At 43.0% G+C, this 144179-nt stretch overlaps 3 protein-coding genes and 1 long non-coding RNA gene across 5 annotated transcripts; 1 reads left to right on the forward strand and 3 right to left on the reverse strand.

Annotated features, from left to right (window-relative positions):
- Positions 1-2904: 2904 nt before the first annotated feature.
- On the reverse strand, positions 2905-10028 carry GCM1 (glial cells missing transcription factor 1). The gene is made up of 5 exons (XM_058019944.1): positions 9927-10028; positions 8102-8354; positions 7047-7159; positions 5969-6097; positions 2905-3501 (listed from the first exon to the last, which is right to left on the reverse strand). The coding sequence occupies exons 1-5, from the start codon at positions 10026-10028 to the stop codon at positions 2905-2907; spliced, it is 1194 nt and encodes a 397-aa protein (XP_057875927.1).
- Positions 10029-32856: 22828 nt separating this feature from the next.
- On the reverse strand, positions 32857-72050 carry ELOVL5 (ELOVL fatty acid elongase 5). Of its 2 annotated transcripts, none has more exons than XM_058020144.1 (8): positions 71988-72050; positions 49424-49492; positions 47371-47558; positions 40659-40736; positions 39845-40016; positions 38202-38326; positions 36229-36363; positions 32857-34748 (listed from the first exon to the last, which is right to left on the reverse strand). In XM_058020144.1, exons 2-8 carry the CDS (start codon positions 49479-49481, stop codon positions 34617-34619), a joined length of 888 nt encoding a protein of 295 aa, XP_057876127.1. In that variant the 5' UTR covers positions 49482-49492; positions 71988-72050; the 3' UTR covers positions 32857-34616. The 2 variants fall into 2 exon arrangements, with proteins under 2 accessions (XP_057876127.1, XP_057876128.1); XM_058020145.1 differs by having other exon boundaries at positions 49424-49489; positions 71988-72030.
- A 30273-nt stretch (positions 72051-102323) lies between these two features.
- On the reverse strand, positions 102324-139064 carry GCLC (glutamate-cysteine ligase catalytic subunit). Its single transcript, XM_058021112.1, has 16 exons — positions 138857-139064; positions 124831-124943; positions 123942-124124; positions 121259-121372; positions 120464-120522; positions 120236-120372; positions 114584-114658; positions 113611-113727; positions 112638-112776; positions 111987-112099; positions 111227-111319; positions 110404-110508; positions 108260-108341; positions 108058-108161; positions 107845-107965; positions 102324-104045 (listed from the first exon to the last, which is right to left on the reverse strand). Exons 1-16 carry the CDS (start codon positions 139004-139006, stop codon positions 103840-103842), a joined length of 1911 nt encoding a protein of 636 aa, XP_057877095.1. The 5' UTR covers positions 139007-139064; the 3' UTR covers positions 102324-103839.
- A 162-nt stretch (positions 139065-139226) lies between these two features.
- On the forward strand, positions 139227-141345 carry LOC131081392 (uncharacterized). Its single transcript, XR_009114257.1, has 2 exons — positions 139227-139312; positions 139554-141345. It is a non-coding gene; the product is annotated as an uncharacterized LOC131081392 (long non-coding RNA).
- Positions 141346-144179: the final 2834 nt, after the last annotated feature.

The raw sequence follows: 144179 nt of genomic DNA on the forward strand, positions 1-144179 counted from the left end.
CCTTTTCCATGAAGACAGGCTCAGAGAGCTGAGGCTGTTCAGCCTGGAAGAGAGGAAGCTCTGGGATGACATTACAGCACCTTCCAGTACCTAGAGGGGCTCTAAGTAATCTGCTCTAGTGGAAGGTGTCCTGGCCCATGGCAGTGGGGTTTGGAGCTAAATGGTCTTTAAGGTCTCTTCCAACCCAAACCATCCTATGATTCTACTGTTCTTATCACTGCCCAGCTAGAACTGGTAAAAGAGGCTTAAAGCAATGATACATATATGGTTTTTTTCACATATCCCAAATTAAAAAATTAATTTCAATCCCCTTTGAAAAATTAATTTTTGTGAAGGTCAGAGATGGGGTTGGTATCTTTGTAAACAGAAATGAATTTGGTGCTATATTGACCCATCGTGCTGAATGTATCTGAAGTGGAAGGAGCTGCTGCCAGTATAGAAGTTGCTTCAAGAGCTTGGAAATGACCCTGGTTATAAATCTGGAAAGACTTTCTGTGTCTAACCTTAGAAAAATCATAAAGGTTTAGTTCCTCCTTTTTAAAAATTAATAACCTGTCCTCCTTGAGCCTGAAATGTGTTTCTGTTGGAAACAGGCTGGGGGGGATGAACGCTGCATGAACACTGCATGAATTTTGGGTCCCCCCAAACTGCAGGTCAGTCCTGCTTGTGCAGGATTACAAGCCTGGAAACTGCAAGAAGGCATGGCTCTTCTATGGCAGGGAGCTACTCAGGGGAGCTGAGATCACTGGAATAGGTTTCATTTTGAAAACCTTTTGATTCAGACTCAAAGGCAAACCAACAAAAAGGCTCTTCCTTCACAGGCAGGGAGAAAGGTTGGAAGTAATTATCTTTTAGGGAGGTTCAGTTGTAATAGACCCTTAGGAAGCCTGTGAAACTTAGTAACTGGATTCTACCCATCTTAAAAGAGTTGAAGAAATGGCTGATTTGCAGGAAAGAAAGTCAGATGAGTGAAAAAATGCTAACAGCTGGGATTAGAACAGAGAAGCCATGGAACAGGATTGGTTATCAAATCCCCTTTGCTGGAAGTTTCTAAAAATAGAGGAAGTGTTTGATGAGTGTAAGGGGAACTGATAGAACTTTGGTGTGGAAACAATTACCAAGGAGCCTCCCAGCCACACATCTGAATGGCACTACTGCTCAGGGGTGGTGCTGGCAGCACTGCAGTGGAGAGGCAAGGAATTCAGAGGAGAGACAAGGTGAGACAGAGCCAGATGGCCATGGCAGGGGCCATCCCCTGTGCAGTCCCTCACCTCTGTGACTGGACTGAGGAATCCCAGCTATGGGACACCAGCCCCAGCAGCCTTGCCTGTCCCTAATCCTCCTGCTCACCTCCTGAAGCACAAGTGTTCATGGCTCCTATTAATTTCTCTTTTTGTGTCTTCAAGTTGTAACAAATGTTGATCAAAGTTTCCTTCTTTGAGTTAATGACCTGAAAAATCATAAAACATGCCAAGTTTGGAATTAGTGTGGGAGTAACTCAATGACTAAAAAAAAGTTTGGTGAGTTGACCTTCATGTATAATAGTACACTGTTATTTTGTGATCTACATTTAGATTTTTTTCCACTTAAATCACTGTGCATCCCGTTTCACAAATTCCAATAAACATTTTGAAACACTCTATAAATACAATTCATTCTTGTCTTGTAAATGTCTCTGAACTACACCCGTCACCAGGAGAGTAGTTTCCGTAGCAACTAATATAAAAACTAGAGGGGAAAAAAAAAAAAAGCTAAGACTGAAACTATCTGATGTACATGTTATACATCCCATTCTGAGGTACTATGAAGTTTTTATTGCCACTTGTTTTGTAATACTGTCCTCCCAGACAATGTGGCCCCATACGTCGTACATGACATCCCTCAGCTCTTTCTTGCAGAGGTGGCAGCAGGGCTGTGTGTCAGTGCCTGCCTCTGCAGGGGAGGCTGGTGGTCCCTGGAACCCAGTCCAGAGAGCAGCAGAGGCCAGTCATACAGCAAAGCCATGCAGATGTCAGTTATGGGAAAGCATAAAGGAATCTTTGCCAAAGGTGTCTGAGCTATTAAGTTCAGGCAAGAAAATTCCTATTTGGCGCCCTAGTTTTTTAAACAAATGTAGAGAACTGATGGGTCCTGCTGAAATACAGCTTATGGTAGTGATCAGCAAAGGGGATGATGTATGGAATGGATGCTGAAGGATTCTTTACAGTCTGCAATGAAAGAAATGAAAAGTGCCTGGAAAAAGCAGCAAGGCACCTTGAATATATACATACATGAAAGTGGGTACACCCCTGCAGGTAAGGACTTAGGGCAGTTGGTATATTGGACACAATGTGCATATGCAGCTCAGAAGCCCAAATATATCCTGGGCTGCATCAAAAGAAATGTGGCCACACGTGGAGGAGGAGGATTATCCCCATCTACTCCACTCTTATGAGATCCTATATGAAGTCCTGGATCCAACTTTATACAACATGTGTCCAAGGCTCTGCAGTGCAGGCACTTAGGTCTGAAGAGGGACTGCCTGAAGAAGCTGGAAGAGTGCAGAAGGTTGCACATGATAGTTGTGATCCTTGAGATCATCCATCCACACCTTCCACAGTCCCACAGGCTTGAACAAGCTATGTATTGAGGTGGGTTGAAATGCTACCAAACCAGAATGGCAGCGAGGCAGTCTGTAAGAGGAGCTGATAGCTTTTATTAGATCCATGAAAGAGTGGTGGGAAATAAGACTGTTAAATAAAAAGGAACAAAGACAAGCCTTCAGGTGTGAAAGCCCCTTCTGGGGCCTGCAAGAGGAGCTAAAGTGAGACCTGTTGTGGTAGCACTTTGACATCTGTGTTGCCAGAGGGGTGGAGAATTGGACCCATTGCCAAAGGAGGGTCGAGCAGGGACATTTGAACAAAGTCACTGTAATGGGTACAGGTTTAAAACCATGTCGTTGCTGCAGTAGTTGAGACAGACTTGGTGCCCTCCCCCACCCCTGTGTCCTTCCCTTCCCCGTGGAGGCAGTGGGAGCTGTGGCTGAGGCTGTGCCCCCCTCGCCATGGGGCAGGGCCCTGCCTGAGGCGCAGCGGGAGGCGGCACACAGGGGCCGTAGGCCAGCGGGGATTCCATCCCACAGGATCCATCTCCCAAAGGGCCCACATCATCCCTGAAGGGATCATGGCCACCCTCAGCCATGGGCAGGACGTGCTGGGTGCTGAGGTGGGTGCACTGCTGGGGAGAAGGGGCTGTGCTGGGCACGGCAGGGACACCGCTCAGCCTCTCGGCTCTGGGGGTGCCCCTGAGGGACAGGCCTCGGCTCCAGGGGGGAGCCTCTCCGGAGGCACCATCCTCCCCAGCTCTCCTCGGGAATGGAAGCTGCCCAGAGCAGCCGCTCAGCGTTGGCTCCTGGGAGCTTTTGCTCAAGTGTCCCCTGAAATTAGCAGGTGGCATGTGAGCGTCCGGGTCGGAAAGAAGCAAAGGCAAAGGCTCCTGTGTCGGCATTGCACCTGTCAGAGACTTGGGAAAGCAAGGCATGGGTTAGTAAAACGTGGTGTGGTGTAGCACTTCTCTGTGAGCTGCTTACAAAGGCACTCAACTAACACGATGGTTTGGTTTGATGGCCTTAGATGTCTTTTTGACCATCCTGTGGTTCTGTGAACACAGGTAACAAAGTAGACGGCATAGCAGAGCCTCCCCCACCATAGTGGGGGTGCCCATGGGCTGTGGGGGCAAACTGAACAGCTCCCAGCTCTTGGCTCGGCTTTTGTTTCACCAGTTTTTGCCCAAAGCCTGTTTTACACTGAAAGCGTTGTTTAGACCTTTGGGTCCACTGCCAGCATATACTGAAGAAGGACCTACAAATGAAATTATGCTAATACCTTTGACACCACAGATTTCTTTTTCTGTGCAGACTGGAAAAGCTAAGTATGATTTTTTTATCCTGATTGTTCTGAAGTGATCTTTTCACTACAAAAATATTCTTCAGCTTTACTAGAGTCTATTTCTAATTAATTAATTTTCCTATCTTTACATTTTTTTACTCCACAAACAGAAATTTCATTCAGGTAGGGATCAGCACACAAGAACTATTCTTCTGGGTCTTCTGTTCTGGATATTTCACAACTTCTTTAATTGCTCCAATTATTGGATTATAATTATGCAAACTTTAATTCCTTTCAGACCATTCATTTCTAATGAGTGCTTGCAGGTCTTTCTTCTTTATAATTCTGCTTTTTCATCCATTTAATTATAGTGGTTTTGCAGACTGCTGGAGCAGCAAAGTGCCTTTCAGTTGTTCTCTACTTACCATGAGAAAAAATTCCAACAATCTGGTGTAGGACCCAGCCCACCTTCAGCTACAGACCTGCCATAGATGCCATAGAGAGACCATCCTATAAATCACTTGCTCTATTTTGGGCTCATACCTTTTTCCAAAGTTCTACTCCCTGATTTCATGTGAGCACATTAAAACTGACTCTTTTCAGAGTACGTTTTCCAGATTGAACACATTAAAATTGAATCTTTTTGGATTACATTTTTGCAGATTGAGCAACATAGGTTCTGTGTGACAAATCAGACTCCTGTGTTAGTTGTACCACAGCTAGTTTGGCAAAACATGAATATGATGGATTACTCCCATGGAAAACCTGCTGGAGAGCCATGAACTGGAAAACCAACAAGGATAAATGGTTTAGGTCTGACTGTAGAGTCAGAACAGCTGAAAAGCAGGCTCTACTATTATACATTTGTCACATCTTTAGTCTGTTTCTAATCACACACAATTGAAAGTGAAAGCCTCAGGAAGATATTTGAGGAAGGGAAAGATGAAGGCATGTCTACAGGAAACTTGACCTAAGCAAGTAGGCTAACCAGCAGGCTCAGCTATAAAAGAAAGCCATGTGGCTCAGTCATATTTCCTAGGTGGAAACTATTTCAGTGTTCATGCAGACAGAACTAAACCAGTGATAGGAAAAGCATTTTTTTTTTTGTTTTTGTTAGGCAATTAGACAGATCAGATGGTTTTTCTTATGCTTTTGTTCCCAGGCACTTGTGTCAAAAGGTTCTGGTTTTTAGTGTCCTCCTGAGTATTTCCAGTAGAAATAGCTGCAGCTTCTATATTCACATTCTATTCAAATGGGTTTAACTTCCTGTGTGCACATTTTGCCTGCTTCTTGGGTTCCCAGATCCCCTTCCTTCTCCATGTCATCCATTTAAGAAATCTGTCCCCACTCAGATCAATTATCCTTTCTGTCTGTGGCTGAAAGGGCATGGATTACTATCCCCAATATCAGGCTGGGGGAATGCACCACCCCTAACATATCAAAAGACAAACTGCATGTGAATACTGGTGATGACAACTGAGTTTAACATAGCCTTTGCAGGAAAGTCACTGGGATTCCCTCCATCTGTCATGAGGCAGTCCCAAGGATCTCTGGAGATACTTTCACAAGTGTTTCCACACCCATCAGAGCAGATGTTTTAACATCAATGCTGCACAAAGTCCTTCAAAGCACTCTTCTGCCTTCAAACCAGGTGAACCAGGTACAGGTTATGAACCTTCCCCCTTTCTTGCAGAAACTCAAGGGGAACAAGCAGAGGTGGAGCATGCCTTCACCCTTCTCCGTAGTGCCAAGAAATAGGTCAAGAGGCACTGGGCAGAAACTTATGCACAGGAAGCTCCATGTGAATGGTGATGAAACTTAGCCTGCCCTGCAGCCCTGCTTTGTTTACCAGTGTAGATGCAATCTCCTGCTGCCACCAGGTGCAAATTTCCTCTGGAGAGGAGGTGCTGGCAGTGCATGACAGCACTAAGGAGAGCAGGATGCTCAGGACAGCCCTGGTCCTTCTTGGCCTGATCATGGGCATGCAGAATGTGGAGATGTAAAGCCTGCTCCCACCCAGACCCAAAGCCCAGATAGCCTCCACCATGCCTTGAACCACAGACTGCCTGACCAAAATTTCATTGACCAACAGCAAGAGTTACCTCCATCTCCTGGATTCTTTTTAGTCTTAGAGAAGATGAAGAAAAAGCTGTCTTTGCTTTTTGGATTGATCTTCTTGCTTCTGCTTCTAGTTTTGTTTCTGGACGTGGGTGGTCATGAGCTCCTTTGCACTTTAGAAAGTAATTACGGTACATTAAAGGTAGAAGCAATCTTGTTAATAATCTTAAGGGAACAGAATTTATACCACAGGCCAAAATCACATATTATGGTCTAATTTAATGCTCTGTATTTAATGGGATTTAGTTCCTGTGAGCTCAAATAATAAGCATATCCCAGATGAAGTGGGATGGGTAGGCTAGAAACCCTTTGAAATAATAAAATCAGTGCACCACATTTATTTGTAGAAGACAGTTCCCCCAACAGAGCCCCAGCTGAACCCTCTGCAGTCACTTTAATTCTTCTTACAGTTTAGACATATTTATCTGAACATTATTTTTCATTACCTTCCACAGAGAATTAATTTTATTTAGCCTGCACATAAGTGAAAGAGTGGAAAGCAGGCAAGTGGTAATGTTACTAAACCAGGACTACAGCTTCCAGAAATAGTGCCCATTATTTAAACACTTGCACACACTGTGTTCCAGATATAAGTTACATAAAATACATAGATGGCATTTTCCATAGACAGTCCCTTGGGTACAACCATCTCCTCTTCCAAGATTCCCTCAGGATTATGCATAGTGTCTTGGATAAGGAGAAGACATAATATGGTATTTCTGAGGATTTGTTGGTTCCTATGTACCTGAGGCAAAACACTTCAAAATCAACCAGTTTTCACAGAAGCCTAAATAAAAAATACACTGTGCTGTAAAATCATAGTAGCATAGGCTAATTTAGGCTGGAAGGGCCCTCTAGCTCATCCTCCTGCTCAGGCAGGACTAACTTCAGAGTTAGATCAGGTTGCTTAGGACCTTGTGAAAACTTTTTCTCCTTACAGTCATTTGACCTTGTCATATTCAATAACGCCTATCTGTTGGAGCAAAAAAAATTTGCAAAATAAAACTTAAAATACCAGTCTTTAAAATTAACTTGCATAATGTTAAGTAATTTTATACCGACCTGGAAAAATATGAATTGGCCTTCATGCCTCCAGAAGTTGGTAACTGGGTAACCACCGTGGCCTCGGCAGGAAAGGAGCCGCAGTGGTCCATTGCAGTTTGGACAGCATTTCCCTGGAGCAAGGGGAGGGGGAAGCATTTTCTATACAACACCAGTTAGATGAATCCCATGTGATACAATGGTTCATTGCTGGCAGATTGCCACTTCTGGTTTGGTGCTCAGAAATTACACTGAGAGAAACTATGTGAAAAACTTCCAAACATAAGCAAAAATCAATATAAACAAACTAATCATAGAAGGGATTTTATTCTTTATTCTGTCTGTTATTAAATCTAGCCTTCAAAAATTATTTCTATTACAATGTTATTACAATCTTATCATTTATTATCATGGTCAGTTTTAGCTTTTCTCTTGACAGTGTTTGGAATGTCATATGTGTTTCTAGAGAACACTGTTCTGGCCCCAGTGAGCACCTGAGTAATACCTTTCTTTAGTTAAAATGTACATCAGATCCAGAAATCAGTATGTGCTAGCTCTACTGAGCAATCACAATTGTTTGGAATGGTCTTGTTTAAAATGTGCGTGCAGCTCATGTTCTCTGTTTGCATTGTCTGGCTCCAGTGACGTGACTGTGGGGCCTATTTTCCAGTCATCACAGTTTATGAGCAACTTCTTTCCTGCAAGACTTGCCTCCTGGGCCAGTGCAATAATGAAGCCAACACTCTCGTGGGCAGGAACAGCAGGGCAGTGCAGGAACTGCCTGCACTGTGCAGCTTTCTCAGTACCATCACTAATGGGCCTGAAAAGGCTGGGAAGCAATCCCTAGCCAGCAAAAATAGAGATTTAAAAATGTTTAGGGAAAAAAAGAAAATGAACAAGCAGATGACTACTCTCCAACAATAAGAAGTGTAAAATGCATTGTTCCAAATCAAGAGTTGCATTGGAATATAAGGAATGGCAGAGGGAAGGCTGGGTAATCCAAAGGGTATCCTATACTTTGATTTCTATGATGTGTTCATTTATGAGCTGCAATGAACTGCCATGTTCGTACTTACGCTGTTGTTTTTGCCTGGCTTTATCACATATGGCTGGTCTTAGGTAGATCTTCCTCCCATCCAAGGTAGAGCAGTTGTTACCACAAACCACCACCCCAAGGCAGGACTTTTTTAAGATGCGAGAGTTGTGGTTGTTGGTGTTTCTCATTGCCCAGCTGCTGTGGTGCCTCTGAGCATTTTTATCCTCTGAGCTATAGATATGCTTTACATAGGAATCTGGCCATTCTTGAAACCAGTCTGTCTGGCTCACATGCTGTGGAAAAAGAAAAGCAAGCCACATTTTAGGCTGGGGAAGAGAAAAGCTTGTCCAGGAGCAGAGCAGAGTTGGACCTCTGCTGGGTTTCCTGTAGCCTAGGTGACTCCAGCACCGCAGCAGGTGATGCTGGTGGTCAGGAGGGAGCGGTGGAGATAAGGCAGGAAAAACACAGATCTTTGTGGCTCCCCACAGGCCCCAGAGGACTGGGAAGGCCTGGCCAGGAGCTTGTTCTCATTCACCCAACCAACAAACCAACCAACCAACCAACCAACCAACCAACCAACCAACCAACCAAAAAGAATAAAAAACACAAAAAAACCACCCCAGAACAAACACCATGCCTCAATGACAACAGAGTAAGGAGCAATAAAAATAAAACTGGGGAAAAAACTCCAAAGACCCAAATCAAATGTGATGTGATGTGATGAAACACCATCACAAATGTGATGTGATGTACACATCACATCAGTGTACATCAGTGAGTACAGTCAATATAGTAAAATGCAGTAAGCTGTAAAGCATCTACCATACCTGATGATGATTTTGAGGGAAAAGTTCTTGTAAGGGATACAAACGCTTAGAAGAAATTTCCTTTAAATTGCTAATCCCAGAACTGAGAGCCATGGCAGCAGTAAGAACATCAACCAAGAAGAGAAAAATTTCCATGCTCCCCTGGTAGCTACTGGATAGTGTAGGGAAGGGTGTCCATGATGCCTCTAGACTGAAGTGCAGGTGAAGGTGACCTTGGGCTGAAGGGCAGGGAAGGGGATATTATGGAACATGGAGGCTTTGAGCAAACAGCACTGTTATAGCAGGGAGGAGGCTGGGATCCAGTAAGAAGGCAGGGCTGGGAGCTGAAAGGCAGAGCTGGATGCTGAAGGATTGCAGCAGGAGGAATCTGGCAGAAATATGCAGAGCTGAGGGACAGGGAGGTGACATTAGTGTGCAGGGTGTGTGGGCTTTCACTGGAGAGCATGGCTGAAACTTTTAGCTAAGAGAACTAGAAAAGGACAGAGGGAGGGGAAGATCACTCTTGCGTCTCTCAGCAAACCTCTGCAAACATGAGGGAAGGTTTCTCTAGGTGCTCAAGAAAAGCCTTGCCTCCATATGGGAGGCAAGAGACTTGCCTCCCTGTGAGCTCTGGAACTGGAGCCCAATGTGCAACGACACTGAACACCCACAGTAGCAAGGCAGTGGTGTGTGCTGTGCTCCCTTCTCAAAAGGCACTACCCAGGGCAAAAAGCAAGTCCTGGACAGCTCTAATTAAGTGCCCACAGGAGGAGGCACCTTTTTCCCCTCTGCTTTCTCTGCACTTAATCCACCAGTGAAAACAATGCCTTTGCAGCGTTGCTGTATTTCATCCATCAACAGTTCTTTCAATGATACATTTAAGGAGAAATGCATGGAAATGTCAATATTTTCTCAATATTTTCTAGCAAAATTCCCCCATACCTCAAGGTGACAAAGAGAATAAAGGCAATGAGTCATAGATGACTGAGAAAGCATTTAAGATCAGTGGTGGAGATGACTGGTCAGAACTAAATAAATTTCTACGACACAGGCACATACCTGAGGAAGTTTGATGTCATTGATATCCCAACTCGTCATTTCTCCATGTTGGGAAGCAGAGTCCTCCTGCTCCATAACAGAATCATCTGCACCTTTCAGCATTTTTGAATTCCTTCCCAAAGTTAGCAAGAAAGTTGCTCCTGGCTGCTTTTGAAGTTGCCTGGCTGTCAGCAGTCTCAAGCAGTTTACAACCAGGAAGCTGTTTCCTGAAGCTAAATGATAGAGAGGCTGCTCATTAAAGATAAAAATCAGTGTTCTTATGCCAGAAAAACTTGTTCCATTAAAAGTTTTGCAAGCCAGCAAGGCAGTGGAAAATATAGCTTAGAGATAGCCTGTGATGTTACAGAGACATCATTGGCAGCAAGCAAATCGTGCTTGTGGCATCTGATTTGCTTGCTCAATCTCCTCTCATGCCAGGTTTATAGCCATGTAACTCTGCTCACAGGCTCTTCATACATCTGATCCAACCCTGGCTCTGTTCTCCCTGAGCCAAACTGACTGAACAGCTCAGCAGCTGTTGAGGGGTCTTTGAGTCTCTCCTTACCTGTTACATATTTTTCACTCTGCATGTGACAAAGGTGGCAAAAGAGGGGTCTGCTCCACCCCTTCAGAAGAAATGATGCTCCACCATTTCAAATATTGCTGGTATCTCTGAGGGCTTACCAGTTGCACCACGGAAGTATGGAAAAGGAGACTGGGTTATCTGCATTTTCCTATTTCAATGGCACACTGAAAAAAAATCCCACCAATGCATGTTTGTTAAAACCAACAGGTTTTCCCTGAAATTTTTAAAAGTATGTGGCTGCATTGTGTTGGTTTTGTCTGGGGTAGAGTTCATTTTCTTCACAGTGATTTGCTCTGAACACAGGGTTGATAATGCAGAGATGTGTTTGAGTTTGATCCTCAGGGATCCCATGCATGAAAAACTTTGTTTCCTTTGCTAAGGAGAGAAAAGGTGAATCAGTTTTCTCTTTCTGGAAAGTGGGAAGTTTCTGTGTTTTCAGGAAGGTCGCTATAGTTATGCCATTTATTAAAGACTACTGAGTAGTGAGAGAAGTAAAATCGACCTGATAGTCTAGTACACAGACTTTCAAAAGGATAATGTATTTCATTATTATTTCTGGCTCTTCATATATGTATGGCTCTCAGAAAGTGAACTGGCCTCTATGCCCTTAGTTTACTCATTTATAAAATACCTGTGATCTTACTTTCTCATGTTATATTATCACCTCTAAAGGAAGACTCTGTGGGTTTTTGCAGAGCACTTGAGATGTTTGGCTGTGTGGTTCTCTGGCAGCATAGTCAGAGCACCACTGCCCCATGTTGTGGCTCAGATTGTGGGGGAAAAAGAAGCAAAACCTCTTCCATGGGAACAGACTCCCACAGAGGGGGCCTGGTAGTCAGCCCCAGACTCAGGGATCTGAACTGAGGGCACTGTACTGGGAGGGCAACCAACAGGTTCAAATGAGATGTTAGTACCGAGGAAAAGGGAATACAATAAATCAGAAATAAAAACCTCTGTAAGAAACATTAGGTCTCCATGTATTTTCCTACTGTGCTACAATGAAATGGAGATAGTAAGGTCAGGACAAACAAAATACGAGGTGCATTAGAAAACCGAGTTGAACTTGCTAAACGAATCACCCTTGACTACTGTGTGCTCTAAAACACAAATTGATTTGTTACACAATTCAAAATTACAGTCTCATTGCTTTTAAAATTACTTTTCTAAACGAGATGGCTTGGAAATTGATTTTTAATTTGCTTAATTAGAGAAAATAGAATATTTCTTCTTTATACTATATTAATAGGGCTAAAAAAGTAATGAAATATTACCTTAAAGATTAACAAAAGACACAGATAATGTCATCATAATGCACACAAAAAATGAAGTTCAAAAGAATCGTACATATTTAACTACTTGCAGGCAAAGCCTTCCACTACTTATTTCTCTAGACTCTTGTGCTACAGCATTGCTACTAGTGTTGCTGTGATATGTCATGGAAGTTGAACACTAGGGAAGACGAAGTCAAAAACATAGGAAAGAAATAATATCTGAAGATCTGCTGTTTAATTCTTATTTCTATATAATATCTGAGATGGGTTACAATACATTTAGAAAGATATTTAAGCCATACATTTTATAACTTAACTAGCAAGGATTTGGAAAATTTCCTCTATTTTCCTTACAAGTACTTGGTGTTGACCACTTAGGAAAAGGATTATGAATTTTTAAAATAAATTATGTATATGACCAATTTACATGAGCCTATAGGTTAAATTAATTCAATATAATCTACAAAATCTTATTTTAAAGGACAGTCTGGCAGACCATAAGCACAGATGGATTTCAGCAGCTCTTCAGCAACCATCTACAGCAAGAGACTGAGGACTGAAAAAGCGCTGGAGCTGTAAAAGGCTTCTTGCACTCAGGCTCCTGCTCTGGAGAGAGCTGTGCAAACCCTGCAGAGCAGCCCCCGAGGAAAGCAGCTGTCCCTGCAGGGGCTGCCCACTGCTGTCCAGCTGCCACTCTGCAGTCCTGCTGGCATGTCACCTGTCTGTCCCTGCAGGGGCTGCCCACTGCTGTCCAGCTGCCCGCTCTGCAGTCCTGCTGGCATGTCACCTGTCACAGGGCACACCTCACGTCAGGCTCCTTCCTTGCATCGTTTCACCAGCACACAAAGAGGGTTCTTTAGTCAGTGCTTCCATCAGTTCCTTTTGCTCTTTGGTGTCATCTTTCAGTGATGACAACCTTTAAGTGACGTCAGGTGCAGTCAGTGGAGCTTTACCTGGGCTGAGTGACCTGTCCCACCAACAGCCTATGTTGCACTATCTTCCATGGCTGCCTTTGTGCCTTGCCTCCAGTTCATGATTTTCTCTGACGCTGAAAGTTTCACCCAGCTGTGGGAGCTCTCCTGCTTCACTGCTGCTGTTTGCCTTTGCAAGCTCCCCATCCCACTTCTATTACTGCAGAGTTTCATGGTGCTGCTCCACAGGAACCAAGGAATGTGCATGTTTATACAAAGATGCTACTGATACTCCTTGAGGAATATTGCTCCAGACTGGCCTGACTTTTTTTCTTTTTTTCAAATACATTCTGTAAACTTAAAAATAACAAGTTTTATCTTTCAGTTCAGCCTTACTGTTTGATAAATGTGGCAGCAGGATGAAGCAATATGATTATCCCCAGATGTGGAGTACCAACTCACTGCAAATAGACATGCCATTTATAATGAGAAAGTTTCTGCCTGTGGAAAAATGCACTCACTGGGAATGCTGTGTATTTTCAATAAGCAAGGAGACAAACTTTGTTTTCAGATTGTCCTGACATATCCTCAAATTGGCTGCCTCTATATTCAACATCATTTGAAATGCTTATGCTATCTTCACCATTCAGTATCCAAAAGTGGAAGCTTCTCCCCTGTGATCTGGGTCTTAGAAGGAAGATGGACGTATTTTGAGACAGAAATACTTTTAAATCCTGGGTTGATTTTGTTTATACTTTGTTTCTCTTTAATTCTTTTCTCAAAACTGTTATTTTAATGGCCCCTGAGATCTGTAACAGCTGATGAGCTCATATTTTTGTTCGGTTACCATACTTCGGAATTCTGGACTGCTCTGGATAAAAGGTCAGTTGTAGGTGGTGTAGTTCTCCTGGCTTTGCTGCTTCAGCCACATTCAGTGAACAATTTTAAAAAATGCTTTTAAAAACAAGTTTTGGTTTCCTACCTTTTCTAAACATCCTCTTTCTAGAGCACTGTCTCAGGTGACTTAGTCTGCAGGCTTCTCTGGTTGTCACGTCAGGTAACACAGACATATCTACACCACAGATTGTAAACCAGACGGATTAGCACAGAGTTCATCTCAAAGCTCAAACATTGATTCATGTCTTGGCCTCCTTTTTCTTTCATCACTCCTGCCCTCATGGGCTCAGGCCACTGCTCAGACACTCAGGGTGTCTCTGCCAGAGCGCTTGGGAGGTGCTGTGTGTTCCTGCCTGTGCTGCACAGACCAAGCATGGACACATGGACCATCTACTCAGGGGATATTCAAATCCTGCTCTTGGGATGGTAATTTCTTGAACAGCTCTTACTCAACTGCGTGCAACCATATTAGTTTTTCCTCTGTGTCAATTGAACAGTCATTGGCTGCAATATTCTCATTTTTCATTTTCTATTTTACTTTTCTGGCTATTTCCAGAAGAGAGATGCAGCTGGGGGCATGATTTTTCAGGGGCTCTGTCACATGAGGTTCATGTCCACACACTTGTACTGCATAGGGTAAATATTTTTGCCAGGCCTCTCAGTCCCTCTTCTTGAGGAAACTGATATCCATGCACATCTGAGTTAGCTTCCAAGCTGTGTTCTTGGCTGAGAGCCTGGTAGTTTAATAACTTACTATTGAACAGAATAGTATCAATACTCTGTTAATATTTTTTTTCTTTTTCTCCAGGACAGTGTTTTACTATCAAATTCTAGGAATGTGTCTTTTTCTGCCATGTGAAGAACATAGCTCGAAGTGAAAGGTTTGAGGCCTGAGCTCATTTTAATCATTGTTTGTAATGCTTGAGTATATAAAAATACATATTTCACTTTATTTCTTGATATCTCATTATTAAAGCTGTGGTCTATAATTCTTTGGCAGTGAAGTCTAGGTTTTTATTTACTTTATTCACCTCTTTAATTTTTCTGTATTAACATATCAGACACTCTGCAAAATGTGTGATGCTCTAGACATCATATTAACTTACTGGGGTAAAATTAATGATAGCTATTCCACAGATGCAAAATCACCAGGGCAATATATCAGAATTAATGTTTTGATGCTGCAAAAATGTAGGTCTGGGTAAAATTTTGGATTAACTTGCTCATCTTTCTGACCAAATAAACTGTCTGTCCTCTTTTGTGGAGTTTGTTTGTTTGTTTTTGTGAGGTTTTTTCACTAAGATCATAAATTCACATGCTTTAGCTGGAATAGCTGGTTTCTATGGATCTAAAATTTTAGTTGGAATGCTTTCAGTAGGTCATGTTTAAAAATTACAATCTCTTAGTGACAGTATTATGATGCAATTTAAAAATTACCTTAGTTTATGGACATTCTGCTTTCTTATTTTGCTAGTTTCAAAGAATAAGGCATTCAGTCCTTTTGTCTCTTGATCTGATATTCCATTTCTTATCTTGCCTTTGCATCTGGTATAAATACATTTAATTTTGCAGTTCTGCCTGGCATGAACATCACGTGCATGCAAAAATCTCATTTCATGGATTGACACTCATTTACTGAATGCAGTGCTTTTCCTTACAATTCTGTGATTTTCCCTTTTGTGATTTAAAGAATGTGTAATTGCTAAATGAGTTGTCTTTCACATCCCTCTGCTTCAGAACAGGAATTTGATATGTCACTGTGATTGCTGTTTTCCTTGTTCCCACTCTGTTGCTGCAATATGCATTCTAATTTTGAGTTGTTGGAGCTGACTAATTTCTGATATCTCCGACAGCACGCTCTGCTTTTCTCCATGGTCAAGTGGTGGAGTATCATAGCTACCAAATCCATCCTCAGCTGCAGGTAATTCCAAAATAAATTCCTATCAGTTAACCATGCCCTAGCTTCAAACAGCCAGATTCTGGTATAATCAGCTGCTGTGGAGATCCTGTGTTCGTTCCTCTTTCTACTGACCATGTTATCTCACAGATTCAACTGTTCAGGCAGAACTGTAAATGTTTAATTTGGTCTGCCATACCTTCAAGAATGAGAGGAACTTTTCCACAGCCTGAGCACTGGAAGGGGCACTGTGTGGGGAAACAGCTTTGTTCTGGTCACTTGCTTTGAAACAGAGCACAGCTTTCTTTACTCCTGAGAAATCACAGTTACTCTTCCTATCGGGCTGGGCTCAGTGTGCAGCAGGCTGGTGGAAATGTTAACAGAGACACAAGACCAGATCTTTTACAATTTGAGGAGTGCCAGATTACACTTGATTATTTGGTTCCAGGTCCTGTCTCTGTTGGCTTTAGGAAAAAAGAATCCTAGCTATAAGCCTAGGTTTGCCAGTCTGGTGTAGCTTCCTGACATTGTCACACCCTGAAATTTCTCAGCTCCCTCCATGCCATTGGTCTCATCTGCTGCAACCCAATACCCTCTATTCAAAAATTTTCCAAGCTCCTCCAACACCCTCCATTCAAAAATTTTCTCCTTGGCCTTCATGGCAGTCCCCAGCAACTATTTCTGTAGATCCTTCACAAAACTTGTAAAGGCCAGCTGCACTTCTGCCTTATGGAAACTGGTAACAAGCCAAATCCAGACAGATCTGTCCACTCACATGGGCAGTCCATGCTTGTACTGATCAGGTAATAATTACTGCATCTTTCTTTGTCAATATTATGGCCAGCATGCCCTTTTCTCATTTGGTGCTTATCTACCACACTAGTGCACATCTAAACTATTTCTTTCTCGAGATGAGCTTGAGAAAAATCTGTCTTATAGGTTTTGCCTGTCTCTGCTATTGTATCTCCTCCAGGAGAAAGAACACAACAGAATTTCTCAGGCTCATGAGCTGGTCTGACACCTACAATATCCCTGTGGGTGGGACTTCACCTCCACATTTGCCTGTGCACTCTCCCTGTATTTTCTCCTGGTTCTATCTGTGGTAGCCACATTGCTACCACAGATAGCAATGAAACATACCTTGTTTCACTGGCAGCATGGATTCATATTAGGATGCCTGTAACTCCAGTAATGCAATCCAATGGCATAAGACAACACCTTGTTCTCTGAAAATACAATAGACTCCCTACTGCAGCTAAGGTCCTCACATGGTAACAGATTCATTTCCTAGAAGCGATGATAGCAGCATTGTTCCCCATGTCATGTTCCTTTCCTCATTTTCTTTCTCCATTCACACTCACCTATTTCCCCAGCTATCTGGAGAGTGCACAGTAAAGTGAACTACAATGATCTACAATCTACAATACTTACACATTTTCCAAGTAGTTTTTTTATATAGAAAAGTAGGCAGCAAAGCTAGTAGCCCAGGATGCCTGGTTTGTTCTTTAGCTCTGAGGCTGACCTCTGCTCTTCCCTTGACTGAATCATGTTTGCAGAATGACTGACTGACTTGTCAGGCACTCCTGCAACCTGATCCCCCACTCCACCAAAAGTGGGTATGCCTCCATAAAGCAAGGTAGCTGGTCAGGCACTGGGAGCTGTGCAGCTGCATTACCAGGCTGCTCTGCCGAGGTTACTCAGCTCTGCTGGCTCTACTTTGTACAGCCTTGCTGTAAAAGCCCAACCACATGAGTGGCATGGTATTGCAGGTTGTTCTGAGACTGCTCCAAAGAAACCACTGCCCTCTCAGGAGATGGACTGTGCATTTGGAACTAGATCCAGTACAGTTTTCAGCAGATCTAATAACACGGAGCAGCAATGTTCAGGTAATCTGATGACACACCCCAGTGACTGCCTACGTATCTGCTGTCGTGCTGAGGCACAAACTGCAGCAGGAGTCTGTAGGCACCACTGGGTTTCCTTACACCTCCTGTTCCTCTCAGCACAGAAGGACAAGCCTGTCTTTCCTTTTCTCTTTATTCTGCTTGTCCATTTGTCCTTCATGAAGAAGAAGGCAAGCAGCTTCTTCTGCACTGCACTAAACTGAAGTCTCTGGACTTGGATCTGTCACAGCAGCGAGGGAGGGCACTGTGCAATGAGGTGCTGGTGCCACAGACCAGGGACTTTGTTACTGGCATCAGCATGGGAAAGCAGACCAAGGACAGAAGTTACAGCACGGTGTCCATTAACCAGAAGCAAGTTGTCATTGACTGTCCTGAAAACCCAAACGTTGTTTTTGTGGGGCCATCAGAAACAGGAAGGCAACAAATGAGAGGCAGCAGCAGACAGGGAACTAGTGTGTTTGGGCAGAGTCCTGCAGGGACACCCACAACCTGTGGCAGGAACTCCTACTTATTTTATGGTGTTATTTATGCATCTTAACCTTATGGAAACAATGGACCCTGGTGCTGTACAACTCACTTCAAAGCACTGAGACCGGAATAATTTTACTGCTGTTTTCTGAATTACCTTTTTGCTTGCTGCCTTTTACCTCCTTCCTTCTCCTTCCTTCTAATCTAATTTTGTGGCAAAAAGTGCATGTTTTTATTGTTGTTGATAATAAGTGAAAATTGCTTTTTACACCCTTTCCAATTACCTTCAAAGCTGCTAAGCAGAAGTTCTTACAAAGTGAGAAAGACAAAGAAAGTCGGAATGTTCTTGTCCATTCCTTCCACAGTATGTGCATGACTCCACCTTGACAAAGGCAGCAAATTGATCTGGAAAGGTCCATATGAAGAACTACAACTTGAAGAGAGCTGCTAAAATAGTGTCCTAGTGCTCTAACTGGCAGCAGTTTTCATGCCTTGTTCAAAAGCTCACTGCCTGCACCCTGCTCAGAAATAAATTCCCACTATCTCATCTTCATCTGGTGAGCTTTCTCTCCTTTCCACGTGTATGGACTACAGTTTAGTTCTCTGGCTTTGCAAATGATGATTTCCATTCATAGCTGCTGTTTAATTTTGCTGTTTAATTTCCTCCTCCTCATTTAAAATGTAAAATATTTGAACTATGTAAGTTTTAAGCAAGTACAAGCAAGAGATGCTCTTATAAATGACCTTGGACATAAAAATGGTATTTTCTACCTTTGCTGCATATTGTGCATAATATTTGGGCACACAGAATTACTAATATCTCTTGATTCCTTAAGGGATCCCTTAAGTCAAATCACAGAAATGAATCTCTAGAAGATTTTGTACAGGAAACTAGAAAAAAGCAACATCAACAAAAGGGGCAATACTGGCTACTGGCATTAAGACTTGGTCATGCAGCTTCTCTGAGGCACATGTGGAAAAGTGAGGATTGAGTATCACTTTTATGAGAGACCATCCCAGAGGTGGAGATTGCTGCTGACAGCAATAGCTGAACTCACTAGGGCTTTTTTCTTTTTTTTTTTTTTTAAGCCATAAAATTCACTTATCTATATACAAAGAATTTGTGCAAAGGGACTTTTCAGCCATGACTATAGCAACAATTACAACATCTATTAGTCACATAACAGCAGAAAAAAAAAAAAAAGAAACATGAAACTACTTGGAATGCAAAGTTTAAGCTGCTTCTTTCACTCCTATTCAACAAACTGTTCAAAAGAAAAAAAAACTTGAATTAGTCATCTTACTCGGAACAAACAACTTCTTAGGGAAAATCATTAAAAAATTGGCTGGATTTGTGATAAACATCTACTGTTAGTATCATACCCACCATCTAATGAAACACAGAGAGAAAACAGAGGACAAGATGAGAAAGGGCTTTGTGCAGGTCCAGGATGCACAATGCCTTTACACATTGCTCTCATCCATTTTCTGTCCCTGTCTTTGACAAACTATGGAAATGATTCACAAAGTGAAGTGACTTCCAGCCATCTTCAAACTTGAACAGCCCCAAAGTACCCCCAGGTGAGAGGCTGTGGGGCAGTCAGCTGTGTCAGTTTTCCAGCATTTGTTTCCTGCCACTGGCTCTTCATTGGTATGAAACCAGAGCTTTGCTGTAGTCTACAGGCAGCAGAAGACTTGGCCTGACTTTCAGGATGTTGAGAAATCAGCAGTTTCTACAGAGATGGAACAGAGAACCATCCCTACTATGCTGTGTGTGCTCCAGCATAACTCCAGGAATCACTGTGTCACCTGAGCTGCTCAAAGGGCAAGTTCCCATTTGAATCGTGTGGGAACTTGAGCAACCATGCCTAAGCACAGGTTTGAAAGGGACATGTATAAGGTGCTGAAATTGCTCTCTGGACAGACACTGTCTGTTTGTCCTGGATGTTACTAGCTCCTATTTCATGTGCTGTGCCTTCATATTTAGCACAGTTGCATGAAATTTAAAAAATGTTCCAGAATTGTAAAGTTGGGAGTAACAAACTTCAAAAGTCACCTGAACCTACTGCTTGTCTGAATTGCTCCTTTCTGCTCCAAGCTGTGCGCAGTTTGCACCCAAATTGTGCTTTAGTTTTGCCTTAGGGCGGTTTTTAAATTTTTATTTTGTTAGAAGAAAGTGCTCTGTAGTGACCTTAATAAGTAAGAGATGGACTCCTATGTTACAAAAGGTCTCAAAAATCACTTTGGGAAGCTAACACGACACAGCCAAAAGATCTCTTATCATCTTCAGCGGTAACTGAATACCAGCCCTAAAATGAGTGGAAAATCTCAGGAACAACTTGCCAATTATTTTCAGAGCGCTGAAATGAGCTGTGCATGCTGAGATCATTAACAAGACCAAGAAAAAATGTTATTCAGTGCAGTTTCCCATCTATTAGATTACTCTGCCTCTCCAGCAGTCTCCAGAGAAAGCCTCTGGCTGCTTCTTAAGGTCACTGAATCATTTCGCTGCAATAAATGCTCGGGCTAGCTGGAAAGGCTGGCAGCGCTGCCCGTGCTCGGCGCTGCCGTGTCAGTGAACCACGGCCCGCCCGTGTCAGTGTGAGTGTGAGTGTGAGTGTGAGTGTGAGTGTCAGTGTCAGTGTCAGTGTCAGTGTCAGTGAGTCACGGCCCGCCCGGCTCACGGGTGAGCGCGCACCGCGCCCTGCCCGCCCTCCCCGCCTTCTCCTTCTCCTTCTCCTTCTCCTTCTCCTTCTCCTTCTCCTTCTCCTTCTCCTTCTCCTTCTCCTTCATGAGCTTTTACTTTCCTAACAGTATCGAGCTGATTGAGATCTGTGTCTTTTACTGTCTGTGAACGAAACGAGAACATAGACCATAAAAGAGGGGGGAAAAAATAAGCAAAACCCCACAAAACATGATTTAGGCTCCCTCATCTTGGTAGTCTTTGCCTTTGCCACGTGTAGGCAATTACAGGAAGGAGTCAGCAATGTTGCTGTGGGGCTCTGGCAGAGCAGAACAAAGCGTCCCAGGGCAGGAACAAAGCTGCCTTCCTGATAGCCTGGAGCCAGCGAGCACTGACAGTCAGGACACTGAGGCACGCCAGGGTAAGGGTAGGTGACATGCCTGCTTTAGCACTCCGTGTAATCAGTAACAGAGGGAATTGTAGGTGACATCAGCCACCATTCTGTCACAGAGAACAGCACCATCTCCCAGATGCAATCCAAGAGAGCACTGATGAAGAAGGCCAATGTATCTTTGATAAATGTCTTAATTTCTGTTGGCAGGGTGTTCCCCTGGTGAAACAAATTCCAAAAAACATCACCTTGGCGATATTTTCTCTCCTTATCCCCAAGTGTGCAACACATTTCTCTTCCAGCTTTGTTCTTTTATGCTTATAACTTGCCTTTCTTTAAGGCTTGTTCTTCTATTTGATTGAATCCTTGTAGGAGAGTGTCATGGTTTGGGCCTGGCACAGAGCCAGTGCCCCCATGAGAATACCCCCTCCCTGGTGTCTGCTGTGAGATGTGACCAGGAATAAGCAAAGCAGGCTCCAGCTCAGAAATAAAGAAAACTTTATTACCTAAACTACAAGAAAAGAAGGAAAAAAACTATAAGGGAAAAATTGAAAACCTTACAAAAAACACTTTCCTCCTCCCCACCACCAAAAATTTCCCAATCCGATTCATTCCCCCAAATCACCAACTGCCCAGTCTGGCACCACCCTTTAGAATACTCAAACTTCAGTCCATGAAGAGGAGAGGAGTCCTTCTTGCACCATAGGCTTCCCCTGCAAACACGCTGAAACCTCGTGTGCTTCCATGTCACTCGGCACCAACCGGAAAGTCCTTTTGCCGCTTGTGACATCTTCCTTCCATGCCCAGTGCTCTCACCACTGTGCATGGACCAGAGCTGCTTTTAGGGTTGGCTTTTAAGGATGCCTTGTCTCACTCCAAAAAGGCACAGTCTCTGCTTTGGGACATCTGTCCCCCCCATTTTTTTCCACCCCCTGGGGCCGAGGGGTCCCCCACAATGAACCCTCCTGGTTCTGAGGCACTGCCTCCCCCTAAATGCAGTCTTTGTATCACAGGAATAAAACTGGGTGAGTCTATGGCTACACAAAAAAAGTCTAGCCAAAAGGCCACTCCAATCATCTCTCTCCCCACTCAGCCAGTCTTCTCCATGTCCTTTGGGCCTAGTTCTTGGTTATCTCATTTCCTATCTTTCTTCTTATTCAGCTCCGAGGAGGATCAGCATTTTTGCAAGGTCCCAATCATGTAAGAAAAAGGGTTAAAAATTTCAGTCTCTGTCTGTCCCAGATCTCTGGCACTCCCACACTTGCTGCTGCTCCGGCCGGCACCTCCTCGCTGCATTCGCCTTCCTTCTCCTCCTGGGCCGGCTGCTATCACATTCATCGTCGCCGCCTCTCCCTCTCTCTCCTGGGGGGAGGGGAATGGCTGCCCGATGTCTCTTGGGGCTCCTCCACCCTTCCATCCTCAAGGGCCTCCTCACTCCCATCTCTGTCCAGGCCCAGGCCTACCACATGGCTGTCCCTCCCCTGCCCAGCAGCAGCAGCTGGACGGGGGAGGGCGATCTGACCTCTTTCCCTCGAAGTCCCAAGGAGAACTTCCCAGGGCCGAAGCTCTGCTTTTAACCCCTGGGTGTTCTCGGAGGTGTGTCCAAACCCCACTGGCCACATCAGGTGCCAATATCAAAATCCAAGCACCCATTGTTTTGACCACAGCATCCCAGAATTCCCACTTCTTCCTGGTCAAACCACCCCAGAGAGAGGAACAAAAAGGCACCACTGGCTTACTAATGGGTAGCTCAGTAGTGCTGGTTACAAAGCAGGCCCTCTCTCAGTCACTCTCAGAGTTCATATATGCAAAGTTCATATGCTACAAAGCTGTCACCAGCCTTCCACTCCTGTTCAGGCATGCTTGGTTTGGGCTGAGTCCAAGGCACTGTGTTTCCACTTTTTCAGAGTAGTGATTTTATCACAGTTGCTTCCCCCCTGTAAACTAAATCTTAGATGTCTGTCTCTGTCTCTCTGCACAGATACAATCACAGAATAATTTGGGATACAGAATCTCTCTGGAGAGCCCCCACCTCACAGCAAAGCTAATTTCAAAGTTATAGTAAGATGCTCAGGGCCTGATCCATTGAACATCTCCAAGGATGGAGATGAGCCTCCCTGGAAAGCCTGTGCCAGTCTTTGTTCTCATTGTGAAGGATTTTTTTTTTTTCATGCATTTGATCATAATTTCCTTTGCTGCAACTTATGCATTTGTCATTCCATTGCACTTCTTGGTCCTCTTCTGGCCCTGCCAAGAGGACTTTGGCCATCCTCCTCCTTGGTCCACTTCTTGGACCTCCTTGGTCCACTTGGTCCCCTCATTCTCTCTTGGTCCTCTTCTGGCCCTGCCAAGAAGACTCTGCCCATCCTCCTCCTTATAACCCTCAGGCAGCTGAGAACAGCAGTGAGGTGTCCCCCTCTTTACTCTGCAGCTCCCTGAATCTCAGTGCTCTCTGGCCGACAAAGGACCCAGAAACGCAGGTCCTTTGCCAATAGGCATCCTCAAAAAGTGAGGACAACTGAAAGACTTCAGACATCTTAGGTATAGACAAGCCACTTCCAAATATCTCATTTTGCATAAAAGTCCAGGAGAGTTGGTAAAAAAGGTCATCCTTACTGAACATTGGTGGGCAGGGTACATAGCCTCACTCAATTAAAAGTTAAACCTGGGATGTTTCCTTTACATATTCAGTTCTTATACTCCTAAAGATCCAGTCAGAATTTGATCTGGGATCTTCAAGTTTCAAAGGACAAAAAAGTGAAGTCAGAGTGTCCTCTAATTTTGCATCTTGCAGACTTCTTCATTTCTCCACCAGATTATTTTTAGAACTTGTTCAGTCTCCTTATGACCTCGTTTCTTCATGTTATACCTTAAATGATTGATGTGTAACCTTTCCCTTGAGAGGATCCTGCATCTCAATAGTCAGAAAAGTTTATTACAATTCTGCAACAAATGTGCACTTCTGGTCCAATCATAAATATGTTTCTGATCATTATTCTGAGAAGAAGTTGCTCCACGGAAGTGAATTGCTCTTTCAGCAGCTGCTGGACAAGGCTTGCTTTTATAGATGGCTGCTTTAGTATGACAAATATCAAGCAGACTTCTGGACACTGAAGGCAGTGTGTTCCCTTTCAAGTTATGTTTCAGTGCTGCTTGTGGAGAGTATTTTTTGTGTTGTGTTTTTCTATAAATCACTTTGACAGAAATGGAGTAATGTATTATTTCCATGAGGAAGAAAAACCCATGATATTTTCAACAAAATAACTGAAAAATACCGTCTGAAATAAAAAGCAAGGAAATGTTACCTTAGGGCCTCAGTGACACCTGGTGTTCAGGCAATGGATGTGATATTCCCTGGGGGAGGGTTCCCAGGGAAGTTGTCACTAGGAGCAGCTGAAGGGACAGTATGCTACTGGAGGAGCTTCAGCGAGGAGACAGACTGAACACTCACTCCCAGATGCTGGCCATCCTCACTTCCTCAGGGGATAATCCAGCCCAGCATAGTGCTGGGGATGGGCCTAGGAAGATCAGATCAGAGGGAATGAGGGGAGGAGGAAGCCCAGTAACCATTTTCTTACCTCTTCCACTGCTCCCATACTGCACTGTATTTTGATTTTCCTGCTGGATTGGTCTCAGCTTTTGCTGAGCTCCCATTGCCCAGGACAGAGGCCAAGTGCCTGGAGAGAGGTATTCCCACAAAGCTGCACTGCTAAAGACATCAAGGGTTAACATGGCCACAAAGATCTGTGGCACTTGTTTCAACACCAGTATTGGGATTCTATTCATGCCTCTCTGATGTCAACCTATTTCTCCCTCTACAGGTGCTTTAAATGATTCTGCTTAGCAAGAGCCATCAAGTCTGGAGAAAAGGCTTATGAAATGCAGAGGAGCTCCTGCCCAACAAAACACAACCAGGTAGCCTAGTGCAGAAGATGCTTGCAGCAAACAGCAACATCCCCATGTGTGTGGAAGTGCAGCCCCACGTTTCTGGGCAGAGAGAGGAGGAGGCTCAGTGGGGTGGCAGCAGACCCAGCAATCATCAGACCCACACTGAGGTCACGAGAAGCAAATCCATGCCTGGATGGGGACCTGGTCTTCTGAGGTAAGACCAAAGGAAGAAAGGAGTAAAGACAGGGAACGCATTTGTTAATACTGCTTGAGGGAGACTTACCTCTGTATCAAGCTGAGCTGTGGCTGCTCTGCAGAGAGCAGGGATGGTTTTGGGTGTTACTCAAACACCTACTGCTGAGAGAGACAGTAACTGCAGCCAGTCAGAAAACTGATCTGATGTCACATTCTCATCTCTGCACAATCTCCCTTGCCTTGCTGAAAATGAGAGCAATTCAGTTCATATTCTCCAGTTTCTCTTCCTGTCCCTCTTCTCAAAACTGCCATGAGGGCATTCTTCTTTCTTGCCTGCTAGAGCCTCTCTCCCCATTAGCTTTCTTTCCTACCATTTTGTGTGTTTTCTGCTTGCTGTATATGTTTTCCTTTGGACTGTTTCCTCATTTTTTCCAAACTAGCCTTCTGTTACTGAGGTGTCAGAGCAGGGAGGATGCTGTCTTCTGTAACGCAGAGGAGCTGCTGTCCTAGCACCAGCCTTCATGGTCTTCTTACAAGGCCAGACATTTTGGGGTTTGCTGTCCTAAATTTATCTACTCTAAAGCATGGTGAATACTGAGTGCTCTTAAATAACTACCAGTCACTTGTATGTGCAGGACAGCTGGTGATGTATTATGTTAGTAACCATTACAGGCTAAGCTTTAATGAGAAAATACATTTGATTTGAGATTTGGCCTGAGTTTAATGAATTTGTTCTTTTTTTTCTTTCCTGCTTAAATGCATAAATTCACCTCTACCTATAAAATGCTCTGAAATATTCCTGGGTATGAGGATGCATGGATCAGTATTCTGATAATTCAAAACAAAACAGTTCCTGCTTTTCCGTGAAAGCCAAAGTTCCCAAGGTTATTTGTGCAATCAAGGTCAGGTGCATTATAAAAGGCATTATGTAGGATATGCTTGCTTTTAATCTCCTCTCCCTTTATGATCCCTGTTTCCACACTAGGAAATGCTCTTGATTACAAAGTCTTTGCAAGAGTGAAATAAAAGACAACCCAGTGGTTTATTCTTGTATGTGGTATTCAAAAACAATTTGATCATCTGTACTACTACCAGGAACTTCTGTGCAGATGTTTCCAATACAGGTCAGGAGCTCTGTTTATCTAACACCTCTCTGCCCAGTCCTCCTCTTTTAAGAAGGGGCTAAATATGATCTTCAAAGAACACACTACAGTGCAATCGCCAGGGAAAAGTCTCTGCCTGTGAAATCTCTGTCTTTCTATACAGATACCGATCTGCCGTCCTTGCCTGTACTAAATGCTGGCATAATTGTCACTGGTATCAGCTACATCTTGCTATGAAATTCTCCTGGTTCCGGGTGCAGGAGCAGCATTGTGTCCCCGGCTGTCCCCTCTCAGGTGCTGCCAGGAGAGGGCATCGGCTCACAGCGCATCCCCGGGGTGCGCAGCCCCGCGCCCTTCTGGCCCGGGATGCTCCCGTACTCCCCGGCCCCGCCGCCGCCTCCTGCACTCCCCCTCTCAGCCAGCCAGGCTGACATCAGCCCTGGGTTTGACCAGTCCTGACTATTGCAGGATTAGCTTTAAAACCCCAGTGCTTGCTTACACCATTCTTGAACCTCCTTAAAGTCATCTGCCTAAGGGACAAAACACCTCTGCAGATGCTGTTTAGATCGACTCTCTCCAATTTTGAGGCCAGAAGGCAAAACTGAACATAGTTGTGTTTGGGTTTTTTGTTTGTTAGTTTAGTTTTAGTATTATCCTTGCAAGGTGAGATGAATGGGGTTTGGCTATGAGCAGCTGGGGGTGGGTATTTGTCTACTTGGTTTTGGGACTTTTTTACTTTTACTTCAAAAAGTAAAATCTCACATTGACTATAATTTTTTTCCCAAGTGCTCTGGATGGATGGAGCCAGGTAGCTGGCTCCATGGTTTTGGAGGTTTCTGAAACTTTGTATGTTGCTCTTTTCTGAGCAAGAGAGAGTTAGTTGTTAATTATTCCTATTTTCCTATGTTGCAAGGAAGCTTTTGGCAAATACTGCATATTGCAAAAATACCAGGAAATCAAGCAGAACATCCACCACCAAACTGCCTGGTCTGGTTTCAGGAGTTCCCATTCATTTAAAAATCTACTTGTACAGCTTTATACAGTAGGACTGGGCAGCAATTCTTCACATCTACTTAGCATGGAAACCAGAGTCAGATGTAAAGACTACTTCTTACCTTATTATTAAAACTCCTGAGAACATAAGAGTCTTTTTCATGATGATTTGAAAAAATCTGTGCAAACAATTTTAAAAGGAAGCACAGCTGATAATAGTTAGATTATAATAGTTATGCCATCTATATGCATGGGATGCATTTCCTGGTCTTTCTCACAAACTCATCACTATTCTACTGAGCAAAAGTGCATTTGCATCAAAGATGTCTCAAGTCCCTAACAGCCCAGCACACCAAGAGCTGGTCTCACACTCCTTTCCAACCCCAAGTGCTGTGGGAAACAAAGCAACTTAATAAATTAACAGAAGATCTTTCAGAGAGGCAATCCTTTCTAAATATACAGAAAGGTGTTAGACTTAGAAAGGCACTGAAGCATTGAGATGCCATTGATTTTAAAGGAAGAAAGGCATTTAAATTATTTTAATTTAATACAAGGCTACAAATTATTTTTTTAAATTTTATTTTCATAAAGCTCTTACTTCTGGTAGGTGAGCTGAGATTCTGATTTCCTACAACAGCTGGTAAAATTGAATTAGCATTTAGTAAACATTTGACCTCCAGCAGCAGACAGAACAGCTGATAAAGACATGCTTCCTGCTTGCTAAATGGGATGAGACACCATATGTCTAATCAATTACACAAATAGCACAATACCTTGCTTCAGTATGTGTGGGAAAAAAAATTCACTTCATTTCCCTGTAAGTATTTTTACCAAGTAGTTTATCACATAAAATTACCTCTGGTGCTGACTGATCCTGGTGGAAATGCTGTGAACATCCACTTAGGCAAGTCTCAGGCAGTAAAAGTGCAATGGTGCCCCAGGGGTTTTGCATTCCCCATTACACCAGCGCAGGAGCAGCAAATGCACAGGAGTAAACAACTCTGTGGGATTGCATTTTTATGGCAACACATTCAGTTCACTTGGAGTCTCACCTGCTCCCAAATGAAATGTGACAATGAGTATGGTTTTGCATTTCTTCTTGTCACATGGCTGGACCATCCCTGTTTGAGCTGGAGCTCCAGCTGCCTCTGAAAGGTGTGAGGCAACTCCTCTCATAAGGGAATTCAGGATCTTCTGAACACAGGCTTCCTTCACACAGTGTGCCACTGCAGTACCTTCCATTAGCACATAGGAGGTTCCTACACTGCCTTTAAAAACTTTCCAAGAATTATGGGACAGATTCCTGGAAAATGTGTTGCTTTAACATGTGTTAGAGATGGAAAAAAAAAAGAAGAAAAAATTTTAAAACCCAAAACAAACCAAAAAAACCCCAGAAAACGAAAAACCCAAATAAACTACCAAAAAAACCCCAAAAAACCAAAAACAAAAAAAAAAAAAAAACCCACCAAAACCAAAGCAGTTGGTTCACTCCAGGGAGCATATCTTCCCAGACTACAAGACTGCCAGCTGTACCACGATGGCCTTCAGGTTTTCTGGTGCCTGGTACATCGTGGCCTTTGGCAGATCTTTCTTCTGATCAAGGAAGCTGCCTTCTGCCTGACTGCTGATTTGTAAGGGAACAAAGTGTCCATGTGGCTTGTGGCATGGGGTGACCTTGGCCACCTGCCACACACCCACCCAGCTGCTCTCTCCCCCTCCTCAACAGGACTGGGGGCAGAAATAAGATGAAAAGGTTGAGGTTTGAGATAAAGACAGGAAGGTTACTCAGCAATAATTATCATGGCCCAAATGGATTCTGGGAAAAATAATTTATTTCCAATTAAAATAGAGCTGAATGTGAGACACAAAGACAAAAACTAAACCGCTTCCTCCTTATCCCCTTCTTCCAAGGCTGTTTCACTCCTTCATTTCCACCTCCTCTACCTCCTCCATGCTCCAAGTGCTGTGGGGGTGGTTCTGATCAGTCCATAGCAGCTCCTCTCTCCTCCTTCCTACTCTTGTTCCAGTGTGGGCCTTTCCCGTGTGCTGAAGTCCCTGAGGCAAAACTTGCAGCATGGGCTCTCCACAGGCTGCTGCTCCTTCAGGGCACTCCACCTGCTCCACCACATGGCCTCCCATGGGCTGCATGTGGGTACCTGCTGTGCCAGAGGCTTCTCCACAGGCTGCAGGGGAATCTGCTCCAGCATCACCTCCTCCCCCACCTTGGTGTCTGCAGGGCTGTTTCTCACCCTTTTGTCATCACCCCTCTCTCTGTTTTGCCCTTCCTTAGATATACTTTCACAGAGGTACCAAGAGCTGCTTTTTGCCAGAATGCAGAGCAGCACACCAGGGGTCCCATGCCTGGTTTTACCAGCTTTAGAAGTGGTCAGTGACCCATCCTCAAGCAATCCCCCAGACCTCCACACTACTCTTATGGGAAAATTGCTCCAGAGCCATATTTCACCAAAAAAAAGCACTCACCCTATTTGTAGCCTAGGAAGACTCTTGGGTAGCTTATACCAATTTGATTTGTGTCATACCCTTAAAATAGCTAGTTTTCCTTCACAAAAATTTGAATCTACTGATGTGATATCTGTGTTGGCTGAGGTTACATGCCTTCTCAACACTGTTCTTGTTTAACATCTGTTTTGCAGAACTTCTCCATTTCTTTGCACAAGATTTTTCCTTTTTTTTTTTCCCCCCACAGTTGCAGCTTTAAGTTGTTGAAGAGATGATTTGAAATATATCTTCCTTCTCTTCAGTCATGTCCAACTGGAACTCTCATGGAAACAGCTGTTACTGGTGCCTAAGGGGGATTTACAGTAATTCCATTCCTTACTCCAGCCAGCAAGGTAGTTGCTGAAGAGATGTAATATTTCCTGGCACTGACAGTACTTTCTGATGTTGTCATCTCCAAACACTGTTGCAAATAGTCCTGGTTTTTACACCGGGGTTTCTCCTAAAACATTATTAATGGGCTCTGTTCTGGCTGAAAGCATTGAGACAAAGCATCTGCTCATCAGTGTGACCTTGCTTATCCATGGATCCTGTTGCTGGTCACCACACCCTCTAGTTTACATAATAATTTCCAAGATTAAAAATACTACCTATTCCAGAGGGATGGAAGATATATTTCCTTTGTCTACACAGTATTTTTTTAATTAAAAACCAATATGGGTCAATCAGATGTGATTACTTCCAGAAAAGCAATGTTACATTTTTTCCCATTTTCTTTTTACTTCCTTTTACTCATTCTTCACATTTATTCTGAAATCAGACTATCAACTCCGCCATCTACCAGAGACTTTTTACATTCCTCCTATAGAAAATATAGTATCTATATTATATATCATTGAAACACAAGATGTGTGAGTCTCTCCACATCCCGGTTTGACTGATTTAAACATAATACACTTTTTTTCTTTTTCTTTTTTTTTTTTTTTACTGGACCTTTGTTGCTCTTTTCCCTCCTTTCTGTTGGAGATAATTTTAATACATTTGACATAAAAATGAATGCCTCTGCTACTGTCATGTCATGGGAGGCCCTGGGGACTCCAGGTTCCCCTGCTTGTACAAATGCATTCTACTGAAACTGAGAAACGTATGGACCTTGTTTCGTATATCCATCTATTTAAAGTAAATGAATTAAAAATCAAAAATGGAATAAAAGTTTGCTCTATAAATCAGTTTGTGAAACATCCTGATGATCTCGACTAATCACTTTTGCTGGTACAGGAATTCTTGGCAAGAGGATGACAGTGACAATATAAGTTAATCCTCTGTACCACTACAACTTGGAGCAGCATTTCTCTAACAGATCTCCACTGTATTTCATCATTCCCTGCATTGCCTCAAAGGGATTCCCTGCAGAACCCACACAGCTCAAGTAATTTGGCCTCTGATTTTATTTATACTTCTCTTTGGCATCCATCTTACTTTTGCATCTCTTTTTTTGAATAAATGTATATGTTTTAGCACATATTCCAGTCTCATACAAGGAACACATTTTATCAACCTAAACACAAGACAGCTACCAAATATCAAAGGCAGAGGCAACCCCCAGAACAGCTCTCTATGAGTTTTGGGGCTGTAAGTCCTATCATAAGCTCCAACACTTAGTATCTCTCTTGCATCAAGTAAAATACATGGTCAACCACAAAGATTTCCATAATTGTTCTCTGCTTTTTCTCTTCCTGCCAATCTAAGAATCTCAATTCCTGAGTGATCCCAGTCCCACAGGTGGCTTGCACATCCCGGACACAGCACTCAGTGTCAATAGCAGGATCACCCTAACAAAGCTGCTTTCTGGCATTTCAGCTTACCTATCCCATTCACAGCTGAACAAAAGCTTAACATTTCATCACTGAGGCTGTAGAGCCTGAGTGCAGGGAGGGATTGGGTCAGCTCATGAACTGCACAAGATCTCAACCTAATGATTTGTAGCTTGGTCATTCTCTCTGCAAATAACTGAACTGTGTCCTTCTCCTCAGCCACCTTTACATGAAACCTCTCCATCCTGTTGGCAGCAGTTCATCTCTTTTCAGCTCTCCTGCCTTAACAACACAAGAAGTCCTTTCTGAGGACTCTCTCATAGTCCCAGGCACCAATCCCAGCTATTAGGAAAACTACAAGTGATCAGGAATTGAGGCAACCCAAAGGCTGTTACTTACACCAGGTCAGATGATGCACTGGAAGCTGAGCCAGGTGGGCCAACCCAAGGCTCGTGCTTGGGTCCATCAATTACGGCAAGATGATGTCTGATCTAAGCCATCCAGCTCTCACTTTTCAGCTGGTGCTGAGACTGTAGAAAAGCATCCAGGAGACACAGTTTTTGCCACACAGGTGTAGACACTGCTGGTGTTCCCAAGGTCACACATCTCCTGCCAGTTCTGGACAAAGTCACTGGGTTTTGTCACCACGTGCCATTAACCTTGAAGGTGAGGTTTGCAGCAGAGCCCCATCTCTGCTGGCTCACACAGGGAGCCCAGGTTGGTGCTTCTGCCTTTCAGGAACCCTCCTGGAGATTTGGCCTAACAGCCAAAGAACTGCATCTTACTGAGCATAATTCAACTTACATAGTTGAATTGGCACGTGAAGGAGAGGAACCTGTCTTAGCAACTACCTCAGGCACTCAGAGAACCCTCCCAGAGACCAACAGAGCATGAAGCCTCTGAGCCTTTCACACAACGTGTAAACTCACTTCCCTGGTCTATGTTTTTTGTTTGAAGAGCTTGCAAGGGAGAAGACAGCCAGCCATGTAAGTAGCTCTCTTTTACCAAGTCCATCACCAGCCTATCTGGGGTTGTTGCAATGTTAAACACTGACATCAGAGAGGGTTCTAAAACAATCACCTAGGGGCAAAGGGAGCTAAAAGGGAATTGCAAAGATGCTCTCATTCTGGAGAGAGGTATTATCCCCATTCTACAGACAGGACTGCTGAGGCAGGAAGCCCCTCTCAGTCACATTAAGCTTTGCTCCTGGCACTCAGCATCTCAGGCTATTGGGGCTGCTCTGCATTCAGTGAGTCAGTAATCCCAGCGGGAGTGAAATCCATCACACAGACCAGTATTTCTACAGCCAGGCAAGGGAATTGTGTTCAGTAACTGCCAAAGGTTTCTGTAAAGATTGTGCTGCCAAATCTCTGGTACACTAAATGTTCCTGAATATCTGCAGCTGTTCTTCCATCATGGTGGCTCCTCCTTGGCCTGACACAGGATGGGGCAATGCATTGAATCTGTACAGACCCACAGAATTCAGGCAGAGATCATCAAAAGTGTTTTAATGATTAAACCATGTCAAACATTAACAATGAAGTATATTCAGATGAGCCAAGAGTTTATTTCTAGCACATTTAGACAGCCTATTTTGAACATTATAGCTGCTGTACTGAGCTATGTAAAGACTCTGCAAACCAGTACCTAGAAATGAAGACACACGCACAAGCTTTGATAATGTAAACATAACAGACAATGTCTCCTTCAAAACGAGGAATGAAAACCCACAAGGCTAGTAAGAGAACTTATTAATTCCTTAAGAGATGTGCAAAAATTTTAAAAAATATTTTAAAACAATTAAATGTGTTAAAACTGGCATTTATATAAATATCAAAAAACCAAATAGTTAAACTTGAGCAATGACCAGCAGAATGTCTTGCACAATTTAATTTTTCAGACCTTAATGGACTCCATCATGGAAGATACCAGAATACCAGCAACAGATATTGGCCCTGCAACTGACTCCTCATATGTGCAAGACAGGATTTTACAAGAAGGAGTCACTTTAACCAGCACTCAAACCAAATCCTTAGATAACAAGCCAAAACATTACCAGTGATATACACAACTCACATTACAGAAACAGACATTTCCAGCACATTTCAGTAACATTTAAAAACATTAGCTATGACTTTAACTGTTTAAACTTGCTTATTTGGGAAAAAAAAATCTTTGTGTTAGGCACATTTTGAAAGTGAATGCTACATGAAGAACAGTTCAGATACCAACTTACACACAGACAATTCCATCAGAAAAGCATCCTTCTGGCTCCACTTTTAAATATACTTTTGGATATGTCAAAGACTTAAACAGCAGCTCCTAAAATATGGATATGGCTATGGTAATAACACTTGAAACTGCCAGCTTCATATTAAAAACCACTCTTCATTTAGCATTTAAGAATTCTCAGAAATAAGAAAGAAAAAAAAAAAGAAAAAAAGTAAAAAGAATAGATGGGTCCACCCTGTATATGCTCTAAACTTTAGAGACAATATTTAAATCTTACTCGACGGTGTAAGCGCCAATTACTTTTATGTTAGTGATGTACTTCAAATAAAAAAATAAGATCTATTAAAAAGGTAAAATAACTTTTCCATCTGTTTTGTGACTGCTGAGTCAATTAAAGCCAAATATACAAAACTAAATGCGCCATTTCCAATTTCACTGCATCGAGTAAGAGATACGTAGCATCGTGTATCACACACAGAACAGTAAAATGATCAATGGATTCTTCTAAGTGACTTTGATAAAAAGTCAATCAACTGAAAAGTTGAAACATACCCTAATTTTTAAACCAGTAATAAGCTTTGGGCCCTGCTTTTTAATTTAAGGCATGTGTGTTTATCTACTGAAACCAGCATCATACAAATTACCTCTACAATCACATGCATGATCTATAGTTAAAAAATGGAGGTTTAGATTACAGTGTTTTCAAATTGTGAATCATAATTCAGCACCTATCATATTGACTAGTAAGGCAACAGCAGTGTTGGATAATATGATAATACTCCCTTCCATAGTCTATAGCAGGGTCAGTGACAGCCCAGAATTATTTTTAAACTTTAACCTACTTTAATGTTCCGTATACAGTTTCTAGGGTGTTTGCACTGGTTAAGTCCTACATAAATCACACTATTCTAGGCAGGAATAGTTACAGTAGCCATTAGAGTATTAGTGCACAACTCTCATTGTGCTTACAATCAGATGATTTTGTTGTTGGGGTTATCAAAATGGTTTTTCAGTTTGGTCTTCAATCCTTCCTTTGTTTCCTTTGTTTCACATTGTTCTCAAGGGAAGAAAAGCTGTTTGTGTACCCGTTTGCAATGGCCGTGGAGCCATTCTGATACTCTTTCCTCCTCGAGGATGCCTTCTTGTTGTAAGTCTAAAATACATGGAAAGACACATGGTTTTGTTTAATTGGATATAAATAACCACTTTTTCACAGTAATTCTAGAAACACAAAAGTAAACTTGCATTCATCATTTCTAAAGACCTTGTGCCGGTGGAAAGAGTCTAACAAGCTCAACCACTTTTTGTGTATGAGACTACACTACGCCTTTCATTCATCACAGTGAGAGGAGTAGTTCACTTGAAAAGAAAAAGGCTTGGCAGTATGATGGCAGTGTTATCCTAATAGTAAATCAGAAACAAGGGAAGCAATTTTATGAGCAGACTATGGAATAAGAAAACACTCAAAATGACATGTGAGGAAGGAGGTTTGAGGCATTGCAGGTGACAGTACCTTGAACAAAGCCAGAACAAGAGGTAGGTAAACAATAAAAGCAAGTGAAGTTCAGAGATAGAAATGTGATGGGAATTTCCATTGGCTAAGACAAGAATCAAAAACTAACAGGATTGGTTAGACTGTTTAAAAAATTATAGACAGTAAAATATACATAATTTTTTTTTCAAAGGGACTCAGCTGCCTGACAAAAGCAGATTTCCCAAAATTTCTGTGTGAAAGAAATTTAAACAATTAAAAGTTAAAATATAAGCAAAATTGACAAAGAAAATCAAGTAATATCTGGAATATACTATAATGTTCAATTAGCATGTTCATATGCAGCAAGTGATAGAAATCATGGGACTGACTTTAAGAAGTACCAGAAGAACAGACAGGGAAGCCTGCTGTGTTTCGCCCCATGAATCATTCTCATAGAAACCAAAATGCCCAAATCTCTCAAATGACATTTGAAACATATAACAGAGTTTGCTTGTTTGGGGGCAGCAGGCTGTTGGTTTGATTTTCTGCAGACAGAAGTACATGATTTTCTGTAGACAGTAGTTGCACATCTTTGCACAGAGCCCAGTTATGAACTGCTCAGAATAACACATACCAAGTCTGGATCTGTTCAAACATGAAATCAGATTTGTAGAAACACAACGAAACCCACTTATTTTCTGTATGAAAATACAAAAAAGTGCCTGTAGAAGTGAACAAAATCTGTATTTCTGCATGTTGTGAGTTTAGGAAGTTTCCCTGGATAAAAACCAAGCATCTCCCCTTGTAAAAGCAGAAATGAACAATTCCTTCGGGTGCTTCACATGCTGCTGGTTTATTTCAGACTGGAAAGCTTTGTCTTACATAAAGCTCCTCCTCTCCCTTACCTGCAGTTAACATTGCAATAAGCCATTTTTTTGTATAACTGGCTTACTGAAATTACCAAGCATTCTGAATGATGGGTACAACTCATGAGAAGATTTTAAAGTAGAGGGTGGATCAACAAGTGTAGTACTTCAAGAACATATGCATGTTAGTGAAGGACAGCAAAAGGACATTTCCAGCATATCTTTCTGTCACAGCTTTCCAGTGAGATACAGCCAGCAGAATGCTAGAAAGAATTGATGAATGTTACTTTTACCTGAATATAGAAATTTGTGAAGAGGATAATCAAAGAAATCATGTAAGAAATCTGAAAATACAGCCAGCCCTGAGGAAATGCACATGGCCAAACAACACCACAGCTGGTCTGGAAGATTGTCAAGACAAACTGAATCTGGGGAGAGAAAACAAAATAAGAGAAATGGAGCACATTAATGGAAGGAGGAAAAAAACCATGAGTGACCAAAATCTCAACAGTTATTTCCAAAACAAGTAAATAGTATGTAATATTGTGTGTTTGGCAAGAGTTTTCTCTGTAAACCTGAGTTAGCAGACATTCAGATTGTGGTATCCTGTTAAGTGTGTTTATTTCTATTTTTCCATTTTAGAACATCAGAGTAACTTAGGCAGAACTGATATCTAAGTGTCCCAAGGAAGAAAGACCACCTTCTTCCTAGTGAGGAGTTCAGTGGGATTTGACTTTACCATCCTAATGGAGTAGATCTGCATCTCACTGCTTCAGCTGCAAAAGACCTGGAGTCACTTGGTCTACACACAGACCCCTGCAATCCCTTCCCACAGACAGGAACTGTCTGACATGGCTCCAGTGGAAGAATGTTTGGGGTGAAGGCTGCAGGGAAGCTGGGGAGCCAGGGAGGAGGATAAGGGTTCAATTATCTTTAATTATCTCTTTTGGAAAAACAGAGTTTGGGCTTATGCGATGCAGAGGGCCTTAAGCAAAATTCATCCTCACATAAAGGCTACCAGATTAGGGAATGTTTATTTTAAAAGGGAAAGACTGTTTGTTCTGCTTTGCTATTTTGCTGCTCTAACAGCTATGCATGCAGAGCAGGCAAGGAAGTGAAAGCAGCTATGACAATAGCCAGGGGAGCAACTGAAGCACCAAGACACTGCCCTCTGTAGCACCTGAACAACCAGGATGAAGAACAGAGCCTAAATCTGGAAAGAAAAACAGAAACAAACCTCAAACCAAAGCAACCCCATGCCTCCCATGAAAATAATGAGCCCTTAACTACAATACTTAGCCATCCTTCAGGAAGAACAGTGCTAAAAAAAACATGTTGAGAATCAACACTGTGAATTGCTGGCAGTAAATGTTATTAATCATCACCAGCAAATGTTATTAAAACTATTCACAGTTCTGAGAAGGGGTGGGGTGGGGTAGGGGGGAAGAAGGGAAGAATATAACAAAATAATTTAGGTTTCAGTTTCCCCCCACCCACAAAATGGGGAAGAGAGAACACTCATGCACATTTCCTTGTGGTGTTCTGTACACATTGAAACCTGGTTCTTGTGCAGTATCACTTCAGCATATGCTGTATTACTGAATTTCACTGCTTTTACCACCTCCAGCATACAGTGGTCAGGCTTCATCACCACACACACTAGAAACAATGCAAACTGATACAAGGAGTCCAACACAGAATTACAAGAGAAAAATCTGCCCATTTAAAGTGCAGAAAGAGAGCAGAAATATTGAATAGTTTTTAATAAACCATTTGCAACTGCATGCAAAAGTAGGACAGAAAAGGCATTGTCCCTCAGGACTAGAATGGCCCTTGTTAGCTGTGGATGGCATTGCACTGGCTTTCTGGTCTGTCCCAGCCTGACCAAGCAAGCACAGGGAAGAGCAGGCTAGCTCAAGAGGGCTTGTAAGAAAAGCCTCCTCCCTGGCTACTGAGCCCCAGAAATCCCAGCACTGCAATTCCCAACTGCATCTAGCCACACAACATGGGGTGGGGGAGATGGATCCCACAGACCTCAGCACTGATTCATGCACATCCCCAGTCCCCATGGTCCTGGGAACAGAGCAAACACACATGCAGAAATTGGATTTCTAAGGTGATGTAGGCACTACAAGGTGTCGATGGTACTAGCTCTCATTCTCTCTTCTTCTTCTATCCCCGGCCAAAATCTCCTGACTTGGTAAAGACAAGGGGACCTCATCACAAATAAAGAGCCTGCTGAAGCACTGAAGAGCAAGTCACTCACCAGCTGCCCCTGAGTGATGTACTTCTTCCACCACAGATAAGGACGCATTGCTGGAACAGCAGACAGTCCGTAGTAGGAGTACATGAGGACATGGATAAAGCTGTTCAGGGTGGCACCAAAGTAAGCTAAAAAAAGGGCAAGGGAAAAAGCAAGTACACTGCATTACCAGGAAGGAACATGCTGTTTCATGGAACCTACAAAAATAACAAGTTCAAAATGTTACTATTTAAAATATTATTTCTCTTAGAAGAAAAGCAAGAGGGTTCTTTTTTCACTCTGGTTTTTATTCTGCCTACCCAATGGAGTAGCTGAGCTGCTTTGCAGCTTTGTGCTTTACACCAGCCTTCTGGTTTTGTTTCCTCAAGTTACTATTTTTTACATCTACATTATGGTTTCTCAAGGGAACTGAGGAAACTGATAAAAAGGAGGAATGCTCACACACCAAACAATCAATAGCTTCACCTATCTACTTTTAGGCTGATTTCACTTCCTTCCAGGCAGGAGCCAATTTTGCCATTTACAACCAAAAAGCTTCAGATACCTTCAGAAACTGCAAGTTAGCTATTTTATTTGTCCTTGCTTACAGCACCTTTAGTCATTAAAGAAACTTCTAGCTTAACACCAAATTGCATCGAGCTGTGATTACGTAACAGAACATAAAGCATGGAAGAAGAAAAACACGACTAGAAATAGCACAAAAGTGTTTTCAAACCACATGAGCACAAGATAGATTCCATGTACACGCAGTTTTGACTGCTGTATGAACAATTCCCAATTGGAGGAGAACGTGTTTCCAGATGCAGACTTTTTATAAGTTCAGTATTACTCACTGTTGTGCTGACAACACAAAACAAATACAAGTTTCTATGCTCTTTGGCTCAGAGACCAGACTCCTGAGGAATGCAGCCTGCATTGCCAGTAGCTCACATCCATGAGGTTTGAAAAGGTTTCTCCTGAATGGAGTGTTCAACAAAGCCAGTATCTATAAGCTGCACATCTTAACCACAGCTAAGCCATGATAATGCATTTAAGAAACTAGATGCCAACTAAATGCAGTAGAAGAATTGAAGTCAGATTGCCAAAGGTTAGCAGGATTTAGACAAGAGAGACATGGAAATTTTCCACTTAAGATTCATTTGCTCATGTTCATTAGTGGTCAGGGGACAAGATTTTAATTGAAATCATTTGTTATGGCCAGTGGTATAATGAGATTAAATTAAGAAAGTCATATCTCAAGTGAATTTTACAGATACAAGGACTTAGAGTCAGTCTTAGCTGTTTTACAACTGAAACAAGCTTCTGGCTCGACCTGGAAAGAGGGCATTGTTTCATCAAAGGGTCTGTAACTACAGCAAAAATAGAGAAGAGCAAGGTTGGTGGGTATCTGACATGGGCTAATGCACCTGATAAATGTCACACTGCCACACAAATTCTTCAATCTACACAGACATTCCTTTCCTAGAGGCTGTGCTGGCAGCTTAATTCCTGCAACCATCTATAACAGTTGCAATTCAGCAAAGCAGCTTAACATGGTACAGAACAAATCCTGCAGCTGAAGCTACCAGAGATGTTTGGTTTGATTAAAAGACCACCAGAATAAGGCCCCTGATGCAGATGTTCCCCCACCATCACCCAGTACTTACAGTGACCACAAGGCACCCAGTTCATAACAAACCACCAGATGTTCAGCATTGTTGCATGGTGGTAGACATGCAGAACAGTGATCTGATGATTATTTTTCCTCAAAATGAAGAAGAAGGTATCCATGAACTCAATGAGTTTGGAGAAATAGTACCACCAGAGGACACGTATGATCTGGAAGGAGGAAACAAGTTTTAGAAGCATTGCACATGGTGGAGGTTTTCAACTCTTATGTTATCTAAGTGATTAAAATCCAGATTCTGTCCTGCACTACTAGGACTGAAGACACTGCTGGGATCTTCTGAAATACTTCTGCCTCAGGTTTCTCCATAGGAGATCGAGGTACAAATCTACAGCTACAGCTGAAATAAGGATGACAAAGTCTGCTTCAGGAGGCTACTGCTGTGCACCTGGGTTGCCCTGGGAGAAATAAGAAAATATTTAACCAGAGCTGGTGCTGCAGTGCTCTCTGTAAAGGAGAGGTCAGAAGTGTGACCAGAAGAAATCATCACCACATCTCAGAAAGAGAAGGGTAGTCTCAACACAGAGTGGTTGGATACAGTCTGAACACCAGGTCCTTATTTTTTGATCTGGGGACTCTTGAAAATTTGCACATAATTACTCAAAAAAATACCAACCATGAATATATCATAGATGAACTATTATGTCTGACAGTGCATTGTCTATTGTACTGCAAAAGAAGGAAAAAAGCTTATAGTTTAACCAAAATGTGCATAATCAATACTGTTCTGCTCTCCACTTACACTCAAGTGCACAATTTGAAACATTTCCAGCTCTAAGTCTCCATTACAGTACCTTCATATCAGCCTCTCCTCCACTGTGTGTATCCTGACAGAAGAAATTGTATCCTCCTTCCAATACTCCCGTCACCAGCTGAGTAAATAAAAAAAAATAAAGTGTTATTGGGGAGAAGGCTGAGCTCCATGGCACCTGCAAAGCTCCACAGTGGCTCTGCCCAGACATCTGGTGTCAAGAAAATCCTGGGCACCTGAGGCTGGCATTAGGTTGAATTCAAGTTTCAAGCAGTGACTGAATCATAGTGAAGGATGAATTAATAAATTCTCCCAACTGGGGTATACCAGAATAAAAACAGGAGAAACATTTTATCCCCACTTATCCCACAGTGTGAGTATTTGCAGAGTGAAGTCTCCTTTGCTGATGATCTCATTGGTAAAGAAAGTACATAACCAAAGTCCAGTAAATATATTTTTCTTCTGATTACTTTTGATGATGATGAGCTCTTACTTTTGGAAAAAGCTACATCTTTAAAAAATTTTGTACTCAAGAGATGTGCCTACAATTTTTTCAGCCATGTGACAAAGCATATTTTCAGCTTTGCTCTCCTTAATAGCTAACAACACATGCTTCACTGCATTGCCATTCTTCAAGATCTTTTTAAGCAATTCACTCATGCAAGCACATTACAACCTTCCCACCATAAGTGACTTCCTCTGCAGGATATGCCACTGCCTTCCTGACTTCCTGGCATAACAAGTAACACCTCAAACATAACAGAGTCACAATAAAGAGTAATGACCAGCTATTAGCCATGACAGATGACAGGGTGTCTGCTGTGGAGGGGCTGGCTCTAATCTCTAGAGAAACAAGGTCCATGTTGGATGTTCTCACTCTTTCACAGGTGGTAGGAGATGGTAGGACAGGTTGACTTGAATGGGAGAAGGGAGCATGTGCAAAAACATGAACAAGATCCCCTTTAGCATCTCAACAGAAGGAATCATTGAACATTGTTTATAAAGATGTTCTTCCTCTTGGGAATAGCATGAGGAGAGGAGTAAAAACTTGAGGCAACTCCCAAGTGAAAAAAAATTGTTTGGTATCTCATAAAACATCTGAAAGGCAAAAGCAAGTTGTATGTTTTTGGCCTTATCTACCTGCAGGATAAGAAATAGTTTTGCAAAGCCACAGTAGAAATTCCTTGTACTAAAAGTAATTTTAAAAGATCACTTGATTAAAGGACTCCAATAACAGGTATGACTAAATGCTGCTCAGAACTGCGAAAAGGAAGGTAATTTTAAAAAGGTTAAATAAAGATTATAACTTAAATGATCTACCTATCCCCAATGTTATTTCCTTCATGCTTCATTTTCCTCCTAAATTAGCTTTTAAAATACTCAGCCAGCCTAGGTCATTATTTTTGACCTTCTGAGATAGTATTATTGCTGTGATTTAGGGGGAAAAACATACATCTAGTTATATAATAATATACAGACCTGAAAGTATCTCTTGTATTAGAGATAAATCAACAGCAGCCTGCCACAGCAAGGGCAGGGCAGCGTGCACATCAGCAGCAGAGCCAGGCACTTCCCTGCCCAAGCAACAGAGGGAAGGCAGCCATGCAAGGGCTCCTCTCCTGGCTGCAGGGCTCTGCAGGGGACACATTTGGAAGTGGTACCTTGCTCAAGGACCAGCTGTGCCCCAGAGCAAGCTCTGCACCCAGGCACCACCAGGCCACTGAGGGAAAGCCTGCACGCCTTCAAGCGCCTGCCAGTCCCTCAGACAGAACACCACACTGTGCTGTGGTCATGTTAAGAGCTTACAGATGTTCTCATACACTTCTCATAGTTCAAGGAAGTGTAAGAAATAGAAGGATAATGACATTGTTTACATTGTAATTAATCCAAACAACATACATCATTAATGCTGCACTCCATAAAGCTCTTCCCAGTAAAGGCTGGCATAGTGAATCCACAGCTCTTTTCCTGCAAGCAGTACAGGTTCACCATCTAAAGTGTAATGCAACCAAAGGTGTCTCCATGGATCCCACCTCTCTAAGGGACAATGGCATCAGTGTGGCTATGAGCAGTGCCTTCACCTCAACCTGAGTGCTCCCTTCTTTACAAAAGAATGTATTATTGTATGCTAGCAACTGTAATACTCTCACAGCCACAAATTACATAAGAAAAGCAACATTTGTAGGAAATGTCAGCATGTTTCATCATATAAATAGCTAGTATAGCTACAAAAATAATTTCCTTCCCCACTTTCCAGAAGGAACTAATTGGTTAAAAGCTGCTACAGCTGCCCACAAACTGCTGTTGCTGCCCACAAACCTTACTCACTGCAACATACAACATGTAAATAATCTTCCTCATTTAGCCAGCTGCTCCTTTGCCTGGCATCATTATTTCTTGCACCCACAATGCTTTCATGCCATGCTGGAAGGCTTCAGAAAACAAAACCAAGAGATCACTCTGAAACATGACCACAAATGGCTCCATTATGCACAGGTGTAGAGTCCCAGGAAGCTGCTTCCCTGCCACCCCAAAAGCAATAAGGAGGGGTGGGAAATTTCCAGCAGTGCATTTAAGCCCTTGCTCACACTTGTGGGCTGCTCCCTGGATGCCAGCGTTTCCAAGATCTCCTTACACCACTGTACGGGAGGTGTGAAACCTGCCCAGAGAGAGAGCAGGGGCTCCTCTGCCCACACAGCCTTGGACTGCCCTTCCTTCCTTGCCCGCTCTCTCCAGAAGTCCTTCATCTTCAGGCTGGCAGGAGTCCAGGGTGCTGATGGCACTGCTGATGGACAACCACAGGAAAATCTTCTCTTGAGAAATTAACATGTCCAGAAAAGGCCAATTATAGCCATTTGCACTCAAGCAAATCACTTCACATGGTTTCTAAGCAGCACAAAAAGACAGTCCATAAGCCAATTTAAATGGTACTCAAACTCAATGTTAAGCCCCTCAGCTCAGGGGAAAACCTGCAGCTCAAGATTCCATTTGTGCTGAAACAACCCACACTTTCTTCCCCTGCAATGAAGTTTTCTTTTCTCCTATTGCTTTCATTTTGTAATTCTGTTGCTGAATTCTTTGAAATGCTGTGGCACATGCTTTTTTATCACCTCTGCTACCAAAATAGGCCAGAACACTTATGCCAGTCTGACTGGGTGGAGGAGAGGTGTTACTGTGGAGGACTTTGTTTTTTTCTCATGATAAAACTGAAGTCTGAGACTCGCAGAAGAGGGGCAGATAAGGGACCTAGCGCTGCATCACACTGTCAAGGCTGATGGGTTTACAAGGCTCAAAACACAGCTAGATTAGAATGAAGAGAAACAGAAGTTGAGGTTGATCAAAGCAAGCAAATGCCCACACAGATACAGAATTTTATCTTTACATGAATGCAGTTACCCCAGGGCAGAGATAAGAGTTTCAGGAGGGTGGAGAAAGAAAGGGGAGAGGAAAGAGCAGCCTAGCTGCCACCCATGGCTCGTGTGACACAGCACCTCTGCAGAGTCCCCTGCTTCCTACACTTTTCCTACAGCCTATGCAACACCACACTCCTCAGGAAAATCTAAGACTTTTCTCAGGCAGATTCAGTAGGGAATTTTTCAGATGAAGAAAAGAGCCAGTAAAGAGATCACTTTAAAAAGTGAGCCTTCACTATTGACCAGTTTTCTCTAATGTAAGCCCAGGTGCTCCAGATCACTTGGGCAGTTTTGCTAACAAACCCCCATAATAGCACAGGTCTGTGTGCAGTGTAACTGGGTACCTGGCACTCTCCCCCTTAGCTCAGTTCCCCAGCTGAGACTCAAGCACAGAGCAGGGGCCCTTGCACGGGCAGGGGTCACAGCCTTGTGATGCCAGCACGGAGCAGCAGCACGGGCAAGCAGCGCTGCCTCTGCTGTTGCAGCTGCTCCTGCAGCTCCCCCAGACACAGCCATGCCAGCCCCTACCCTGTAACCCCGCTGCCAACCCCTGCCAGGCACCTTCACCACGCAGGAACCCATTCCTTTATGCCCCAGCCTGAGACATAAGAGTGTTATTTCTCCTTAAAGTCCAAGCACTGTACATTTTTACAGAATAAAGCATTGTTTGTCCCTAAAGAACATCCTGTCCTCCTGAAGTATGTGACAAATTAGCCTGGAAAAACCTCTCCAGCTCCCCTAGATCTGCCTTGTCTGTTATATTGTCTGGGACAACAGCAGTCCTCTTCTCTGCGAGTACCAAAGCCCAGTCAAGTCATTAAATATCCTAATAAAAAAGGTATAGCAAGCACAGACAGAAACTATTAGGAATTCCACATAACAGGTCTAAAATTTCTAGTGATTTTAGACCAAAGTACACAACACCTAGAGTTACACAAATCCTATGATGCCAAATTTCCCCATGTTACTGCTTACAATCATTCAGACATAAAGGTCAGAAAACCAAGCAGGTCATCCTTTTCATCCCAGTTGGGAGGATACCTCACTTTAACATCTTGTTTTGGTCACATAATATGCAAACTGAGCTGTGATGCTATGAATCATGACCTGAATCACCACAGTTGTAACTCAGGAAAAACTTCAAAGTAGGGTTTCAGGTGTACTGTACACAAGCTATTAAAGCAACTTCTTTTCAGACACGCTACTAAACAAGTTCATAAATGGTGACATTTTATGATTTTTCCTCACAGTAGGATTGAAAAATTTTAATCCAAATGAAACTCAAAATGGAGTTTTGAGAGTTCCTTACAACAAGGAGGAGAACAGGGAGTTACTCAAGTTTTCTGGATGCTGTTCCTCATCATTCTGTCTTAAAAACAGTAAGTGCACTATAAAGTACTGATATATGGCTAATCCTTCAAAGGAAAACTTCCAAGACTGATGAGATATGAGCAAGGGTATCACATGCTGTGCAGGTACTTCAGATAGAGAACATACCTAGAGGTGCAAGAACCCATTTTTCCCTCTGTCCTTTGGTTCTCTCCCTGCAAACACCAAGCAGTGTGGTGCTATGTCAGCAAGGCTCTCTGCTTTGCAGCATTTTTATGGGATCAGTCCCTTGTTGCAGGGCATCACTTGCCCTCAAATTCAGCTTGTAAGTGCTGCCAACCACATTTTATTGCCACTATAATGTGTTCAATCATCTTCATAATGCTCTAGGCTTTGTGTATGCCCATTTACAAGGAGAAGGCATATTTACAATACTAATGAACAGTTCCATATGGATAATACTAGATTAAGAGCAACACTCATTTTCACAGGAAGTATTTCATTATATAGGAAGGAGGGGTCAATATTCACTGCATTTTAGTTCTGTCATTGCTCCACAATATAAAATAATATTTATCTGGTTACAAGTATGAGGACTTCTTCAGCATATAATGAACAGTCCTCCCTTGGTAACCAGTTTATTGTTAGCAAGAAAAAGACACTTATAAGATACCCAACAGTTTGGATATTTTCTCTTGTTTAAATTTACCAGCAGGTTTTGTAACAGAGCAGAATGTTACAGTAATTTAGAAACTATGAGTATTATTCCAAGTATTCCCACTTGGTACAACTGAAGAAAAGTCTGCACTTCTAAGCTCTCAATAACATTACTGGAGGTTAAAACAACAGATCATTATATAACTGTAAATAATACTTGCATCAAATAATGCAGATGGACATTGAAGTCAACATCAACACTACATTTAAACAAATGAAACTGATCAAAACACATATTTGCTGGATTAGAACATACTGAAAAGGAGTTCAGAAATGTAAGCACATCAAGAACACAAGTCGTTCCAACTACCTACTGAATCCAAAACTGCTCCCAACTGAACAATTAAGCACCAAATTTCTTAATAAACCAACCCAATAAATTTTGAGTAGACAATTCACTACACAAGAGAAATAACATTGAATGTCAATCACTTCATCTCTAAACACTCACCTTGTAAAACACTATAGAATTAACTACAAACTTAAAGGAGAATTGCAGCTTATATACACTTCTAAGCTCATACAAAAAAGAAATATTAGTAGTTTTAGTCCTAGGCTGCATTTGAAAAGACTCTAGTGAAAGAACTGAAAAGAGGATGTTGAAAATTAAATATCTCCTTACACAAAGAAAAAATACTTTGATTAAAAGTGTGCCAGAATATTCTGTACATTAAAGCAAAAGAGTAATTTTCTGACCACATCATTATTTACACTACCATAGTTCTTCATTTTCACTTGAACAAAAACAGGCAGTTCTGAGTAAAAGCAGCTAAAGAGCTCTTTGGGAAAGTGGAGACTTAACACTGCCTAAATATTTCGGTTTTTATGAAAGGAAATAAGTCCACAGAAAGGTCAATTCAGTCTGAAATCTATTTGTATGTTTAGATTTTTAAGTTCAAATAAACAGATGAATCACAATGGCATTGTTTCAGCAACATTTTTTTCCCAGCAAAACTTTGTCCACCAGCACAATCACATGGAACAGGGCGACATTACTGAAGGAGTAGCCAAGTTCATGCTGAAAGATCAAGACTTCACTTCCACCGACTGAGCAAAGTGCATTTGAAACATTGCTACCCAAGGTCAGCAGAGATGTTTAAGGGAAGGTTTGTTTCACACATCCTTAGAGGTAACATTACTATTAGGGTTTTCTCCCCTGACAAGTGACACTGAAAATGGTTGCACCATTTCTGCAGATGCTTCCCGAATTCAGAGGCACTGCTCTACTTTCAACATGAGCCAACATAATTAAAACAGATACTGCAAAATAAGCCTGAGCAACCCTCTCTCTCTTACCTCATAAAACATATACAGAGAAAGCAGTGTGAGTCCAAGGTTGTAGATCACTAGAATACCCCTGCATGAGAACGGCTGCTTATTCCGCATGTACTTTGGTCCTAGCCATACAATTAGTAAGTACAAGGCTGAGAAGATAAAGGTAGGTGTATAGTTCTCCAGAAGCAGCCATCCTTTTACTCTGGGGTCTGAAACAAACAAACAAAAACATACAAACACTTAGATTTTGTAAGGAGAGAATTCAATACAACTAAAAATAGTTGTACCCAAAATTATTCCAGTGCTGGAACACCAAAGAAAGACAAAGGAAGTGCAGCAAGCCCTTTTACTAATGGCCACGTTGCTAATTACAAACAACATTTTATTTACGCATTTAAGAAAGCAGAAATAATTCTTTTCCTAAGGCAAAACTATTCTTAAGTTATTACCACTATTATTTTTAAATACTCATTACCATTCAGAACTGTCACGCACTTGAATACCACAGATAATTATAAAGAAAAGTTTCAACAAATCTCTCCCCTTTATTTTCTCAAATGAACCCTTCCTGACAGTACACATCTTATTTCCTAGAGTCAGCAAACCTAGGAGTGAAGCAGACGCCTCTGTAGTTATAGGTGGATGATCCTGATAATTATTTTCCAGTCAATCCTAACACAATTAGACTTATGTATGTGCTATTAGAAAGAATTAAATTTTGGAGTCCTTGTATGAGCAATGGAACACAGAGCAGTCAGTCCTGCCTGAGTAACCAGTCTGGCTGGCAACGCAGCAGCTTCTCAGGGAAAGCACATAAACAACCCTCAATCAGGGAATTTCAGGGAACTACTTGGAACATGAGTGTGATCCTTTTGAACCACATCTGTGTTGTCCACACCCAGCAACAGCACAGTACCTCACTCCTCTCACTAAAGTCAGCCCGAAGTACTGAAACCAAGTTAACCAAACTATGAATGAACAATTCAAGTATTGCTGTCATTCACAGTCTTGACTTAATTTTAAAGGAGTCATACATGGATCCTGAATGTATGAAAGGAGGCCTTAAAGGTGCAGGTTGGAAAGTAGGTAGGCAAGGCAGGGAATTTTTTGGATTTGCCACCTTTATTTTCTCATACAGCAAACAGAGACCATATGCCAGCACATGCAATATGTTAAATTAGCCTGGATGTTCTGATGTAAACAGGCCTAGCATGAAGAGAGAGGCAACAAGGGCACCGAGATACTAATAAAGGAAACAGAAAACACACTTAGAAGAATCAGAGGCTTGTTCCATCTCCTGTGGACTTTCTCCTAAGAAGAAGGGGCACCATCACTGGATCTTGAGTGGGACAGAGAAAAGGCATTACTGCAGCAGTCAGAAGAAGAAAGCAGACGCCACTGAGCAGCACTGCTCTGCACACTCTGTGCAGGATGCAGCCATTTAATCCCCCTGGCCAGAACCAGGTGGAACTGGACCATCCTACCCAAGCCTGCAGCATGAGGCCACTGCTTGTCCTGGTACCAGAGTCTCTGGCTTCCTCACACTGACCAGGACCGCAGTTCTCCACCTGCAGAGTTTTTCCCTGGGTAAAACCTACCAAACCTTTTGCTTCTTCAAAAAAGAATGGTTTCAAAGAAGCAGCGTTTCCCAAAAACTATAGATATTTTTAGTGAAAAATTCCAGAGAAGATCAAATTATGAAGGCAAGAGTATTTTTTATTTCATTAAATGCAAATTAAAGTGGCTTTTTTAGAATAAAAGCTATTAAATTAAAAAGAAAAAAAAGAGCAGCAAAGATCTGAGTGAGGTAAGTCACCCACTAAGACAAACAACATGAGCTTAACTGACAGTAAGAATGACCTCTTCAGGTCAAAAGATCAGGAGCATTGAATAGACTCTTATTTATTACACTGTCACATTTTGATGCTTTGCAGATCCTAAAGAAAGTAGTTACCTGTCAGTGTCAAGTTAGAGGAAAAATGTTTCTTATGTTCTAATAAGATCAGTTTAATTTATGCAGTTATTATATTATTTTTATTTATGCATTTATTTATTAGCTTTTGACAAATCTTACCTCTGGGTCCAAGCCAAACATCAAAGTAACTATTGATTGTTTTATCCACAAGTTCCATTATACAACCTACTGAAATGGAAAGAAAAGGAGAGAGTTAGTTTTTCTGCTCAGGAAAATAGTTTACTGTTCAGCGTCTGAACACATTCTGTTAGGGTTAACAAAGAAAATACTAGTATGCAAAAATTCTAGCAAACACAATGGACTTTCTCAGCATATATTAAGTACATGGAGCTTATTCTAGTCTCAGAGAGTCATTGGTGTACGAGCTACATTTCCCACTGAAGTAATTAATCACAGAAGCTTAAAATAATGAGCTCAGATTAACCTGAAGTTCTTTCTAGTTCTGTATTTTGTACACGTAAATAAAAACCAGTATCTTGAAAGATCCCTCAGTGAGGAGGACTGGACTTTGAGAAAGCCAGCAACACTGAAATTTTCAGATAAAGACTATGAAGCTCTTTGAACAAAGACTCTCAAATAACTAGCAAGACTAGCTAGGGAAGAGGAGAAAGGAGGAATAAAATAAAGAGCGGCTCTGCTATCACCTGCAGATAGGTGACTGATTACAGCTCTGATTAACAGCCCGTAAAACCAAGAGATCAACAGTCACCAGTGAGAGAGGGCTGCAGAGTCCAGGGAGAAAATACAGCATCTCCTCCTGGCATGAGCATCTCCAGTTCCAGAAACTGCTTGCTGCTAAGACATTACCAGGTAAAATTTGTCCAACATCAGTAGAGTGATTCAAATGTCACCTGTCAGGCCCTCGCACAGCCACTGTTTGTGGGTAGCACCTGCTCTGTACATGGAGGCACCCACGTTGTGGTACCTCACTATGGCTAAAGCAGGAGAGAAGCAGCAACACTGGCCACAAGCAGGGACAACTGTGCACAAAGCTGTTCTCAAGAGGAAGTAATTTTCTTCTTGATTAAGAAAAAACAAACAAAAAATATCCACCAAAACACCAAACCAAAAAACCAAACCCCCAATTCTCACAATTTCTTCTTTTCTATCCAGAACTGTACTGTACTTTCACTAATAAAATTTTATCCACTTCTAATAGAATGGTATTCGTTTTGTGGTGTTTCTATACTAATACTAATATTAAGAACAATTTTTAGCTATGAGAAAATAACATCAGCAGCACAAGCTGTCAGTATACCACAACACCAACCAAAACAATTACACAAGGTTATAGGTACTTGTTAAGAAAAAAAAGTTGGTATATTCTTTTTTTTTTAGTTCCACCAAAAGAAATATCTCCCTTCCACCTGTGCAAATCCCGTCTCTAGGGGATTTCTGATTTATGCAAGTTAAATGAATCATATATCCTCTGGTTTTAGTCAGCTGGAACTGAAATCTCACTTTCAACCAAGTCCAACAAGAAAAGCCAAGCAGGATCCAAATTATGCTTTCTCCTCAGTCCCAAATGGAACCGGGAGCCAGTGCGGGAAGGCCTGCAGGGGCTTTGATTTCCCACGGGACCAAGCAAACGCAAGGGGCTCGGGTCATGCATTTCCACTCTGTGGTCTTCTCCCCCTCCACTGAGGGCCCCAGGCAGGAGGCCAACACCCCCCGAGCTCCCTGGGCGCTCCTGCCTGCACCTCCAGCCACCGCGCCCTGCAGGGCTCGCAGGACACACTGAAGGGACTTTCACTTCCATGCCACAGTGCTCGGGACTACAGAAAGCCACAGGACATCACTGGAATCTGGTCAGCAGGCACAAACAAAAGGGCTTGACTGAAATTCCCACAAGTGTTAAAAGTGTTTTGCAGCCCTAATTTGTACTGGTTTTATTTTCTGACTTAGCAAGCCCAGCCCAAGAAAGCAAACACTTCAGAATAAAGTGCATTTTTGGGATTATGTCACCTCACCAGCTATGGTACTATGAGCACTTGTGTGAATGGCCACAGCACTGGCACACTGGTGTCCCAGGAATAAGGAAACATAACTTGTGTCACCAGAAGCACAAACATCAGGAAGACTGTGAGAAATGAGTATATAATTATAAGGAGAACAAAAGATATTTAGAGAAAGCACCTTTTTTATCATCCCATCATTTTTTTTCATTTGTCAGCTATTAAATATTGCCATGAACCCACTCCCTGCTGGATGATTCATTTTGTTGTTTGAGATCCCCACTTAAACAATTTGTTGCTCTTTTGATCCAGTACTAATTGGCCTAGTTATGCAGCACTGCATCAGCCAATAATCTGCATCTGACTTTAACCTTGCTTCTCACAGGCAAAGGCTTCAGATGGCAGAGACTGGTACAAAACCAAAGGTTTGTTATACTAAAATATACAAAAAAGCTCATGCCAGAAGTGACTTGCTACATACATAGCTACATTTATGTACACTAAAAATGCATATATGTAAATCAAACAAGTTAGAAACCAGAAACAAACTCTGCCTAGCTATAGTAAAGACAGCAAGAAATGAAAGTCCACATTGAAGTCCTCCATAAAACTGAAAGAAAAACTCATTGCCCAAGAGGAGGAGGCTCCCTGCAGAGGTCTCAGCTTTTTTGGGCTGGTACCCCAAAGCAGCTTTTTGTGCCAGCATTATCCGACAGCAGATTGTAAAAGACACAGCAAAGGAAAAACTACTCCTGGTGTCGATTTCCAGAATTTGCAGAAAAAGAAATTGTTTCAAAAGGAACTCATTTGTGTAACAGAAAAACAGAAGGAAACAATCTGCTTTTGTTCGAGAAGGGGTCATGTGAAAATGCATCAAGTCTCCTGCCAACAGCCACACAACATTAAACACTGCTTCAACAGCAGCAACTACAAGGGTTCTTTTTAAATTAGAATAGTTTCCCAATTCAGAGAAACATCGACTCCCAGAAAAATTAAACCAGTGGCCATTTGAAACACTGTGATTGGCCTATTTCCTAATACTAAAAGTAAGGTAAGCATATTCTGCAGCAGCTTCTTTACCTACAAGCCATCCCACAACAAGGCACACTATTCACAGAATCATGGAATGGTTTGGTTTGGAAGAGACCTCTGAAGCTTATCAAGTCCAACTACCTCACCATCTTCCACTCAAGGTGCTCAGAGCCCCATCCAATCTCAGAAGTTTTGTGCATGGGGCATCTACCACCTCTATGACCAACTTGTTCCAGTGCTCCAATGTCCTCACTGAAAAAACTTCTTCCTTACATCTAGTCTAAATCTGCCTTCTAGCTCAAAACCATTGTCCCTTGTCCTAACCCTACAGTCCCTATTAAAAAGTTTTTACCCATTTTCCTTGTAGGCCCCTTAGGTACTGGAAGGCCACAGCAAGATCTCCCTGGAGCCTTCTCTTTTCCAGGCTGAGCAGCTCCAACTTGCTCAGCTTGTCTCCACAGGGAGAGATGCTCCAGCTCTCTAACCTCCTCTGATCTACTTTAACATGTCCATGTCTTCCCTGTGCTGAGGACCCCAGAGCTGGATGCAGTGCTCCAGGTGGGGTCTCACCAGAGCAGAAGGGCACAATCTCTCCCTCATCCTACTGGCCACGCTGCTTTGGATGCAGCCCAGGACACAGCTGGCTTTCTGGGTTGCAAGCACAGGTTGCCAGCTCTCCTCTACCAATTCCCCCAAGACCTTCTCAGCAGGGCTGCTCTCAATCCCTCCATCCCCAAACCATGCTGATGGCTGTGGACTTCCCCAGCCCAGGAACAGGACCTCACACTCGGCCTTGCTGAACCTCATGTGGCTCCCAAGACTCAGGTCTTGAGCCTGTCCAGGTCCCTTTGGATGGCACCTCAGGCATGTCAACCACACCCCTCACCTTGGTGTTGCCAAACTTGCTGAGGGTGCACTCAATCCCACTGTCCATGTCACTGATGGGGACACTGAACAGTACTGGTCCCTCCATGGACCCCTGAGGGACACCACTCCGGCCATCAGAGTCGCTGACCACTCCTCTCTGGAGGTGGTCATCCAACCAATTGCTTTTCCAGTGAACAATCCACCCATCAAATCTATATGTCCCCAATTTAGAGAGAAGGATGTTGTGGGGCACTGTGTCAAAGGCCTTGTAGAGAATGACTGATTACATCCATAGCCCTATTCAGTACCTACAGTCAGGGAAAAAACACCCAACTGGGCCACACAATGCTTTTTAAAACACCTCTATATACATCAGTTATTTTTGCCTAACCTGCCTTTCTACAATGGAAAAATAAATCATCCTCTCTGCCACCAATTTCTACCAGCACAATAAGGCACTTGACCAGGGCAAACTGGATCAGAGTGTGGAAGACATTTCACTCCTTCAAGTCCAAGTATCTAATCCAGAAAAAAACCTTATCTGATGCTTTAACAAACAAAATTACTGGACTTTAATTCTGCAACACAAACATAACAAAGGGTAAACTTGCACCTTGCCCCAACAAATTAAGCAACATCATTATAATACTACATTTTCAATAATCCTCTGGATTTTGACAGACAGGTTTTTTTGGATCTTTTGTTATCCTGGGTTCATTTCTGGCACTATGAGCTGAGACAGCCACTATGCTCCAGCAACCACACAAATGTTTGGGCAGAAGATGTGAAGCTCTGCCCTACTGCTCAGTCCAGGCATTGACAGCCCTGGTGCTTCTTGGTGTAATAATCAAAAATACAGTTTAAAGCCTACACAGAAACATGCTTTTCTTGTAGAATACATTTCAAAAATTTATTTATAGAAAGTGTTTCATACAGGCTACCAGCAATGACAGCCTGCTCTTCTAATGCATGTAAACTACTCTCAGAAGAAATGGCTACTACATACTGGAGGATTTCAACCAGCTTCTGCCCTTCAAAGGAAATTCTCCCCTATGCTTTCCACAAAAATGCATTCTAGAGGGTTTATGCTATGAAGTAATTTAAGAATTCTTCATCACATTTTGATGGTGTTTCTTTAGTTTCTTCTTGGAGTAATTTTCCAGGTGTAAAGATGATGCATAAAAGTATTGATTTCCATCCCATGGCACCCTTTTTAAGCAAATCAAACAGCAGCAAAAAAAAAAAAAAAAAAAAAAAAAAAAAAAAAAAAAAAAAATTAAGCTGAAAGTTCAAAGCACTGGGACCCTGCTCCCTTTCAGAAGCATCCTCCAGCTCTCACCCGGCTGCTCAAGAACTGCCTGAAACAGATCCCAGTTTTCACAGCTAAGTGCCTGAGCTTGAGTTCTAATAAAATCCCCAAAATAGGCATCTAAATAATTGTTCTGGCTTCTGAGAGAAATGTGCTGTCAGGCCTGGCTGCTCAGCCTTTTTGGAAAACAGCCACTTTCTGTTCTTAAATTAGGACTTCGAAGCCTAAATTTAGGCACTTGCTTTTGCTTTTGGAAATCTTGATTTGTGTTTTCTCTTTAAAGTAATGTTTCCCAGTCCCTGCCACTGCAGAGGTGACTCCTCTTTTTCCTCCAAAAGTACAAACTATCCCTCCTCCAAAAACCCAGTGATCACACTGCTGTTTGCTTTTGTAGATGTACTGGAATTGAAAATGTTTGGCTGCTTGAGAACTGGAAGACAACACTGCTAATCAAAGCTGTCACCGTTTTCTGTCCATTGCCCAGTTTCTCCTTTCAATTCCCCAAGCCCAAACCACCCCCTGAATGTGTTCCCTTTGCCTTTCAGCTTCCTGCCAACTCCAGATTACCCTTTTCTTCCCTTTCTAAATACCCTCGTAGGGCCCAACCACGCTCAATGTTAGCAATAGAAAGGACTTCAGAATAAGCTATAGCCCATATTGATCTGAAAGTGGGGGTATATTTATTTCATGGGAAACCAGGTGAAGCATGGGTGCTGCAGATTTTGTTAACAACACTTAAGTTTTGTTAAAATACAAGAAGATATTTTTAAACTTTATTTTGAATCTCTGTCTTTAGCAATGTGATTCAGATTTTTGGCCCCTTGGCATCAGCAGCAAACCCTCCAGGACCCACAGAGCTGAGCTTTCACACTCAACAGCAGCACCAGCATAAGAAAGTTCAGAAATCATTAATTAGCATACAGTTCAGAGAAGTGTCACAAATGTGGGACAAAGGAGAGAAGTTAGTTTCAAACAGTTTAACCTCGGTGGGATTTCAAACCATTTGAAAATGCATGGTTTAAAGAAAGACTTTGGGAAGGGGTATATATAGGGGGTAATATATAGGAGAAATTATGTCATGAAATTACATATATATATATATATATGTGTGTGTGATTTCATGACATTACTTCTCCTGTCATTCCATTCCCTCAAATCCTTCAGTAATAGTTACCTTATTACATAAAGAGAGATGTGGTAAGAAAGTATTTTACAGAACAGAAATAAATACAAGAAAGAATAGTGTAAAACAGAATAACTAATTGCACTCAGTACACAGTACCTCATGAAATCAGAATCTAATGATCTTCAGATAGGCAAGTTAAGATAAATGATAGGTTCTTGCAATTTTATTTACACCTTCAGCAGATCTAAAATAGCTCAAATTAGGATTCGACTGTCCTGGGATTAGAACACCCACATGAAATTCATCCCCTTGCACTCAACAGCTCTTGATATGGCATGGGATGATTTCAGACAGAGGGAAAACACCAAGGGTGATGGCCAAGCAGGAGGAGCAAGTTAGAAACAAGCACACAAACACACTCATGGAAGTGTTAAGAATCAGAGAAAAATGGTCCATGACTGCCTCTACATGCCAGAAGGATGTATCCAGCATCCTTCTACAAACAAGGACGTTTCGTGCTGCAGAGCCCCCTGAGCAGCAGCAGATCTGGCATCACTCAGCACTATGGTTTTCACAAGAGGATGCATTTTCCTGCTATGAAGTGTCCAGGGGGTAAATCCTGTGCCCATACCCCAGCACTGGGATCCTGGAAACCTCCTCACGGCTGCCAGCTTACAGCCCGTGCTGTGAGAGCAACACAGCCAGGACTGAAGGAGCATCTACAGAAATAAAATGTGGAGGAAGAAAAGGCAAAGCATGCAGGTTTATTTCAACTGCTGTAATTGTAATATACAGCAATGACACTGCAGAGAACTTCTGCCTAGGGTTTAAGAACTGCTTCCTTTTTATGTAAAAAGAAAGCGAAAACAGAAGAGTGAAACAGAAGAGAGTGTCTGTAACAAACTAGGTTAGATGAAATAGGGGGAATATGTACATGGCACAAGAGCAGCAAGGTTGAGTTTTTGTAAGAAAAGCCAAAGCACAGCATTTGCTAGATAGCTTAGCTCAAAGCCCCCCTCCCAAAGCACTATGGGCAGTGTTTATTAGCAGCTACTTTTTGAACCTGAAGCTCCATCTTTTTACAAAAGCTGTGCTTGCATTGTAATTGAGAACTTGGGGGTCCTGGCTGATGACAAGTTGAGTCTGAGTGAGCAGTGCCCTGGCAGCCAGGAAGGCCAATCCTGTCCTGGGGAACATCAGGGACAGCATCACCAGCCAGGCAAGAGACGGGATTGTCCTGCTCTGCTCTGCACTGGGGCCTCACCTTGAGCCCTGGGGGCAGTTTTGAGTGCCACACTATATAAAAGATATTTTAACTATTTGAGAGCTTCCAAAGGAGGGCAACAAAGATGGTGAAGGGCCTTGAGAAGAGGCTGTACAAGGAGCAGCTGAGGGCACTTGGTCTGTTCAGCCTGGAGGAGACTGAGGGGAGACCTCACTGCAGTCACAGCTCCTTGTGAGGGGAGGGAGGGGCAGGCACTGATCTCTGCTCTGTGGTGACAGTGACAGGAGCTGAGGGAATGGCCTGAAGCTGTGCCAGAGGAGATGTAGGTTGGGTATTAGAAAAAGTTTCCTCACCCAGAGGGTGGGTGGGCACTGGAACAGCTCCCCAGGGCAGTGGGCACAGCACAGCCTGGCAGAGTTTGAGAAGTGTCCGGACAATGCTCTCAGGCACTGGGTGTGACTCCTGGGGATGGTGCTGTGCCGGGCCAGGAGCTGGACTCAATGATCCTTGTGGGTCAGCTTCACCTCAGCTTATTCTGTGATAACTGCAGCTCACAACTGAGAATTAGCCTCAGGAGGCCTGGGAAGCTAAAGAGAGTTGAGAAGATGAAAGGAAAAAGCTAAGTCCAGCCTGCCATAAGGATTTTACCTTTCATTTCTGGCTTCATATCTTTCATTCAAAAGCCACCTGCAAGAAAGCCTGAACATTTTTTTCTCTCCTTTAATAATGGGATTCCTGTAAACTCTGTGATTACAGAGGAGAAAAAGTTACATTCCCCAAAACCTATTTTAATGAGCCTTCTTGGTCAAAACACTGCATTTTCTAACAACAGAACCAATGAGACTACAGTCAGTAAGACCAAAAATGGAGAAGCCCAGCCTTGCAGGACCATTGCATTCAAGAGCACTGTGTACTCAAGACAGTAAGCTTCAACTTACCTTTTCTTTAAATGCCCATGCCTTATAATTGCATAATAAAATTTAAAAATAAGTAGGAAAAAAGAATGACAAGTGGGACTTTCCATCCACATGCCCCTCATTTCCTCCAACACCTGCAGCTGCACCACCAAATCTGAACACCAAGAACATTTGTCATCCACCTGCCCACTTCCTCCTGCCAAAATCCTGCACTGAGGTCTGAACCCAGGGAACATCTCAAGAATGAAACTCAAAGCATGGAGATATGTAATTCTTGGTTACCTCCTTTGCATTTAGTAGCTTGACACATGAAAGTTTGCCATCTAATTTATAAAAGTACTTAAAATTCTCCTGCACATGTGAAACACTGTACGAAGCAAAAAATGGCTGTGTGCAGTTATTCTGTAAACAAAGCTTAGCTATAAAAAGGTTATCTCAGGTTCACATGCTGACTAGATACAGCAATCCAATGAAAAGTGGAGGAATTAGAAGACCATGAAAGCTGAGCATGACAGTCACAAAGGTAATGCTACACCATGCAAATCTGACTTGTACAGGGATAAGAGTGCACATAAAACCTGAATTAAGATGCCCTGCTAAGATGTGAAACTACAACCCCTGTGTTCAGGTGGGTAACTGACACCTTTCAGAGGACCACTTGTGTTTTGGAAACCAGATCACACTGAAAAAGCACACAAACAAGTCACCCTTAGGCAAGCTACACTATGTTAAGTATTTATTTATGTGCTTACTCTATTTCCAATGCTTGTGGGGTTGTACCTGGAGTGCTGTGGGAGAAGTGAAATTCTCTGGAGAGCCCCAGCACACAAAATTGCATGCAATACACTGAAGTAGTTACACCCCTCAAATTAATTTCTGTAATTTTACCTAAAATAAGAAAGTATGCATACTGGCACTGTAAATACACCCCTTTTCTTTATACAGTCACCCATGCTATGAGAAGTCAATCTTAAAACTTTGCTATGTTCTGGCTGTACACCTGTGAGACCCTGTGTGGCTGCAGCTGTACCAATACTTGGTGCCTTCGTTATAAGATGCTAAACATCATGCCAGACTGCACCATCATACATAAGTAAACAGTACTAACAGAGGTCAGGCAGGTATGAATGACAGCTAACTTTAAATAAAAGGAACAAAAAATGTTGTGCCATGGTATTGTACTGCTCAGAACAGAATCCTCACCATTATATATGCCCTGTTAAACCCCTTGCTTTCAAAACAGTAAATTAAAAAAAAAAAAGGCCCATTATTCAGAAAATCAACTACCTTTAAGATCTAACTGCCTTTCTAATGGAAAAAGGTGCTAACACTATAGAAAGCAAGTTTTTGACCTTGTTCCTGCCCAGGTAGCAGAAGGAGTACTGAAAGTGAAGATGACATGTCCCAGCATAGGGACAGAAAGCAAAGAGTCAGGAGATTTCTTGCAGGTGCATTTGTCAGATCATTCCCCCATACCTTTCCCTTGTGGTACAACACTTCACACATCTGTAAACTGCTGTTGCTGCCAAAGCCATGCAGCCAGCTGATGGCATTTCTGTTACAGAAGCCCAGGACTGCAAAGCCTGGTGAGTCCTAAGGAGCTGAACATCCTTGCCTGTACCAGACCCATGTCAAACCAAGTTCTGCTGAGAATTTTTGGGGTACCAAAATCATACCAAATCATGGCTGTAACAAAGGGCCACATGAAACTGACTCCTGGAGTAGTTAGAAAATAAAGCATTGGTACCTGCACATTTCCTTTGTTTGATTTTGGCAGCACTTTCTGAAGTGTTACCTCATCAAAAGACCCCGCTCCAGGAGGCAAGTACTGTGGTTTCTTATATTTTATTATTTGTTTTAAGGGTAGAAAGAACAGCCAACCAATTAAAAGGAAATTCTGTAATGGTACAGCTGTGTGTGATCTTATCACTTGCTCTTTCTATGAACTTTAAATAAGACTATTGCAGGAAAAAACTCCACATATCTGGCAACTTCCAAGATGTTTTCTGCAAACTCATAATATAAAGGCTTCAGTTACTTGCAGAATCAGGCAGTGAATTCTAGGAAAAGGTACCTTTCCTCCAAAGTTTAGCCACTCTTTTCTTTCAATTAGAGGTATCAAATTCTTGGTGCAGTGAAACCCTGCTGCCATTAAAGTCTGTTCCAAGGAAGAACACAGCTAAACTGAGCCCCCAGCTCCAGCACCAAGATGCAGAAGGTTTTGCTTAATTTGCTTCCTACTTTCACAAGCACTGGAACAACAGCAGGGTCAGCACTGTAACTTGATGTAATGTACCTGCTTTAAATACAGGGACAAAGCAATATCCAGCCAAACAGCAGGTGACAGGTTTCCTTCCCAACCCTGCAGCTATCCCATTCTCTGCAGGGCAGCAATCCCCTGGAAAAGGGGGCCCCAGACATGCCTCCCCTGCCTCACAATGTGTACAAAGCCTCCTAAACACCATCTTCAGCAACTCACTCTCCTGAAGATACGCATCTCCATCCATCCCCTTGTGATGCCAGCTCATGCCCATCAGCAGCCCTCAGCTCAGAGTCATCACAGCACCTGATCCTTGCTCTGGCTTCTCCATTCAGCCTGGTCCATCTATAACCAACCATAACCACATAACCATCTACACTGCCATACCCAGGGCATGTGCAGGAACAAGGAACACGCAAGAACAGATGTGACACAGCTGCAAGGCTGCTTTCATTCCTTCCCTACTCTCTACCAGGCCTTGGTGGAAGGAACCTGAAAAACTGAAGTAGCCCCAAAGAAACCAACCAAGCAAGAAGATCAGCTCCCAGCTGGGCTCATCCCACTGCAGATTTACTGCAGGAGAAGCAGCAGCATGATGAGAACATGTGGGTGATGAAGAGGTCTTACATGGCTGAAGATGAGCACAGCCAACACACTGCACCCAGCAAGGAACCACAGCAGAAAGAAAGACGAATTAAACAGACAATGCAAGATGCAGAACTCTAAAATGCTATTAAGAGGAGGCCAAAATAAAATGCATTGCACAACCAACATTTTACATAGAGGAATGGTTCTAGTGATAAGTACAAAATTTGCAGAAAAAAGAAAGCACAAAGTAACAAAAGGTCATACAGGATATGTCAGGCAGAGCTAGCTTAGAAGATTTCTTAATTATAATTGTAGCAGCATGAACTGACAGATTATTGCACTGTAAAAGGCAAACACCAAAAAAAATCCCAACCTTGATATGCTCAAACTATGAAAGAGACAGATTTTAGGATGTGTTAGCCTGTTTCTGTCTTGATAACTGTAGGGCTAAGGATGGTCTCAAGGCAGGTTAGGCAAGGGAAGGGGGAACAAGGTAACCATCAAGAGAGCAAACACATGAAGAACCAACTTGAATGTTTTATTCAATCACAGCTAAAGTATTCCAACAGAAATGGTGCTAATGAAAATAAATACACAGAAAAAGACTGAAATAAAAAGCTAAGCAGACAGTGGATATGACCAAAACCTCTTGCTACACCCTGGCCTGAGGGGCTTGAGGACAGAGGGGAAGAATCTCCTTTATTTCGCAGTTTTATATGTTATACTGTAAGAAACATGTTATGCTGTAAGAGACAACAAACAACAACCCTACCAGTGATTTGAGACACATCTTGAACACAGGAACCCAAGACTAAATTTCAGTTGGAAGTTTGACTTTCTGATAATACCAAGTGTTTTTCACTTGGTGCCCAAAGCTTATTATTAAATTTGTTAGATGGCAAAAACACATTGCTGTGCAATTGGTGATTTACACATAGGAAACAATGCTGACTGCAGCAAAGTGAAAACCTAACTTACAGTGTGTAAGTGCTCATGTTCTGCCAGGAGTGAAAGGACAGAATCAAGTAGTGTTTCATCACCAACACTTGTAAAGCAACTCTTTAAACTCTAGGCAAAAGACGTGCTTTTTAGCGTCTATATTAAGACTCTACACATTAATTATAAAAATGTCAACATATTAGAAGTTGCTCAGCAAGTAAACCCTGAATACACTCTGAGTACTATTCTGAGTGTACCTATTTCATACATGTTTTGTACAGACTGTGTAGGATACAGAATAATGTTTCAGGCAATTAAATTGCTTACTCATGTCAGCAGCTCTCTCAAAGTCTTCCCCTCTGGAATCTCACCACAACCACATCTCTATTTTTACTGTGTGCTAAAAGGAAAACATGTTTTTGTGCAAAAATCTCTTTCATTAAGCAATTTTTCAAGTGTCAAAACACCATTCCTATAGTTGCAGGTTATTTTTCCACAATGTTCTTATCTCTGCGTAATACAAACCCTCCACACAGATGTGTCATCTCTAAACCAAACAGCAGCAAAAGGACCCTTCAATTAAACAGACCTGTTATTCCTGACCAGGGAGTTAAATGCTCAAGTTCATATCCCCACACTGGAACTGGTATGTGGTGGAGGAATAAGGGTAGGGTAAAAAACAACAATTAAAAACTACCAAAAAACCCTTTGTTAATATTCTACTCTCATGTTAATGACTGACATTAATTTGGTAAGAATCTTAGAAGAGCAGTGATGCTCTTGTAAAAAAAAGTGAGGATGTGCCAGAAGCACCAATGGCTGATTAGAGCTTCAGTGCAAAACCCAGCCTTGCTCCTCTGTTCTGCAAATCAACCCTTCAGGGTGTTGGGTGAGTCAGAGTTTAAAACCAAAGACTGAAAAAGAGATACAGACAGACATACAAAAGTGTGAAAAGGTGCAGCAACAAAAAATTAAATAAAGACAGGGGTGCAAAACCACATCACTTCTCTGCTAGGCTTCTTCACACGTGCAGCTGGCCACTCAGTCACTGCAGGTTCAAAGATGGTCATCTCCTTCCAAGGCCATGCATCTCTCCTTTGAAGGAAACACAACACTAAAGGATGTAAATAAAACACTCCAAGAGGATTGTTTTTCATACACTGTAAAGTGTAGTTAAAATCTGGCAACATTACTGTGTTCTCACAGAGAAACATCTCCGTTTCTCACCCTTCAAGGATGCAAAACTGTACTTTAACAGCTTCCTAAATGTATATTTTAAGACCCAAAGTTAATCCCACAGATGCTTAGAAAAGTGCACTGTGCTATATGCAACAGATACCTGAGCTGATGCATCGTTTGAGCCTGACGTGTTTTGTGAAACCAAGAAGCATTCAGTCTGCACAACTGGAAATTCATCATAGCTCTGCAATTGTTCAATGAGAGTTTAGATTTGAGTCTCTGATCTAAACAAGTGCAGCACTGAATTTAGAAAGTATAAGCCAATTAAGACAGACTTTAAAAAAAAAGAGAAGCATTTGAAAACAACATTAGCAGTCCCTTCCTGCACCATAATGCAGCCACTTAGCAGTGGTGATGGAACAAGAAATCAATACAAAGAAGTACCAAAGGATATTATTTTTATTCTGCAAGGCATGACCAGACTTGCAGCCTGCTTTTGTATGCTTCAAAGGGAGATGATGAAGGTTTTGAAAGGGCTAAAAAAAGAAGTTAGAGGTTCTGGGAACCTGTCAAGTAAAAGTGGAGAATTGGGTATGGCCTCTAGAAAAAATTACTGGGAACCTAATGAAGGCTGCAAAACCAGAGGACAGAGTGTCATGGCTTGACTCTACCTGGTAAATTACACCCCACAGCTGCTTGCTCACCCCTCTGCAGACCTGATGGAATGGGGGAGGCAATCAGAAAAAGGTAAAGCCTGTGTGTTAAGAACAGTTTAATAAATGAACTAAAATTAACAATTACAGTAACAACAACAATAATAATAATGAAAAAGGAGATAAAGAGAGAGAGGGAGGAATAAAACCTAAGAAAGACAAGTGATGCACATTACAGCTGCTCTGACTGATGCCCAGCCCATCCCTGAACACAACTGGAGCCTCCCAGCCAACTCCCCTCAGTTTACACTCTGACCATGACATTCTGCAGTGTGGAATATCCCTTTGGCCAGTTTGGGTCAGCTGTTCCTAATTGTGCTTTCTCTTGGTTTCTTATGCACCTGCTCACTGGTAGACCACGGAACAGTGGTAAGTCCTTGATTTAGAGTACACTCTGCTCAGCAACAATTGAAACATCAGCGTGTCATCAACATTATTCTCATACTGAACTCAAAACACAGCACTGTACCAGCTACTAAGAAGAAAATTATTCCAGATGAAACTAGGACACGCAGCTCTTACTATTTAAACTCACATGACAAGGGGTCTGACACTGTCAACTCTAAAAATTACTTACAGCCATGCACAACTTTTACTTATAAAAAAGTAGAAAATGAAAATTGCAGCAACAATTCATGCATTAGCAGGGCAATGATCTACACTGAAATACAGTGGCCTTTCTGTGATCACCTGTATTACTATTATTTTACTCCTCCTTTTCAGCTGAACAAACAAATGCAGTACTCCTTGCTGACTTGCTCAGTGCCATCCCTCTCAATCTCTGTGCAAGGATCGGCCACCCTGTACTGCTGGTGTTCCCTTGTACTTGTGTTCTCCTCTAGTCCTCACACTGTGTTTTAAGCAGTTGCAGAAGGTGATGGAGACACTCACATAAACCTTCCCAGTCCAGTGGCTGAGGCCTGGCAAACCCACCCACCCCTCCTACAGCCAGAGAAAACAAGAGGCTGCAGAGGCAGCCATGGTCTAAGCTGCACCTTCTGGGTGGCAAACATGTCAGAATTCAAAAAAATATTTAAAAACCTGCTCAAATCTTTTGAAAGAGGCTTTTCTGCTTACGTGTGCTACAGACACAGAGAAAAAAATCCATAAGTAACCAGGTCTACTGGACTGGCAGCTTACTTTCTGTCACTATATCACATATGTTGATTAAAAAAGAATATTTTGCACCATGCTGTACAAACACAGGTATTTTCCCCATTAATGAGGTTTTATGCATGCACAAAGTCATGCTCACAAGATTAATGCAAACCTTAACAACATGCCAAAATGCCACTGTACACCAAGTGAATCAAGGGATAAATATAAGATGCAAGGGATAAATGCTTGACCCTAATTTAGGACAACCACATGAGTTTGCACCAGTTCACAGGGTCTGTGATCAGCTAAGAGCAAACTCTCCACATCAATACTGCAAAACAAAAATGAACCACCAAACCACAATCAGACATTCACCATAAGCATCTGCTGCTCTGCAACCCACAGAGGCACGTACATAAAATGCAAGCACAACCTTCACTGCGTCCTCCAAAGCCAAATCCAGATTGGTGTGCCTTTCCCAACAGTGGCCCTTCCTCACCAGCATGTGAGCAGCCATGTGAATGAACTGACCCACAGAGCATTTCCAGCAAGCACACAGGCCATGCCCCTGAAGTAACATGACATTTGAACTTCAGCATGCAGAAAGTTTTCTCAAGTTTTTTCTCTAAAGGGCAGGATGATGTTAAACATTGAAGAATGTCATCCTCCTAACCAGTTAAACGTTTAATTATTGTTATTTAAGTCAAAGGTTCTCCCTACTGTTTGGCAAGGAGATGATTCTCAAAATGATTATTTGAAACAGTAGTATTTTTAAAAGTAACCCAAGAGCAAGAAATATTCTTTCAGGAAGAGGTTAACTGAAGGTTTCCGATTCAATTATGTGCACAGAAGTAGCATATCTAAAGGGAAGCCTACATAGATTAAGGTATAAAAGCTTATAGTTTCCCAAATCTTCCATGTCTCAAGTGAGCCCAAACCTGAGGACACAGGATCAGCTCAAGGACTAGATCTCTACTTTCAGATCACTATGGGGACAATGATACAGTAGTGGCAAATCTAAATTTCTTTTATTAATTTCTAAGAGCTGATTTTAACTCAGCAGAGGAGCTGCTCCTCCACAAAGTTGTGGTCTGCTCCAAACCTTAACCATATGGCATCTAAGGGAAGAAGGTGTTTTCCCACAACTAGCACTTGCCAAGGGCTCTGTAGGCAACACAGGCACAGCAGAAATACTGCTTTAACCCAAAATGCTTCCCAGCAAACTTTTAACAGCAAAAAGTGAGGGAGGAAAAAAAACAACGAACTGGTAAACTTGCTTGCTTATGAATTAACTAGCTAAACAAACATATGAGGTTTGAGAACATATAATAAACTAAACTACATTATTCTGCAAAATAATACTTGTTATTGTCTAACCCTGATGACATCCTTAAGGTGACACAAACAAAAACTCCCACTGGCATACAGAAAAGCTGGGGTGTTACCTGAAATCAAGACTACCTCCTTTTGGAAATCAAGTAGATGTTTTAAAGCAGAGCCTGAACATGCGCACAGGAAGAAAGCAATTACCCTGCAGTCGCTGCAAAGACAGCTGGCAAGAGGAAAAACAGTTTTCTCAAGGTCAAGAGGGAGAGGAGCGCTTCCAAGTGATAACAGAAGAGCAGTCACTTTGCTCAAATCGCTGACCCAGAGTCTCAAAGAGGAGGGTTATGCAGGGATCAAAGTGCAGGGCACAATTTGAAAATGCAGGAAGAAAGGTTTATTCCACATTTGTTGTATTGCACAAGCAAATTTTATCTCCTGAAAATTCTAGGGCAAGTCAGCATATTTAGCCACTGCCCAGAGCATATCAGTTGACAGGCATATGTTTGATACAAAGTTTTGACATAGAGGTCAATTAAACACAGACAACTTTAGCTTAAATACAAGCTCAAGGAATGTCTGTATATTTCTACTTGCCCAGTATGCCATTGGTCATTAACAAAGCTATCATTAATGAAGCACGAACTCTATAGTTAATAACGTTTTAATAAGGGCATGAAAAATACCCAGTTGCAATGGGATGTCAAGGCCAGCTCAACTCACAGCACTGAGCTCAGCATAAGTAGGGTGATTCATTTCTTCATGGAGAAGTGACAATTGCACTTAGCAGCACACATTTTTTGTAAAATCTCTACACCTGGTAAGAAGGCTTATTCCTGTTTCACACAAGTCTACTATTTCACCAAGAAAATAATTCTCCAATGCATCCAATACAGTAGGAAAGTATTTACCAACCACATACTTCAGACAAGTTTGCTCTTGTGCTCTTATTTGCCCTGTAAGATAATATGTTCTAAATGCCAAAACACAAACAGAGAAACCAAGGCAATAAATTTCAGGAGATTGATTTCATTAAATAGATATAAGGAGACCCAATGCATACACAGTCAACAGCAACTTTACAAGTTATTTCCATAATAAGACTGAAGGCAGCATTTATTTGATTTGTCAATCAAAAAATCAATTCATGTCACTGTTTGCATTACCCTCATCAAACAAAGACCTAACTGCTGTTCTGTTGGATGATGGGAACAGGCTTTGGTGCCCTCAGAAACCCAGCCATAAATCACTTTTACCAATCAGCACTCAGGAACTGCAGGGATGTCAGCCCAAGCAATGCTCTCTTAACTGTACTGCTGCAATACCAAATTTAAACAGCCTTAGGAAAGGTCATAGCAAAGCAATCTGACCTGGAAAAAAGTTTTTAAACAGACCAGCTTCTGTGTAATTCATTGATTATCCTTTTCATTTGTCCTTGTGTGTTCTTCCATTTAAGGGAAAAAGCATTTTCAATGCTAGTGTGCATAAACTGCAGGAATCTCTGCATTTTTAGCACATTTAAGAATCACAAAACAAATTAGCAACTATATTACAAAGATTATTGTCAGTTTTTTGAAGTGTCTGCATGCACAAGGAGAAGTGTGCTCTGACTATCATGCAGAAAGCATCAATTTCTTCAGTCTATTATACAGCAAAACAGCTTTGAAAAGCTTATGCTGCAGCCTGGAAGAATGTCATTTTGTACACTGAAAAAGCAGAAAAACAAAAACTGCAAGAGCTGAGACCAACAGCCACCACGGTACTCCTGTCAAAACAGTTTTATAGATCTCATCCCCACACAACCAATTCAGGACATGGTAATGACAGAAGGTAACAAAAGAGGATTGACATTAAGAAGACAAAATGAATGAGTTGTTATGCAGGGGAGGTTACAGTAAACAGCATAATTACCTATACATGCCTTCTCACCCTAAAGGAAGAGCTGCCAAATCTAAGTGGAGCTTTTGTAGCTGTGAAGAGCCAACATTTTGCTTGTGATTCACTTTAAGACAGCGGGAGTAAAACAACATGCCAAGAAAGAATAGGTAGAGGTATTTGTGGCTCTTCTCTTCAGCAAGGAAAGAGCACCCCTGCCTCTCCTAGTTCAAAGCCAGGAAACAAAACCTCCAGGTCCTGAACAAAAAAAAGCAAAACAAACCCAAAAAACCAAAGACACACCACCAAGAGCCCATTCACTCCAAAGGACCCTCTCAGTCCTAAAGAGCCTTCCTGGCATGAGCTGTCACAGGGAGCACAGCACAGGCACTCTGGCTTCCTGCCCTTGTGGGGGAGCCCAGACCCAGAGAGCCAAGTCCCCTGCCATGTGGGCAGCAGGGTGACACTGAGATGGCTCTGAGCCCACCCTGCCATCCAGCCACTGCTCCTCACCAGCACAGCCAGCACACTGCTCCTGCCCGGCACGGGGCAGGCAGCAGCACGACCGAGTGCTCACTGGTGACATCCTTTCAGCCCCAGGTCCAAGAGGGCCACAGGGGACAACAGGACAGAGGCACGACACTGTTTCAACAGGGCACTCTAGGTACCTGCTCTTTCTCTCCCAAAGTTTTTCTCAGGTGGGATGCAGACAGCATTAACTGGGATATTTGCTTTGTCTGCCACCGAGTGAGGGTTGCTGAGACCACCAGAAGAAGACAGAAGACAAGTATTTTAACCTTGTGCTTTGTCTGGGTGTCTGTTTTTTCCACCGAGCTCAGCAGAAACAGAAGCTTTTGATGTTGCAATGTTTACTGCCCCAAAAATGAGGAAGGTAAAGGAATGAGGTCAGCTCAGTACTTGAGAGCACTTAACCAATTAGCAACTGAATGTCCCTTAGAAGGAGTATGCTTGCAAAGGGGCAGCTCTGGATCACTTAGGCTGGGATCTCCATCTGTGGCTGCTGGACTTGAGCACCAGATCAGTTTGAAATCCTAAGATATTATCAATTTCACCTTCAATCCCAAAAATCTGAATCTTCAAACATATTTTCAAAAATCTGCTCCTAGCAAGTTGCAAAAAAAAAAATGCAAATAAAGGAACTGTCCAGAGGCCTGATGGATCTACAGTACTATTTCAAATTTTCTTTTTTTTTGTTCTGTTATCTTTCAGTTAATTCCTCTTATACACAATACAAAATGAAAGGAAATGAATACAAATGAAATACAAAATGAAAGCAGGGAAAGAAGAGATTACACTAAAGAATTCAAAATATTTTATTTCAATTCTGGCTGTACTAAAGACAAAGAATGTAACAAGAAGAATTCATGCTGAGAAATTTAAGAACAAGATCAACTTACTAAAAATACTGCAATAAGTAAACCCAGAGACTGGTCAGACAGCACATAAACTAAGTATCATTAATGATGCTATATTTAAGTACCAAATATGCATGAGTTTTAATCAAAGATAGTCCATCTGATCAGCTGCTGCTAGGTAAAGGCTAACAACTCACATAGTGCATCTGCTTTTTAAAAAGCAGCATGAGGCACAGAGACCATCAGGCAGACCTTCGCCAGCTTGCAAGACAAAGCCACATTGCATATTCATTTCACTGCTGCTCTCTCTAGTTGCATTTGAATGCTAAAATACAGGAGACTTAAGTCAGAACACATGACACATTCATTTAGCTACTTATGAATAAAAAATACGAAGAACTTTTAGCATGCATTACATATGCAATGTGTGCTTTGTACAAAATTCAGTAAAGTCAAGCAAAATTCTGGCATCTCTTCTAGTGCTCTTGACCAATATCAGCTGGCACAAGCATCCCTGAGAGCAAATCCAAGCCTAATTTCAGCAAACTCAGCACACTGGTCCTTTTAATTTGCTCCTAAATTCCCATAAAGGTAGGAAGGGATCTCCATCCAGCTGACCCCAGCTATCTCCAGGTACCACAAGTTTAAGGTAAAATCCTTCCTCTGTGCAAGAACAGCTGCCTCCAGCCAGAGTACATGCGTTGCCTACTTGCTGCTCTGAAAGCAGACTATTCTAGCGCACGACAAATACATGAATACTCATATTAAAAATTCCAGCTTTTATTGCTACAGAGCATCAGACGGTCACGTGTGCCACAGGCTGACTCTCCCCGACACAGCTTCAGCTGCTGCTAGCAGCGGTGAGCCTGCACCAGGACTTATCTCTAGCTATGGAGTATTTCAACAGCAGAGGAAAATCTCGGGCTGTGACTGCACCAAAAGAGCAAGGACTTAGAGTGAAATACATCGCAAAACTCCTGAGCTTTATTCACAAGTTCTTACTTAAACCAAATAAATCCCCTCCCTCTATGCTAGCAGCTTAATACTGATGCAGCAGCACCACTAGCCCTCATGTACAAAAACCTGGCAGCCGCCAGCCCTCCACCCAGCCGCGGCCGGCGGCGATAGCTCCAGCCGCGGCCGCCAGTGCTGGCAGGAGCTGCTCTGGCAGAGATAACCTCACCCTGGAAGCAACCTGGCCCAAAACTCCGGCGAAAGGCTGTGCCGCCACGGGAGCGCCTGCACGCTCATCCTGCTCTAGTTTCAGCTGCAGGGCGTGTTTCCATCTGCACAGAGCGGTTTTAGAGGCTTCCTGATGGGAAGCATCCCAAGCGCAGCCATGCCCCTGCCTTGTTTTCCCTCGCCACGGCTGGGAGCCGGCTGAGCTCTTTGCTGGAGTTTTCTGTCACAGCCACGAGAACTCGGCCATGGCACAGAATCCCACGGCCTCAGAGAGCACCAGAAGCACTGAGCATACAAATGAGCCGTGCAGGGCACTGCCGTTCAGCGGCGGCTGGGGCACGGAGCGGGCAGCGCACCCGGCTGCCGGAGGGAGGGAGGGACGGAGGAACACCTCTCGTGCGCCAGGAGCCCCCGTGCTGAGCAAGCCAAGGTGCGACCGCTCCTGCCCAGGGGTCTGCAGAACTGACCCTTCGTCTGCAGACTCAGCACAGACCGATAGCGAAAAGCTCGCTGGAGCGGGATCCTCAGATGCTCCATCTCTGGGAATCAGGGGGAAGGAATGAGGGCAGAGAAGCAACAAACGGGGCAGAGAAGGAGAAAACACACTGCCCAAGAGAATTCCTCACATAACGCCAGGCACTGCTTCTAATGCTGCTGGTGCCCGAGGGCTTCCAGGAGATGAAGAGATAAAAGCAAAGTCATAAAGTTTTTAAGAAAGTCCCTGCACAGGCATCTGACACACTGACACATTTCTGTCGGCTGCCCTTCCTTTTCTGCTCACTTCCTAAGGCATGTACGCTTTAAACACATAGGTTTCTAAACGGGCCGGCCCCTTTCAGAAGCACTGCATATCTCCAGGGCCGAGTTCTTTGCCGGTTTAACGCGGCGTGCGCCCTGTCCCACACTCAGACCCGCGAACTACCGTTCCAGCGGCTCCAGTTCTAACCCAGCAAGGCGGTTAGGGGCGCTGGGCAAGAGCTCAGGGAAGAAGTAGTAACAGCCTTCCCTTCCGAGGCCGACGAGCCCTTCCGCTGACACCGTGCCTCTCCGCCGGGCTGCTCCCCGGCCGCCAGCGGCCGCCTCAGCGGGCCGGGCCGGCGGGATGCGCTCCGGCACACCCCGCACACCCGGCACGGCCGAACAGGACGGGTCAGGGGTTCTGTCCGGAGCCGTGGCAGCGCCGAGCCCTCCGCGAGCTCCCCGGGAAGGCAGCTACGGCCGAGGACGGGGCTGAGGTGCGGGGTCTCCTCCCTTCCTGCCTCTGTTATTTCACCCCACCCCGTGCCCCGCACGGCGGAAAGGGCCTGCCGCCGCCGCCCGGGATGCAGTATCCATGGCAATGCGGGATTGCATCATGCTTTTGACAAAACCGGGGAAAAGACGCTCCGGGCGAGAGCCCCGTCCCTTCCGCCGCCTCGTCCCCTCCCTTCCCCGGCCGGCCGGCCGGCCTGCCCGCCACTGCCGGCCCCGTCCCCGGCCGCACCCCGCCGGGCACCAAGCCCCCCCTCCGCTCCGCGCACGGCCAGCGCTGCCGCCGCACTTGTTGCGCGCCCCGCGGAGCGGCGCCCCCCGCCCGCCGTGCCCCCCGCCCCCCTCGTCCTCCGCATCCCCCTCCGGGCCCGGGCGGCCGCGCCGCATCCCGTCTCCGGGCGGGGAGCCCCGGCGCTGCGCTCCCTCCCGGCCGGGGACGCGGCCCTACCTGGCGGCGGCGGCGGCGCTGGGGGCGGCGGGCGGCACCGGCCGGTCTGTCCCGCTGCGAGCCGCGGGGCGGGGCCGGGGGGCGGGCGCGGGGCGGCGGGCCCCGCCCCCCCGCCGGCCGTGGGCTGACGGTGACGTCAGAGTGGTGCGGGGGGCTCACGGGCGGCGGCGGAGGGGCGCTATGACGTCACGGCGGCAGAGAGCCTATCGGGCGGCGGGGGCGGCTCGGGAGCGGCTCGTGCCGCCCGGGGCTCAGGGCCGGAGCGTCCAACAGGTCCCGGGCGGGACGGGGAGCGGAGAGCGGGGAGCCGAGAGCCGGGCCCTGAGGGCTCTCGGCCCGGCCATGGTAGCGGGGGGCCCTGTGAAAAACAATATCGGACCATGTAATTAAAGACTCTCATAATGAGGTGAGCCGCGGGCCTACATTAACGGTCCCGGGCAGATGTAGTTGTTGTTTCCTGTGTTCTGAAGTAACGGGCTTCGCAACGTGACAGCATTTTTAAGTGTAAGCTCTGGCTGCAATTAAGTAGATAGTATTTTTAACTCAATCATATAATAAACCCGCTGGTTTTGCCGTGTAATTTACATGCATATGCTGAGCTGGTCCCCGCAGTGTCAGATGTCTGAGGAAGGAATCTCAAAGCACCCTCTTTGGCTCCTTTCCAGTGGCAGGGATGCTCAACAGAGGAAGAAAAGTTCTGTCTGTGCTCTCCAGACACTTAATTGCCTCCCCGAGGTCCTGACGGGACAAGTGAAGGTGCTCGATGTTCCTATGGCCAACAGGAAGAAACCAGTTTGTTTCTTTCCCTCTCTCATGTATTCACTCGTGATGGAAGATGACCTTTTAATTTTTTCCCCTCCGTAAGAGTTTGTTCCATCTCTTTGTTAATTAAATGAAAATGCTACGTAAATAAAGAGGCTTTGCTTTGCAAAGTAGAGGAGTCAAGCAGCAATTTGCATGGGGTTAATTCAAGATCAAGTATCTCCACTCTATGGGAAGCAGTTAGCAATTACCACATTTGGTCACCACAATATAAAAAGGACATCAAGCTATTTGAGAGTATCAAAAGGAGGGCCACGAGGATGTGAAGGGCCTTGAGGGAAAGCCATATGAGGAGTGGCTGAGGTCACTTGGTCTCTTCAGCCTGGAGGAGACTGAGGGGAGACCTCACTGCTCTTTTCAACATCCTCACGAGGGATAGTGGAGGAGCAGGCACTCATCTCTTCACTCTTGTGATCAGAGGCAGGACTTGAGGAAATGTCATGGAGCCAGGCCAAAGGAGGTATAGGTTGGATATCAGAAAAAGGTTCTTCACCCAGAGGGTGGGTGGGCACTGGAACAGCTGTGCAGTGGTCACAGCACAGCCTGACAGAGTTCAGAGGGCATTTGGACAATGTCCTTGGGCACATGGTGTGACTCTTGGGATGCCCTGTGCAGGCTCAGGAGTCGGACTCAATGATCCTGGGGAGTCCCTCTGACCCAGGATATATTATGATCCTATGAGTACAATAATGCAGAGTGTTTCCCAGTGGGATCAGAAATTATGTTCCTTAAGCTCTTTGGGGATAAGACAAAATCTCTCACTAAAGTAAGCATTGAGGCTATGCCACTTGTTCTGAGTAGAAAAGTTGTCCATTTTTTTTAAAGGTTGCAGAGCTAACAGGTTAAACCAATTGCTGCTAAATTGGAGTTTTAACTATTTGTTGTTAATAATTTGATATCGTAATCACCCATTGTTAATAGTTTTTCTTTAATTGTTGTTGATGGTAAGAAATCCCTCTTCATCAAGTATCACCCTGCTGCTTCCTGGAAAATGGCACCCAGGACTGTGAGGGGGAGGTGACATCGGGGCTGGTATACAAATGTAGAAACACCTCACCAAATCTAGCAGGAAAAAACCCTAAAACAACGAGCCACCATGGAATTAAGAGATCTAAGTGATGTCTAGAGGTGAGGAACTGAATTCAGTGTCTGCTGAGATCCTTTTTACCTTTCACTCTAACCTAAAAGGATGTTGGCTAGAAAGAGGACCTTGAACGTCAAACCGAAAAAGCTGGAATCTGCTGGTGGTCTCGTGAGGACAGAAGCCCCAGCTCTGCCTGCACACCAGCAGACACAGCTGCACTCTTCCTCCTCCTCCATGCCACTCCTGGGAGCAGCGGTGGTGTGTGCACGACCTGTCGGTTCTCCCCACCCGAGCTGATTTTTAATAAAAGCATTAAAAAGGAGAAAGATCTCCTGCCCTATTTATTTCACCACTGTTCTTTAATCTTACTTCTTTTATTAGAGTAAGATGTTAGGGATGCTCTTTGATTGATGTTCCAGGTATTTTTTCCTCTTCTTTGTTTTAAAGCTCAAATCATTATTTCCCTGAAGGACCAAACCCTTGCCTATGTGTTTGAACACTTTGGAAAAAAAACCCAAACCCTACAAAAACCAGCACAACTGTCAGGTGAGTGTGCCTCTCTGAAGGCCCTTCGCCCAAGTTTGTGTTTTGGATGTTTCTGAGGCATCCTTTCCTATTTGTAAGAAGTCAAGCCATCCTAATTGTAAAAGGCACAGATCCCATTTTTTCTCACTGGAGCTAAAATGTGCTGAGCTCACTGAAACATGACCAGCATTAGGTCTTTTCACATCTTCCACACTTTATTTAAAGCCCTTTTCAGTGTGCTTTAAATAAAATTCCTTCCCAACAGGCATACACATTTGTTTCCATGGTTTATTGATGAGAGATGATTGCAGTGAGTGTTACTTTCACAGCCAAAACAGCTTTCTAAATCTGGAAGGTGCTTAAATAATTAAGACTCAATCTGGCTGTTTAAAAATAAAAAATAAGAACTTGAGATGCAGAAAGGGATGGAGTGGGGCACAGAGAGTGTAGCTGGGCAGTGAGCAGCACCCTGTGCAGGAAGGGGATGTGCTGATTCCTGGTCCCCACTCTGCCTCCCACAGGCAGGGAAGAGTGCCCCAGGCCCACCAGAGGCTGGCACGTTCCTGCTGTGCCTCCCTTCACTGTGGAGCTTGCCTTTCTTGTTTGGTGGTGGGGTTTTAATGAGACTCTGTATGCCCAGGGTGCCAAGTAAGTGGCACTGGAGAGGGACCACACAACAGCTGATGGAGGAAACGATGAGGCTGGGGGGTGAGATTTTGGGTTTGCCAGCCCAGCTGCAGTGTGAGACTCCCAGACTGCCAGCTGGTCTGCTGGTTCATCCCTCTCCAGGTCTCTCCAAAGTGCTCATGCTGTTACCAGTCAGAGAACAGGAGCAATGTTCAAGCATGGGAAATGTCATTCCAGAATTTCCCATTTGGGAGAACTAAGCAAACAATGCCAAATGTTTTGGGACTAATGTTTGGCATTTAATAAGGGTAGGAGCTGGCCAGTGTCATTCTGGGCAGCAGATGTACTGAGGCCCAGCATCATCCTCATCTTCTTGCAGAATCTGCAGGTTTGTCAGGAGTGAAGACATTACCATTGACCTCTCCACTGAGCACTGATGAAATTGCTGCTGGTATGTTTGCTCAGGAAGGGCTTCAGGGCTCAAAGAAGGGCAAATGAAACACTATTCAGGATTTAGACAGAAGGATTGCTAGGGCTTATGTAAAATAAATTATATCTTGCATATCATTTTAACCTGTATCTCATTGTATTGTACTCCTGCTTTTTGAGAGAGAAGAGGCAGAATCTGAGCACTGTGGAAAGGCAAGTCCTAGGTGAGCCAGCCTAGGCAGTGGCAGCAGCAGAGGTGACAAAGAGGCCTCAGCAGATAGGGCTATCCTCACTTAATCAATGGTACACAAAGGGAGGAGGTTAAATAGAAACTACTGTTTGAGAGTATGGGTAGGAAGAAAACAGCTGGAACATTTGGAAGTAGAGTGAAAAGTCAGTGAGAACTGCAGCACTGAGAGGACAAAAGAGCTTGGAATGGAAGGCCCACCAGCATGGTGTTTGAAATTAGCCTGGATATAGGGTTAGAAACGTGTGCTCCAGGGAAACAAGCCCACATGGTCTGCTTTTGGGGGGTGAGTTACCAAATCCGTCTTCTTTTTTCAAAAAAATGATTGTTAGAAATCCTAGCTATGCCTGTGTAGTAGTGGTTCATCATACACACTGTAATGAATAGGTCCTTGTTTTGATTAGAAACAAATTAATCTAGATTTTCCAGAAGTAAATTAACAAATTGATTAGAATAAATAACCATCATTTGCCACTCAGTCATCTTAACGGGGTTTTTCAGTTCTGCCTGAGTTTGCCTTGGCGTCCATCCAAACTGACTGTGGCAGCTCCATGTTCTTTATCAGCTCAGTAAATGGGATGTGATTACTGTTCCTAGATCAAACACAGGACTAAAGAGTCAGGCTTAAACTGCAACATCTATTTCTCCTAAATATGGTGTTTTCTTCTGTTGTGCAGATGACAAACGCCTCATGCTGTGTGTACAGCTTTGTCTAACTTGTAAGTACTTGACTGTTGTAGAAAAAGCTTGCAAGCAAGTCTTTCTTCACAATTTTGTATTTTCAGGACTCATAGCAAGTGACTGGATGAAGCTGTTGCTTTGAGACTCTAACACAGAACTGGGGTGAACACGTTCACTTTCTGTTCTGTGGCATGATCACGTTACAAACTGCTCTTAGCTTTTTGCAAAATCCGTATGGGCTAGAGTGGAAAAAAATTCTTGTCCTGTGTTTGAATCCATTTTCGTGCATTTTACATTAACAGTAGTTAACTATTCTGCATTTCCTCTTCCTCTTATGTCTCCCTGCAGTGTGTGGTACTGTAGGCAAATGATTGAATAGGATTGAAGACCTGCGCCAACTCACCAAACTTAGAATGTATTTTAAGAGCCAGATTTAACCCAAATATTGTCCCACAAGACCCAAATATTTTGTTTCTTGTAAAATAGGTCAAATAATTATGGAATTTTCTCTGTCACTGGTGTTAGCATGTTCTTCTTTCTCATGTTCATCATTTCAGAGGGAGAAAATGTGATTGAAGTCCACTCTTGTCAATGCTGATACAGCTTTAACTACCCCAAGTTCAGAAAATAATGAGTCCCAAGAATCTTGCCACTATATAGCAGCTAGTTTGCTCCTATGACACTTGTGGGGCTGCTAATAGGAGACACAGAAAGAATGACAAGTACTTCCAACACGGGCAGGAAGAAAGAGGTCACTTAAGGCAGAGTTCCGCAGCAATTAACAGAGCTAACGCGGCCAGTGCTGTCTGTCCGCAACCTGCTGCCTCTTTCAGCGGCTGCAGGAGAGGTGGAAGCTGGTACTGGATTGTTTATAACCCTGCCCACAGGTTTTTGAGTGGTTTATAACTCAACCCACATCTCTGTCTCTGGGGCAGAGCCAGGCTGTGGCAGGGCATGGCCACCTTGGCCCACCCAGGGGCTGGCTGGTGGCTGCAGTGTGCCAGGGAGGGGCAGCAGGGACAGTCACCCCGGTGTGCCCCTGTCCCACTGCTCTGCTCCGACCCCAGAGCCCCAGGAGCCCAGCCCAGCTCTCTCCTTCCCTGCCTGCTGTGGGTATGCCCCTCAAAATCTGGGCACATCTGCAGGGAAGAGTAGAAGCTCTTCAGGGGGAAAGTTTATTTTCACTTCATATAGCAAGCAGGTTCTGCTGGAGAAGAGTGATTTTATATGAGCTAATGCTAATCACAGTAGGGTAAACAAAGTATAAACTGCATTGTTTTGCATTAGTAATTGGATGCCTTGCTCCTTGCCTCTTCCTGCTATGGTGTATTTCTGTTGACTTGCTGAACGGATTACAACGTCTAATCCTTCAAAACAATGTGTGGTTTTCCAAAAAATCATAAATCCATCATTGTCCGTTGCAGCCTGACAACAATTTTCTTCCTAATCTCCGAACTGGGACTGGGATTTGGACCTATCATATAACTCAATATAAGAGAGCTGATAAGAGAGCAACACTGTATTTCCATGAAGAGTCTTAGGTGTTCTGATTTAGAGAATCAGTTAAGGGCAGCATTTGCAATCCCTCTTCATGCTCCATGCTGCCTATCCCTTTCTCTTTAATCACAACCAGTGTAAACTGTTTGAGATAATCCTGTTGTTGAGAAAAAACACTGTCTTACTGTTTAGAGCAAACAGTGAATCATGTTTTTTAAAAAGAGATGAGGGAAAGTATTTTTATAAATGCTCTGGTTTGTCTGAAAACATGTAATGAATCTGAATGGTGGTCATTACATGTTGGAATTTTTAAAGTATTAAATCTATTCAAACTGCTTTGTTGGTGTACCTCACGGTTCCAGCTCCTGATAGTCAGGATAGTTATTAAGTGATCACTGTCATCGTGTTTTTGAGGAGACTGTTTCCCTACAGAGCACTCTGATCCTGATATAAGTCCTTTCCTCTTTCAGCTTTAAGTGTGCATAGAAAGTCTATTGTGCATTTTGAGAAAACCATATACCTAGACATTTGTCCTGGGTTAAAACTATTGTATACAGCTTCAATAATGTGTTTTATTGAAGTATCACTGTCTGTGCAGACCAGCCTGCAGCCTGCCTTCCTGGCTGGAGGATACCGAAGCCTCAGTACCCAGCTCTGGGCCCTCCCCTGCCCATCTTCCCAGCAGAACCTGCAAATCCAATGTGCTGTCTCTGCTGCTTGCTCAGCTAAAGTGTTCAGATATCCTTTCCCACTTTTAAGGATTATTCCAGCTCTCACCTGGGAAGGCAGAACCTGCCTTTGCTCTGTGGTCTTTGCAGCCTTCTTGGCACCTCCACTCACAAGGCCTGGGAAAAAGGGAGGTTGCGAATGTATTTTACAGGCAGTTGGGGAAAAAAAAGTCAAGTTAAAAATTAAACATATAAAATAACTGGTGTTTGGGAGTTTTTCCCATTCTCACTGACCATCCTCAGAGAGCCCTCTGGAGATGTGCAGCTGAAGATTGAGTCACTCAAGGCAGTGACTGCTGTTGACCTCAGGAGAACTGTGATGGGGCCCTGGGGGGCTCCTCAGCTGTAAGCTACCAGCAGCAACCTGCCAGCTATTGGGAGTAATCTTTGGTGAGTGATACAGCAACCAATCTTGGTCAGGCTTTGTGTGGGAGGTATTTTAACATAACCCTGCTTCTTGTCAGATGAAAAGTATTTTGGCTTTCCCTGGGAAGGATGGGTGGTTTGGTTTTTATTCTCCTAGGAATGCATTTTTTTTTTCCCAGCTGTGAACAATACAAGATATGGATAGATAAAAAATGGTGGATATTCCTCTCTTCCTCCCTCACTCTTATCTCATTTTGACCACTCCCACTGTAAACTCAGGGCAGGCTCTCTTTCCCACTATGTGCATGCATAGTTCACTTCAAATACTTAGGTGGGAGAAGGGTATAGAAATGTCACATCCCTGGAGCAATTTTGATAATAACCCAAGGAGCTCTAGGGGAAGACTGGGTACACTCCTGGTCACTATCCAGAACAGCCTCATGGGCTCATCATGAGGTTGTAAGTAAGCAAAAGTCTTAGAGATGGCTGAATCCATTCCCTCACCCTTAGGCAGACTGAGATTTTCCTCTGCATATCCAAAGATACTGAACTGTTCCTGCTGTGCAAGGTCAGCAGCCAAAAAGAACATCCCAGCCCCACAGATCCTCACGTCCCAAGTGTGTAGGTTGGGACTCTGCCTGCCAACCAAAGCCATGTCAGAGACCACAGAAGGTCATGATGGGGTCCTGGGAAAGAAGAGTTCTTGCTTTAAGCAGAGGCTGCAGTCTCTGGGGACTGGTCTTCAAAGGAGCAAGCCTGATTGACACTTTTGAAAATAAATTTTATTTAAAACAATGCTCTGGTCAGTCTCATTAGTTTCTTGTGTCTTGCCTTCCTCACAACTCTTTTTAAACAAAGTGTCTACTTACTTCAGCATGAAAATAGTATTTAAAATACTTGGGTTTGCTTCTGAAACATTTTTTTTAATGCTGCTGATGTGATATTTCTCCAGACTTGTCTTTTACGTATAAATACATTTGAACTTACAGTCCTGTCTTTTAGTTTTATGCTTTTTTTCATTAGGCCTTACACCTATTCTGCTGACACCTAACATTTTTTCTGTGCCTCTGATACATACAAGACTACATTGGTCTGTACTCTTCTTTACAACTTCCTGCCTTCATAATTTATTGCATTTTTAACATTTTCAAGCTGCAGACTGCTAAAACCTGTTTATTTGTCTGCTGTAATTTTTGTTTCCAATCCTTTGACACAAATTTTCATTTCAACTTGAGCAGCAATATCTGACAAACAATTATTAGGGTTTCTTTAGTTTGTTGGTCTGTTTTAAAAGGAGAACGGCATGATTACACTACTGTCAGAATCTACATAGTGACCTTTCACATCCATATCCATCCTACTTAGCTTCATGGCACTGATGTGATGGATAGGTCATGTTGACTGCTTCCCTGAGTAGAAGGCTAATGCATCCACACCTCTAAGCAGCCACCTTTATGAAAGTATTGGAATTATGAGAACCAGTCCTTGTTTTTTGTCTGTCCTTATTTCTCCCACATAACTCCATTTTAAATGAGGCAAGTCTTGCTTTTTGAGTCCTACCACAGTTTTGTCTCTTGCATTTAAGGTTTATCTTCATGATTTCTGTGACAAAGTATTTTGTTTCTGAACTTGATCTCATTTTCTGCTTCGGCTGTATCACCGTCTAATTGCTGTACTCTTATGATTTGATACCTTCAAATACCAAATTTTTATCTAATCGAATTTAGAGGCATTCTGTGTTATTGTAATTGTGTTTTTCTCATTTAAAAGGAAGTGCTTTAGTATAGTTGGACTAAGGCTGCTTTTATTTTATTGTTGGAGTAATTTTATTCACTAAATTATTCTAAAATTGAAAGTTGCTGCGGCTTGTTCACTGCTGCCTCCAGCCTCTGCATGAGAATGGCTGTTGTGGGATGTCCCTAGAGCCTTTCATCTCCAGGATGGCTTCTCTGTGTCAGGACCAAACAGCTGGAACTCAGAAATGCCAAATTACTGGTCTTTAATGAATTACCACATCAAGCCACAGAATTGTTTGTGCTCTTACTTTCTGTTGGAAATGAGAAGTGCATGAGTCTAAACCTTTGCAGATCAAAGGTACCATGCTATGCTTTTGCTGGGGAGAGCTTTTTTTTGCTGAGAGCTTTTAGTTCCTGTTTCTGCACAGGCACTTGGTCAGCTGCAGGCACCTGAGCCCTTAGGTATATTTTAACAAGAGCTAAAGTAGTGCAGTGTATGCTGAGGACACTTACTACTGCTACCAGCTCTGCTCAGCACCAGCAACTCTTCTGGGCATGTATACGAGAGTGCCTCTGTTCTCATAATTATAGTATCACTACCAACATGTTAAAATTAGACAAGTTAAAAATTGTCTGAGCTGAAATGCACTCAACTCCAGATGCAGTTATCACTGAGAAAAACTGCTTTGAAGCTTTAGCTCCAGATAGCTGACACCCTCCTCACCTTTCACTTGAATGAAGCTTTTTGCACAGACTTAACACACATGGATAGTCTTTATAAACAGCTCTTCTTGTCTTTTTATTGTACACCAGTAAAGCATTAGAGGCTCAATGGAGTGTACTTTTTTACATAATTCCTTTATGCCAGCCAGGGAGTTGTTATTTTATTACAGTAGTTTCTCATTAACTATGTGCATTTTCTGTGTAGGGGGCTGCATAAAACATCCTCTGAAACTTGGAAGAATAATCAGTTCACTCCTTTATTCTGTGTGAGGTGTCCATGCTCCTTGATTCTTACCTCTTGCAGATAGTGGGTGTGAGCCCTGCACAGTATGGACAAGACATTCTAGCTTTGAACTGCTGCCAAATTCAATGAACTGTCAGCTTTGATGTATCCTGGTTTTTTCAACCTACTTTTATGAGGAAAAAAAAAGCATCACTGAGTCTATTTGCTTTTTTGCTATAGCCGCTCCTCATATCATTTTGACAAGGTAGTTGCCTTGTTATATCCCTTGTATGGATCATTGATCGTGTCACTTTTTATAATCATTGCAGTTTTGTTCCAGCCCTGCAGTGAGAGCACTGTCAGCAGAGAAAAGGTAGTGCAGAGCTCAGACTACTGCCCTGTTCTCACAAATGCAGTAGCAGGAGATTCATCATCAGAGGCTCTTATCAGAAACCCCCATTCTTCACATAGTTTTGGAGCTCTTGGCAGACTTTCTGCTTCAACCCACACTGTAAAGACTTGTCTAATAATGCCAACAGCGTGAAGCCCATTAAAATCAGAATGGCAGAATAACTGAGTCCAGCTTTGCCTTTTAATAGTGGAGAGTTGTCTTTTTTAAAGGAAGGCAGATAGGTGTGTTTCAGCTCATAAAGCTGGCAGATTTCTGACACAGAAGCAGCGCTGTATGTTTGCCCCATGAGTGCCTGGATGCCAGGGTGGGTTGAGGCAGCAGATCTCTTCCTCAACTGTGTTTGTATTGTGCCTGCTTTAGAGAGGTCCTGCCCCATCCACAAGGAGCTCCATGGGATGTGACCTGTGGGCAAGACTACTTACCACCCCTCCTGCTTCCAACACATAGCTTTGTTATGCTTGGATCCTGTGTTTTATTTCAAGGTGCTTGCTGTTCCCTTGCCCTTTCCTCAACCCCAGCCTCTGCCAGACTGACTAAAAGCTGCAGTCATCTGATTTGTTCTGGAACATTGCTCTGACAAAGAGGCTTAGCGTTCCCAGCGCTGCAGCTTTAAAGGATGACTGTCCCCAGGGGTGGCAGGATGGGCCACACAGGCACTGAGGGGCTTTGAACTCCACTCTGTGTATTGGCACCATAGACTAGTGCCTCTGTTTAATACAGTTATCAGTGTTTCTTACTGCACCATTGTACTCTACGGTATGTAGAATTGATTTGACATGAATCAGAGGGGAAGCTTGCAAATCCCAAATGAATGATGTGCAATGTTGGCTTTATAAAATACTCATCCCTCGTTGGTGCTTGCAGCACAATTGCCCACAAGTAGAACTGTGTCAGCAACCTGCCTGGGTAGGATGCAGTTAACTAACATAGCTAAGGTGTGATGGGTTTCTTTTTTTAAAAAGATCATGGCAAAGAGGGAAAGATCTGGTCTACATTTTTACAGAAGCAGGATCCATCTTCTTCTTAAACTCAAATTGCCATTGATTCTAACAGTAGAAAGAATGAGCCTCATATTGATTTTAGACAACAACTAAAGATTGGATTTTGTGTGGAAAACTGTTCTTCGATTATGACTAATTACATCACTTTGGGTAAAAGCTATTTTAAACCCCCATAGTTATCATATTTCCTTTTAAATACTGTTTTATCTGAAAAAAAAAAAAATCCCCATGTCTTGTGAAGGGGAAAAACCCCAAATTCTGTACTCAGTTCAGTTTTATCTACCAGACAACATTCTGCATTCTGTAAAAGCTGTAACCGGAGGAGTGCACTTGCAGATTCTAGGGGGGAGGGCTGGGAGCAGGGTGCCGCGGTTCTGTGGGGAGCAGGGTGCCCATGGCAGGGAGCAGGGTGCCCCCGGTTCTGTGGGGAGCAGGGTGCCCATGGCGGGGAGCAGGGTGCCCCCGGTTCTGTGGGAAGCAGAGCTCTCATGGCTGGGAGCAGAGTGCCCATGGTGAGGAGCAGGGTGTGCCCCAGCTCTGTGGGCAGCAGTGCTCCCATGGCTGGGAGCAGGGTGCGCATGGCGGGGAGCAGGGTGCCCATGGCTGGGAGCAGGGTGCCCCAGCTCTGTGGGGAGCAGCGCTCCCATGGCGGGGAGCAGAGTGCCCATGGCTGGGAGCAGGGTGCCCCAGCTCTGTGGGCAGCAGTGCTCCCATGGCTGGGAGCAGGGTGCACATGGCGGGGAGCAGGGTGCCTATGGCGGGGAGCAGCGCTCCCATGGCGGGGGGCAGAGTCTCCCCCGGCTCTGTGGGGAGCAGCGCTCCCATGGCGGGGAGCAGGGTGCCCCGGCTCTGTGAGGAGCAGAGTGCCTATGACGGGGAGCAGAGTGCCCATGGCGGGGAGCAGGGTGCCCCGGCTCTGTGGGGAGCAGCGCTCCCATGGCGGGGGGCAGAGTCCCCCCCGGCTCTGTGGCTCCCCGTGCTGAGGGCAGCAAGCGCTCCCATGGCGGCACCCCAGGGCAGGCGCGGTGACTCAGGTGCCGGCAGTGGCCCAGCCCTTGCCGGGAAGCTCGTGTTTTATTTTCCACAGTCAGTTCTGCCTCAGGATGTGCTGCTGCGGGCCACTCCCTGAGGTACTTCAAGGCGTGGGGGTTTTTTGTTGCTGGCAAGGTCAAGGAGCTTTGGCTGAAGGCATGAACAGGTTGTGCTGGGCTTGATTCACGCTCGCTCCTCTTCTGGGAGTGCCTGGGGAGGTGCCCGAGGGGCAGCTTGGGGTGCTGATAACATCCCAGAAGATATGTAGGGACTAATTATTTATGCCATGCCCTCTTCACATTGCTTTAGCTGAAGTGCAAATGTGCCCTGCCCTGGCCAGGGGCAAGGGACCTAGGCTGCAGCAAAGCATCATGTGTGCATGAGACGGGAAAGGAGCACAGGGCTCCCAGAACCGACAGGAGGGGTGAAGTCCTGAGCATGGCCTTGAAAAGGAAAATAAAGACTGTAGAGGAGGTGTCCTGTGTCTTAGGAGACTTCTTCAGCAGATCTGCTGGACCTTAAGGGAGAAAAGCAGTTGGCAGTATTTGGAGCCCTCTTTCTGGGCATGGTATTTGTACAGTAGCTTTGCTTGGTGAGACACCTACAAATATCTTTTTATGTTTAGATGGTTCAGATTTTTGTTAAAATTTGAATTTAATTATTTAAATTCTAGCAAGCAGTGAGAGATGTGGCTGTCATGATGCCAACCACAGCATCTCAGCTTGTACCACTATGGAGACTTGTGCTTACCTGGCAGGAAGGGTAGTGGCTGGGGCTGAATGAACATGAGCTGAACAGAAGTTTGGGACCCAAATTGCTTCCAGCCTCATTCAGTACCTTTATCTGTTGGTCTTGCCCATTTGCAGGTCAGTTTTGTGTTAGCAACATGAACCTCTGCTTGGCATTTTCTCCCCCCACTGACTGTCCACTGGCTGATTTCTCTTCCAGTCTGTCAGTCTGTGCTCTTCTAACCCTGAATATTGAGTGCCCCCTGACAGCCCAGCATGGGGATGTTTGGGCCTTGTTCACCAGAGGAACACAGACGTCTCTTTCTTCACACTACATTTGCATGGTCACGTTGTCATCTTAAATTCTGTGGTTAGGACCAAAGTTCCTCCATCAGACCATGTTTCATCCCTCAGATAAATTCAGCTCAGAAAAACATTCACCCATTGCATATGCTATTTTTTTTCAATATTGGCATTGCTGGCATCTGTCTTCAGGTACTTTCAGAACATCCTCCTTTTCTTCTAAAAATATATACTTCCTTCCTGTACCTCACTCCTTTTTACATGATATAGCATCACCAAAGTCACAAATATTTATGGGGTTGGTTATTCAGTTTAGTTAGCTGAGAAAAAGAATCAAAAGAGAAGGTCATAAAGTAAAACTGAAAGCTAGTAGAACACTGGTGAGAAAACAAAAGGAAGTTATCCTAAGGGCAGAGCTGAGGAGCAGAGAGAAATCATATGAAGTCTGAAGAGATGCTAATGAGGAAATGCTGCCTGGAAAAAAGATGGCAATTTAAGCAGTGTAAATAAACTGTAGAACTATAAAGAATACATCCATTCATATAAAATCTGTTGTAACATTCTCTTTTTTGAAATACCAGTGGCAAAACCCAGAACCATATCTTATTTTAAAATGGCAAAGAAGCTGTAAACTTCACTTTCTTGGAAATATTTGCTAGCACCAGCAGTCCAGCCAGCCGAAGGTAAACCATCTCTCTGGCTTTGCCAAGTACCTGAACCTTCCCCCTGCTCAAGAAAGGCAGAATACCAGAAGGGAAGCATGCCAGGGGCTGCCAGCACTTGTGCTCAGCTCTCCAGCTGGTCATTGTGCAAAGGGCAAACGGCAGGAGAACTGCTCAGCACGGTGAGAAATGCAGCACCCTGTGCTCCCAGGCCAGCAGCAGCTCATCAGATAGCCCACATCATTGCTGATCCCTGGTGCCTTTTTCTGTCCAGTGCTAATCATCACCTTGGCTGTTTTCTGCCTTCTGCCTGTTGAAATTATCTTCAACAGTTTGAGCTAGGTTTGGAATCTCTCTGCATGTCCTAGGAGTGCTGGGGAGATGTGTCTGCACCATGTCCTTACTGCAGCTCCTGACTGAAGGCATGGAGGTGAGGCCCTCCTCTCTTTATCTCTGCCACTTTTTCATGTCTTAGAGCAAGGTGCTTAATAATTTTGCTGGGTTTCAGATCACACAACTGGAAATTACTTTCAAGGTCTAAAATATGGCCCTAGCCTTATTAACAGCTGTGTGCTTCCAGACAGGAGAGACCCTGCATATGAGTGCCATCTACTACTTAAGGACGTGTGTGTCCAGGCAATTGAACAGAAGTGCCTTGTCAGCTTCCCAGGTGACAGCTGGCCTCCACTGCCTGTTTGCTGTCAGCCCACAGGATGATCATGTAAAACCTGTTGGCTGCAGGAATGAAAATAGCAAGTCTTCTTTCACAACTGCCCCAGGCTGAGAGGCAGAGCAGAACTCATCAATGTTACAAGCAAGGCCATGGCAGCAAGACAGGGGAGCTGTGGGCTGCCTACCTTGGCTGCACTTACTCCCAAAATCCTGGCACCTGGTGGCTCTGATCCCACTTTGCTCTTTCACCTCTCCCCAGAACCATAAGAAGAGTATCTTCATGCTTGAATTTTGCTTATTCTGCTGAGAAATTTGGAGCTGCTGTCATATATATACCAAATTACTGCACTTCAACTGACAAACATAAATCTTTAATCACGGTAATTTACCCTCAGCGTACCACTGAAGAAAACAGATCAAATTATTCTCCCAGCTCTGTTTGGGCAGTTGCACAATTCCCAGGAGCTTAAATGAGGGAAGGATATGGCCTCTAATCTCCCAGGAGAGTCACAGTTGCTGCTCAGAGTACCTCCTCCCAAATCCTCTGAGCTCTTGGGCAGTTTTCCTTTCAAATTGCCTTGAAAGTATTAAAAAAAAAAAAATAGAGTAATCTGTTGAGTCAAGCTTGGCTGAATGTTTCATTGTTCCTTTGTTTCTCAACATGTGGAAGCTGAATTACTTCTGCTGCTATCCAGTTAGAGAGGAACAACTGCTTTATAAAAATAACACTTGGGAAATACAAGGGAAAACAATTGGAGTTTGAACATGCATGGCCATAAGCCCAAAGAGAGTCATGTCTGACAATGAAGAAAAACTACACAATTTATTCTTTCTATATATAAAGCAAACTATGTTTTTAAATCCATAAGAACAGATGCCCTTTGTTTTCAATGCATGGTCAAAAGCAGTGCCATTGGCAGCAGGGGGAAACAGTTTTAATGCTTTGCTGGGGAAAATGGCATTGGCACTTCCCATCTTTGTCAGTGAACTATTCCCCAGCTGTGGCAAACAGCCAGCCATGGCTGGGGCACACTTGAACTCCTCCTGAAAGCCATGTTTTCCCCTTTTCCCTCCCAGCTGTAGAGTTCAATGCCTGCTCTGAGGTCACTGAGTAAGCCTGTTAGACAAGCTCAAGGTATTATTAACTTTGAAATATTCCTGAGCTGCTCTTGTGATTTTTTTTGCAATACTACCACACATGCTAGTGCAATATTTATTTCCAGGCAGCAACTGAAGAAGCCAAACATATGATGATAGGTACAGATGTATTTTTGTCATCCACAGAGGGCCTTACTGAAAGCACAAGAATGAGCTCTAATGTCTGCACAATCCTGTTCTTGATTTCTTACTCTTTCTTCCAGGATCCACAAGAAATTTAGCTTGCAGCAAGAGGAGATTTTGGTTTTGCTATGAAAACAGGACAAAATAATAGTTTTTACATAAAATCTTAAATTGTGTGGTAATCCTACCTACCAGAAGATGAGAATAATTTGAGAAACCACTTAAAGCACTTTGCAACACTTTTGTGTCCTTTGGTAGTAGGAAGAGGCTTTAAAATGTGGATACACTGCAGGCTGTTTTATCTTGCCAGAAAGATGTGTGTAAGTACATGTGTCAGCAGAGCAATAAACACTTTCCTCTCTTGCAGTAATTTGAAATTTTATGCCATTTTTTACACCTCCTGCAAAAGAGACTATTAAGGACAAGACCTAAATGCAGCAGTCACCTGCTATCTCTTCTATATTTTGTAAAGGATGAACCTTTTATCAAAATCACCTTTTTTGTGATTTTTGTGTTGCTTTCCTTGTTCTTGTAATTGCACAGTTCAAATGCAATATTCAAAAGGGGTAAATGCTCCTCAGAAAAAGCTTTCTCTCTCTACCCATTGGATACTAATAACTGCTGTAGTGGACAGGACAGGACAACAGGCATGCTGTACTCTTGATCTGTCTTCCTCTTTTAAAAATGTTGAACAAAACTTTACCCAAAATATTAGCAAAGGACTCTAAGGGTATTGCCTTCATACATTTAAACAAACCCTGAGTGCAGATGTGGGCTATACAACATCACCAGTGAGTGGATAAGCAGGCAAGAAAAATTAAAGATTATCTGTTCACCCATTCCAATTGCAAAACTCCCCTGCTGGATGGCTCTCTGCTGTCACTTACTGTCTGTGCAGTGCCAAGGGAACCTCAGTGCTGTAACTGAGGGAACCTCGGTGCTGTAACTCTGCATGGATCCACAGCAACACAGGGGAGGGAACCCCATCTAGCAGCCTATCTCGTGTTGATTTTAAATGCTCTGGACATGCCCTTCTGCCAGGCAGGGGTGTGCATGGCTCTGCATAGTTTTCATAAGTAACACATCTCTGCTCTGAGGTGCGATATCTCTTAAACAAATGCCATGTGGGGATGAGGAGGGGTGAAATATGAGGTCAGTAGCATTGGAAATATGGAATATTGGTCTTGCACTGGGAATCTGTGAAGAATGGCATGTGAATTTGTGCTTAGAAGATCAGGAAAGTTTCTCCAATAGTCTATGAAAAGGGCACCAAGCTAGAAGATGAAGGCAAGCATCAGCAGAGGTAAGGATATGAGGACATCATCACAAAGTGGAGATATGAGGAGATGCACATGCTGTCAGCTAAAACCAAGTTTTTGATGTGACTTCCTGTGTCATCTGTTACCTGACAGGTAATTACCTCATAAAACATTTATGGATACAATCAGGCTTTGTGGTACAAATTTGAGGAAGCAAACACCCATTAAAACTCCTTTGGTGCTGTGTTTTTCCATGGATCCTGGGTATGTCCCAAAACGTGAGAGTGGATTGGGGAGTAGCAGGGAATCCTTCCTGGTGGTGTCTGCCTTCAGAACATCCTTCAGATGTAAGCACATGCTCCTTATGTCCTGCCCAAACTTCCTGATGCAGTATTTAGGGCCCAAAAAACTTCTTCTTGGAGAAGATCCCTTTCTGCTTTTAGTGTTCAACTCTCTTAGTCTGAGATATTCACAGCAGACCTATGATGCTCCATCACACACAGCAGCGTTCTGACTGCTTAATCTCAAAAAGCAACATCACACTCTGGACCAACCATTATACATTTTCTGATCTTTTCCTTTTCCTGTGTTTGTGTGTGTCTCTGCCACAACTCAATCATTGTCCATTGGACTACATTAGAAACCTGCCTGCAGCTGAATGGTTATTCATTTTGTACTAGTGAACACACCAACTTGGGTTATGTAGTTGTGTGTATCTTGTACAGATTACTGGATTGGAAATAAGTAATAGCTGAGGTCTTTTTCAGGCAAGTGGAAGAAGCCTTGTTTGATCAAAGTGATTTGGAATAGTCAGCATGGATTTATGAAAGGGAAATTCTACCTATCCAAACTCATGACCTTCTACAATGAGAAGAGTGGCTTGGTGGAAGAGTGAATGTTCTCTTTCTTGGCATTAGCCAAAAAACTGTCACCTGCAACATCCTCATAGACAAGCAGAGAAATGTGCGCATGATAAGTGGACAGTGAGCTGGACTGATAACTGTGTGACTTGACAGGCTTAAAGGGTTGTGATCAGTGGCACAAAGTCCATCTGGAGGCCTGTCACTAGGAATGTGTAAAGGTGGATACTGAGACTGCTATTACTTAAAATCGTCATTAATAACTTTGGTGATGGGAGATGGGACAAGCTCAGCAAATTTGTTGATGGTTCAAAATTGTGATGAGTAGCTGATTCCATTCAGAGGGACTTGGACAGCCTGGGGAAAGGGGCAGAGAGGAATCTCATTGAGCTCAGTAAAAACAACACAAAGTCCTCCACCTGGGGAGGAATAGCTCCTTGTGAGGAGCCAACGAGCTGGAAAATAGCACGGGATAAAAAGGCCCTGAGTATCCTGGTGCACAAGCTGACCATAAGGCAGCAATTCTCCCTCATGGCAAAAAAGGGCTAATAGTACCCTGGGCTGCATCAGGCAAAGTGTTGCCAGCATGTTGAGGGAAATGACACTGGCATGTCAGCCCTGGCATGCTATTCCAGTGCTGGGTTCTCCTGGACAAGAAAGGTATGACCTCAATGGATTGGGTCCCATGAAGTATCTGGGAGTTGGTTAAGGGACAGGAGCAACTGTCACATGAGGAAAGGCAGAGAAAGCTGGGAATGTTTGGACTGGCGAAGGGAAAGCTCAGGGGGAATCTTTTTATTGGACAGAAGTACCTGATGGGACAATATGAAGAAAGCAGAGCCTCTTCTCAGATATCAACAGGATGAGAGACAATGGGCACATACTCTAGCACAGGAAATTCTATCTGAAATAAGAAAACACTTTTTTATTGTGAGGCTGGCCAAACACTGGCACAGGTTCCCCAGAGAGGCTGTGGATTCTCCAGAAGAATCTCTGTGGAGATATTCAAAAGTCATGAGGACATGGTGTTGGGTGAAGTGTTCTAGCTGACCCTGCCTTAAAAAGGGTGCTAGGGAGTAGACTAAATGATCTCTAGAGCTCCCTTCCAACCTCAACTGTTATGTGCTTCTGTTCCCTAATTTCCAAATTGCTATGCACTTGAACTGCACTTTGCTTTATCAGGAAAGGATCCTGTCCACATTGCAGGTAACAGGCTCCCTCATTACAGATATTAGACCCCCTCCAAGCATGAGAACCTCTCTTTCCTATTTCAGACACAAAGTGAGGATATAGCTTTTAGATGTTTTAGAAAAAGTTGGATGTAAAGACAATGTATATAAAAAAACATTTGCTATATGAGACTCAAATGCTGCCTGATTTACACAAGGTTGAATCATAAATTTCTGAGGCTTTGCTATTGCCTGGAGCTATGGTGCTTGACCAGCCTCCTCATCTGTGAAGGGCTCCTTTGATCCTGGGTAGTACATGATATGTCATCAAGTAGTGCTGGATGTAACCCCAAAGGCATAACATTCCTCTAGTTCTGTAGAGAGTCAGGTGACAAAACAAAGAAAATATTTGGGTACATGCAATTTAAGATGTCATTGTGTGAAATTTATAGATATAACCTGGTTTTGCCAATCAAAGTTGATGGGAGGCACATAAGCTACATCTGTATTAGTAAATGAAGTAGTCAGGGGGGCTGATTCACCTGCCAGCTTTACTGGTGTCCGTGTGCTGACTTTGGCTAGGGTAATTTTCTTTACTGTGGCTGGTATGGGCCTGTGTATTGGATTTGTGCTGAACACAGGTTTGATAATCCAGAGATGTTTTTGTTATTGCTGAGCAGGGCTTACACAGAGCCAAGGCCTTTCCTGCTGTTTGCACTGCCACGCTGGCGAGGAGGCTGGAGGTGCATGGGAAGCTGGCAGGTGGCACAGGTGACCCAAACTGACCAAAGGGGTATTCCAGACCATATGGCATCATGCTCAGTATATAAACTGGGGGGAAGAAAAAGGATGGGGGGGCATTTGGAGGGATGCCATCTGTTTTCCAAAGTTACTGTCACATGTGATGGGGCCCTGCTCGCCTGAAGATGGCTGAGCATCTGCCATGGGTAGCAGTGAATTAATTCCTTGTTTTGTTTTGCTTGCATGTGTGCCTTTTGCTTTTCCCATTAAACTGTCTTTATCTCAACCCACAGATTTTCTAGCTTCTACTTTTCTGATTCTCTCCCTGATCCCACTGGTGGGGGAGTGAGTGAGCAGCTGTGTGGGGCTTGGCTGCTGGCTTGGGGTTAGACCACAACATCATAGAGGTAAATTCTACCTGCCTCTGAACAGTGTGGCTGCATCCTGCCTGGGTGACTCGTGGGCTGTGCCTGCAGAGTGCAGGGGAGCTTGAGCTAGCACCATGCAGGGAATAAACTAACCATATATTTTTGTACAAATATTTGACCAGACAGGTCGTTTATGCATTCCTTAGACTGTATCTGAGCCCCAAATATTTTCTGCCTGATGGGTAGGGCTGGGTATCCATTCCATGATTCCAAGTAACAAGTAATGCCATCAAAGTGTCCAGTTAATATTAAAAGGCTGTTAGAACAGTGTTGCCCAAGATGTGTCCTGTACCCATTATTCGGGTTATAAAACATTGGGAAAGTAGTCAGGGCATGAGCAAGAGCAACTAGAGATAGATTAATACATTACTTAAGTAGTTAGGGAGATGATGTGAATCACTCCTTTCACCTGGAACAGGAGCATGGAGCAGAACAGCTGAAAATGCTGCTGCATGGCAAAGTCAGTGGGGAACAGCAGGGCTTTCTCTACATTCTGCATAGTCAAGGTCCCTGCTAGACAGGGCTGGCAGCCCTATGAGAGGCCTCAGTCCTTTCAGGAGAGGCACCTGCCTGCTCTGTGTGAGTGCTGAGAGGGCTGGGCAGGCTCCACCCTGCTGTCAAGGAGCACACTAACAGGGCTGCAGCTGGTCTGACTGTCTCCTGTGCGATGCTCCTGTGTTTGGAGGGCCCACCCAGAGAGCTGGGGACTTTAATTCAGTTGCATGCTCAGCCACTCACTGAGCTCAGCCATCGCCGAGGAGGAGCCCCCAGGCACGGCAAGGCTCCCCCTGGAGTAGGGAATGTGCATGCCGGTGACTGGGAGTTTACCTGCTAGGGGCCCTCTTCTGAGCTGCCGATTCCCTTCCCTGCCCTACTCTACTAGTGACCGCTTGAATTCCATCCAGCTTCCAGTGCCTGATAGGCTGAAGTCTGTCCTTTCTACTATGCCTGCTTCTCAATTAACATTGAATTTTGTAAGAACATAATTGAGTCAGACCAGAAAGCCAATGTTCTCTCCCTGGTAGATGTGGATGCTTAGGGAAAGAGCACAAGGAGCAGCTGGTACAAAATGATCTTTCCCTGGCTTATTTACACCATTCCAACATCCCATGAGTTTGGATTTCCTTGGCAATGGTAACCATAACACTGAATATTAAGCCAGATAATAACAGCAATAGCAATGACAATGATGATGATGCCATTATCGAAGTACTAGCCACATCTTTCTACTCATCTTGCTGATCACCTGGAAAACCCTTCCATATTTTCACCTCTTGCAGTGATCAGTTCCACAGTTTACTTAAGTGATTCAATCATGTTTATCCCCCAGACACCTATTTTCAGGAGAAAATTTTCTAAATTATTTTGTCTGCATCATTATGATAGACCTTCTATTTTTCTGAAAATTCCCCTTTGGCCTTGGCCATCTCTTGCTCTGTTTATGTGTTATGAGTTTAGGCAGGGAGAACACTCACACCACACAACGTGTATTACACAGAGGTTTACAAATATGCACTCTTTTGTTCTCTGTGGTAGCAAAGTCCAGTAAAAAGGCTGGAGAATTTCCATCCTTTCCTCTCTCTCCACCAGAGACTCTTTGAAAACTATGTTAAGGAATTGCTTTAGGTACTCTGGGTGGAGATTATGTGTATGCTAACCCTCAGAGGCAGCAGCATATCTCTGTTGGGTCTGACTGAGACAGTTCCCTTGTCCCTCACTGTGCTGTGCTGGGCATTGGTAGCTGGAATGGCGTTGATAACACAGCAGTGTTTTGGCTACTGCTGAGCAGCACTGTCCCTGTAACATTCCTTCCCTCCACCAAGGGGCGTTGCCTGTGGCAAAGGACCTCAGGAGAAACCCGAGGCCATCCGTTAGGGATTTGGAGCTGGAGTTATGGAGGATCAGAGGCTTGCTATACTCCAGCTGAAAGAGCAATATTAGTGGCCTCTAGAGGGGTTTGAGCTGCCTCAGAAGTTATTGGGACAAAAGCTTGTCAGCTCTTGGCACCATGATTGCCATTCTACACTGGGTGTTTAATGGAAACATCCCCTCAACACCTCACACAACCAGTGCTACATGGAGTAAGTGGGTAGCATTGATTACACAACAAACCCCATTTCCCAGGAATCCTAGAAGAGCTTGGGACTGGCCAGAAGCCAGACATTTTGGAGCATTGCCTGAGAAAGTGACTCATGCCCAAGAAGCACCACCATATAACTTCCACTTTCTGAGAATGCCCTAACCACAAGGGTGTCATAATAGCTTTGAAGCTAAGCCCCTCTTGAAAAAGTGCACTTGGTGAAATGCCTGTTGCTTTCATTCCAGACTGAGTCCCTCAGTCTGGAATGGGACTTGAGCATCGCTGGTTTGGTCAGTGACTGGACCTACACAGGTCTCTCGGTGGTCCCCTCTCTTTGCAGAGGTGTGTGCTGAGATGTCTGGGAAACTTGGCAGGTCAAAAGTGGGAGGAGTCTGGAGGTCAGACCCTTGTAGAAGACAATAAATGAGCAAAGGTCTGATGCCTCAACCCATCTTGGAAAAAAAAGTCACCATAAATGGACTTTTATCATTCCCAATCTACACAAAACATTGCTGTAAGTCTGCAGAAGCCTCAGTTCATGTTAGGATCAGTGGCACAAGCAATGTGCCACTTGCCAAAAGCTTCACCTGCTGTCCCATGGCTGACAGCCATCAGCACAGTGAGCATTTGTCATGTTGGACCCAGCTGCTTTCCAGCCTCGCCCTCTCTTCAGCACCAAGTCCTGGCATTTTGACTGTTTTACCTCAGTGATGCTTCACTCTTTTTTGGTTTCTATCTGCCACACAGAAAGAAGCAGAAGGAGGACAGGACCCCCAGCTTTTCTTGGGGAAAAGGAATTGCTCGGCTTTCTTAGCCTAGCAAAGGGCTGCCAGCTGCGTGTCCAAAACTGGTTCCACGGGAGCCAGACACAGAGCAGTTCCTGCCTGCCTTGCTGTGTGCCAAAGCTAATGAGGTAAGAATATTAAAGCATTCCTTGGCAATCACTTTATGGAAGGAGAGGCTCAAAATTAGAGAAGTTTTTTTAATATATTTTTTTCTAAGACAAAATTCTAAAACACAAAAAGGTCTTCCATCCCAAATTACATGCCAGATTTATCTTGCCTGGACCATCAGGTTTCACAGACACTACTAAACTCCCCCTGCTATATAAATCTTAAATCTTCTCTGACTTTTTCCTGTTATGCCCACTCTTAGGTTGCCTCTTGACTACCACCTCACTTTATTAGGTGGGTTAACACTTTGGTGGGGTCTTCTCAGCTTCACACCACCCCTGTATGTCCTGCTGGTCTCCATTTCATCTGTCTATTCTCCTGTCTCTGAATAAATGCAGAATTTTCTTTGCCTGTCTCCTTGCAGACAATTTACAACTCGCTCTCTACACCAGACCTGTCTTCTTCTGCCCACAGTGAAATCTGAGCTGCCAGATAAACTGAACTTGGACAAACTGGAGCTCCTTAACACCTCCCTCTTTTCCCTCTTCCTTTTTTTTTTCCTGTTAACCAGAGACAAAAAAAGCCAGACACAAGCTTGTAACTTGTGCACTCTGTCCTCAAGTCTAGGCTGCATAAGCCTTGCAGTCTTCCTTCACGGTGTTAAGTAATGAGGCATTTTAAGAGGACTCTCCTGTGGCTCATGCCCATGTCTGGCTTCCCAGGTTTTTTGTGTCTCTTCCACCACCTGGGTAGTGGAAGCAGGCACAGCCTCCCATTTTGCATCCCATGGGTGTGGGGCTGCTGACATGGAGCTGCAGAGGGGCAGGCAGGCAGGCTAAAATCAGGAGGCAGAACTTAGGAGCAAAAGAAGCAGTCAGTCAGACAAGAGACTCAACCAGGGAGATGTGCTGTCTGGGGAAAGGAGGGGGCAGGAAGGGGGTGGTCTTGAAGGAGAAGGTAGGGCTGGCAGAGAGGGAAGTAATGATGAAGCTAGCCTTTTGCCCTGGAAAACATCTTTTGCAGTTTCTCTTGACTAGGTTTGTTTCTTGGAGCAGGCAGAGCTCCTGGGAACACTTGGACAGAGAAGCTGGGATATGCTGGGTACTTGTGATTCAGATTTTTTTCCCTTTCCTATCTCCACAGAAAACATCAGGCAAGTTTCAAAACTGGGAACTTGGTGTTACATCAGTGCTTCCTGCCCCATTGAAAGAGTTTTTGAAAGTAGCTGTTAGATCACCAGTTCCTGTTGTAGAGCCTGTCATCTCCAACTGGAGGTGTGCCATGAAGACACAGCACTAGCGTTCAGTGATTTCTGAAGTGTCCATAACTCCCTCTTGGAGGCACATGCCACCTGCAGTGTCCCAGGACACAGCCCAGAGGTGTTTTTTCATGACAGGTATTGGAGAATCTCCAGTCTGGCTGATTTTGAGCCTGTGGGCTCCACCAGTAAAAGTTGTTTACAATGAAGTAGCTAAGACAAACCAAGTTTATACACGCTCTGCATTTGTTGATGATAAAAGATAGAAAATGCGTGGGCAAGGCTGTCACTATGTCATCTCTCTCAAACTCTAGGCACAGCCAAGGAAGAGTTGTAAAGACAATGCAGTTTATGATAAAATTTATCATAATGCTTTACACATTAATTGCAATTAGAGCATCAGACTCACCACCTCACATGATCCAGTGGGCACTTCTAGACCTGCACTGTGCCTTTGGTTGCCATGTGCCAGCTGTGAGGTGCTGTACGTGGCATTGTAACAGTAAGTGTGCTTGGCACCTAAGTTTTGACACACTACAAAACTCTGTTGGCTGCATCAGGACAAAAGGAGATAAACCCCTCCCTTTCAGGATGAAAGTAGAGCTGGAAACAGTTAACCATTTGGTGATGTCCTGACAACAGGTGTGCCTAACACATGATCCCCTCTGGCCAGTGTGGTCCTGGAGGAAGTGTTCCTCTTCCCAGAGAGCAGCTTGCTGTGGTATATCTTGAAAACCAACACAGAGCTTTGTGCAAAGATATGAGTACAGAAGGCACACAGTGAGAAACACAGCAGCCTGCGGGGATTTTCCCTGGATACTCTTGTTGTACAGTTGTAATCCTCTAAGTTTCCTTTCTGTTCTGTGGATTTTGATTTTCTGAGGCAGGATGAGAAATGTTTTGTCTTAGCACTGTGCTGAGGTTCAGGGCAAGCAAGCATCACACTTTATCAATTACACACAAGGCCAAACATGCCATGAGTCACAGCTGAAGGGACTTAAGTGGGATGCCTTCTCCCTTCCTAACTGTGCTGCCTCTTTGAGTCCCTGTGGCCTGAGTGGGAATGGCCAGATACTGATGACACCACATGTGCTGTGATGAGTGGGAAGTGGAAAGCCAGAATGAAATTCCAGGGATATGTCGGCACTCCCTCCTGGAGCTCTGCTTTTCATATTCATCTCTAAAAATGGCTGCATCCCTCCCCCACAAGAAGCTGTGGGATGTGTGCCAATTGGGCTGCACTGGAAGTAAAGAGAAAAAGAAAAAAATCTGAAATATGTTGTTTTATGCCATTCTCTAAAGAGTCCTGAGCAGATTTTTTTTTAAAGACTGAGTGAAGTTTGTTGTCTAGAAATGATTATTTTAAGAGCAAGAGCATTTAAAAAGGGCATTCACCTCTTCACCTCACACGGTTGCTCAGGATGTGTCATGTCCGGAAGCACTGGAATGTTACATGTCTTAATTTGGACCATGGCAGTTTTGCTGCCAGCAATTGTGTGGGTAAATGTTGGAAAAGTTTGGTCTGGATTGCTCTTTAAACACACACAGAGGTCTGCCCTGCTTATAGGGCATCTAGAAAGCACAGCTGCCTGGAGGGCTCCCAGCTGGGCTGTCCCCAGGCAGCCCCACCACTGGCTTCATCTGTCATTTGCCCCTTCCCAGAGGGAAGGCAGCAGGGATGGAGAGGAATAACCACTGCTCTGCTGTGCGACCCCACTGGGCAGAGTGCATGGGTGAACCCATGAGTAGCGTCTGGGGCACAAATCCACAGAGGATTTGGACCTGGAATTCTGCTGTGGCTCTGGCTCCTTTTCCCCTTTATTTGGCTGAGAACAGCTGTTCTCCTCCCAGCTCACTGCAGTGACTCTTTACCTTAGGAGGACACCTAGGGCTGGCTCTGGCCTTAGCAATGAGCTCTGTTCAGCCTCATCCCCGTGCCTTGAGCACACCCCAGTGAGGACTCTGCCTGGTTCCTGCTCTCTGTGCCCAGGTGATTTCATTTTGCTGGCAGTGGTCACGCTGCCAAAGCCCAGGGATCCCATCAGAGTTTATATTGCACTGCTCTGGTTCACCCTGCCAGGGTGAGAAGTTACAGGCAGAAGGGGTTTGTGCTCAGTGGTGCAGTTTGTGTCTGAGACAGAGTACAACAGCCCCATCTCCTGCTCTCCATTCTGGGGGGTCTAGAGAGCTGGCTGCCAGCTTGGCCTGCCTCCACTAACATCCCATGCCATCCTCTGTCCTACTGCTCTTTAGAATCAGATGCCTGTAGCTGATGCCAGTGGGATGAATAACACACAGAAATGCTGCAGAGTGGGATGAAAGGTAGGAAATGTGGGTGATGCCAAGTCTTGTTTCCCCTCAGCAGAGGTATTTTTTTTGCTGGAAGGCTTTCCTGTTTTTCATTAGGCAGCTGTGTGACGGTCTCTGGGCAAGGAGTCCCAGTCCCTTGTGGTGCCAAGAAAAACACTCCAAGTTCTTGGCCTCTGAATGCCCATGTGGTGAGTAAGCTGGCAAGGATTAGATGTCCAGCTCTGCCTGTGCATGCACAGATGGGAACAGACGGGAAGGAATATAGTCCAAGCTAGAAAATGGCTGAAGGGAAAGAAGAAACCTAACTGAAGAATGCTGGGGAACTTGAGGTCGTCTTGGCACAGATGCTTCCCCAGCACAAATCAAAGAGTAGAGAGAAAAATGGAACCCCTCAGGATGGCAATAGGCTTCTTTCTTTCATTCTTTCCTCTTCCCTGTCCCCAGTCACCTCTTCTGAACATGATCTGCCAGAGCAACACATAGCAAGCAACTCCTCACTGCCACACAGACTGGCTGTAGTCAAGGCACTCCTTAAGATCTTTCATCAAAATCTGTACCATCACCCTGTACCATCAGATAAAAATCTGCTTACTTTTGATCTAATTGCATTTAATACGAGCTTGGACTTTTGCCAGAGTAGGAACAATTGTTGTTGCTTAAATATTTTATAAACTAGCATTTTTTCTGGCCAGAACACAAACTCTTAGAAGTCAATGATGAGGAGCCATCACGTACCAACTTTTTTTTTTTTTGGGCACAATGTGGCTCTGGGTATTATTTTAACTTTCCTTCACTGGGAAGTGAAGGAAAATTTACTTTTTACTTTCTCACTGTCAGCATGACTTTAGTTTTCCCTTTGTGTCATGTCACAGGGATGTAACTTTGGGGTAAATTTGTGATACATAACTAAATTCAATGGCTAAATTAACATCGTTTTCGAAGACTGAGAGAAGAGTTTACAGCCATTTCTTGCTTAACATAAGCCATAGTATCTTGCCTAGTTGTTTAGTTCTTAAGGCAGCATTTACAGTTACACTTTTCTTCAGGAAAGACATTGCTTTGTTCAGAGGGAGACACAATGCTGCTACACAAGCTGCAGAAGCCTGCATTTACTGCTCCCACTGCTGTAGAGTGAATCCTCATGCTTGAGAGGGAATGGGCAGAAAGTGTTGTAGCGTGCAAAGCCTTCCTGACTTTACCTGTCTAGGAGAACCTTACCAGGAGATTCCCATTTCTAAGGGAATCTTATTCCAGGGAACACTGTATTTGGTTTGCATGGCCCTATTTTGGTATTGGGTAGGCTATAGGGGTGGCTTGTGTGAGAAGCTGCTGGAAGCTTCCCCCATGTGCAAGAGTCAATGACAGATGGCTCCAACATGGACCTGCTGCTGGCCCAGGCTGAGCCCATCATCAACAGTGGTGGTGCTTCTGGAATAGTACTTTAAGAAACAAGGAACAAACTGCGTATCAGCACTCAGCTGGAAGAGGGGATGTTGGAACCCAGGACATCCCTCTGGCTGTCCTGAGCAGCCAAGACCCCTGCCAGGGGGCTCAGAGACCCTGGCACAGAGCCCAAGATGCCTGTGGTTTTGATTATGACCCATGGAGCAAGTTACCAACCTTGGATGAAGATCTGCAAGCCCTAAGAGTTTAAGTTGAATGATAGTGAATTTATCACGGGGTAAAAAAGGAGATTTTGGGGTTTTTAGAATGGGGGTTCAAAGGGCAAGATAGAGGAATCTGGGTGTGTCCAGCCTTTCTCCTTCTTCTTCTTGGCCTCCATCTTCTGCTGTGGTCTTGGCACTTTTAGATTGGTTTAGAGTAGAAGCTCACTGTCTAACATAGGTGATAGGTATTGGAAGGTAATTGTATACGTAGTTTTTAGTATAAAGACATAACACCGCCCTGGGGGCAGGAAGAATGCCTCTGACTGTCTTGCTGAACAGACCTCAGCTGGACAGGAGAAAATATTTTATAGATAAGGAACAATAAACCTTGAGACCGAGAAATGCAGAGCTCGGACTCCTTCTTTGAGCGCCAGGCTGGGAAAAGAGACTTTCTAACTTTTCTCTGAGTTACTCTGACCAGAGAGAGATCCCGAGAAGGGGAGTGAGAATATGTGTGAGAAACAACTCTGCAGACACCAAGGTCAGAGAAGGAAAAGGGGAAAGTGTTGGCTCTCCAGGTGACAGAGCAGAGATTCCCTGTAGCCCATGAAGGCCTGTGGTGATGCAGAGATCCACCTGCAGCTCCTAGAACCCCCAGCAAAACAGATGGATGCCCAAAGGAGGCTGTGATCCTGTGGGAAATCCACAATGGCACAGGCTCCTGGCAGGACCTGTGGCCCAGTGGAGGGAGGAACCCAGGCTGAAGCAGGCTTGCACCACTGTGAGAAAGGCAACCTGCTTGCAGAGCTCTGTGCACACACAAAAGGAGACATTTTAAGGATGCAGGCCCTGATATAAGTATGGCAATGATAACCCAGAAACAAAGACACTTGAACATAAATAGTCTGATGCAAGAGAAAACTGGAATCAGATTTCATAGCATCCAGACCTCTGAAGATCACAATGGAAGCTCCTAGCTGAAAATGGAGTGTAGGCATGAAGGGTGCTACTGGGGCTGAACTGAGACCAACACAACGATCACTGAAAGTGCCATAGTCAGTCTTTGGGCAAGGAATCAATCACAATTCACCTCAAGTGCTGATACTGCTTCCCCTCCCTTTGCTCACATGACTGATGGAAAGGTCATTATTTCCACTATAGCGTTTCATGACTGCAGAACCAAAAGTCCTGTATGCATAGCCCAAAGAAGCTTCTCATGCTCTCTGCAAAAGGCCAGCCAGGGCTTGAGGCTTGGACTAGGGTTTGCTTCTCCATCTCAGAGTGGGCACAGACAGAACAGAGCCACCTCTAAGTTGTATTCAAAGACAGTGGCAAAGCTTGCCCCCTGTCCCTGCAGCAACTCCGGTTTGCGCTGACAGCCTTCAGCACACTAGAAAGAACAGGCTGGATCACATACATGAACTCTTCACCTAGTGAGTGTACAATGCTTAGACATGCAAGCAAACCTTAACTTCTACAAGTTTAAGGTAACTCTGACTGCAAACATGCATGTCTCAAAAAACAGAAGCAGCTCTGTGTTTGATCTCACCCATCCCTTCTGGAAACATGCACACAAGAAATCAGGAGGGAAATTTCCAGCCACAACTTTTTAGGCATCGTGACAACATGTTCTCTATCTTACAGGACACATAGTTGGCCAGAGGGATGCTTCAATGTCAACTGAAAGGGAATAAGGACATGTATTGAAGCAGTACCAGCAGAAAAGCATTCCAACTATTTTTAAGGGTTTTCCAAGCATAGTGGCTCATGCTGTGTAATCAGACAGATGCTACAGTTTTAACAATAGCAAGGACTTCTTTGCTGTAGGAGTGTCAGACCATTTGTCTGAATCCTGAGCAGCTCCACTGTGAACAAAGTAAGTCTGGTTTGTACCTGCCAGGTATGCAACTCCTCCTTTTTGAATCTAAAAATGTGGGTTCAAGTCATGCAAGTGACCAACAAATACTGCAAATTTTATTTTTATTTCCTTGTTACAGAAACTAAATTAGCATATGCCTACATCTTAATTAAAACAAATTCACCACTGCAGAGAAAAAGTATTCTTTTTATTCTCTAAAGCACACCTGTGAACACAGAATGAAGTGTAATTCAGTACATAAAAGCTTCTTGGTGTACCTCTCACTGCAGTTTCTCCATTAGTTCTTTTAAAAAATCATTAGATCTTAGGGATTTTAATATGCTTCCATGAGCTTTGCATCTTCTACCCCTAATGCAATTCACTTTTAGAAATCAGTTAAGAAGCTAAATCAAAAAGGCCCCATAACTTTGCTTTATTTACAGATGCAATGGCTGAATTGAAATAGATTACAGTCACTCCCAGCACCAGCTTCCAATTCAAAGGATTAGTGCATTCCAAAATTTCTCTTTCAACTCTTTTCTAGAGGGGATTAAATTGTCCATAACTACAGCTATGTAGGTAATCCCAACCACCTACATGAATTACCTTAGAGAAAATAAACGTGCTGACAAAAATATTTATAATTAACAAAATGACAAAATGAGAAACTCAACCTTCAGGAAGAATGGACAGAAGTTTGGTTTTGTGCTGCACTCATTGCTGACTATGGGAGCAGCAGCAGCAGTGTGGGAGAAGAGCAGTTAAGCAGGCTGGAGTCCAGAGCAGGTGTCTCTGGTTCCTCTGTGAGGAGGGCTCTATGTCCAGCTCTCATTTCCTCCTCCCTTTCCACACATCTCCCGTTATTACTTTTTTGTGAAATCATCGGGCAGATTTTCTGAACTGAGACAGCATGCAGCTTATTTCAGAGGGGAAGAAAATAACTGCATCTGCAGGCAGGCTGACTTGTATTATCTGAATAAAGACAGATCTACTCCTCTGAGTTTTACAGTTTACAAATGGATGAAGGTCTTGTGGCAACTGAGAAACTACTGTAAGATTAACAGCTCGGATTTGTATATTTGTCTGTATATTTGTCTGTTCTTACACACTTTCAAAACCCAATGGAAGGAAGAAGTATCTGCGATTCAGGTAGATCCAGAAGGATTTTTTTTCTTACACAATAAGGTAAATTACTTAGCACATTCCAGGTTAAAAAAATTACAGTAAACATTCAGTAACTGGAATGCATATAATATACAAGTACCATTACATTTACAAAGCTGTTCATGACAATTTTTCTTTCTATATTAAGCATAAAAAAGTTACAAGCTAATTCACAATAACCTTAGTTACAATGTTATTAAAATACATTGATGTTAATCATAAAAATATTTTACTATTTACATGTATATTGTATAAACCTTAACAATAAGAATATGCCTATTTTAGGATGCCTTAAATGAATATTTAGGCAGATTGGCCCATTTTATAGTGCAGTATCCCTGTTTTGGTCTTCACACCATGAAACTGTACCAGATTCACAGTATCTTTGCTAGTGCTTTGCTAAAAGGCTTAATCTTTTTATTATTTAAGAAGCATTAATTCGTTCATTACAAAGAGTCAGTTTTATTTCCACTTTGTTTCTTATTAAAACCTACCCCCAGTAGTTCAGGACACTCTGCCTGGCCTTGAGCAATTTGGTTGCATTTCCACATAAGGCTGTAATTAATTTCATCAGTTATCACACTGTCTTGCTTGTAGTCTGGATGCTGCGCGATGAATTCCCTCATCCATCGAGCCACTGTCATTAACTCTCCTGTGGGCAAGAGCAAATTAAATTTCACACTTTATACATCTAATTTAGCAGTAGAATACCTAGAGTTCTGTGCACTATATACACAATTACTGAGTAGCCCATGCTTTCATGAGAAACACATTCCTATACTTTTTGGTTTTCAAATATGGCTAAATGGCAGGCACAATTAAGCTTGACTTTTCCCTGATGGTCTAAAAGACACTTATCTGGTGCAGTTTTCCAGCTTTCAGATGTTCCAATGACACAATGCAGAGAGAAGTAGAACCTGAACTAGAACAGGTGCTACCAACAGACTGTACAGCAAAAGGTCTTAAACATTTAATTTAACAGAGAATCTGGCAGAGATGAATCAACAGACACCTCTGCACTACTACATTTATATAGAATAAGTTTGTAGTTGATCCGTCCAACTGACCTGCTAGTTTTGGTCAGTCAACCCTGGGTTATTATTCTTCCTCTGGCAACTACTCTAGCAAAAAACAGGCTGGTTCCCAATTATACCAACTTCTGGTTTGTACACAGTGCCTCTGCTTCACTCCACAGTTCTTGGGTTGGTCAGCAGGTACCTAAGGGTCCCCAGCACCTCTGTAAAAGGTCACTGAACGACACACACCACTTGCAGGAGACCGGCAGGCCCATGAAGCTGCAGCTGGGGGCTGGCTGGACACCGGTGTCCAGGCTGCTGAATCTTGCTCCTGAATGCAGCACATGCAAGCAAACCTTAACTAATACAAGTTTAAGGTAATTCTGACTGTTTTAAGACATTAAGATGGGCTGATGGGATACTCAAAGAGCCTAGAAAAACTTTCATGGCTAGCTACCAGAACATCAGCTTCACTGTGAGAGTGGGAAGAGTCAATGGCTTCCACTACAGAAGTCTTCGGTTTAAGAATATTATAATAAAGCAAGAGGAATCAAGTTAGAGAAAGCATGAAGGAACACACAAGTAAAAAGTAAAAAGAATCCAACACTAAAAATATCCTATCAGTGATTTTGAACAGATGTACATGAAGACAAATCAGAAAAACTGCAGAAAGTACCAGAAAGAAAAGCAGAATGAAAAAGGTTACTAGAAATCAAAATGTGCTTCAAAAAACCAGAAGTAACGTTTTCAAGGAATGAGGCCAGAGTTTACACTTCTACATAAGAGGGCAGGAAAAAAATTACTCAAGAGGCTTTATTTATTGAAGGCACTAAAACTCAACATGCAAACTTTCTGACACCAAAGAGAAGCAGGGAGCCTGCAAGAAAGTCAGTGGAGGCAGGAGCTGAGTAGAGTGAAGCTCAGGAAGAGACAGGTCTGCAGTGCAAGCAGGAGTGCAGCTCGGGAACAGACAGGTTTGCAGTGCAGCTCAGGAACAGAGAGGTTTGCAGTGCAAGCAGGGGTGCAGCTCGGGAACAGACAGGTTTGCAGTGCAGCTCAGGAACAGACAGGTTTGCAGTGCAGCTCAGGAACAGACAGGTTTGCAGTGCAGCTCGGGAACAGACAGGTTTGCAGTGCAGCTCGGGAACAGACAGGTTTGCAGTGCAGCTCAGGAACAGACAGCTTTGCAGTGCAGCCGTGCAGGCGCAGCGCTGCAGGAGCAGGGTCCAGCACAGCAACACGGACCCCTAGTGGCCAGGCAGCCCCGGCACTCCCCATCCCGGCCCCGCCGTACCCTGCACACCCGCACTGGGAGCACAGCCTGCAGCCCTCAGGAGTGCCACACTGTGCCGGTACATATGGCACCACTGACTGCCAACAGGTGTGAGACACTTTCCAGCAAGGAGGGGCAAAGGGAGTTGCACGTTCAGGAGCAACAATATACTGGAGAGGTCCACACAATTATGAATGCTGATGACAAGTGAGAAGATAAACATGATCCTACAACACAGGAACTAGAAGGTGTATCATGGAATAACTGTGAAGAGCATTTAAATGAGAAAAACTAGAGAATTAATTTTTTCAAAAAGCATACCACAGAACTGTGTAATTTCTTGTTATATGACTTTAGGGGGAGCAAAAGTGTAACTGCTTCAAGAAAGGTAAGGCAAAGATCATGGAAAGCACATCTGTGAAGGCTCATCAAGCTCTGTGATTACTGCACTGCAGGCAGCCAGGAGAGCACACCAGGACAAGGACCACTCGATGCTACCTCAGTACTGCTGGCATTGATAACTGGTGGTGGTCAGAGCTGCTGCCTGCCTAGCAATCTGTAGTCTCACTGAGTGGTGGCAGTCACACACCAGCTATACAGAGGCCAGGAGGGTAAGACCTGCTGTGCTGCAGGAGAGGAGGTGACTGAGGCTCAAATGAATCATGCCAGGGCAAGGTTACAGCCACAGCAGCTAAGGTGTCAGTGATCTTAATTCATGAGTGCTGTGTGCTTTCTCACCATTTGAGAAATCTGAAAAATGGCCACTCTTTGTGGATGTGACTCATACTAAACAGGCTGTGGATAAGGAACATTTGATTTAAGATCAAGAGTAAACTGGAATAATCCAAAGCTCACAGCTGAGAAACACTGTGGCACAGTAATACAATACCTAATGCTTTTTTATGCTGTGAATTCTAGTTCTTAAGAAGCTTCATTTAAAAGTAATTTCAGTTTGTAAACCTGAACTATAAACCCTGTACTCTTATCTACCTCACGCTCACAGCTTTTAGGTCTGTAAATACAGGAGCTGACTTTTGCAATGACTGCAACTTTGCACCAGGCAGCAAAGCTTTTCTTTGGTGGGGAACACCTGCAGCTGGTCACTAGGCCTTAGGGAAAAGGCCTGCTACAGTTATGGATTCCTTATTTTCTCAAGACCATTTTTCTGAAGGAAAAAACCCCAAACAACAGACAAGGGAATGTTTAAAAACATGTTACCGTTCTGAAGAACTCTTAATGTAGTGAATTACCAGATAAGACAAAATCCTGATTTCCACCTCAGCTTTGGAAAGGTCTTTACCTAGAAGCTTCTATAGCAATTTTCAGGAATTAAAGAGGAATGCAGCCCTTTAGTTTAAAACTTGGGGCGGGGGGAGGCCTAAGAGAAAAACATTCTTGACTTAGGAGGCTAAAATTAACCATCTAGTTAAATTTTCATCAATGCAGTTATACAAGTGATTTACACAAAAAAAGTTAAAAAGTTGACACAGACTGAGCTAAGCACACAGTTCTGAATTAAGTTTAGCCTGCATCTTTTACTTATTATACTGCTGCCTTTTATGAAGATACATAAACAGTCATTATACACCTGTCTTGAAAAACATTGCAACATGAGAATGACTGTGGAAGAGCCTGCTCTGCTCCCCCTTGAAGGAATTCTGCTGCTAACAGAAGGACCTTCTTATCAGTGAGCTAAAGTCTAGGTCCCATGGTCTAGCAGACCTGAGTTTACACTTATGAATGCTTTGGAGTCACACCAGTAATATCAGGCAAGCTACAGACCCAGCCTCAAATACTCTTACAACACTCAAGTGACAGGGAAAGTGGACTAGTGTATGTTTAAACTACTGCAAAGGGGACAGACAATACAGTGGCAAAACAGCAGTAAATGGTGTTGAAAACCAAAACCGAGGACTGGGTACGTACTACCCTCTAAACCATGATTGTTACTCTATCAGTTACTCTGAATTTAAGTTCTAAAATGGATCACTAAACACTAAAGATCAAAAATAGACAGGACAAGATTTAAGCTAGAGAACACACTTGAGTCCTTTGCTCTAATGATTTAACAGCTAACAAGACATCCACAGGTCCCATCAGTCTTATCCAATTAAAAGTAGAAAAATGCCAAGAAAGTCAATGTCCAAAAATATCAAACATACCAGAGGCTCTCTTTTTTATTAGCTTCAGGTAGTTTAGGATGCTGCATCTTGTATCCACATCCACTTCCATGTTTTCAAGATAGGAATTCAAAATTGGGATCAAGCCTGGAAAGACTCCTTCCTGTGTAAGAGAACAGAATCAGCATAAAACACACTCATTCTGGTTTCTGGGAGGGTAGAATAGGAAGTGTTCCAGGTAGAAGAGGCTATTACCTTCCCATTGATAATTGTGTCAATGCTCATTAAGGTGTACTCTTCTGCATCAGTGCTTGTCCCATTCTGTGCAGAGCCACATCCATCCAAAACAACATTTCCACCTTCACGTGTGACAAAGGGAAAGGAAAAAAATGGTAAAAAAGGCAAGATGTGTGCTAAACATCCACAACAATGTTAGTCAGATTACTTGATGTGATACCTTTGCAGATATCTTTTCTGAAGTAAAACATTCCCTGTCGTACAGCATCTCTTTTCTGGGCCACCTTCATGTTTTCATCCACCTGGCAAAAAAAAATATTTCAGAGATCTGTGCTGTGATACTTTAGAAAAGTAGGATTCTACCATAACGTCACATTTGTGTTTCGTAAGTTGAAATATCTACTATATTTCTTACTACTTCATCACACAAGGTCAAGCTGTGAAACTAAGTTTTATTTCATTCTTCAGTGTCCAGAACAAACCCACCAATAGATGACATTTTATGAAACTGGGTCTCCAGCAGAATAGGTAATGGTATTGTGTTAGAACATGTTATGCTAATTTCAGTTTGGATGAAAACATAGGAACAGTTACAATCAACAGGTTATATCCCTTCTGGCAGACTTCTTTGCATATTTAGATGTAATTTAAATAAGTATGGAAGAAGAAAATTTCAATTTCCCTAGCCATAATTTCCTGCTTTTATTAACAAAATCCCCACTGTCTTTAGAAGAATTATCACTGTATTAAACAAATGTTCAGAAACAGCATTCAAGTAAGTTTGTATGAGAATTGTATCTATTCCATTCCAAACATGTTAGGTATTTAAACTTAGGTTGCCAGCAAAAAAAGTTCTAAATTTCAGGCTTCTCAAAAGTCCCCAAAACTATGTTTGCTCTGACATAAGCATTGCTCTGTCTTTCTGGATGGAAGATTTTGTCCAAGTTCTTTGGTAATTAACATCATACAGCTTTTGGACATTAGCTTTACCATATTGTCTTCAGAAAAAGGGATATTTCTCTGAATTCTTTGTCTGATATTGAACTAAAGGCTATGCAAAAGCTTCACTTACTTCTTACCTTCCACACCTTTGTCTTCAATTCACTTTATATTATGAAACCTATTTACACAACAGGTTGTTTTGAAAGTTTGAAAGAACTCCAGTCCCAGCTGATGAGTGTTCAACCACATTCAATCAGACAGCCAAGATTAGTGTGAGATTAGCCCCATAACCCCCTATTATTTTATGTGAAAGAGGCAGGCTTACCAATGGTTGTGCAATTCTGTGTTGCATTACCTGCCAAATTGCTTGGCAAGCTTAAGCAATTTTAAGCCCCCCAGCCCTGCAATTCTGTTCAGGTTCTTTCAGCACCTGATCTATTATTCACTCTTAACTGGTAGTTAAAATTTTTGTGCTTTTGAGACACTCAAATAACAATGTAATTATGCAATCTAACCGCTAAACTGCTGCATTATTCATGGAGTCTGAACTCCCTGACATCTCCTTTTAGAAGTCATACCAAATCATACCATGTATGAATGGTATGATTACTGTAAATTTATGACTTCAATATTTTTCTCCATTTTAATTAAAAAAACTCTATGAAAAGCCACAGGATACTGTGGCTATGCAGGATTTTCCAGTATAGTGTCAAAAGCCTTCTGCCCTACAAGATCTTTTTTAAAGCTACCTATAACATCACAGGAATATCCATCTAAAAAGACATTTTTTGGTCAAGTGCCTCAGAAAAAGGACATGCAAGGACAGTTTCACACAAAACAGTTCAGCAATTGTGAGGGCAAGATTAAAGAAAAAAGTACATTTTGCATGGCTTGTCTGTCTAAAGGCAAGTCACAGCTGTGACCAGAATCAGCAGTGTTTGTTTCCACTCAAATACTGTGTAACACTAAGCATGCTGAACTCCCCCTTTCCCTCCCCACTATGTATAAACAAAACACAGAATAAGAGCATGAGACACAGGCAACATTAATCTTTAATAAGTCTAAAGTTTTTGAGTTCCACATATTTCTCCCCTGCATATAAAATGGAGGAAACATACCCTTTCCCCCTTGTGACAATGCTATTTCTCAACATTTCTGCAGCAGTTCAGTGCTAGGCATCACAGAAATTCCTACAGCGTTTGTCTATGTTTAATTCCATGAGACAGCAGTAAAATATTTGTTTAATATTGTAGAGTTTAAATTAATCCAAAGTACTGGTACAGATGAAAACTACTGGAAGACAAAAATGACTGTTCTGTAAGTGGACAAGTATTATTTCCTAGCTAGGGGATAAAAAAATGACGAAAAATCAGACTTGATGCCTTACATTTAGCTCTAACAGATCTGATCTTTCACACCTACCTTGGACAAAGGAATGAGAAAATCCAGTTTATATGACAGAATCACTCTGGTTAGCAATACCACAAACACAACATAAGCAGAGTTTTCAAAGTCTGTTAACTGGACCTAGACATGAAAGGAGCAGAGATTCAATTACTTTGGGGGGAACACACCCATGCAAGGCCAGTGAGGACAGTTTGACTCAGAAGCTCATGCTGGCACTCGTGCTCACACACGCTGCCCTCGCCGAGGGCTGACCCACACACAACCACCAGCACTGACTTCCAGGGCACAAAGCACACACAGGCTGCAACAAACTCAACCCTGCAATTCCATGCAAAGCACACTTGTGTTTCAAAAGACTAATAACCTGCACCTTCAGGCTCTCTAATTACAGAAGTATAGTAGCATTTAAATTTCCACTCTAAAAGGATTAAATTCAGAGAGCTTAGAAACAGACTACTATAGAATAAAAGGACTTAGTGAAAAAAACCAAAACTGTGACAGTGGAATTGTTCAGTACCAGGAAATGTACTAGAGAAATACAGTCTCTAGAAGCTAAATGGGGCTTTGTTTGCTGCTGCTTTAATACAAGCCTAATTCCTTTCCCCATCACCCCAAATCCATTAGCATGCGTTGATGTACTGCAGTGGATTCTCCTGTCAGTTACATTCCCACAGTCCATGTCTGATTAAATACTGCTGTCCACTTCACTTGCATCCAGCAAATCAAAGGGGAGAAAACACAGCACAAGTAATAGGAGTTTGATACTGGATGGCAGAATGCCTGGTACTTTTCCACTTAAAAGGAAATGTGCTCTTGTACATACTGATGTCTTCCTTACCTCCATAGGTCTGAATTCCACTCTCCATCCAATATCTGAATTTGGAGGTGGTGGCTTAAACCTCATTGTCTGCCAGTTTGTAGACTGAATATTCTGCAAAGCACATGAAATAATCTGTCACAATCAAGATGCACATCATTCTATATATAATATAATTGAAGAAAAATAAGCAGATAACTAGAGTCCTAGTGTTTTCGGTGGAACAGTGCAGCAGATTAGAGAAGTGGTTCCAAAGTAAGTGCTGTAATTTCCTAAAGCCCACAGTACAACTACCCAACCTAGGAGCAAATATGTTGTACTTTCTCATGCTGTTTTGGTTGAGTATTATGCACAAGATACTAAGGGACTGGCATGCAGCTGACTTTACTTTTTCATGAGGGGCTGACACATCCTGAACTAAAAAGGCCTAATATTACCACAGCTATTACCTCATAAAGCTGTAAAAGAGAGATTTCTACATAAATAAAATACAAACCAGGTTTCAGGAAGCCTTAAAAATTGACAGTTCCCCTTTACATTTATATACATAGCTATAATTTAGGATCTTCATATTTTATTTAGTTTAAAGTATAAGCCATCACCTTCTAAATAAAAGATAAAATGAATAAATGAATGTGCTTATAACTGCAAAGTCATATGCTAAAAAACTACCTGAAGTGAAAAAATTCTTAGCTAATACAGCCATCCTCCAATTCACTATTATGAAGATAAGCAATTATATAGATATATATTTATTAAATTCCTCTAAATTAGACATAACCTCAAAATGGTCGGATTCATTTGCATCATCTAGATGTATTTTCTCCTCAAACAAAGTCAATGGGTCTCGAATGAACAAGTGTGCAATATGCTGTGCCAAAAGGTGGTCAATACCTACAAAATGAAAATTCAAACAAACAATTCATACACATCAAAACAGGCTCTAGAAATATTTTTTTAACAATTTTTTTAACAAGACTGAAAGCATCTAACACTGAAGTGCTACCTCAGCCCACCACATCCTGTTAAAGTGATGACTTCAGGAAGGAAGGAAATGATTAAAAAGAGCAAAAACCCCCGAACCAAACAGGCTCTTGTTTGGAAATGGCAGCTGAGTATTGGTGTGGCTGCCATTCTTCCTGTTTTCTGATGCATTCTGTGCCATGTTTTCTAAAGCAGTTTGGCTTTCTCCATAAAAATAAACCATTAATTCCAGCTTGAGAAACTCAGTTTGATGCATTAGGGACAGTTTCTGTTACAAAAGAATCCTTTTTAAAAAACTCTCAAGACCACTCTGCACAGATACTTCTTGAGCAGGAAATCACTCTGAGGGCTACACAATGTTTGTCACAAACAAAAACAAAAACCACAAAATATCCCCACATACTGCAAACATAATTCTTAACCTGCTCATAATGAAGCAAACACTTACCTTCCTTTATTAGGTGCTCGTAGATATCTTTGTCTATTGTCAAATCAATGTCATTGTATTTCTCACCACATTCAGATAGATAACTGTCTATGGAATCATATCTGGATTTACTGATTCTATAATGGTTGTTCTTCAGTGGCTATATAATTTAAGAATACAATATTTTAACAGCTTGTTAACAATGTTACCTAAGTTTTGCTCACTAATGACACTTAAGTTGAGAATTACTATCCTATTTAAAAAAATCTACAACCTCAATTAAAATTATTAAAAGCACGGATCTTAAATAGGCTCAATATAAAGTGATTCTGGAATTATGACTATTTTGTTTGCAGACATATATATCTGAGCAAAAAATCAGTAATCACACATTTACTAGAATTCTCTAGATGTAGAAATGTTTTCCTGATGTAATATGCCATTACCCCAAGCACCTGGAAAGCATTAAACACATATCAACAGTTTCACTATGTGCACACTGTTAGAGAGGTTCTTAAAATGGGTAGTTCAAGAAAATTAAATTAAATTAAATATATCAAGTAAATTTAAAAAATTATTAATTTTATGTAATTTTGTAAATGCATTGAATGGAAATTCCTGCTTAGAGAAATTCTACAAGTTCTTATACCTGGCTCTCTTGATTTAGTTCTAGTTTATACTACTCAGCAGCACCCACTATTTAATCTAATGCAACTTTTGCCTTTTGGGCTCAAGCATAAATTAGCAAGTTTCCTCACTGGGGCCCTTTTCAGCTAGCTATGGAAGACTGGGATTCCATACCTAATTAAAAGTATGTATTTGTTAACACAACCTGACCAACCAAGGCGAGTGTTTACACCATCTCTCCCGTATTTACCACAAACACCATCACACTTCCTCACTAGGGATTGTGATGAGCACAAGCAGACTGTGATAATGAAGATGTAACTGTTTTGCCCCCAAGCCCCAGATGCCTAGGAGGAGCACGGCGTACCTCCAGCCCCCGCTCCTCGCGCGTTCGGTCGTCCACAGAGGCGGAGATCACGCCCCAGCGACAGTCGATGTCAGACACGTAGCCTCTGTAGAATGGAGACGCAGCACTCAGCGCCATCTAAAATGGAACAGCTGACATCAAAACAAAGGACAGGCCAAGGAACCAGAAGCAAGTACAACCCCACTGGAAAGGGATCCAGAAGGAGCTGAAGTATATGTATTTCAGTTTGACATCCAGCCAAAGCCCGAATAACCAGAAATATCTCAACTGCTGCCTCCAAAAAACACCTGGGTCAAGGGTTAGCATTCCTTAAAGTGGCTTCTTACACTCTCCAAATGTTTCACCTCTACAGATCAGCATCTCAGGAATGCAAAACTGACACTGGCAGAAGCACTTTTGAGACAAATCAGCAAGTATTCTGCTTGCTCACTTCCGAAGTTCACCTGGCAATTATTTTATTTTGTTTATTTTTGTTTGGCCAGGCACCTTAGTAACACAGCTGGAACATACCTCACTCAGGGTAGGATCTTCTCATCATTCAAACCAGACAAATACTTTATAAGCAAATACATGCTTATAAAAGGGACAAATTTAAATTACTTAAGCTGAAATCCTCTGTAGCACCAGAGGGTTTTCAACACCAGTTGGAAAATTAATAAATTGTTTTAAGACCAAGCTTGCCTTGCTTTCATGAAATCTGCCCAAATCTATTTCTAAAACTATTTAACAAGAGTCTCACGCATGTGGGAGTGAGAGATGAGGGGAAGAAATAGACACAAGGGCCAAGAAGGAACAGATATTATCTCTTTTGTGGTGTCATTTGCACATTAAATAGTTAACACGACCCATGCGGCAACCTAGTCTTCTCCCTGAGTACCCAATTTGTGAGCTTGCAATTTGGGTATTATTTTTTAAATATATAGTGATTTCTGCTATTAAGGAAGAGTTCATCTGACAGATGTCCATTACTCACCACAATGGGACAAATTGTAGCTAGCTGATCATAGAGATACCTTGCTTCAGAAATGCTGCAAGCCTGAAATGTTACCTGTTGGAAGATGTACAGTTGCTGTCAAATTTCTATCATCATACAACAAGCACAGTCTTCCTAGATTTAAAATCAACTATATAATAAAATTATTACTATACTAAAAATTTTAGGGTTTTTTGTTTGGTTTTGTGTGGGTTTTCTCCCTAAGTCTTGGACACATTTCTGCCCTACCTATCAGTAGCACTTATATTACAAGCTTCTTTCCATGTCATTTCCATATTCATTCAGACCATAATGCTTCTATGGTGAGGCTGAATATACAAACACTCGCCAGAATCAAAGAAAACTGAGTTAACATCTAGAATACACATGGGTGAGTAATGCACCTTCAGGAAGTAAGCCAGGAACCTACTTAGAACAACAGTCAGACTCTATTGCAGATTTAACATTTGTTTTATGTGATGCTAATCCTGTTTTAAAGAACATTTCAAGATGCCTTTGATCCTGAAAAACTGTGGAGAAAAAAAAAGAGTATCTGTGTGTCTACTGTAACTTTAATTAAAAAAAAAAGTCCAGCTTTTTCTGTATTAAGAGGCTAGAACCCAGCAAAAAAAATAGAAAAGAAATATTATTTGCAGAAGGCATTAATGCTTTGGAAGTCCTACCACAGGTAGGAATAGGTAACTCCTTTGTAATATTTTGGTGAAATTTACTCAGAGCACATCAAACAAAAGACACATTTCTAGTAGCAGACCTTACCCTCTAGACTTTGTAAACCAACACTTTATGAATTTAAAAAATGCACAGAGTGATCAGTCTCAAAACTCCCTTTGTCTTAGCAGTTTATGTATTCACAGATCAGAAGAAAACAGATAGGAATGCACACCTGTACTATCATAACATTATACAAGAGGCTTCAGCTCTAAACCAACAGCTCTGCTTGCTGTCCTGAAGAATTCCAGTTGCACACAGGCTTTCCTCTTCCAAGTATAGCAATTAGAATGACACACAAAACACAAATTTTCTTCTCAGCTTGCCACTAAACCAAACTGCCCCTCAAGTAAGACTAAAAAATAACCCAACCAACAAATCCCTCCAAAACCCCCAAGTTCACTGGATGGATTTTTTGGGGGGTGTTGATGATGGTGCTATAGGGAAAATATGGCATTTGTTTGTGTTTGTCTTTTAAAATCTTCATCCAATATTCATTAAAATATCCCAAATTAGAAAACAGCTGTGCTGTGGAGAAAATATTCCTTCTGCGTCTATCCTCCAAGTGGCTTGTTTTGTTTTTTCAGAAAAAAAAAAAACCAAGCAAACAAACAAAAACCCAAGTGGTTAAAAGACAAGATTAAGTATTATCTTGCAGAAAAGCAGCTAAGTATGATTTCTCATCATTAATTTTGGACATTCAGCACTAGGGAGCCAGCCTTGGAGTGGGGGTGGGTGCACAGGACACCTACACTCGTTCCCCAGACAATGATATTTGCCTCCCTTTTCCTTTTATGTTTATTCCAAACCATATTAAATCTGAGATTCAACATGGTTTCTAGGCAAATGTCCCACTAGGGAGGAAAAGGGCATGGCTGTCTTCTCCAGAAGGGCTCATGCTCTGCCAGTGCAGGCCATCCCAGCCCAAGCTCATCAGGACATTATTTTTACCTCTGGAAATGCATCAAACCAAGTTGTAGCTTGGTGTGCAGTACAAAAAAATTAGAACAAAAACCAAACCAACAAGACCACCCCCCAAACAGGAAAGGAAGTATATATACTACAAACTACCTTGCAAAAATAGGTGGGCAATACAGGTTTTCTTCTAGTCAGTTATCAGGAATTATCAGTAGATAGAGAAGCAGCTGCCAGCCTTTTCATTCTCCCTTTGATGATAGCAGGACTACCAAATTTGAATTTGGCCACTTATTACCAGAATGTAATAATAAAATGAAGCAGTATGCAATAGTAAAATAGTGCTCCTTTAATAATGTTTTAAAAATTCATACAATGACTGAATAAGGATTTCTTTTCTTAGTCTTAAACAAGAGAGTATGAAACAAACCATGGCAAACTAACACCTTGTAAAACCACACAGTATTATGTACCCTTTACTATCTCATCAGACTCACCCTAATTTGCCCTAGTGGCAAGAAACCATATGTAGCACCTGTCAAGAACTTTTATTTGTACAGCTTTGGTAGTTTCTCAAAGGGAGTGATTTTTATGAGGTTTTCTGTCTTTCCTATGAAACAAGAAGAGCTTAGATGATTTCCTTTAATCCTATAGAGAGTTAACACCAGCCTCTTCCTAGCTCTGCTCCAAGACTGTGTTGGCAACAGGCACATTTTATCAAGAGTCAAATACACCATGATTACCTAAGGTGGTAGTGCCCAGCATCAGAGAAACATTTAAAGCAAATAGAAAAGGAAAAGGATTAAAGCACTCTTAATATTCAGCACCTGGATTTAAAGGGAAGATACTGTAAGACAGGAATATCTCAGGCATATTACTAAAAAACATAGAAAGTGGGCATGTTCAAATGAGAGAAAACAGAATCAAGAACATCTTCCAGTACACAGTTAGAGAACATGGATTTGGTAGACTTGTGGTACAAGCAGTAAGAAGACAACTCCTTAGCAGATAGCTAAAAATATTTAAGAATGAGAAACTTTATATAGCATGATGTTTGTAAATGAAATAAAATTATACAAAAGCAGAAAGCTACTTATTTTTAAAAATATTCTTACAACCTCTTGCCACTTCCTGCTTTTGCTGTTCTAAGGGTGCAGAAGAAGGAAAATACCCAAATGAGTAAGTGAAAAACCTCTCCCATTTGTACAAGACAGCTCAGTTTCCATCGTCACAGTGTCCTTTGGTCATGCCTAAAAGATGAGCAGAGTAGAGGATGACCTTTCACACTCAAAGTGCTGGAGTTTCAGGAGCAGGTTCTTGATCAAATGAGGCTTGACCAGTTCAAGAAACTCTCTCAGCAAGTCACCCAGTTATGTTTGAATATTAACAGAAAAAAACCCCATAGAGCAAGTGAATAAACCTGGTGTGTTGAACTGGCCCTGGCTGGATGCCAGATATCCACTAAAGCCATTTAATCACTCCCCTCTTTTGCTGGACAGGGAAGAGAAAGTGTAACAGAAGGCTTAAGGATCAAGGTAACGCCAGGGAGAGAACACAGAATCAATTAGATTGGCAAAGATCCCTGAGATCACCGAGTCCAGCCTATGACTGAACACCACCTGGCCAACCAGACCATGGCACTGAGTGCACATCCAGTATTTCCTTAAACACCTCCAGGTACAGTGACTCCACCAACTCCCTGGGCAGCCCATTCCAATATCTAATCAGCCCTTCTGTGAAGAATTTCTTCCTGATGTCCAATCTGAACCTCGTTAGGTGCAGCCTGAAGCCATTTCCTCTTGTTCTGGCGCTGGTTGCCTGAGAGAAGAGGCTGATCCCAACCTTGCTACAGCCTCCTTTCAGGCACTTGTAGACAGTGGTAAGGTCTCCCCTGAGCCTCCTCCTCTCCAGGCTAAACACCCCCAGCTCCCTCAGCTGCTCCTCACAGCCCTCGTGCTCCAGACCCTGCCCCAGCTCCCCTGCCCTTCCCTGGACTCACTCCAGCCCCTCAGTGTCTCTCTCACAGTGAGGGGCCCAGAGCTGGACCCAGCACTGGAGGTGAGGCCCCAGCAGTGCTGAGTGCAGGGGGACAATCCCTGCCCTGCTCCTGCTGGCCACACTACTGCTGACACAGGCCAGGATGCCACTGCCCTTCCTGGCCACCTGGGCTCACACTGACTCACGATCAGCTGGATGTCAACCAGCACCCCCAGGTCCTCTTCCATCAGGCAGTTTTCCAGCCACTCTGTCCCCAGCTTGCACCTCTGCATGGACTTGTGGTGGCCAAAGTGCAAGACCCAGCACTTCCTCTTACTGAACCACCTACAACTGGCCTTGTCCCATCGATCCAGCCTGTCCAGGTCCCTCTGCAGAGTCTTCCTACCCTCCAGCAGATCAACACTGACACAATTTGGTGAGGTCGAGCTCATTGACCAGTTACTGTCACAGGAAAAACAGCTTAACTTGGGGAAATTAACTGAATTCAGAACAAGTCAAATCAGAGTAGAGCAATCAGAAATATAAACTAAATCTTAAAATTCACTTCACTCCCATATTCTCTACTTCTTCCCCTCCCAGCAGCACAGAGAACGAGGAATGAGGGCTGTGGTCAGTTTGCCACACACTGTCTCTCCTGCTCCTTTCCCCTCACACTCTTGTGTGGGTCCTTTCCCTGGGACAGTCCTCCAATGAACATGTTCACTGCTCCAACATGAGTCTTTGTCCTGGCATCAGCTGGGATAATTACTTTTGTTCCTAGTGGCTGGGTTCAGTATGGAAATAATGCTGATAACACTCTGATGTTTTAGTTCTTGCTGAGTAGGGCATATTCTAACTTAAGGACTTCTCAGTTTCCCATGCTCTGCCAGTGAGCAGCTGCACAAGAAGCCAAGGAGCACAGCTGGGACCTGAACTGGCCAAAGGGAGAGCCCATCCCATACCATATGGCATCATGCTCAATACATAAACTGGGAAGTTGGCTGAGAGGGGCCAATTTGCTGCTTGGGGACAGGCTGAGCATTTGTCTGCAGGCTGTGAGCAACTGTTCTGCTGAGCATCACTTTCTTCTCAAGTTTTATTCCCTCTCCTCTTCTCTTCATTACCACTGTCATTATTTTTTATTTTATTTCAATTATTATGCTGGTTTTATCTCGACCCACAAGTCTTGTTCTGATCTGCCCCTCATCCCACCAGGGCCAAGGGGGTATATGTGTGTATGGAGGGAGCAATGGCATGGTACTTATTTGCTGTCTGGGGTTAAAGCACAGCAGCCTCTCTCATGGGCTTAATTAACTGCTCCAGCATGGGTCCCTTCCACAGGGTCCAGTCTTTCAGGAACTGAGTGCTCCAGCACAGGTACTCCATGGGGTGACAGGTCCTGCCTCCTTCGTGCATCCATCTGTTTTGGTGTGGGGTCCTCCAGGGGCTGCAGTTGGATCTCTGCTCCAACACCAACCTCCTGCCTTACCATGATCTTCTCTGCAGGCTCCAGGGGAATCTCAGCTCTGTCACCTTGAACACCTCCTCCCCCTGCTTCTTCACTGACCTTGGTGCCTGCAGAGCTGTTCCTCTTACATACTCTCATTCCTATCTTCACCTGCAGTGTCATTGCACAGTGTTGTCCCCTCCTTCTTGCTGTATGTACCTCAGAGGTGCTACCACTGTCACTGGTGGGCACAGCCTTGGCCAATGGTGGGTCTGTCTTGGACCAGCTGGCATTGGCTCTGTTGGACATGGGAGAAGCTTCCTTCTCATGGGAGAAGCATCTTCCCAGAGCAGCCACCCCTGCAGCCCCTCTGCTAGCAAAATCTGGCAACAAAACCCCAATATATTTGGATTTTAAGACTAGAATACTAGATATACCACTTACTCTTTTATCTCCCTTTTTGCCACACTGATGTACAATGCATCAGTTGAAGAAAGTGAAAGTAGACATAAGACAAATCTTAAAAAGGGAAGTGTTGAGAGAAGACAATGTGTAGTAACATCTTGAAAGCAGATGCACTTTACCTGGAGGCAGCAGTTTCCCATTCCAAAACCCATGGCATCCATATATATGTAGTCTGGCTTAGCTGCCTTTGCTGCTTCTCCATCATCATAAGGAAATGTTTCAATGAAAGGTGATGGTGTGTTCTTATCTTTAAATACTGTGTGGAAAAAACAGGCACTCAGTAACTCAGAGCATGAGACTAAACAATCACTTTGAAAAAGAACAAAGATCAGACTGAATTTACTCACTTGGTACATTTATCACAACCTTCTCTCCTCTTCGGTGTCGAATGTTTCTGGTCAGTGTACTACAAGAAAAGAAAAAGTGTTTTGAATGATATGAAATTTTCTCTATATGCAAATATTTTTGCACCTACTTTCTAAACAATTTTTAGGGTTTCGGAATGTCAAATTTCTATTTGTTTTGAGCACTCTCCTTCAGGATGCTTCTTCTCCTAGTTTTAAGATAGACTGTAAAAGATACAACACTGAATTTTTCTTCAGTAAAGTCAGTCTTATTTTGATGGACTTCACAGTACTATTCTAACAAACAGTAAAAGGCTACAGACCTGAAGAATACAAGGCCAAGTTAAAAGGTATGGTCAGTTTTAAAACACAATGATTTTCATTGGCTGAAGTCTCACTTTACAGTGAGAAGTACATTTCAGAGTAACTAGGGCAAGCTACTGGGTTCAGAGATGTCAGTGTGACATACCTTAGGGAGAGCTGGATTAACCATGATGGAAGCATTTAGGCACAGGACTTCAAACTGGAAACACTTTTGCAGGAGCAAAATCAACACTTTTTGCCCCGTAACAGTGTGAACTATTATACAAAGTTCTTTTAACTTAACAATTAATTTTCTTAAGACACTTTGAAAAGAAAATTCATGTTATCACAACCACTTCTATCCAAGTCCTTCTGATATCTGCAGCAACTAGCCACAGTGCGCTCTATTCCAGTAATGTAAAGAATTTGCAGATGTCTGTGATATTTAGGTAGAGACAAAATATTTGATTTTTTAAATTTTCCAAATATTCTTACCTAAATCTAGGATGTTTATTGATGGCTTCATCTGGAAAAAAGAGCGATTTTGAAGCTCCTCCTTCTACTGGTGTTGGTATACAATCTGGCAGTGTAAACCCAGGACAGCCTAACCTATGTAACACAACAATGAGATCCAAGCTGTAATGAAAACAGACTGTGATTTTAGAACGGTCAGATGATCAGAGATTAGGATTCTAGTGGAGAGCCAGCCAACAACCACCTTCCACAGTAGTTAACACAGCCTTTTTTTTTTAAAAGAAACCCCACTAGTCTATCATTAGACAGCAAACAAGGATATGTCCAGTGGCTGAAGCAGGAAGCTTCAGTACTATGTGGGGTACACATATATTTTAGTGTGTTAGTGCTTGTTATTAATATTGACATGCAGCTGCATTCTGTGTTTCAAAGTTTATCTTGAGGATACAGGCTGACTGCCAAAGAAAGTTATCCAGCCCTACTCTTAACCATCTACCCCTTTTAAAAGATATGCTTAACCAACTCTGTAAGAATTAGAGGTAGCTTCAAGTGGTACACATGTCCTAAGTCTTGTAACACTTCTAGAATGCTGAAAACCCCTAGGAGACGAAAGTCATAAGCAAAGAAAAATTGCAGCTATTAAGGGTAAAATGCTGATAGATATGCAAGCTAATCAGAATACACCCCTCCCCTTTGGGAAACTCCATTTTAAGTTTCAGAGTTGCCTGAAACAAGAATAAGCTCTCAGTACAGCTGGGACAAAGGAACATTTGACAAGGCTGAGGTAAAGTAGCAGATTAGTTTCTCCATGTTGAACAGTAAAAAGGGCAAAGATCATGTTGAAAGGCTTTAGTATTTGGATAGTTAAAAAAAGTTAGCTGATAAAATTACAAACTACTCAAAATATCAGGAAGCACACTTCTGAGAATATTATTTATGTTCAATATTGTTTCTTCTTCCTGGTTTCAGTAAGTTGTCCTACAACTTGTAAAGCCAGCTTCATCACCTACCTAAGTGCTACACTGTAAACTGCATCCCTCCAGTCCCCAAGAAAGAAAACAACTTTCTGGCCCAGCAGAAGCAGCTCACAAATTTAGGAACTAGGAACACTTATTTAGTATCTAAGCAATAATTTTTTAATATTTAAGCATTTTCAAATAGTTCACTTTTAACTGAATTATTTTGATTTGAATAAGCTTACTTCTTTACCTTTCTTCTGTCAGCACTCTAGTAAGTTTTTTTTGTCTTTTCAATTGCACAGATTTTAATATACATGTGTACATGCCCAGATGCACACAGGCATACATACATGCTATTGCAGAGACAATGTGGCAAAAATCTTCAACCCTATGAAACCTCAGAAATGCATGTTAGCAAGACTCCAGTCAAACCAACAAGGACTTGAATGGGAAGACAGCAAAAGGCAGAAATAATAAACTAAATTAGGCTAGCCTAGGGACAGCAATCTCTGAGGGATGAAAGTATGTTTGGAATGACCCATAAGTCATAAACAAACTACATTTCATTACTTACTGGCTTTCACTGAAGTCCAAAGTACTGCTCCTACAGTGATGCAGAAAGTATTTATCTGTATCTACAAAGGGATAAACAACTCCTCTCCCTGTATTCCCTGCACGACTGGGTCCAAAACATTTCTATGAAAAACTTATTAAATGACAATGTACCTGTAAGGTTGCAGGGGAACCTGCAACTACTGATAACTACTTAAACACTGGACTTTAAATAAACTCTTATTACATCTAGTGTAACTCTAATAAAGGGAAAGTAAATTTTGTCAAAGAGTATTCTTAAAACAGCATTTGCGGGGCATTATGCAGATATTTTGGCACCACTGCTGCAAAGGCATATATTGTTCCTCCTCTCAGCAAGAATTTTGGGCTATTGCATTCTGTATTACACATGAAACTAGTCAGTGAGGCCAGCTGCTTCTCTCCTACTGCAGAGCAACTTTTATACCATTATAAGCATGACTATCTTCATTCACTTCACTGAGCAGGCTATTAGAATGAATGTAATAAATCTCTGCCTCGAATTGTATTTCAAAGGAATGTCACAAAATACAGTTTCTCCTAGATAATGAAGTTCATTCTAAATTTAATTTCTTCAAGAACTCCTTTACAACAATAAAAAGGATGAAATCTATCCTCTGTAAGGGTATTATTAACCCAGGAGAGATGCTCTCCTTTCTAGATTCAGTAAGTAGAGTATTGTGTAATAGAAGTACTAAGTCCAGGTGCCCTAAACTACCAGAAGCTTCCATGTACTTTAGTGAAAAAGTAGTATTAAAAAAAGATCATGTTGGCCATGTTTTGCAAAACTGCTACTCATAAAGAACACAGTTTGCAAAACAGGTAAAGAGAAACCTTTTCTATATAATTTTCTGTATCAACTCAAGGTGGTAGACTACTCTTTATTTACGAGTTAACACTTTATGTTACAAATATTCAGCATTTTCTCCTAATACAAAATCACCACAGGTTAGAAGCAACCTAAAAATTTAAAAGATGCTTATTTCCTTGTCTCATTGCAATAAAAATTTTAGCAAACATGACTGGAACATAAAAGCCAAAGTACTTTAATCAAATAATATTTTCCCCTATTTATTGAACAGTGTATGCAGTAAGGAGAAAAAGTGTATAAGGAGAACAGGAAACATGGCATTACACTTCAACAACCATGTCACCTTGGAAATGATGTCACTGTGCAAACAGCCTCATTTTCTTTGAGTACAGAAGCAGCCTCCTGCCGTCTTTTCCTCATGTTGTCTTGCACAGTGTTGAATTCAGACATGGTTCCCCCATATGGCTGTCCAGGTGTTCCTTCAATCATGTAACTTCCATATTCTGGTCTCCAGAGTGTTGGGTGACTGTAATGAAAGAAGAACCACTGATGAATTATTTGTGAGAATTTCAGAAATTAATACCACTTGTAAGAAAAGTCTAATATTTGTCAGAGGAACACAATGTACCTTCCAATGCACCTCACCATCAGGAGGTGGTGAAAAGAAAGCAAAGTGGACTTTGGCAGTAACAGTGCTGCTGTGTAGTACAATAAGCAGGATTTGCCCAGACCAAATTGCAGTCACCCTTAGCATCTGTCTCAAGCTTTGTTTCTTGGGGTTTTAACCAGACCCAGAAAATACAGATCACTGCTGCTTTCCACAGGAGAGGACAGGGGAAAACCTCCCTGCCATTCTTACATCTACACTTCTAGCCAAGAGATACAGGAGCAAGTACACATGCACTTTATGGGACATGCATTACTGCATGCACATAGACAAAAAATCAGAGCAAGACAAAACAAGCACCCAAACTGCAACTTCTGTGGGCTCACCATTACATCTTCCTTTATTTCAAAGCATAGAAATTTCAAAGCAGAAAGTGCATGGACTGCCTGCAAGTGTGCTCAAAAACTTTCACTTCCTGACCCCTACATTTATCTGAAAATATCAGTATCTGTGGTTTACAGTTTTACCAACAGCAGACTTGAATGTGAAGCCAGGTTAACAAAATTTTGCACAGCATCGTAACAAGCGGATTAAAAAAAACAAGAAACTGGAAACAGCTACTCACTTGGGGTTTACCTTCTCCCCCTTGTCTTGCAGTGTTTGAAGAACTTCTTCACCACAGAGCAACAAACGCACTTTCTTATTTTCATGGTCAAATTTTACCAACATATATTCCACCTTGTAAATAATAAAAACAAAATAAACAATTATAAGTAAGGTTTTTTCAGGCACAAACAAATTGGCATGCAATTTTAAGCATCAAGTGAAATAAAAAGATATGTCACACTGAACTTTACAAAGGTTCAAAAACATTACTAACTACAAATGCAGTAAGCAGTACTGGCAAAGTTGGCTGCAGGCTTATTTCATCTTGAATAAAGACTTGAAATTCCTTGAAATTTATTTCTCTCCATTTCTAACTAGAGACACTTCACTAAAAACATTCTAAATTTGTACTGGCCTCCACATTATTTCTAGACAGAATTAAATTCTAGAATTATTCAGAATTATTTCAGAATATTCATAATTATTTCTAGAAGTAATTAAAACTCCATGCAAGCTATATGCAACCCACAAACATTTCACTGTCATCCCATCAGTTACAGTCTCTGCTGCTGACAAAAAAAAACCCCAAACAAGCAAAAAACCCCAAAGTTATTCTACAAGACATCCATTTACACCCATCACTTTTTGGAGCTATTAAAGACTAGCACAGAAAGTCCACAGCTGTTGGTGACAGCATCAGTCCTGTCATTGTGACACTCCAGCTCTTGGCACAGCACAGTGGTTTTCACCCCTGCTTGATTCAGCTTTGCTGCCACATTTTCTCCTCCTCCTGCCCAGCAGTGCACGTTGCCCCCAGAGCTCTCCCTGTCCCTGCTCCAAGCTGCAGCCCACAGGAGATGCAATAAGCCACTTGTGACAGCACTGCTGCATCCCAGCACTAGAGACTATGTTCCCCTAATAGACATTATCTGAAAGCAGCCAAACCTGGAACACCCCCATCTCAAACTTCCTGATCTCCTTGCTGTCAAAGCTCCCATAAAGACTTTCAGAATGCTACCCAGCTCAGCAACCCAACAGCTGCTTGGACCTTGTAGCCCTTCAATACCCATGGACACTCTATTTGCTAGCACCTCTAGGTCAGAGGATCCTTGGCAATGTTTTGGAAGTGTAAAAGACAAACCAGCCCCCAGCTGTGATGCGTTGCCTACCATGTAAAAACAGAAGTTAACATATGGAAATGTATTACCAGGGTACTGGTAATGCTTTCAGGACTTTCAAACCCTAGCTGGACCAGTGGTGACAGGCAGTGCCTTTTGTTGGAGGCTCTCAAACCACTGCCTCCAAGACCTACAAAAATCATCTAATTCTAACATCAACTTAGAGTTAAAAATTCAGATTGCAATTTCACAGCTAGAACTATCAGAAGTGCACTGTGCTCCTCAGTTTCATTTTCCAACGCTGTCTAGAGCCACATCCCTCTGTATTTAACAAAGGTGACTGCTCCAGTCCCAGGAGCTCAGACTCATGTAAGATGCTCATGTTAAAGTTGCAGCGTACCAACTAATGGCAATTTCTATTTTGTACAGAAGTCTGATGAAACAGGAGAGCAGCTTGCCAAAAGACAGGAAACTTGTGCCATGTTTACAGCACACTGTAAGGAGATTTGTGGTCTTCCTGTTCTTTGGCTGCCTCAGTGTCCGTGGAAGAGTTATTGCTCACTACTGTGACAAAAATATAATCCTTGTTTGGGATTTGTGATTAAATCACAAGCAGTATTATCCAAGAGTGTTTGTAATTCTACAGAATCTGATCAGAGGCAAAATTTGGAGGGACTCATCCATCAATTATACACATTTGCTATATGTTTCCTAAGATCAAACTTTAATCTCCTAGAGAAAAAAAAAATGATTTCTGGTTTCTGTGCAGATTGCACTTTCTTGCATGGTATATTTTATCAATTGTGTGTATTATGCCACAATAATCTACTTGAGATAACTACAGTTCATAGTCAACCAGAACAGAGTTGAGCACTGATTTAATTATTGCCCAACATCAGTCTCTCCAGTGTCACTTGACCTTGAATATTGGAAAGAAATATGGACTTCCAGTTTCCTACCACATTCAGCATCATCTCCTGCTTTGTAAAACTATCATTCTCACTAGGAGCTGGCCTGATCTAGAGGGGAATGCAAGTCCACAGGTCTGAGTCATTCAGATGGACACCGAATGAGCACCAAGCTCACCACATCCCTGGCCTCTCCCACATTGCTGGTGGGAGTGGGTAGCAGAAGGGAGAGCACAGGAACGCAGCTGCTGTTGAGACACCCAAAGTTGAACATTTGCCCACCTTTACATGAGTATGCTACAGTTATTAGCCTCCTGTTCTAGAAATCCCTCTCCAAATGTAGCTGTAATGAGCTGATGGGGAGAACACTGCATTTTTCAATAAACCAAATTGCAAGTTTAAAAAAAAAAAACAACCCAGAAGTGTAAAGAAACACTAAGTCAAGAAGGCAAACCCCCCAAAAATCAAAGTGTTTCATATTTCAAGTACAGGAGTGCGTATACTGCATTTATGCACTTAGCTTTAGAAACGACTATTACCTTTGCCTCCAGAAACGCTGACTAAATCTTCAAAGCTGTCTTAACACACAGATGATCTGCCCTTAATTTTAATAAGAGAAGAAAAAACTTCAGATGGCTGCCAACAGTTCCAAGTAACCCACAGAGTATCTTGACAACAGAGGGACTGACTGAATGGGCATCCTTAAAGAATATAATTTAGGCTCATCAAAAGATTTAGCCTACAGCTACAAAGAAAGAAACAAATTCAGAGTTCACACATTCTTACATTCAACTTCAGGTCACCATTCACAGACTCTCACATGTTTTTTATCCACAACAAAGTTCAGAGAAATGCAGCCAAGCTGAGAGAATCAGCATGCCTGGCAGAGATTTCAGTCCAAAGGCCAAATGTGAGGGGCTTCACCCAACATCCATAATTCATCATTTTGCTGAGCTCTTTAGAGTTCACTTTTCTCTATAATTTTAACTAGGCTCCTTAGCAAGAATCAAAATACACATCAGATCAAACTACTGATGCAGATGGCTGACCAGCAGCCTTGCTTAGAGCCAGTGAGGACAATGCACCCTGTCACGGCCACTCTGGACCCAAGTTTCCAGTCAGTGCTCTCATCGTGCAGCAAACCCTACACACCTCTGGCTTCTGGCTGGCACATGCTGCAGGGCAGCTGAGGACAAGATGTGGCATCCCAGCTGCTCCCTGCAGGCAGACAGACAATGCTCTGCACAACCTCAGTGGATGAATCTCTCTGACCACCCCTGCTCTGCCAGCCTCACAGAAGTTCTGTGGTACATCACCAGGCAAAGGAACAACAGTATGGCCAGCAAGATCGCAAAGCAAAAGCTGAAAAGTCCAGCCCTCACCCTGTTCCGACACAGAGCAAGCTTAAACCAAATTATTGTTCACAGTTAAATGCATTAAAAAAGCAAATACGATCCTAGTTAAAGCAAATACTTGAGAGTATCAGAACTACTTATGAGCCAACACAAGGAAAAACTGTTCTTCAGAGATTTCCTCCCTCTTAACTGCTTGCAATGTAACTGCATCTACAGAGTACTTCCATGCCAGCTCTGCTCCCCTCCATTGCTGGATCTTCTCAAGAAACACCATGCTCCATTAGCTTGCTAGCACCCAGAATACTGCTACTTCACTCACTATGACCTTTTCTCACAATTGGCTACCAAGAAAATTTCAGGCTTTTGAAAATTCTTTGATATCCCCTCTGTAAATACAAGTGAGACCTTGAGGCCTTTCAACTGTGGAGAACCACAACCACTCTCCATTCATTAAGTCAAACAATCGTGCTGGACTTGTCTGGAGGCAAAATGAAAGATGACAGCTCTCTGGAAATGTGGTAAGCATGTCTGAAATTGTTTGAATGCCTGAGTTGTCTGACCATAATTACACATATTATTTCTGCATAAGCAATGTTTCTTGAAAGTGAAGGTGCACAAAAAACAACACATTAGGGGGTAATTCTAAGGCACAAGGAGGATCGACGTCGTCACCTACGCCAGCGTTGTCCTAAATGTGGGTTTGTTGCTCTGTGTGCACAGCCAATGTTCACCCCAAGATGAGGTACGTCTATTTAATCACAGGATCTTCAACATCAGAAGAGACCTTAAGGATCAGCAAGTCCAACTGTCAACCCAACACTGCCACTGTAGGTCCTAAATCACTAAACCATGCCACCAAGCAAGACCTAGATGTCTCTTTAATATCTCCAGGGATGGTGACTTTATCCCCTCCCTGCGTAACCTATCCCAATGCGCCTGGTCACCCTAATGGTGAAATTTATTTTCTGATGTCTAATCTGAAACACCTATGTTTCAACTTAAGGCTGAATATTTCTTTGTTCTAACTTGTGCAAAGCAAGGAGCTAGGTGATAATCAACAAAAGCTTGCTAGCTCTCCTATCATCAAAGCTTTATATCATTTATACATTTTAGCAAAGAAATCACAGTTCACTGACAAGTTACACACTTATTAATTCTACTTCTGTTGGTAAAATTATTCTCTTGCTTCTCATGCTAATTAGTCTGCATGCTCAGTACTTCTCTTGAGTTGGTAGGTTTCTTAAGTCAGCGGACCAGAGGTGACAATCTCTTCCTGTTGGAATTACCTTCCACCCAGTTTGAACTGATCTCCACACAGTTGGTGAGTTGGCTTTGTTAGTTTATTACTTATCTTGGGAGTTTTGCCAAATGTCCTTGTGGCCTGTAAATTCTGTGTCCTTTGTGCCCACTATCAGTAGCACAACCTTCTCCCCAAGCTTTGCTAACCTCTGTCCCTAGACCTAAGACCACTGAAGCGTGTCAAGCCCTAAATTTTAACGCAGCAATTCTACTGACAAGTCATCTATCTCTGTAAGGCAGGGACAGCAACATATCATTGTCCAAACACTTGCCTTGGCAGTGGTCTGCTTCCCAAAATAAAAACCCACCCCTGCACACTCAATTTAACACCATCATGCTAACTACACAAGGAACAAAACCTGTCTAATAGATGGGAGTAAAGTCTCTGCTGTAGTGTTAAATGTTAAAATCAAAAGCTTTTAACTTTCAAACTATGTGCCATGAGGAACTTCTGCCTATGAAAACACTAGTAAGCACGGAGTCTGGACCTTAGTAAGCTCAGAAGCAAGGTGCCAAGATTTATATAATAGAAGAAAATAGTTTAGAAGAATGATTTGAAGAGAAGCTTTTTTTAAAAAAGAAAAGCAATGAAAAAAGCATTGCTTCATGCTTTCTGTGTGTAAAAAACTACATGCATTAGCCTTGTACCACATTCCTGACCATCCATCTCAGATGTGGATTTCCCATCCCTGAAGTGACCAAGGCCAGTTTGGGTGGAGCTTTGAGCAACCTGGTGTAATGAAAGATGTCCTTGCCCAGGGCATAGAGTCTGATAAAATTATTCCCAACCAATGATCACCGTTGTAAGGTCCCTTACAAGGCAAACCGCTCTGTGATTCTACATAAACCTGATCATAGGTGACCACTCTGTTTCTCATGGACAATCTAAGTGACAGCTTCTTTCTCCCTCCACTGGGCAGCTACCACCACACATAACTGGAACAATTGTTAGCAGTCCTCTCATGTGAACCTTCTTTCAGGCCTGGAGCTTTAAGGGAAATTAAAAATTCTTCCTGAACATCCAATGAGGTCTCATGGGCATTGTTTACTGTTAACAAAAGCCACTACCAACATTTAAGTATTTTTGTGCAGTTTGCCTCATATATGCCTATGCCTATTTCCTTATATATGCAGTAGAAAATACCCTTTTCACTAGTTATTAAACTCACTTATGGGAAAAAAAAAGTAGTTCTTCCATATCTTTATTCATCCGTTAATGCATCATTAAAATACCATTATCATGAAATGACAGTCTAAAGAAGAACAAAGTTTTAATGATCTGACTGTTCGTTAAAGAACCTCTGGCACAAGTTTTCAGTGTTAGATGGAAAAAACAGATTATTTTCCGTAGGTACAAATACTTCTGATGGATGTAGAACATAATATCCAAGGTGGGTTTTTTTTATGCACTCATCTTCTCACCACTGATGTGATAAAGCATGGAGCCACAGAAATAAACAGCTGGTAATGTACCCTTAATGAAAGCTTTTCTATGTTACAATAAGTCTAATGCCCTCAGGAGCAAATTTCAGAGGAAAACAAGTCTGGAAGTGCCACAGAGGCTCATTACCCTGCTCCTAGCCATCAAGCCCCCACACTGAACAGTGGCATGAGGCAAGCATTTCCACACTCATGAGATTACCATGGATGTTCTCTGCCACAGAAATAATTTCAAAAATCTGCAACAAGAGAACCAAGATTAAAATGTAATTCTTAATTTTCATCAAGCAGATTGAAAGTGGCAATTCATTTTAAAAAGCATCAGCTTTTTTTTTTGCCAGCTCTAAACAAAACCAATTCACAGAAAGCGTGTCCCAGAAACAAAACACAACTCATGTTTTACATTACATTGACAATAATGAAAAAGTTAAGAACTGCTATCCCACATTATGCATTGTCATAGACAAAACAAAGAGGATGCAGAGGCTTTCAATCTCAGTCAACACACCCAGCCACAGTTAAGCACTCTTGCCTCTTCCCTTCCATGTGACAGCATCAGGGCTGCAGATTGTTTTGTGCATGACACAACGTGACTAGAGGACCTTCTGCACACACCACAAACCAGGAAGCTGGGTTATTGAGAATTAAAACTGAGAAGTTATAACCTTTTGCATGATTTTAAAGAAATAAGATGTGCATTTCAGAAAGAAGTGACATCTTTGACTTCTGTACTATGTAACACCTCAGGCTAATATTATTAAAAAGACTAGGATCATTTTAACTTTAGATTTCTGCAGCAAAAACATTATTTATTCACCAGTGAAACAAAATGCTGCAAGTTTATAATTCACCTTTGGCATACAAAAGAAAAATAAAAAACCTGAACAACTGAACACGCAACATCAACAATAAAATCTTTCTTGTACTAATCCTTCTGACTCACCCTTTCTCATACTGTTAACTAAAATAATGCATCTGCACAGCAAGAAGAGGTCCTGAGGGAAAATAGGAATTAAAATAAAAAAGGTCCCATGATAAAACCACAGCAATCCACTTGATATCCACAGAAGGAAACACACTGTGAACAAAATATACAAACAGTAGGTAATTTAAACTTCTCTTATTAAAATCTGAGATTGGGAAGGAGGAAATCAATGTTTACTATGGGGGCAGGTCAATATTTATGACCAACTGCAGATTGCTTTGGGAAAAGCACTACCAAAAAAAAAACCTCCTAAAAAAAAGCCCTAAAAATCCCCAACCAACCAACCAAGACCCCAAACCTTCCAAACTGGTTTCCATTGATTACAAATTTAAATTTTCAAAGAGCATGTCAGTATAAACTGCAATGAGTCTTGTCTTGCATCTGGGAGTACAGCTCTCAGGTAGTAACGGGTGCTGTACTACAACCTTACATCATACACACACATCACCCAACCACTGGAAAAGCTCAGCAGGAGATGAAGCAAAATTATCAGCCATCACGGGGTTAGCACACTGTGCATGTTTTTAGAGCTAGAGGGTTTAGTTTAGGTTTTCCCTGATGCCAGGATTAAAACCAAGCAGAAAAAGTATTTTCATGGCAGTCAGTTGAAGTATCCAGGGAAGGAATAAACATGAAGACTCTTCAAGGGCACCTATCTTGCTCAAGTCAAAATTTAAAGAGTTACATTTCTGTGCATTGGTGTCAACTCCTTTTAGAGGTTGCACACACACTCATAGCTGTCAAGCAGCACAGGCTGATGCACTAACATCAATGCCTTCAGACCCAGCCTCAGAAAACTCAACTATTTGAAACAGCACGTATCCACACAAGAGATGTATGAAGGAAGCACTAAGTCTATCTGTAAATAAATAATGCCAGTGTCCCTTTATTTAGCCAAATAAAGCTCTGAGAGAAAGGGTAAATAAGCAGACATGTGACAAATAACGAAAACACTCATGAGTGCTGCTTCCCCCAAGCTGCCAGTGGGTGAGCACATCGATTAAGACAGCTCCACTGAGATGCATCTGCACATGTCACATTTGGCAGAGGCCATCAGGAGGAAATTCTACATTAAAAATCAAAAATGTATTCTGTTTGGGGAATTTCACTGGGGCAGGGGGAGACTAAAAGCATTTGTCTTAAAATGACAAGAATGCAAAAAAAGACTTCAGGCTGTCATTACCTTTAATATAGGCACAAGATTACCAAGAAAAGCTTTTAAAAATGCAATTTCTGCACACTGGTATACTGCAGCAGTTTGTACAAAGTGAGAATGTGAGATCATCACAGTACTGATGATGAACCTGTATAATGACTTGGATGAATATTTTTAAAAGACCATATATTACTGACATTCTGGAAAATGCAACAACTATTTTTTGTGCTTCCATTTTATTTATAACATATAAAACAAAAAGTTAGTTAGAAAGTTTCAGATAAACATTAAAGAAACCTCACAACTTGCTATACAATTATCTAAGTGGTTTGGATAGATGGACAAACATCTTGCATCATGTAAAGTTTAAAGAAAGTGTAATGAACTGTCTATTCTTGTTGTTCATGTAAGTCAAGGTCTATCTCAGCTTCAAATCTATCATGTGGCACCTTGTTCCACAAGGCATCTAGGCTTTGTAAAATAAGTAATTATGTTAAAAGTATATCTGCTCTTCTGGCCCATTAGGGTAGCCAAGTTTCTTGTAAAATGAGAAAAGAACACTACCTTTCTGTACACCATGACACTCTCTCATCATATTCATCAGTTCTGGTCCTTTCTTATCTCTTTTTGAACATTTTTAGGGATGTATATCCGTCTCTCACCAAGCCTCACTGGTTGTCTTTTTAGCAAAGAGATGATGAAAACTTCCTCTGTGTACATTAGGGATAGTACCTGTATTTATTTTATGCAGCTGGTGAGCTACATTCACCATTGCTAAAAAATGCCCTAGATTTTGTTCCTGGTTTTAAAAGGGTGACAGACAAACTGGAGCCTCAAACCACACACATCTGAATCCAAATTCATTTCCTTAATATGCAGCAATAATTTTACCAGTCTGAAGTTCTGCAGACTGTAATGTAACATCTCCAACCATACCATTTACAGGCTGCTACTGCCCTGGAAACACCCAAAACCATAACAGGCTAGAAACTGTAACAAGACACTAATGCCATAGCTAGTTCCCTGGAAAGAATCACTCAAGAGGAAATACAGCTCTTTTCACAGCCTAGCCTTTCATTAAGAAAAAGGAGAAAGCTTTCAAGAGAGTCATGCATCTTCTAATCAGAAGCAACACCTTTGGGACATTCTGGTAAGAAACCTCTGGCCTCTCCTAGCTCCTGAGAAGGGCTGCTTTGCTTCTTGCATGAGGAAGTGCTGATTAGCACATGTTCATTTCAGTTCTCATTTAACATATTTACAAGGTATAATTCAAAAACTAAAAGATAAGGAGAGGAATTAATTGAGTGTACAGAAGAAAGATCAAAAGAAGCTTAAAGAGGACTGAGAAAGGTAAAAGGAAGGAAAGAAAACAAAGAACCAAAACCAAAGTAGAATTAATTCAGAAAGACTTCAACTTGCAAGCAGTGGAGTGGTACATTTGTCATGCTGCCTCATACACAGCATTATCAAATCTTTCTTTAAAGGCCTCAAATTTTCACTTCAAGCTGCTGTTAAGAAAACAACTTTTAAAAAGCTGAAGATGCTTACTGTGTGCTAGGTTCCTACACTGGTGGGAACAAGACTCATACACAACAAAAGTGTCATTATGTCCAATTTCACTAAACAAGTGAAGTTTGCAAGTCAGATTCCTACTTCATTCACATGTACTTTAAAATAAAACTGTCACACTTTGCCCATGCTTGCTTTCTAAATCTCTTCCTTCTCAGATCTCCTTCTGGCACACCTTTCTCAGAATTTTCCTATGCTTAAACAGCTCCTCGTCAGTCTTTACAGACCGTGGCAGACAAGTATCACATGCACATGTGAGTACACATGGATATGTAGTTTGGTGTGGCATGCTGTGACCCTACACTTGTGTGCACACTCAGCACAAAGCAGCAGCAGCGAGCCCTGCCAAGGGCCAGCCATTCCACTCGCCTGATCCCAGTGTCCGCATTAAGCTCCAAAGGGAAATTTAAGCAACATCCGTCAGTTAGAGGAATGCAATCAGCAGACAAGAGGTGCTGAACAGCACGAGAGACTAATAATACACTGGCACAGAAGGGAGCTTTTTGGGATAAAAGCTGGGAAGCAGCAGAATAGGCTAGCATCTGCCAAGCTGCACAAACTCATTGTTTCAGGTAGTATCTGCTAACTGTACTGGAGCTCTGAAACAGTACTGAAAAGGTTTTTGATTCTGCTGCACAAAAATAAAAAAAATAAACAATCATCACAACTCTGCAACCCGGAGGTCAAGCACACACTGTTGGATGGAAGAGGAAGATGAGAACACAAGGAGATTGTTGTTAGCATGACAGGGTCTCACCAGCAGATGTAACTGTTGCCCAGACTTTGTGAGCATTAAGGCGATGATAGTAAGGCGGAGTTTGATGAGGGATAATGAGACAGTTCACTGTTTTGTATTTTCACAATCAGGAGAAGTCAAGCATAAACAGGGAGGTCAACTGTCAGCTTTAAATGAGGTAGAAGGATGATTAAGAGGCAGAAGACCTTTACCTGCAAATGCAAATTTAAGGAGACCTTTAGAAAGCTTTTCTTAGAGCAAGTCTTACTCAGTTACATATTTGGTAGGCTTTTGTTTTTTACCATTGCAAAGGCTTCATGGTTGTGAAAAATGGACTAAAAAAGAACTTACCCCAAAACAGACAACAGCTCTTAGTTCTATTAACACAACAAGCAATAAAAGAGCTGACTTTTCCAAAGGTAGCAGAACCAGTGTTTTGACCTTTACAGCTCTTTATTCAGGCGAGGATGGGAGCACCAGGGAATGCTACCCTGCAATGTAAGCTGCGATGCTGTCTCGCTCCCTTCAAAACAGATGCCATCATGCTCTGCTAGCACTTAGCCTTAACACTCCTGTCTTACACCCAAGAAACAGTACATGGTAATTCCCTGGGCACCCCAGTGAATGGCGTCCTTAGGAGGTTACAAGCACCCCAAGGAACTCCCACAGCTCTGTAATGAGTCTTACAACACACACCAAGAAGTGGGAGTCCTAATGAGAACAAAACCAAAGCAAAGGCTGGAATCTACACTCGTGACCAAACACAGTACGTCCTTTTCACAGTGGCATCATTCCACTCTAGATGGAGAAAAACCTTTCAGGTATTGACACATACACCCTGAAAGCACTCAGTATGTGATACAGAAGTTGAATCTTTTCTCATAAACATTCCTTAAAAAAATTTACAAGATACAGTTTTCACTAAACACGGTCACAGAAACACAAAAGTAATTTTGCTTATTCTGATTTTATCTCTACCACTACATGAGGGCTGTCATCTTTATTCTTGATTTCTATCTTCAAGAAGTTTTTAAAACAATTAAACACCCTTAGGCTACAACTTTAAACATGAAGGTCAAAGTGCAAACAAGACTTTTTAATAAAACAGTCCAATTAGTCAGTTGATTCACCTAAGCTGCATATAAATGTGGCGCCACTTTCTAACAACTAGGTACCTGAGGGGAAAAATGGAAAACAAATGCACTGCCCTCTGCACTTGCCTATCTACAGCACAGCCCAAGTAAGGGACAGACTGAGGTACAGTTTTGTGTTTGCACAAGAGCACACTGGCTACAAGTACCTGGTCCATTCACACACTCCTAAATGCTATGTTACATAAAAATATATAACCACATAACACAGCAGAACAAAGTTGCCACACCTGAGTTTATTAGCATTTGCTAAAATGAAGAGGTAGACAGTGAACCAGGTTACCTGACCTTCTCAGAATGTCCACAGACATTTCTAGTACAGCTCTCAGCTCCTTAGCAAAATAATGTCTGCAATGATACTGCTCTTAAAATGCTGCCTCTTGCCACACTGGGGCATGGTAGAAGAGAACTGTGAATCTCCTTTGACATTATGCTCCACTGTTTATTGACCATAAACACTTTGTTCAGTAGGGTCCCCAGGCCAAAGGAAGAACGAGGTTCCCACAGTCCAGCCTCACCATGCATCTGAGATTACCAAGTGATCAGCTGTGGGTGCTGCAGGGGCTGGTTGCACTCGATCATTTCCTCCACACACTCCTGGTACTTTCCTCACATTAAGCAGAGCTTGTTGGGCCTAACTGTGAAAGAGCTGAAGCTCTGCTGAGAAAACCAACCACCCTCAAAAACTGAATGGAAGAAGAGTTTTTTCCGGGGTAAACGTTTTGAACTCAGCTGGCCAGTAACAACACAAGGCAGGCAGCAGAAATTGGAGCCTGGAATACACGGAAGGAAGCTGAACCAGCTTGCTAGCCTTAACTATCTTGTGAAATCTCACCCTGAGAAAGCAAGGACAACTAAAATCTAACACCCATTGAAAAACGAGCACCATCTCTTAAAGATTAATGAGAAAACCCTTGAGCTAAGTCTCAGAGCAACAGGAAGACTGTCAATATTCCTGGACTCAAGACTGTGAGGCTCTTTTGTCAGCATAACTTTAGCCATACAAGACATGCGGGAACACAAACGTCAGACAAGGATAGATAAAAGTATATTTAAACTTTCTGAGTCCACACCACTCTAGGCGCAAAACTCTATGGTTCATACATACTTTCATTAAACAGATTTTAGAAGCCAAGCCCCTGCTCACTCATGGAAGCAGCTTCTGGGTGCTGATGCTTGCCCTGTTGTTACCTGAAGTATAAAAGGGGTTCATTTAAAGAAAAACTGACTTTAAGACAGAAATTGTCTCAGAGTGCACACATTGAGAAGAGTGAACAGCATTCTCCTCTGGCAAAGAGCATCTACGAACAGCTGCTATTATCTGAATGAAGTTTTCTCACAAATGCCTTTGCTGTTCAAAAAGTAAACATGAAACAGACGTCAATGGCCAAGTCCCCACATTGCTTGTATCCTACTCTGCTCTTCCAACTTCCCTGCAGCTGCATCTAGAATACTTTCAAGTGACCAATGCTGGACTTCACCAACATCACGGACAAGGACAGCTTCTAGTACAGCACATGTGAAGCTGCTCCCTGTCTCCTGGGGGACGGATGAACAGAGGAGGCAGCCTTTGCCCCTTGCAGAGTGCTGTCAGGCTGTGTCACAGACGAGTGCAAGTTTACAAGGCAGCACACCCAAGACCTGTGACTAAAGTTACGGTCCTCGGGCACAAAGCACCTGTAACAAAGTTCAAGTCATGATCCGAGCAATCATCCTAAACCGTGTTCAGAAGGCAGGCGGATTCGTACCAAACGCCCAGGAAACTTCGGGATCAAGCACGGCTTGGCAGGTCCCTTTCTCGCAGGAATAGAGGAGGAACGCGGTGACAGTGCTGCCACTGCAGAGCGGCCCGCCCACCCCCGCTCCTGCTTCCCTCACCTTCCTCCCAAAAACTGAGTCTCAGTCCGAGCAGGCAGTGCCTCGGACTCGAGGCATAGACATGCTTTACTCAGACTCATCGAGAGAGCATAAACAAACTCCGGGGCAGGAGCGAGCGCTGCCGAGCATCGCCGTCCCGGGAATACGCCTCGGCTGCCCGGGCAACCGAGCGGTGCCAGGCGGAAACGCTCAAAGTTGTTCTGGCGTTTCAGACCCGCGGTACCAGCGGGGCAGCCGTGCTGCGCAACGAACTGCGGCGGGCGGTGCGTGTGCGCGAGGTAAACAAAGCCGCACCGGGCGGCCGCAACGTCCCCTCCCGCCCGGCCACCGCGGCCGGGCCCGCTCCGGGCAGCACGGCCCGACCCGCGCCGCACCGGAACGGCACCTGCGCCCGCCACAGGGGGCGGCGGCGGCCGCGGCGGAGGCCGCGCTCGCAGGGCTCTCACCCACCTCGTCGCCCCACTTGAGCACGTCCTTGTGGCGGTCGCGCAGGGCGCGGTAGATGTGGAGGAACTGGAGGATGCCGTGCCGCCGCACGTGCTCCGCGTACCGCCGCGTCTCCTCCCAGCTCAGCGGCGAGCCCTGCGACAGCAGCCCCATGCCGGCTAGCAGGGAGGGAAGGAGAGAGGCCGAGGACGCGAGCGGAGCGGGTGCGCCCGTGCGCCGTGCGCTCGGTGCCGCGGGTGCGTTCGGCGCCGCGGCGGCGGGACCGAGCCCGGCGCCGCACGTGACGGCGGCCGCGCGTCAGGGCCGTGACTCAGCACTTTCCGCCGGCAGGCGCCGCCCCCGCCGTGCCGGGCGCGGGGCTGAGCGCGGCCTGGCGGCCCCGGGCGCTCTGGGCGCGGAGCCGCCGGGCAACGAACGGGAGAGAGTCCGGGGAGGCAGGCCCGGTCACCGGCAGCGACCGTGAGCGCCGCTGCTCCGAACGCCCGGCCCTCGCCCCGGACACAGGGGCGGAGGCGCCGCTCGCCCGCACCAGGCGACATGGCGGCGGGAGGGTGTCCCCCGGCAGGACGGGGCGCGTCTGGCCGGGCTGGTGCTCCGGGGGGAAAGGGACCCTTGTGGGCCTGAGAGTGCCAGAATAATGGTGCTGACTGAAAGGCCCCAAAGCGCGGACAGTGTGCGAACGCTTCTGTGTATTTTACAGATCAGAGCACGGGGAGAACTCGGAGTGGTGCTCGGAGTGGGTGGAGTGCAGTCCAGAGAGGGCGTCCCTCATCCCCCGAGGATTCCGCTCTGCATCTCTCCGGCTGCGGAACCCTCGTGCTGGGGTGCCGAGCAGTAAGCCCAGCCCGTGAAGATGCTGAAAATGAGTTTGTAAGCCGGGGGTTGTTCTGGAGGGAATTGCAGCAGCATTGTGTCAGGAAAGAGGATGCGGGGGCCTGTCAAAGCGTGAATTTTACAGTCCATAAAAAGTCGAAGGAAGGCTTATTAGTGTTAAGTTGTTACTAAATGAACAGACCAAAGGCTGAACGTTAACATGAAGGGAAAGTTTCGCACTGCTGAGAAGCAAAGTTCATTACTCTTGGACCCTCATTTTTACATTTACAAAGCTCATCATGGGCCGCAGGGCTGGTACAGTGATAATCCAATGCTTTGAGAATTAGTAAGGTATTTAAATTGTGATGTAGCCCACTGATGGATGAACTGTATTATTAGCTATTTCATTGACTGACTGACTATACTTACAAGAACTGTTTGCCTTATTCCAGGATATGAGGTGCCTAAAGGATAGAATAAGCTCCCAAGATAATAGAATAACAAAACTGAAACACATTAGTGGAAGATACCAACTACTAAAGTAAAATGACTCAAAAGTGTTTTAATGGCTTAAGTTTCTACACAAAAGGCAGCATTGACAGAACAAGGAGTAATAGTTAAAATAACAAACAATTTATAATGACCTTTTTTTAGGAGCTCATGATTTTTTTTTAAAAAAAACCTCATGGTTTTGACAGAAATTGTACAGGCTGGCCTGATTGAAAGCAGTGCTGTTCTTGGTACTATAGTAGATTTGGAGATGGCTGTTTGACTTAGTTTGGTGGACAAGAAAACAATCTTTTCTTCTAGCTAAAAAATCCCATAACCTTTTTTGTTTTTGAAACATCAAGACGCCAAAAGTCTCACACTTGGCAATGGTAGAGTCTGATGAGGCATATCCCTCATGTGAAAGCCAAATTGTACTTTATTTCAGAACTAAGGGGACAAAGCCTTGCATGTTTGAGGGCAATTGCACCAAAATATCAAGATACCATATTTGTGCCATCATGCTGCCATCCAGCCTCAGCTTTTCCACAGCTTTGAGTTACAGCTGAAGCACCTCAGGAGTCCTGGCAGTGGAAACGAGCACCTGATAGCCGACAGCTGTGTCAGCCCCCTCTAGCTCTTGGGGCAGTGAGCCTGGGTCTGGAGCAAACCTTGTTGTATCAAATCAAAGTTCATGTTGTCATCTTACAAATCTGAGCCAGGGTGTCTATACTGTTTAGGGTCCATGCTCTCAGTTCACTTGGCTGACAGCAAGAGCCCTGTGTTACTGAGAAACTTTTCTGGAAGAATTGCGTATTTGGTATAATCCCAGCTGCTTTGAGTGTGCTGGTGTATAATGCACTGTAAATGTTTCCAGCAACATAAAAAAATTTTGAAATTAAGATCAATTTTATTGTATTGCAGGCTGCTATTGCACAGTCTGTTCTCTTCAGCTGATCACTAATGCTACTCTTTGACCTGCAATTCAAGAGCACATTTTCCATGTCCTGTCTTTCTCAGTATTTAAACTCAGCTCATTTTTGTGTTCCTTTAGTGTCAATATCTGCTGTATTTCCAGTCCTGTGTGCTTAGTCTCATCAACTATTGAGCTAATACATTGTTTGTAACAGAAAATCAACGTATTTTCCTTTTGCACCAGTAAAACTGATAAAGATGTAAACTCTTTCCTCACACTGCAATCTCTAGCATAACAGCATGACAAAGTCAGCTCTGTTTATGAAGTGTTCACCACCTTCAGCTGAAACCTTTTCCCTCCAGTTCTATTGTATGTGTTCTGGCAGTGTGGGGTGATCCCTAGTGGAGGACTAAGCCATTCTAAAGTTGACAGCATCACATGCAGAAATGTTCATTTGCACATCACCTAAAATACGACTTCAAGACAAACCACCATTGTATAATATCTGCCCACATGCTTAATGTTGTATAATTATTTCCAGTACACTGAGTATCATGTATAATTACTTCAAATACACTTAAGTGGAAAAAAAGCTTCTCTGAACATAGAGGCAGTACTTTGGATGATGTTACTGGTTTACTCTGTACCCATATCCCCAGCCCCAAGGCTAACTACCTTTTCTGAATGGTTCAAAGGAAATAGTTGAGGGGAAAGGCTGGTGTACCTGTAATTTGGTAGGTTGATTGGAGGAGAATATGTGACTTGCAGCTTGCACAGCAAGGAGCTGTTTGACACGTTCCTGTCATTCTCCACAGAGGATAAGTCACTTTTTGTTTTGTATAGCTGCAAAGCTATTCAAATCAGCTGCCACTAAATCTAAATAGAGTAGCTTGGCTCTTTGAGAATATACCCACTGGGAGAGATGAAAGATATGTAGACTCATAGGTGAGGCCACTCCTACAGAATCCTTTCTTTTGCTGGCTGTCATTAAAAGTAATAAGTAGCGAGGAGACGTCTTGTGATGAGGCTGTTATTAGAAGGAAGAAAGAAAGATTTGTTTTACTTCATGAATCATCTGCAAAAAAATTTTAAAGCAGCTTTGTTCAAGGTAATTTTTGAGCTGGCATTGCTGTATTTGGGTTATTCTCTGAGTAAAATGAAAAGATTTCAAATGAAACAGTCATCTTCCAAAGTTTTTAAATTGTATGTTTGGTAGAAATTTTATTTTTTTTTTACCAAATATTTTTATGCTTCCAGGTCTATAATTTATGGTAGGCACTTGTGTCCAGTATAATTGACTCAGGTGAGCAGCAGATGCAGTATCTGCTTCCTTTTGAGTGAGGAGGCCTCCAGACATTTCCTGAGGCACTGGAGAGACCTGTGCTCAGTCAATTATTTCTTGATGCAGAAAGTCTTGCTGACTAGCAACTTGGATTAAATGATCTCTCTGGGGAGTGAAGGAAGTCAGGACACTGAAAATATTCAAGTGAAGGATCTTCTGATGTGTCTTCCAGTTAAAGTCTTGCTGCTATGCATTGAGGAATATGACTAATGGGGACTTATGCTGGTGTAACTAATAATACTTTTTCCTCTCCAAGCCAACTTCTCAATTAGTGTATGAGAGACACGGGTGTGGCTTGTCATTACTGCTTTAAAATTTCTTTTTCTTGCTGTTGCCTGATGTAGAAATGACTGTAGTAGCATGAGTCTAAGTGGTGTATTTCTAGGAATTATTTTGTGAATTGTTATTTATAACCGTTGGTTTTGAGGGTTGGAGTTTTTTTCTTCAGTAAGGATGAATTGTGCATTTCATTCTATAAAGTTTCATGCATTTATGTAAAAAGTGAATATAATCATGTTGTTTCACCACTTTGGTCTTTATTAGCATGTTCCTTTTGCAAGGAACTTGAACTTCTCATTTCTGAGTAGCCCACATATTTTTTGCTGTGTCTTTGGACAGGACACAATTATGATGCCTTGTCTGACTTGGGCATACCTAATGGTGCCATGAATGCTGCTGGCAGTAATAGCAGTTGTAGTGTGTGAATTACCCTGCACATTGCTGAGCTGCTCCCTCTCAGAGTGCTCTGGCATGGTGCCTGATGCCCATTGCATCCTGTTCACCTTTTTGTCCTGCCACCACCAGTTCCCTTGGAAGTGCACTCTCCTACCAATTCAGCTGTCACTGTGTCCAAACCTGTCCTAAAGAGGCTCTTTGATGACATGCACAACATAGAAAGAATTTCAAAGAAAGCAAGAACTTCCAAATTGCTTTCCAGTTTATTTTCTTTCCAGCATCTTTTAAGATGAAGACCCTTTATTATAGGATTATCTTTATAGTCTTTTTCATAGGCTGACCTGTGGGTTTTTTTTTTTCTTAGTAGATACCTGTGTAAAATAAAAGAAGGCCAGGAGCTTGATAGCAAAGCTGATGGCTTCCTCCTCATCCTCTCTGCATGTTGAGTTGTTGTCTTTAATGCATCACTTCATTCACTGTGAGTATCACAAGCAGTGAAATTCTTCTTTAGACATCAGAAAAACAGTGGCTGAGTGCAAAGTCCTTCCAAAAACTCTGTTGATAATTAAGCTTTACAAAAGCCTGAATTGTGAGTGTTCATCTTAACAAAGCAACTGAGAGCTCCTTGGTTACTTGAGCTCCCACCACAGGCAGGAGTGTAGGTGTGTGCACTTTTTTTGCACACATGTATCCTCTTGAAGGACAACACACCTAAAAGTCTTAATTCCATCATCAACATCTCCTGAAAAGAATGCACAAACCCACAAATATTAGTTAAATGTGGATTGGAGCATTCAAAGGTTAGTAAGTTAGTTGAAAAGCAGAATAAATAAATAATATTTTTCTCTTTAGCAACTGTCTCATCTTTCCTGCCACACAAACTGTAGCATGTTTTTTATGTAAAGTTTAGCAGCTAAGAATAAAGTCCTGATCCTTAGTGAAAAAAATAGTAGAATTCCTAAGTAAGATGCATTAGTAGCAGTTTTTATATCTTTTTAAATATCAGTTTTCAGTCTCCAGTTTTTTTACAGGCTGGGAAATAAAAGCAGAGCCAGTGAGCTGCATTGCCAGGTAAGAGTTGGAACCCAAACCAT

The sequence above is a fragment of the Melospiza georgiana genome, chromosome 3 (genome assembly GCF_028018845.1).
Source record: "Melospiza georgiana isolate bMelGeo1 chromosome 3, bMelGeo1.pri, whole genome shotgun sequence".
Lineage (NCBI taxonomy): Eukaryota > Metazoa > Chordata > Aves > Passeriformes > Passerellidae > Melospiza > Melospiza georgiana.

Bases quoted from the DNA above. Each gene is read 5' to 3' on its own strand.
- ELOVL5 (XM_058020144.1), bottom strand. From the start codon at position 49,481: ATGGAACTTGTGGATAAAACAATCAATAGTTACTTTGATGTTTGGCTT. The intron at 40,017-40,658 runs GTACTGTAATGG...TCCTCCTTCCAG, and splicing joins GAGGAGAGGCTGATATGAAG to ATCATACGTGTCCTCTGGTG. The intron at 36,364-38,201 runs GTGAGTGACTTG...TTCTCTCCCCAG, and splicing joins ACATCACTCAGGGGCAGCTG to ATTCAGTTTGTCTTGACAAT.
- GCM1 (XM_058019944.1), bottom strand. From the start codon at position 10,028: ATGCTGAAAGGTGCAGATGATTCTGTTATGGAGCAGGAGGACTCTGCT. The intron at 8,355-9,926 runs GTATGTGCCTGT...CTTTTTCCACAG, and splicing joins ATGACATCAAACTTCCTCAG to CATGTGAGCCAGACAGACTG. The intron at 7,160-8,101 runs GTAAGTACGAAC...CCCTTGCTCCAG, and splicing joins AGCCAGGCAAAAACAACAGC to GGAAATGCTGTCCAAACTGC.
- GCLC (XM_058021112.1), bottom strand. From the start codon at position 139,006: ATGGGGCTGCTGTCGCAGGGCTCGCCGCTGAGCTGGGAGGAGACGCGG. The intron at 113,728-114,583 runs GTGAGTAATGGA...GTTCCATTTTAG, and splicing joins CTACAATTTGTCCCATTGTG to ATGGCGCTGAGTGCTGCGTC. The intron at 108,162-108,259 runs GTATCACATCAA...TCACACGTGAAG, and splicing joins CAGAAAAGATATCTGCAAAG to GTGGAAATGTTGTTTTGGAT.